The sequence below is a fragment of the Cololabis saira genome, chromosome 16 (assembly GCF_033807715.1).
Source record: "Cololabis saira isolate AMF1-May2022 chromosome 16, fColSai1.1, whole genome shotgun sequence".
NCBI classification, from domain to species: Eukaryota; Metazoa; Chordata; class Actinopteri; order Beloniformes; family Belonidae; genus Cololabis; species Cololabis saira.
Genome location: NC_084602.1, coordinates 29,056,313 through 29,200,491, shown reverse-complemented (window position 1 = coordinate 29,200,491; position 144,179 = coordinate 29,056,313). Strand labels below are relative to the sequence as shown.

General features: G+C 38.5%; 7 protein-coding genes across 11 annotated transcripts; 2 read left to right on the top strand and 5 right to left on the bottom strand.

Annotated features, from left to right (window-relative positions):
• Positions 1–17,114: 17,114 nt before the first annotated feature.
• Positions 17,115–61,817, bottom strand: ldlrap1b (low density lipoprotein receptor adaptor protein 1b). 4 transcript variants are annotated; one of them, XM_061743123.1, is made up of 10 exons: positions 61,593–61,817; positions 36,209–36,351; positions 34,081–34,193; positions 31,603–31,717; positions 30,001–30,073; positions 25,460–25,555; positions 22,577–22,707; positions 21,512–21,546; positions 19,258–19,289; positions 17,115–17,900 (listed from the first exon to the last, which is right to left on the bottom strand). In XM_061743123.1, exons 1-10 carry the CDS (start codon positions 61,675–61,677, stop codon positions 17,854–17,856), a joined length of 870 nt encoding a protein of 289 aa, XP_061599107.1. In that variant the 5' UTR covers positions 61,678–61,817; the 3' UTR covers positions 17,115–17,853. The 4 variants fall into 4 exon arrangements, with proteins under 4 accessions (XP_061599107.1, XP_061599108.1, XP_061599105.1 ...); XM_061743124.1 differs by having other exon boundaries at positions 22,616–22,707; XM_061743121.1 differs by lacking the exon at positions 19,258–19,289.
• A 9,746-nt stretch (positions 61,818–71,563) lies between these two features.
• maco1b (macoilin 1b) lies at positions 71,564–99,327 on the bottom strand. Its single transcript, XM_061743237.1, has 11 exons — positions 99,038–99,327; positions 94,460–94,601; positions 90,978–91,104; positions 89,292–89,415; positions 88,644–88,822; positions 84,643–85,189; positions 81,783–81,941; positions 79,423–79,605; positions 79,161–79,281; positions 74,509–74,683; positions 71,564–73,638 (listed from the first exon to the last, which is right to left on the bottom strand). The coding sequence occupies exons 1-11, from the start codon at positions 99,115–99,117 to the stop codon at positions 73,436–73,438; spliced, it is 2,040 nt and encodes a 679-aa protein (XP_061599221.1). The 5' UTR covers positions 99,118–99,327; the 3' UTR covers positions 71,564–73,435.
• A 1,950-nt stretch (positions 99,328–101,277) lies between these two features.
• On the top strand, positions 101,278–105,422 carry rhd (Rh blood group, D antigen). 2 transcript variants are annotated; one of them, XM_061742938.1, is made up of 10 exons: positions 101,278–101,514; positions 101,771–101,957; positions 102,529–102,679; positions 102,772–102,919; positions 103,069–103,241; positions 104,162–104,299; positions 104,381–104,508; positions 104,587–104,666; positions 104,834–104,907; positions 105,007–105,422. In XM_061742938.1, exons 1-10 carry the CDS (start codon positions 101,364–101,366, stop codon positions 105,031–105,033), a joined length of 1,257 nt encoding a protein of 418 aa, XP_061598922.1. In that variant the 5' UTR covers positions 101,278–101,363; the 3' UTR covers positions 105,034–105,422. The 2 variants fall into 2 exon arrangements, with proteins under 2 accessions (XP_061598922.1, XP_061598921.1); XM_061742937.1 differs by having other exon boundaries at positions 104,834–105,422.
• tmem50a (transmembrane protein 50A) lies at positions 105,168–113,258 on the bottom strand. Its single transcript, XM_061742939.1, has 7 exons — positions 113,109–113,258; positions 112,488–112,593; positions 107,639–107,751; positions 107,065–107,132; positions 106,322–106,414; positions 106,070–106,130; positions 105,168–105,974 (listed from the first exon to the last, which is right to left on the bottom strand). The coding sequence occupies exons 2-7, from the start codon at positions 112,587–112,589 to the stop codon at positions 105,929–105,931; spliced, it is 483 nt and encodes a 160-aa protein (XP_061598923.1). The 5' UTR covers positions 112,590–112,593; positions 113,109–113,258; the 3' UTR covers positions 105,168–105,928.
• An 8,214-nt stretch (positions 113,259–121,472) lies between these two features.
• On the bottom strand, positions 121,473–124,459 carry mgst3b (microsomal glutathione S-transferase 3b). The gene is made up of 4 exons (XM_061743188.1): positions 124,276–124,459; positions 124,029–124,151; positions 123,014–123,086; positions 121,473–122,275 (listed from the first exon to the last, which is right to left on the bottom strand). Exons 1-4 carry the CDS (start codon positions 124,399–124,401, stop codon positions 122,175–122,177), a joined length of 423 nt encoding a protein of 140 aa, XP_061599172.1. The 5' UTR covers positions 124,402–124,459; the 3' UTR covers positions 121,473–122,174.
• Positions 124,460–127,187: 2,728 nt separating this feature from the next.
• rsrp1 (arginine/serine-rich protein 1) lies at positions 127,188–131,903 on the top strand. The gene is made up of 5 exons (XM_061743257.1): positions 127,188–127,406; positions 129,254–129,774; positions 130,136–130,311; positions 131,412–131,501; positions 131,581–131,903. The coding sequence occupies exons 2-5, from the start codon at positions 129,276–129,278 to the stop codon at positions 131,719–131,721; spliced, it is 906 nt and encodes a 301-aa protein (XP_061599241.1). The 5' UTR covers positions 127,188–127,406; positions 129,254–129,275; the 3' UTR covers positions 131,722–131,903.
• A 1,617-nt stretch (positions 131,904–133,520) lies between these two features.
• syf2 (SYF2 pre-mRNA-splicing factor) lies at positions 133,521–143,814 on the bottom strand. Its single transcript, XM_061743992.1, has 7 exons — positions 143,755–143,814; positions 143,381–143,479; positions 142,038–142,163; positions 140,506–140,623; positions 138,616–138,706; positions 137,973–138,071; positions 133,521–133,898 (listed from the first exon to the last, which is right to left on the bottom strand). The coding sequence occupies exons 1-7, from the start codon at positions 143,770–143,772 to the stop codon at positions 133,733–133,735; spliced, it is 717 nt and encodes a 238-aa protein (XP_061599976.1). The 5' UTR covers positions 143,773–143,814; the 3' UTR covers positions 133,521–133,732.
• Positions 143,815–144,179: the final 365 nt, after the last annotated feature.

The window sequence follows — 144,179 nt, the reverse complement described above, 5'->3', positions numbered from 1 at the left end:
TTATTGACCATCTGAAATCACATTTAAAGGAATAGTCTGCAATTTCTCTGAGATAGTAGCGAATAGGATAGCTTCCAGTGGGGAAAAACTGTGCTGCCTGCATTATGACCAGACAATATTATTGTACCAGAAGAACAATAACTGACCCTGAGGATCATTTCAATTTGATACATTAAATATTTTGCTTGTATTACTAGCGTTACACGCAGTGCACATTGTAGAAAAGAAATCAGGGGGGATGGTGGATTTTATCATATGGGGACAGATAATTTATGCTGATTATACATAATATAATATATTACAAATAACAGCACTGACCCAAACACCTGCACAAATACTACAGGAATGACATAGCAGCAGTTAAATGCAGCCTTCTGTAAGCTTTAAATATCCACTGGGCTTACATCTAATACATCAAAACACAACAATAAAAAACAGTTTTCTGAACTTATCAATATTACTCTGTCCTAGAATATTTGTCTTATTTCTAGTTAAAATGTCTCATTTTAGTAAAAAAAATCTCATTACACTTAAAACAAGACTCATCACTGGAAAAACAACAATTTTCACCTGTTTCAAGTAGATTTTCACTTGAAATAAGTAGAAAAATCTGCCAGTGGAACAAGATTTTTTTGCTTGTAATGAGAAGATAAATCTTGTTCCACTGGCAGATTTTTCTACTTATTTCAAGTGAAAATTTACTTGAAACAGGTGAAAATTGTCAAATAAATGTTTTTTCTGGTGATGACTCTAAATGTTGAAATAGCTGTAAAACCACATTCATTGATGAAATGACAAAAGGGATGGAAATTTTACTGGGGGGATGATTTGGACCGTTTTTATTTCAGGGGGGGATGATTTGGACCGTTTTTATTTCAGGGGGGATGTGTGGCAGATGAGAATATTTAGTATTAAAACAAATTATTTCGTTTTTTAGAAAATAGAATTTAATTCCTTTTCAGAGTATTGTAAAATATAATTTTTTTTGTTATTTCTGTTAAGTTGCTCCGGCTATAACTGTGTAGAAAATACATTTAAAGTGTAAGTGTTTGTGGTAATTGTGCATCAATTGTGCGTCAATCCAGTGGTAATACCTCAGGGCTCCAGTAGGGGGAATAGCGCTCCTCTTCCTCACTGAATACAATCGAGTGAAGGCAAGAGCTGTGTCTGTCATTTATACATCTTCCCTCACTACTTTTCCCCTTTTTAAGGGCACAACATTTGGAGGCACCGCTGGGATGTTTGGCCTGAGGACCATCCCTGACCTGTAAGAGAAATCCTCTCGTTGATCATCCCCCCAAACAACCCAGGCATCAGAAAGGAGCTCAGCAGAGGCAGTGGATGGATCTTCTTATAAACGCTGGTGTCTTGTATCCTGAAGTGAGCAAAGTGACCACTAGGGAGCAGAGAAAGCCAATAAAGATAGATAAATCCTCATTTTACTGCTTATGCCAACTCCCCTGATAAAATGGAATCTGAATTTGAGAAGCTGCAGCTGGAAATTAAAGGGACACTGTATACACTGACTTTAGGGCAGCTGCTTGAAGTATGTGATGCACTTCAAATCTCAGGACCAAGAAAAGAGCATGTAACTGATAAAACGCGTAGCCAGTTAGTCTCACATGTCATAAAGTACCTTGAACGAGAGGAATTGGATGACCTAGAGGATGAAGGTATGTCAGACCTCCTTAATGTCCAGGACATCTTACACAAAATACAAACGGCCAAAGACCTGAGCATATGTGAAAACCCAGATCGAGCTGAGGAACAAGAAAGCCTCCAGAAGGAGGTAGAGGCACTAAGACTGTCATTGCAGGAAAAAGAGAATAAAATGCATAACCTAATGAAAAATAGCATGAACCCCCCTTTGAGTTTCAGCACCCAAGTAAAGAACAAGACTCCCACACCACCAAATGGCTCTATGTGGCGCAAAGATTTTAAGATATCAGGACTAATAGGGGAGCCCGGACAAAAAGATAGACTCACTTTTTCTAGCTTGGCCAGGCAAATTGAAACTGGACTTGTTAAAGGCTACCCAGAGTCCGAGATTACTGATGCAGTAATCTGCGCCATCACACCAGGCCTGCAGTTAAGGAGCTACCTGGAAGGAAAAGAAAACCTCACATTGCCTGCACTTAGGAGAATTCTCAGATCTCATTATCAGGAAAGAAGCGCCACAGAGTTGTATAAGCAACTCACCTCAGAGGTCCAGAGTAGTAAAGAGACGCCCCAAAATTTCCTGGTAAGGGCAATGGACCTGAGGCAGAAGATCCTGTTTGCTTCTCAGGAAGTTGAATCAAGTCTAAAATATGACCCAGCACTAATCCAGAGTCTTTTCATGCATACTGTCCTAACTGGTTTGCAGAACGACAATATTAAAAGTGATTTACAGCCTAGAGAAACCATTCAAAAGTCAACACCTGCAACCCCACAGTATCCTCCACTGAGCAGAGAGCCAGAAAAAATGTCTGCCCCTCCCTCAGTGTTTGCACCCCCACAGCCGCCACCCTTTAAAGCTGAACAAAATTGTATGCAGTTTTATCATCAGCAACCACCAGCAATGGTACAGGAGTACCGACCGGCGTTTGGACCTGGACCGGTGAGGGAAACAGCACAATTTCAACAAAGATTTGCACCACAGCGATACTATCCAGCACCACGCCCTCGCCCTAGGTGTTTTGCTTGTACTCAGGCAGGGGAGGAATACTGTCAGCACTGTTTCAGGTGTGGAAGTAGTGAGCATTTTCGAGCAGGCTGTAAAGCACAGAGACTGACAAAACCAGCTAGAGAGAGCCCTTTAAACTAAGAGGGGTTGCTCCCATGGGACCCGGAGCAACCAGCAACATAGATAGGTCCCGCTATTGTGCTAGTTGTAAAGAAGAGAAAGAAAGTAAGGAACTAAAATGTTGTTCTGTTTGTAAGACAACACTGTACTGCTCAAAAGAATGCCAAGAGACTCACTGGCCTGCACATAAAATACATTGTAAGCCATACACATGTTCAGGCATTAAAAAACAGGAAACACAGTCATATGAGAAATCCAAGTACAGAAAAATGAGTCGCCCAGTGAAAATACCTACTGTAAGAGAGCTAGTTGGAAAGAAATGCGTCATCAGGTGTTTTCTACACAAACAGAGAATCCAGGCACTTTGGGACACAGGTTCGCAAATTTGTGCTGTAGATCAGGTCTGGAAAGAGAACCACTTACCTGATGTAAAGCTAAGGGATGTAGCAGATCTCTTTGATTCACTTGACCCTTTGAAAATTGAAGCAGCCAATGGAACAGAAATGTCTTATATTGGTTGGCTTGAAGTGAGTTTTAAACTGACTGCTAATGATGAATAATTGATAATACCCATGCTAGTGCTAAAAGGCAACCAACAACCATTTCCCATCATCGGCTTTAATGTCATCGAGCACTTAGTGGTGAATAGTGTACAGGATCAGACAACAGACAGGGAAAAAGAAAAGCTAATGAAAACAGTAAAAGTTGCTTTCCCTCACCTGAAGAAGAATAGAACAAAAGCCTTCATTAATGCAATGAGTGTGAGGCAGCCCTGTGAGCACAATGTGAGAACAGCAAATTTGAGGGTTGATGTGCCTAAATGCAGCTCCATCCAAATTGAATGTCGAGTGCAGGCTCCACCCTTCAAGGAGGATAAGACTCTGATTTTTGAGCCTCATGAGAACCCACAGTGGCCTGAAGGACTCGAGTTTTGCGACACTTTTGTGTCAGTGAAGGCAGGCACAACTCAAAAAATTGTTGTCAGTGTGCAAAATCCTACCGGCCATGATATCACATTGTCAGGAAAGACTGTTATTGGAACGGTGCAGTCTGTAAGATCAGTATATCCGGCTAGCATATTCAAGTCAGACCACCTACCTACCGCATCAGTCCACAAAGTACACGCAAAGAGCTCCAGTGAGGACACACCCACTGATGAGCAATGGGATCCTCCTGTTGATCTGACTCACCTGAATGAACACCAAAAGCAAGTTGTTAGTCAGATGTTAAGAGAAGAATCACAGTCATTCTCGAGGTCAGATGACGACATAGGCTGTGTGGAAAACCTGCAAATGGACATTTCACTGAAAGATAATGAGCCAGTGTCACGGGCATATCTGTCTGTCCCAAAGCCCCTGTATCAGGAGATGAAAGACTACATACAGGATCTGATAGTAATAATAATAATAATAATTCATTTTATTTGGAGGCGCCTTTCACGACACCCAAGGTCACCTTACAGAATAAAAACACAAGAAATACAATTAAAAATACAATAAACATCCATACAAGCAACAAGACAAATAATATAACAGTAGACAAACAAACTGGTGGGAAGTAGTGCGTGATGTCCGGTTATAGTGAATGGGCAAGTTTGAACAGGTGGGTTTTGAGTTGTGTTTTGAATGTGGTGATGGAGTCTATTTGTTTTATGTGTGGGGGGAGGGAGTTCCAGAGTCTGGGTGCCGAGCAGCTGAAAGCTCGGGCACCCATGCTGCTAAGGTGTGAGGTGGGAGTGAAAAGAAGTCCAGCAGAGGTTGAGCGGAGGGTGCGGGAGGGGGTGTAATCTTGCAATAGGTCACAGAGGTAAGTGGGGGCTAGGTTGTGAAGGGCTTTGTGGGTGAGGAGGAGGTTTTTGTAAATGATACGGTATTGGACTGGGAGCCAGTGGAGTTGGATGAGGACGGGGGGGATGTGATCAGATGACTTGGTGCGGGTGATGATCCGGGCGGCCGAGTTGCAGTTTGTCGGTGAGTTTGGTTGGGAGGCCAGTGAGGAGGGCGTTGCAGTAATCAATACGGGATGTGATGAATGAGTGGACCAGGATTTCTGTGCTGGATTGGGACAGTGCTGGACGGAGTCTGGAGATGTTGCGGAGGTGAAAGAATGCAGTCCGGGTGATGTTGTAAATGTGAGGTGCAAATGAAAGTGTGCTGTCCAAAATGACGCCGAGGCTCTTGACGTGGGGGGAAAAGGGTACCGGAAAGCCGTCGATGATGATGGGAAGGGCGGGAGAGGGTTGTGACTTGGTGAGGGTGGATTTGGAGCCGATGAGAAGAGCCTCAGTTTTATTGCCGTTGAGTTTTAAAAAGTTATTGCTCATCCAGGTATTGATGTCGTGTAGGCAGGTGGTGAGGGAAGTGGGAGGAATGGCAGCGGTGGGGTTGGAGGAGATATATATCTGAGTGTCATCGGCGTAAGTGTGAAAATGGACCCTATGGTGACGGAGAATTGAACCTAGGGGTAGGAGGTAGATGGTGAAGAGAAGTGGACCCAATACTGACCCCTGGGGGACACCCATTGTGACACCCGTGCACCCAGATTTATGGTTCCGTAGTTGGACAAACTGTTGACGGTCAGTGAGGTATGATGAAAGCCAGGAGAGTGCAACACCAGTGATCCCAATGCCAGCCAGGCGGTCCAGGAGTATTGGGTGAGAAATGGTGTCAAAAGCTGCGCTGAGGTCCAGGAGGATGAGGATGGTGAGTAGGCCGGAGTCAGCTGCACGGAGGAGGTCGTTGGTGATTTTAACCAGGGCTGTTTCAGTGCTGTGATTGGGGCGGAAACCGGATTGGAAGGGTTCGTGGAGGTTATTTGAATTGAGGTGGGACTGTAATTGTGCTGCAACCACCCTTTCCAGAGTTTTGGAGATGAAGGGAAGGTTGGAGATGGGCCTGTAATGATTGAGGTTGGATGGGTCTGCACCGGGTTTTTTTAGGGTGGGTGTGATGGCAGCTAGTTTGAGGATTGGGGGAACAGTTCCAGTGGTGAGGGAAGAGTTAATTATTTCAGTAATCATGGGGGAAATGGATGGCAGACATGCTTTGACAAGCAGGGTGGGGAGGGGATCAAGCTGACAGGTGGTGGTTTTGGCTTTACGAATGAGTTCTGAGATGGTGTGTTCTGATACCGGAGTGAAATTGGTGAGAGAGCTGGAGAGAGGTTGGTTGGTAGTAGTACAGGGGTGGGTGGAGAAATCAACTTCATCCTACTCCTCTCCAGTAGTCTGTGTGAGAAAAAAGATGGTACTCTACGCTTATGTATTGATTACAGGGAGCTCAATAGGAAAACTCACCCGGATCGCCATCCAATCCCCAGAGTACAGGACATTATGGACAATCTAGGTGGAAACATAATTTTTTCACTGCTGGACCAGGGTAAGGCATATCACCAGGGGTTCATGGGTAAGGAGAGTAAACATCTAACAGCCTTTGTGACCCCCTGGGGCCTATATGAGTGGGTCCGAATCCCATATGGACTCATGAACGCGCCTGCAGCATTCCAGCGCTGCATGGAAGAGCGTTTAGAGGGATTAAGGGAGGAAATATGTGTGCCTTACCTTGATGATGTTCTAGTGTTTAGCAGGACATTTGAGGATCACGTCAACGACGTCAGGAAGGTGCTGCGACGGCTGAGGGAACATGGAATAAAACTAAAACCAAGGAAGTGTGACCTGTTTAAAGGGGAAGTGCGTTACCTCTGCAGGATTGTGTCGGCAGAGGGGAACAGGATAGATCCCGCTGATACTGCTGCAGTGACAGCTTTGAAAGACAAACGGCCAAGTACTGTTGGTGAGTTAAGAGCAGATTTGGGACTGTTAAGTTATTACAGACAGTATATCAAAGATTTCTCGCGGATCGCCAGTCCTCTGTATGACCAGCTTAAAGTACCTGTAGAAACTGAAACCTTGCAAAACAAAAGGAGAAAGTGGCAAACAAAACAAAACAGCAGAGGTGTCCCCTCCAGTACACCTATTGAGTGGACTGACATACATCAGTCAGTATTAGAGCAGTTGATAGACTGTTTAACTCAGCCTCCTGTGCTAGGCTTCCCAGAATTCTCACAGCCATTTATACTCCATACTGATGCGTCGAACCAGGGACTAGGTGCAATACTGTACCAAAAGCAAAACGGAAAGCTCCGTGTGATTGCGTACGGCTCTCGTACTCTGACTGCAGCTGAGAAGAATTACAATTTGCATTCAGGCAAGTTAGAGTTTCTAGCACTCAAATGGGCGATCACAGAAAAGTTTCGTGATTACCTCTATTATGCACCATTCTTCACAGTCTATAGTGACAATAATCCGCTTACCTATGTGCTGTCTACTGCCAAATTGAATGCAACTGGGTGTCGATGGGTGGCAGAATTTGCAGATTTCCATTTTACAATCAAATATCGCCCTGGTAAAGAAAATATCGATGGAGATAGTCTGTCCAGGATGCCGATAGATATGGAGACGTTCATGAGAGAGTGTTCAGAGGAAATGTCACATGATGTGATTGGAGCAGCTACACAGGCAGTGGAAAATCAGGATGAATCCAATGTGTCATGGTCAATGGGTGTCTCGGTCAAGTGTGCAGCCATAACTACAGACGCAGTTATCATTCCACTGACATTAGGGCAGATCAAACAGGACCAGAGGAGTAATCCGACTATTGGACATGTGATTCAGTGTAAACTGGCAGATAAAAAGACATCAGGTCCAGAACTGAAACAACTCAGCTCACAGGTCACTTGTCTTCTGAGAGAATGGGACAAATTGGAGATGAGTGAAAATGGAGTCTTGTACAGAAAAACAGCAAACCGAAATCAGCTGGTCCTACCAGAAAAACACAAAAGTACCGTGTTGAGGGAACTTCACAATGAAATGGGCCATGTAAATACTGTACACAAAACACTATAAACCTAGCGAAACGTTCTTGATTATTTTATTCTGTCATTGTTGTTTATTTTAAGTGAGGCAAGTGAATTGAGTTATTTTATATTGTTTAAGTTACTGGTTAACTCCGTCATCGTGGGAGGCTAAGCTAAATGCTACCATTGTTTCACCACATGGCGTCTGACTGTTGTACCATTTTATTTCATTTGCGAGATTGTCTGTATGGTGTTTAAATGTTTAAGAGACATTAGTTCATTACTTAATAAGTTAGCTAATGTGTTAAGTAGGATAAGTTAAAGATACATTTATTTCATTTGAGTTGTAATCCATGTTTTATATTGTTTGAGGGTGCAATTTGCATGAATAAGAAATGGATACAGATGAATTTGATTGTTGAGGCTTTAGTCCTGAAATTGAGTGTGTTCAGGGAATACCTGTGATTTTTGTTGTATGTTTGATAATTAGACTGAATACAATCGAGTGAAGGCAAGAGCTGTGTCTGTCATTTAATCTTCCCTCACTACTTTTCCCCTTTTTAAGGCACCCCCCATCTCCATTACTGGTTACACACACAGAGAGCAAACAGCAGCACACACGGAAAACACAGAGAGTTAAGGACCCCTTTGAAAAGTCCCCCCCCCTCCAGAATTTAGCCTAATCTGTTATTTAGCCCCTTTTGTGACAAGCTATCATGACATCGTTGGTATTAATGGAAGCTTTATGTCCTCTGGCTTCATATACCAGTGACAGTCTCTTCACTTCAAGCTAACTTAGCTATCTGAGCCCTTTTTAACGAGTTAAATATTTCTAATTAATTCAAAAAAATTAACAAACTCAGTTTGACAACATCACTCCTCTTCTTTAGCTATCTAGTTGCTTACTGTCTGAAAAAAAACGTCGTATATCCTGCTTTTTCCACTTTTTGGGTAAAGAAGGACTCATTGCTCCCTCCATGGTTTCACGTACAACGCTTTCTATTGTTTCCTCTGTCGTTTGGCGGTCGGAGCCGGTGTTGTGCCAAAAAGTGATTGCCTGCCAGAATATGATTTCTCCCCTGAAAATGGGTCTTTTTACCTGCCAAAAATTGATTCAAGGCCAAATACAGTTAATGAAAGGTTGTTTCTACCTAAATATGATTTGATCTCATTCTTGAGCTTCATAATATAAACACTAGAGCTCACAGGATTGCTTTTAACTCTTTTAAAGGACCATTACAACACAAAATAGGCATTTTCACCTGCCAAAAATTGATTGAAGACCAAATACAGTTAAAGAAAAGTTGTTTCTGCCTAAATATGACTTGATCTCATTCTTGAGCTTCATAATCTGAAAATCTGACATTTTAGCGATATCGCTCAACGGGCTGCTGTGCGCGCTCCCGCGGCCAGAAATCAGAAGAAATCAGATTCTGGCAGGCAATCACTTTTTGGCACAACACCGGCACTTCAAACCGAGCCGGCGTTACATGGGCGCAACCAAGTGTACAATTGGGAGGGGGGTGGTCACACACTTTAATTTTCCTTATAAACGGAAATAAATTGATCTGTAAATAATCGGAAATAACAAGAGACGGACTGTTGAGCCAGGTTTCATAAAATGAGGAAATATTTAACATTTATACATAATATTGGGGGGGACAGATTGGTATTTCCCCAGTATTGGAGGGGACACGACCCCCCCAAAGAATGCGTGGTTACGCCCATGATCAGTCGTATACTGCACAATTCTGGCCTTTATGGAAGAGTGGCAAGAAGACAGCCATTTCTTAAAGATATCCATACAAAGTGTCGTTTAAAGTTTGCCACAAGCCACCTGGGAGACACACCAAACATGTGGAAGAAGGTGCTCTGGTCAGATGAGACCAAAATCAAATTTTTTGGCAACAATGCAAGACGTTATGTTTGGCGTAAAAGCAACCCAGCTCATCACCCTCAACACACCATCCCCACTGTCAAACATGGTGGTGGCAGCATCATGGTTTGGGCCTGCTCTTCTTCAGCAGGAACAGGGAAGATGGTTAAAATTGATGGGAAGATGGATGGAGCCAAATACAGGACCATTCTGGAAGAAAACCTGATGGAGTCTGCAAAAGACCTGAGACTGGGATGGTGATTTGTCTTCCAACAAGACAATGATCAAAAACATAAAGCAAAATCTACAATGGAATGGTTTCACAAAAAACATATCCAGGTGTTAGAATGGCCAAGTCAAAGACTTGAATCCAATGGAGAATTTGTGGAAAGAACTGAAAACTGCTGTTCACAAACGCTCTCCATCCAACCTCACTGAGCTCCAGCTGTTTTGCAAGGAGGAATGGGCAAAAAATTCAGTCTCTCGATGAGCAAAACTGATAGACATACCCCAAGCGACTTAGAGCTGTAATCGCAGCAAAAGGTGGCGCTACAAAGTATTAACTTAAGGGGGGTGAATAATTTTGCACGCCCAATTTTTCAGTTTTTTATTTGTTAAAATGTTTGAAATATCCAATACATTTCGTTTCACTTCATGATTGTGTCCCACTTGTTGTTGATTCTTCACAAAAAATTACAGTTTTATATCTTTATGTTTGAAGCCTGAAATGTGGCAAAAGGTCACAAAGTTCAAGGGGGGCAAATACTTTCGCAAGGCACTGTATCTATGCTTATTTAAAATGCACACAAACTAGTACGACTAAATGGGGCCTGATGATGGCGTAATAAAACTTCCACATGAGGAATTTGTTCTGGATGGATGGATGGATGGATGGATGGATGGATGGATGGATGGATGTATGGATGGATGGATGGATGGATGGATGGATGGATGGATGTATGGACGGACGGACGGATGAAATAAAAACAGAAACATTTTAAAGTTCATCCAGCAGCACCAGTTCTGTTCACCAAAAGTGGCCCACTAGGCAGCTCGCATTCCACGCCCAGCTCCAAGCCAGAGAGCCGGGCTTCTTACCCATTTAAAGTTTGAGAAAACGTTGAGATCGTTTGGAGAACTTGATCTATTAAAGTTCTCCCAAGCGCTGGCTTGAGAGAACTTATTTAGCTATACTGCAAGCGGTGGAAAACTATAAATTATTGCCAAAATAAAAAATACAGAGCTGGAAATTATTGTGTTCCTTAAAGTAGCTTGAGGCTGGATTGAGGCAGGATTTATGAAAAAAATTCGTATACGTTTTAAGTTTTCTAGTAATAATGTCAGATGAAGCGTTCCAAACCCAAAAGAATGAGCCCTCTAGTGTATCTCTCCGTTGCCTTGAACAGGCTGTGTGCTGCAAAATGTGCTGCAATTCGGGCCCAAATGTTGGGTCAGTGATCAAAAGGTTTTCTTACTTCCATGTCAGGAGGTAATTCAAAATTCTATTCAAATTCAAACCTGAAAAATAAAAATGACCTTTTTGAGTATTTTCTTACTAAAATTTTAAATAAAATAAAAAAGTTTCTATTTAAGGCAAAGTTCAACAGAAACATTTAAAGTAAGGTGAAAAAGGTAAAAAGTACTCAAGGAGCAAAACAACCAACCGACTGTGGGAAACGCCATCTTCTGGTGAAACGGCAGTAGTGCAGTCTGAACACGTCCGGACATGTCCAGCCCAGAAGCATCTCCATCGTCAAAGGAATATTTATCAATATTGACGGAACACCTGTCCCAACGGTTTCAGAAATGCCAGTGAAGAGGTTGGGCCGATGGTATGGTGCAAATCTGAAAGATACGGAGCAGTTTGAACAACTTAAAACTGATACCATCATGTACAAATATAGATCGCATCAACAAGACCTTGCTGCCAGGAAAACTCAAATTGTGGTGTTTCCAGTTTGGTATACTCCCAAGACTCATGTGGCCTTTAACTGTGTATGAAATCCCCATCAACAAAGTGGAAAAATTGGAAAGGATTCAGCGCACACGTGAAACAGTGGCTTGGAGTTCCAAGATGCTTACAGTTTTTCACAATTGTTTAAACACATTTCCTGATAGACTACCTCACTTTTTCAAAACTCTAAACACAAATTACAAAACTCACACACAAAATGCAAAATCCTACACTTCTCTTGCAAAAGCACACTCTACCCTCAAAACAGTACGTGTTAACTCTTCACAAAATGGTATTTCCTTCTCAAATGCCAAACACATACATAATTTGAGTAGACATTTCTAAGCACCCATTGAACACTGATGTGCAGAATGGAAGACACTATATGAATGTCTCAGTAGAATCATGCATTTGTATGTTCAGTGTTACACCTTCAGCTGTTGGATGTAATATATCACCATATAGTATTCTTATGTATAGGCTACTCAAATAGAAAACAACACACAATTCTTTACTGTAACAACAAATAATATTTTACAGTATTTGGACTCAAAATGTGCAGTCCACTGGACATCACAGCAAGCTGTGGATGAAAACTTGACAGAAAATAGAAACAAAACTAAAGTATTAGGCTGCATCCTGCCTTTCATCCCTGGCTGGCCACAGGACCTCGTCCACGTCGCAGGCGATGTTCTCCCTGGCCAAGCAGCGTGGGAAGAATCTCCTACAATACTGCATGAAGCCTTGACAGGCCTCAGCAGTGACATCGCCACATGTTCTCCAAAAAAAAACCAGGAGCTCACCTGTGACCCTTTTTATGGCAAATTGCTGATTGCATATTGCACAACAGCCTTTGGAGTTTAGAAATGTGATTGACTGTGTGTTTTGTGTGAACAGCAAGAGAGGGAATTCAGGAAGATTGTGCAGGATATTGGGAATTGTGTGTAGTGTTGTGAGATATGTGTGGTATGGAATGGGAATTTGAGTCTAGAGCAGTAAATGTGCTTGGAGTTCAGCAGAATTGGTTTAGCCGCCTGAAACATGAGTTTCAGGTTGTGCACATTGTGTCTGATGTTCCAATAATTGTGTTTAAACAATTGTGAAAAACTGTAAGTACGACCGGACTGTACGGAAGCGGCAAATTGGATTTACCAATCTCAGGTCTAGTGGAAGAATTCAAGTGCACCAAAGCTAAACTGGTCATGACCCTCACTGAATCCATGGATCCTGTTATTATTGCAGCAGCTCCCCGTGTGGCAACGGGGAGGAAGTGGATCGCATCTGAGGCTGTTCAGAGTGCCAAGTCTGCTCTTTATTTCAGAGATGTGGTAGGGCAAGTCCAACAAGGGGGAGCCGGTTTTGGTCTCATCCAAAAACCACCTCAATGGCACAAGGCAACAGCAGTGCAGAAGAGAAGGCTCTTGGTTGACGAGGTGAAAAGACAAGAGGAAGCAGAGCAACACGCCAATGCTGTTTCGTTGGCCAAGCAGGGCCACTGGACCAACTAGGACACCCTAGAAAAGAGGAAAATCAGCTGGCGCGATATCAGGGAGATGGAGGGAGCTCGTCTAAGTTTTGTCAGCAGCCCACACCCCAGAACCTGAAACAGTGGTACGGAGAAGATCCTGCTTTCCACCTTTGTCAGACACCTGCACCTCTGAGTCATATTTTAACAAGATGCGCCACGAGCCTCTCCCAAGGCCGTTACACCTGGCGGCATAACCAAGTACTCAGACAGCTGGCATCCATCTTAGAACAGAAGCGGACCATCACAAATTCTTCCCCACAAACATCGACAGGGCCGGTCCACTTCGCACCATTTCTACCAGCACGTCAACCTCCAGAGTGCCAAATAACATCAAATGATACAAGTATCCTGCAAGTGGCTCAAGACTGGAAAATGGAAGTGGACTTGGACAAAAAGCTTGTCTTCCCCCAAGAAATCGTGGCTACAACACTCCGGCCAGACATGTTCCTGTGGTACAGCCAAGCTGGCATACGTTGTGGAGTTAACAGTACCATGGGAAGATGGTGTTGAGGAAGCCTACGAGAGGAAAAAGACCAAATACTCGGAGCTAGCAATCCAAGCTGCTCAGAACGGCTGGAAGACCAAGATTTTCCCGGTAGAATTGGGATGTAGGGGATTCGTGGCTAAATTTATGATCGCCCTACTGAAGAAAATGGGGGTGAGGGGTCGATCCCTCCAACAGGCAATCAAGTCCTTGTCAAATGCAGCAGAAAAAAGCAGAAATTGGCTTTGGATTAAAAGAAAAGACAAGAACTGGACTGTGAAAGCAAAGTAGGAGGACGTGGAACTAAGTAGGGTGTACCTGGGACGCCAGGTATCACCGTTGAGCCCTCTGGAGACGTCGTCGGCCTATATCAACGAAACGTCAAGGAAGGAAGGTGCCCACCTGATGACCCCGATGAAGTACCCGCCCTTCCTCTCACCACTCTATTCCTACTGCTGATATCAAGGGTGTCGAATAACCACAGGGATTGAAACATCAAGTCCTCCTAGCTCCATGTTTCCATCACTAAAAAAATATCCTAAGTAAAATAATAAAACCATTAAAATAAATGTGAGAATAATAAACAAAAAATAACTACTATGAAAATGAAAAAAATAGTTCCTGCAGGCATCGTGTCATTTAGACAAAATCTGAATAGTTTAGTTACTTTCCACCGTATTCCTGTTAATGATATACATTACCACAAATGACTGAAGAATCAAAAGTATTGATATTTTAGTTTGAGAATCGATTTTAGAGCATACAGATCTGGTATTGGAGGTATCAATATTTCAGTATTCATCCGCACATCACTAAAAAAATATTGTACCTGACTGGTACTTGTGTTGGTGGTTGGGGGGTGTTGGGGCTATAATTTCCCCCCTCGAGTGGAGCTGAAGAGCGGTATGGCTTGACCACTGGTGTAATTAACATTTTCTCTCTCACTTTCCAGCTTTCCACTAATTACATTAAATAAACAACATAGTCAGGTCTAGTCAGGTCTAGTCAGGGCGATGCTGCCCCCTGCTGGCTGAGCCACACAACAATCTGCTGCTTTTAAAAAGTAACCTATTTTAGGTTATTTTCTTATTTCTGTGGGTCAAATACAGGCCGGTCCAGTCATGGGTCGTTTTTACACAGAAATTTGGGTTATAGGCTTGAACCACCCAATTGGGTTTGGGAAAAATAAATATATAAAATGACACAACTGTACAGAGTTAAGGCTTCCAAGAGCGGGTTAAAAAGATCATCCTGGAACAGGATTTGTTAGATGTAACACTTGGTAAAATGAATGACTTCTTTTCATGCCTCTTTACTTAAGTGAATGCATACATGTATGTTAAATGAAGATGATTAAAAAAAAAAAATTGATTTACATAAACATGTAGCTCTGAAGGCCAGATTATTCTAGAGATCTGGGTGTCTGAAAAAGATACAGTAAATTTCCCCGAGAGTCCAAAATTATCACTTGTATCCTGAAACATTCAGGAAGAGGAAAAAGCTGAAACAGGGTGACAGACCAGGCAGGAAGTGGAAGCAAGGATGACAAATAAATGTGAGGCGGCGTGACCTCTGACAAGCCAACTGCCACTTTACTACAGAGCAGCGAGTGAAGTGTTCACTCTTCTACCTCTGGGACTGGTGAAGTGTGGTAAGTAGTAAACAGGACTGGAAACAAAGACGCAGCGCTGATTATGAATCCTGAACAGACGTACCTCCACTCAGCCTGGCGCCTGAAATACACACATTCAGGAGGAGGGACAGATAGACAGGGGGAGAACAAGGGACACTTCAAAGAGGAAGTACAAGAAAAAAATGACGTGGGATCTTTATTGTGTTTTTATCAACTTTGTTTAAAACGTCTTGGGACAAAGGTCTGGTGACATCTGATTAGGCCTCTGTAAAGAAAGATGAGGCCATCCCAACCTATGACCCATAAACAGGATCCAAACATTTAGGTCATGAACTTTATTCAGCTTCTTTTTTTTTTAAAGTGTATAAATGTTAAACTCAAGACTGAAAAGGGTTGGGCAGAATTAAATGGGCAGAATTCTTCTTTACTAATCATTTTGCTCCTGCTCTACAGTACGTACTTGAGCTCGTCAACTCGTCTGTTTTATGATAGCTCATCTTTAGAAAGCTCAACGTGACGTCTCCACATGCAAGCAGGTCTTTTTTTTGTTGTCAATACTCATCATAAAACATTTAAAAAGGGCCAGAATTATCAGCAAAAATCCTCCAGGCACAACAATACCTAAGCCAGTATGTGGTGGGGAATCTCAAGGTGCAAACTCCCCTAGCGTAAGAAACACCTTCAGAAGAGATAACACTGCAGTACCTTTGAGTCATGTGACACTGCAGGGAATTGTCATCAATGTTGTTTTTTTTTTTACCAAAACAAATGTATCTTTTTTAATTACAGTGCAGTCACAAATCTACAAAAGTATCAAGAAAACTCATGTGGAGGAATTATTACACTCTGCAGGACAGTTCTGGAAGTGATTTCAGTGATTCATCCCCTTTTCACAAAACCAAATCACATTTATTTTTCTTTTATGCCAGAGACCTTTAATTGGAAAAACAAAACAAAACAATTTCTGCAACATAAAAGTGTATATAGCTGTTAATATACGAACAAATGGCTCATCCAAGAGCCCCACACTGATGCTGCAAGCATGGGGGGGGTGGGATCCTGGGGCAGGTGGGGCATTGGGCTGGGTGGTGTCAGAGCAGTCAGGACCAAGAGGATTTCCAGCTCTGTCAGGTTAAACTTGCAGCTTCCCAGATGACGTGGTCCTGTTGCCTTCATGACCTGGAGAACCCCAGCAGGCACTGGGAAAGTTTATGAGCTAAAAGTGAACCAACCCTGTTGGAGACCATGGTCCTCAGCCAGAAAAGGGTTTACTGTCCACCCTGAGTTGGTAAATGTGCTGCATCGAGTGGAAGAATTCACGTTTCGTGATCCAAGAGAAGACCAAGGACCAGCCGGATAGATTACACCACCTGGCTGGTTTGGGAACGCCTTTACAGAAGATGAATAAATAAGCTTTTAGTTTTGTTGAAAATAATAAACACAAACTCATGCTTTCTTTAAAATGTATTTAATTAAATTAAAGTCATATATAAAAATGCCAAAAGCAACAACAGGAACGGTAATTAAGGGGAAAAATATCCTTGTATAAGTCACTATAACAATGTGTGCTGGCTCAAACACCTTCGTCTCTTGGACTCCACGCTCTGTTTCCCACTTGTAAACCTAAGAGTTGATTAATGAGGTTTGGTGACACAATTTTCAAAACCCTGCGATATTAAAAGTAAACCTCCAGTTTCCCTTCCACGTCTCGTGATGACAGGATTACTGTTGAATGTGCTGTTATTTGGTTTCGCTGTGCTCTTCAGTGTTGGTTTATCTGCGAGACGCCACCATCGATGCAACAGTCATAGAAAAGCTACATTAACTCCTGAAACTGCGGATCAAACACTTTTTCTGTGGTTGAGAAGGACAATTAATACAGAAAGGATATAAAAGCATAAATTAGTTTGATGCATAATGACATTAAATTCCCTTACATGAAATGTGTGCTTGTAAATATAAATGAGTGTTGAGTGCAAAAATAGATTTTGCCTTTTAAAAAAAAAAAAAAAAAAAAAAAGATTGTCTTGTTCCGTTTGTCAAAAACCAAAATGCACACTTTTTTTTTCTCCTTTCTTTTTTTTTTAAAGCTTGTGTTGCTCAGTACGAAGCTGAAGTCTTGAAGCATGTAGGTAGTAATTTCACTGTTTGATCCAGTATGGAACTGGTGCTTCTTACTGGCAGCTTGACCGGTAAGTTTCCCTCTAATCCAGTTACATTTTACTTTCAGTATATAAAATAAAAATGGTATTCTTATGCGAGTTTACCTCACCATTTTCAAACGTCATGGCTCTCATATCTATATTTATATTCTGTATGCACGCACATACTTTCTGTAACGCAATATACATAAACATACTGTCATCAGTTAGTGGGTAAACACAAAAGATAAACGTACACCGACAACAACAAAACAATGAAGTAACTGCATGGGTTTTCATAAAAAAGTATAAACTGGTTTGTATTGCTTTGGCCTGTTGTGGGAGCCGTCGGCTCCGGTCCTTCTCTGGTCGTGTCGGTGCAGCAGTGAGAGGACGCGGCAACAGGGAGAAGGCAGGAAACCTCACCGTCGTCACCAGTGTCTCTGCGTTACCCCCGTTTCTCCTCACCTGGTTTTCACTTCTCCATGGAGGCTTTCACATTAAAACCCAAAAGTGTCTTTTTGTGCATTTAAATCTGTCTCGTCTTGGTCCCATTTGCCCGGGGACAGGCACTCTTCAGGGTTGAAGTCCTGAGGATTTACCCCAATGTCCAGGACCTGGGGGTTAGTGCGAGACTCAGCGAGTCTGGAGGAAAAAAAATGGAAGAAGTTTTATTAGCAACAACTCTGACACCAACTGGAGTTGTGATTTAAACCGTCACTATCAACAGCAAGTCTGAGCTTTAGAAAGCTCTTCAACAGTGGTATTGACAGTATTTACCAGATACGGACTAGGGCTGTTCGATGAATCGATTTTAAATCGTAATCGCGATTATGTAATTAGAACGATGTTAAAACGTGAAAATCGTAAAATCGATTTTTCCCTTTTTTTTTTTTTTTTTTTTTTTTTTTTAACCTTGTCTGCACACATATTAATGATTAATACCATATTAATGATTGATGGAAATACCTCCAATACCTGCGACAAGTGCCCCATGGGAGAGGCTCTTTAGTGTAGGAGGGGGCGTTGTTGCCACCGGTAGACCGGCTCGAGTTCCTTGCAAAAAACTTGCAAATGTGAATAGCAAATGTAATGACTGACATTACACACCTCTACCTCCTTCATGGGTTGCATTATTATTTAGCATGCAAAGACCCAGTTTAGTTTAATTAGAAAATGTCTTGTTTTATTTAATTGGAAATATAACTTACTGTGTGTTTGCAAGTGCTGATTTGCAGATTTTTTTTTCAGAGATAAAACTTTATATTTTATGATATATTTTTTAAACTTTTTTTCAACTTATTTTACAGAGTTTTGCACTTTATTCATTCATTTTTGGTTTAATAAGAGCAAAGTTTGCACTTAAAGCCCAATGGGGCAAATGTTCAATAAAAAAACAGCACATTTGAAATCATTTCTTTGCCTTTTGTCAATTCACAAAATAATCGTAATCGTAATCGAAAATCGGATTTTGAGAGAAAAAAATCGAGATTTTATTTTTGGGCAAAATCGAACAGCCCTAATACGGACCTAAAAATTAATACTCTATTTGTAAAGACAGGTTCATGACACAGACGTGGACAGATGTGAACATAATTTCTCGCGTGAACATCCACCAAGGCATCATCCTCTCATTCACATTAAATGCTCTTTGTATCTCGTGAACTTCTTCAAGATGCATGAAAACACAGTGATGGTCATTTCTGTCATGGCATCAAAAGAATGCAAATGCTGATGGATGTGATGGGGGAAAAGAAATGATACATTTGTGATGAAGACGTGGACACAGAAGACATGTCTCCCTAATTTAATCTGGAAGTGATTTGAAAAAGGCTTTGAGATATTGTTAAAAGTATATGCCACTGAGAGGGAATGCAAAACTACACGTTCTAGTTGCACTCCCCTTAACACTTATATCCACAAAGATGAGCAGGCTTGGATGGTGCACTGACAAAGTAGGAATGAGGTGGAAGTCACAATATCCAGGAAATGATATTGTTACCTGAGTAGGATTCAAAGCTATCCAGACTGCGGCTGGGGGTGCAGAGAAAACATAACAAGGTAGGTGACAGTTAAACTCGCAACGCTTCTCAACTGCCTTGTCATAAAGTCAACGGTTATGCTTTTGGGGCCGCTGCTCAACATGATTTTAAAACAACAATGCTTAAAGATAGTTGATCAGAACCTGGAGGTTAAATTTGGGAGAAAAAAAACAACAATTTTTTCATTGCAAACGATGGAAAACATTTGTACATCTGTTGCTGAATTTCCTCACAGGGGAGATGATAACGTAGCTTACCACCACCGGTGAGAATGTGTATGAATGAATAATGATCTCTGTAAAGCGCTCTGGGTGCCTTGAAGGGCGCTATATAAAACCAAGTCAAAAGTCTAATGAAATCTGCCACTAGATGGCAGTGAAGCCTCAAGAACAAATACTATGGCACCCCATCTGCAGCTCAGGTTGGGAAGTTTAGTGGAAAAAGTGGGGAAAAAAATTTGCTCAAGGTGCATTCAAGAACCTGTGACCAGAAACAGAACTCTGCCAAATATCCAAGCGCGTGCTGAGAGACACGCGACTCTGGTGCATGTAAACTGATGAAAAACGCAATGCTGAATCATTTCAAAAGTTCATAACTGGTAGAATAGCATTAAAAACAAAACCCTTAAATGCAATTAATCTTTGCCAGTTTCAAAGCAGCTATGCATCATAAACGCGTTTCTCAAGAACAGTATCAATGCATAAGTTGAGTCTTGAGTTATTCATTTTTGCAAAGCACAGTGATGAAAGAATATTTTAATTTCTCATATAAAAAAAATATCACACTGAAGCACTCAAACAAAGCACCTCTATTGAAGCTAAATACCATATTTTCTGGACTATAAGCCTCATCCTCTCTATTTTTAAGAAAAAGATATGCAAGCCGCAGATATTTATGTTGTTAGATTAGATATTTACTTAATGTACAGAACAATTTTGAAAATGTAATGTAAATGTCATGTAAATAATGTACATTTTTGTACCTAAATAGATCCTTTCCTAACCGTGTCTTTAACACGGCAGCAACTTTGCTGATTAAAACGGGACAGAACCAAGAGAAAATAACCGGTATTTATTTATCTATTTATCTGTTTGAAATCTGCTTCTACCTACTTCCATCTGCTAAAGAAGAAGTTGTGTATTCTTCTTTGCATTTATTTTGTCTTAGTTTTGATTCTAATTCCAGTTAGAGCGCCCCGAGCGGTGGAAGAAAAATCCACAGAATAGCTGCACCTTTGTATAAGCCGCATGGTTCAAAACCTATGAAAAAAGTAGCGGCTTATAGTCCAGAAAATACGGTATTAACAAGTACAAACTCATAAGTTATCTGTAACTTCAGCCGTCAACCAACACGATCAGCTTCCAGCGACCAACGTGGGCTCAGCTCTCCTCGTGGAGGCAACTCACCGCAAACAGCCTCATTAATCACAGAGCTGGAGAACAGCACCATTAGGTTGTAATTACAGTCTGTGCAGACAATCATTTGATTCCAGGTCTAAAATGACCTCTTACCGTTTGATTACAAAGACTGTGAAGCCTATTTTCTCTGTGCCAAATGAAAGTGAGAGAAGAAGTTGACCCTGTAAATGGTGCAGGAAGTAAAAAGCAGAGCCAGAGGAATTAAATGTGCTAATAAAGAGATGAATGAGTCTTTATGGCAATCCAAAACAAATACAGTGCCATCTGCCAGCAGACCCCCACCGGCTATCTCAGTGAGCTGCTGAAACAGACGTAATTGACACATTAATCACACTGAACTCTGGCTTCAATCTGATTCGTTTTGCGATGGGATAAAGTTTAAGGATTTCCAATCAGCACAGACACTACACTTCTACATCAACCTTGAATTTGCAAACCTCATGTACTCCCTCAATCTTTCTTAACAAAGATGATATTGAATTTTTTTTACAGCAGCTAAAAAAAAGAAAAAAAAAGCTATTCTCCATTGGGTTCGGGATGCAAATGTGGGTCTCTATGCAGCAACTATTTGTAATTCCAGGCTTGCTGATTTGATTTGAAGATTGTGTGGGTCTAATATGATGGTAAACAGAGCCTATAAAAGCAGCGTGAGTCAGGGCAGGCGTCAGCGGTGCCCGGGCCTGTAAACTGAGCCCGTGTCCTGTCTGCTGTGCTGGGCTGAGCCAGACTGAGCCAGACTGTGTTTTGCAGCAACAACAGCTTCTGTGACAGTTCAGTACAGACTTTAAAATCTCACCTTGAGAAAGCCTCATCCAGACCATCCTCCAACTCCTGCCAGACACAAAACACACGTTAGTTAAACAAAGTTTGTTGTGTCCAGAGATCAGAGGTGTCAAGTAACGAAGTACAAATACTTTGTTACCTTACTTACCGTAAGTAGAAATTTTGGTTATCTATACTTCACTGGAGTAATTATTTTTCAGACGACTTTTTACTTTTACTCCTTGCATTTTCACACAATTATCTGTACTTTTTACTCCTTACATTTTAAAATGTCATTACTCTATTTCATTTCGGCCTTTAAAAAAAACTATCCAGTTAAATTGCAGTTAAATTGATAGAGTGAATTTGGTTGTGGTTGTTTCAGATGTTCTTGTCCAGTTTTGTTCTTACATCCGTTCCCTCAGATTCCTGCAACTAAACTTGGATGTACATTCCAATAAAGGTTAGGATAAATGATAACATGCCTCTGAAGTTTGACTTTTTGCACCATTACAATACTTATAGGCAACTAGTCATCATATCTCCTGCTCTCTGAAACACATGTTAATGCTCAATAGTACACATATATGGTTCTTTAATATATTTGCATTATACTAAGATGCATTCATTTTTAATGGCTTTTGTCCTTAATGGCTTTTTCCCCCCTTACATTACTTTTACTTTTATACTTTAAGTAGTTTTGAAACCAGTACTTTTATACTTTTACTCGAGTAAAAAACTTGAGTTGATACTTCAACTTCTACAGGAGTATTTTTAAACTCTAGTATCTATACTTCTACCCGAGTAATGAATGTGAATACTTTTGACACCTCTGCCAGAGATGCATACAGTCAGTTCTAGTCTGATCTGCTGAGAGGTTAAGCCATTAGCCTCATGCGTCATAAATGTCAGTTCTGTTCTTGTTTACTCCACTAAGGCGGCGGTGTGCCGCTAGTATCCGCTCATTTGAATACAACAGGTGCAGTACATCATTGGATGACATTTAATCAGTATTTATTTCCTGCTTGGCATTCTTCTTTCCCAATCGTATCAAGCTTGAACAGCTGAAACTTACTAGCCAGCCTGAGCCTTCTCTTACCCATACTGTATTGTTGTTTTCGGTTGCGTGATTATGCACCGTAAAGGGATTTGAATCAGTCTGCTTTGTTCCTGAGTGAACCTGCGCTGCATTGGCTCCTGCAAAATCCAGAAGGGTTGCTGTGGCTGCATCTGAATCCAAAACAGAAAACACTTTTTAAAAACACCACAATTCAAATGCAAGCCCGTCATCTGCAATTAAACTGTATTTATTTTCAATCTAATTTCCAGGACACATCATAACAAGAAGGAGGCAGCATAACAAGGGTAAATTTGCAGCATATGGCTATATGTTTAGCACCTGTCATTATCTTATACAATGGAGAAGCATGTGCAAGGTCATTAAGCTTCTAATGTTTCTCATCAATTCAGCCATCTGTAGATCGCTACTTTGTGATAAGTGAAATGGTGTAATCCCCCCCATCTCTCATGTCAAACTAGACTGACATCACTGATCCGTAATAGAATTGGCTTGGTAATGGCCTCATCTGGTGATTAATGTGAGCAAAAGCAAATCTCTTTCTAGCAGCGATGCACGGGTTCAACAACCAGAGCCAGTAAGAGCCACTTTACTCAGTTCAACCACTGAGAACAGCCAATAATCCACAACACAATCTGCATCACTTGTTGCGACATGGCTCCGTAACTTCCATTTACTCCAGTTACTCAACTTTTGTTTAAACAACAGTTGTGTTTTTATATGCAAGTTGTTTTAAAATAGGGTACTTTGCTGTGTGGAAAGCCGGACAGAAGCTCAGCAAGGATTGTGACATGCAGCCTTTGTGATGTGTGTTTGACACATAACAAGGAGAATGTGACTGTTTGAAACATCTTAGACATCTATATTTCAATCAAATAGAACAAGCCAAACAAAACACATCAAAATTAGATTTGCTCTGCAAAGACCACATTCAAGAACTCAATTACAGGCGGTTAACCTGTTCTTAATGAAGTATAAACTAATTAACAATTAAAATTATACGTTCCACATCTTGTTATCTGTATAAGAGTTTATGTATACATTTTCAAAACAGTAGCTGAGTTTATTTGTGGTTTTCTCAGTTTCCTTCTGCAGTTTTTCACAAAAAAAAAACCAACTTAACCAACTCTTGCACAAATTAACCTAATTTAATGTGCAACAATTTTCATATATAAATCGATATAGACAGACAGACAGAGGACTGTCTCAGAACATTTGAATATTGGGATTTCCTGTAATACAATTACCAAAAACAAAAATGTCATACATTTTGGATTCATTACAAATCAACTGAAATATTGCAAACCTTTTATTATTTTAACATTGCTGATCATGGCTTACAGCTTAAGAAAACTCAAATATCCTATCTCAAAAAATTAGAATATTCTGGGAATCTTAATCTTAAACTGTAAGCCATAATCAGCAATATAAAAATAATAAAAGGCTTGCAATATTTCAGTTGATTTGTAATGAATCCAGAATGTATGACATTTTATTTATTATTTATTTATTTATTTATCTATTTTTTTTAAATTGCATTACAGAAAATAAAGAACTTTATCACAATATTCTAATTTTCAGTGTAGAGAGAGAGAGACACCTACACACATTTAGGAGATGTAAATTTTAGTTGCAACTTTACATTTATACCTGGGAAGAAGAAAGTTTTAATCTTCCATATCCAGGGGCTGCAGTGTTTACACTACACTATGGGATCAAACAGCAGAAAACCTAAAGGCACCATGTCTTATCAGTAAAGGTGACTCTCCTTTGAAAGAGCCACTGATGCTAACAGTCTTTCTGTCTCAGTGACATGTTATTTGATCAGACAGAGTGAAGGGTAAATGCAGGTAACCTTGCGAAAGGCCTGCTGACTTTAATCTTTGCTCCAGGAATTGGTTGCTCAGCTTCTTAAAAAAGGTTCTCAGAAGCTTTCAATGCTGCACGATTATATAAATTTGACCCCGAAAAAAAAAGAAATCTGTCCAATGGCAGCTAAATTACCCAACAAGTCCAAATGCACTCAAAGAGCCTTTATATTAACAAAATCTGCGTCTATATCCTGATTCTTAGTGGATCATCCTGAAAACCCAGATGCTCTGGAGCGCTACACATCTCATGGAATATGACACGATGAGCTCACATGTTGAGTCAGGACAGATTTAGTGACAGATCCCTCTCTGGCTGAGAGCCACATGGCAGGGCAGAGAGGAAATCTCTCTACAAAGCCCATGTTTTCAGCTTTTTTTGCCTTTTTATCTACAAAAAAAAAAGGAATAAAAAGTGCAACAGGGAAAGCCATGGACAATTACAACAAAAAGGTGCATTATGAGAATGAGGCATAAGTACATTTTATTGTGCCATTTGATTCTCATCTCTTTATTAACTGTGGATAAGACATAACATTTATAATGCTTTGATGTTAATTGTGCTAAGTGGATGTCAGCTTGATTTTCAGGAGGCATGACCCTATATAAGACGGTCATCTTAAGAAATCTGATTAACAAAATAATTTTTACACCAAGTGAACTGTAACTGCTGAGTTGAGTTGGTTTTTTTTTTTTTAAATGTCATAGGAATTAGAGAAGCAAGATTTGTTTTCATGAGCTACATTACACAGACACGGGGCTTTAACGTTTTCAAATTAAAGAGACTATCATTAACATCATTATCATCCATAACCACCTGAAAATGTCATTTCCTGTTCATTATATCAATGTTAAGGTACATTATTACTACATGAACGCAGCCTGACATCAGTCTGCGTTCCTCTAGTAATGATGTCCTGCAGCTTTAATACAGGCCAGCCTTTGACAAGTGGCTGAATCCTCTTCCTCCTCCTGAGGCCATGGCTGCTGTGACCCGGAGGAGGAGAGAGATGTGATGATGGCTGACGTGACTCACCTCCTCCTTTAAGGCTGCCCAGACTGGCTGAGCTGTCCGACTGAGAGTTGCTTGCTCCTTCTCCGTCTGAACCCGTCTTTTCTCGCTTTTCCTTCTCTAAACAGTGTTGTGCAGAGGATGAGGGGGAGGTGATGGTTCGCAGGTAGAAGAAGAAGAAGAAAAGTTAGCGAAAGGAAGTGATCTAAGAATCTGAAACTTGTGACCGCAGGGTTTGTGCTTTTGCATTGCTAAAAGTGTTATTTCACTAGCAGCTGAAAATATGAGTATTACAGATTCGGTAAACTAAGCGTAAAAAAAAGAATGTAAACAAATCAGCAGCACTAGACTGGAAGACAAGGCCCAGCTGGGGCTCCTGTCTGCATTTCAACGACTAACATATGTCACACAGTGATACACCACATTTAAAAACAGAGCAGACGTGAAATCTGGGTCAGGTGCAAAGGAAGCTTTGCTCACACTGTCTGGTTGAGACGGTGCAGGTTACCCAAGTGACAAACGCCACCATATGACTTCCTGTACAGCCCCGCTAATGCCTCGCAGAGCAGTTTCATGGGCTGTATTCATCAGAAATGTTTAGACAAGAAATAAATGTTTAGACAAAAAATAAATAAGAGCTAAGAAAATGTTTCTCTCATAGTGGAACTAAAACCAATATACAGGACTGTCTCAGAAAATTAGAATATTGTGATAAAGTTCTTTATTTTCTGTAATGCAATTAACAAAACAAAAATGTCATACATTCTGGATTCATTACAAATCAACTGAAATATTGCAAGCCTTTTATTATTTTAATATTGCTGATTATGGCTTACAGTTTAAGATTAAGATTCCCAGAATATTCAATTTTTTTGAGATAGGATATTTGAGTTTTCTTAAACTGTAAGCCATGATCAGCAATATTAAAATAATAAAAGGCTTGCAATATTTCAGTTGATTTGTAATGAATCCAGAATGTATGACATTTTTGTTTTTGTAATTGCATTACAGAAAATCACAATATTCTAATTTTCTGAGAGAGTCCTGTATATGTTACGGTTAATGTAGAAAAACGGCTATTTTGCAAAATAACCGTCAGGGCAGCTAATGCAGAAAAACGGCTATTTTGTACATACATTTTTAAGCTCATGGTGCGCGGACATCACATTTTTAATCATCTCTCCAGTCTTGATGCTCTAGTCAGCTCGAGACAATTGTCTCGTGGCATGCCGTGGCAATTATAGCAATTATTCTGAGTCCAAATCCCATGCAGTATATTCCTAAATTGAGTATTCTAAAACGAATAATGCAAACTACAGATCACGCCATTGGCACCCCAGAATAGAGCGCCACCAAGGTGGCAAAGCGCAGTGGAGTGCACTCACCTCTACCAGCCTTATAGGTCTGGGAAATGCACTCGCAAATATCCAGTGTGACAGTCTTTGTGAGGAAAGATCTATTCCCACCTTCCCATTGCCACCTCCAAAACAGACAAATCGCGCAAACCCGAAGCGCGCGCATGATGAGATGAGGTCTCTCCTCCTCCTCCATTTGCACACATTGAATAAACCAAAACAAACTAAGCAAACGTAATTCATTTGGTAGAAAGAGTCCAGTTACTACACTACAGAATAGCCTACAGTTCAGTTGAATGGATGAAATTCGCGCTTCAAACCAGTCACTTACAGTCGCCAATCAGTGCAGTTGGTGCGTAGCAGCCAATGGAAGAAGCCCATATGCTGCACATGCTTGTTGTTGACAAGGCTGTTTATGGCTGTTGAAGAAACCTAACGTTACACTCCCCGAAAAAGTGTCGGGTCTGACACATCCACAGCATTAACCGGATACTGCCGTTTTTCTACATTAGCCGCCCTGACAGTTATTTTGCACATTAGCCGGCTATTTTGCAAAATAGCCGTTTTTCTACATTAACCATAACATATCAACTGCCAAAAAAGGACTAGGAAAGAGACTAAAGGTGAAACTCCACAATGAAGAATTCATAGTACCATTCACTTCCTATAAGAGTTAATAAATAAATAAATAAATAAAATTATAGTATAAAGCTAAAGACAGCCTCCAAAGAAATTAAGAATTCTATTAAAAAACAACAATTAAACAAAATATAATGTTGTGTGTCCCTGATGGGATAAACTTGTGGAGGGCAACAACGGTGACACACTGAAAGCCAAGCTTTCAATACTGACAGTGGAAATGAAATGAAAAGTCCATTTCTGCCACTGCTCAAAAGCTCTGCTTACAACAGGAAAGACTTTTATGTCATCACCAACCACAGTCCAAAAAGAAAAAAATCCAATTTCCCATGAGCCATGGTAGCTTAGTGATGGCTGTGCAACAAGAATTTCCTGGGGCACCTGCAGTGCGTGTTTTCTGCAGCTCCTCCTGGACTGTGCACCAACGTAAAGCTGGCTGTGGTGTTTACTGGGAATATACTAGGAACACATCTTTAAGGAACAATGTTGGGAACTATAATATACACAGGAATGTGAGCTGATGTACAGAGAAGAGCCACAGTGGGTGCAAGAATAGGTAAGAGACAAGAAAAATACAGTCAAGGATTCACTGATCTTGCAGGGTCGAAACTAATGAAACATCAAAAGGATTCTTCTCCAATATGCAAGTGTGTAACGTATATACACACACATATATATAGGTGTGTGAAAAAGTGTTTTCCCCCTTCCTGATTTCTTATTTTTTTGCATCTTTGTCGCACTTAAATGTTTCAGATCATCAAACAAATTTAAATATTTTATATTTTTAAATGAATGTTTTTATTATTAAGGGGAAAGAAAAATCCAAACCTACCAAATACTTCACCCACTTCAAAATCACAACTGTGAGAAGAGGTGAAAAGTGGTTAAAAGGAGAGAAATCTGGAGGGTGTGGGGCGGGGGAGTGAGAAGGCTTTCTGCACTAAATTACTGTTTTTCATATACAATTAAGGAATGCATTTTTAAAAGAAAAAAAAAAAGCTAATGTTGAGGCATGAGGGAAGAAATCTGTGGCCTTGATCTTAACGATCCCTTCCCAAAATGGAAATGTGCCCACATTAAAACACTTTAAAAAAAAAAAACAGCGAAGGATGAACTGGGTTGAAATATTTGGGAGAAGAAAGAGGTGGTGGAATTTTTATTCAGTGCAAGCATTTGTCTCTAAAGGACTGAATAAACTGAATAAATAAATGTGCTTTCGTGTGAGACAGGATCAATGGGACTGACATTGAATCTGTCACGAGGCTGAGCTTCCACCGACACACGCACACAATCATTTCCCTTTCTCTCTCACACACTCGCCATCCCAGCACCCCTCCATGCCCGGTCTATCATGCTTTCTTGCACCCATCCCCCACTGCTGCGCCCCCTCTTCTCCACTTTTTACAATAAACAGAAGAAAAACAAGTATGGGAATGAGGGTGGAAGCAAACAATACTGAAAGGCAACTATAAGGTTGCAGGTGCAAAATAAAGTGGAAAGCAAATAGATTATCAGTCAAATCTAAGACATCTTACACACAATCACATGGAGGACTGACGCAAAGGTGGTGATAAATTAACTTATACTTATGGGCAAGAGCAGCTCTTTTACATACATGCAGTAAATTACATGCTTGTCCTGCTGAGCTGTACAAAAGACTGCTTGATACCATCCTTACACAGCAGTTTGACTGTCTGGTGTGTCCACGTTTTACTCATCTTCTTAAAATTAAACTAAATCTGAGGTTTAAGATGTTGCAAGATAAAGAAAGAAACATCAGGATACATAAAGAGGGGGAGAGGAATGTTTGTGATGTATTCCTACATATATAAGCGCCAATATCAATCTCAACCTCAACCTGGAATGATGCGCAGGAGGACTTGAAATTGGTTGAGCTTGTATCCTTGGGTAAATTCAAATCCATTTTACAAGACAGAGAAATTAGCTCTCTCGGTTCTTGTGACTGCCCCGTTGTGTAAATTTTACTATTGTTTTACTATTGTTTCCCCGGAATGTGTGACTGATTGTCTGTGTTTGTATGTATGTATTGTTTTTATGCTGCCATTTTGGCCAGGTCACTCTTGAAAAAGAGGTTTTAATCTCAATGAGTTTATTTTTTACCTGGTTAAATAAAGAATATATATAATATCAGTGTGAAGACAACGATGTTGCTCCAGTAAACCCAGGCTAACATCAAGTCCTCCCCATTTCTCCCCGTGCTAAAACCTGGATGAGACGAGTCCTTTGAGCTGGTGGTAATAAAGAGAAATGGCTAAACTCAAGGAGATCCCTCTCATGTGATGATTTAGCTGCTGTGGGTGGATTCAATGTGGACATTCCTCGGCTACAGGAACCAACCAGGCGCACAATTCCTCCGCTATTTCACATGATGTCAAGAGTGTGTTGAGACCCAGATCAGAAAGCCGAAAGAAAATTGATGTTTTTCTGTTGACAGGTCAACCTCGGGATGAAAGGAGAAAACAGCAACAGTGAGCACAGAGAAAGGATAAGAAGAAAGCAGCGCCTTCACTCATCCGTTACAGTTTTGTCGCCGGGGGAAATGGTGCGTACCTTCCTTGGCAGCCTGCCAGAACTCAAACGCCACTCTGAAAGCCTGAGCCACCGTTAGGGTTACCGCCTGAGCCTGGTAAGAATGAGAGAGAAAGAGACAGACCAGAGAGATGAATCATACCAACACATATATCAAACAGGAAGGAAAAACCAGGAGGGCGAGGAACCACTTGCTGCGATACAAACAGGAACTGACCACTAACGCTAGAGCTTATTTCACAGATACTTTAAGAGAGGGAAGAGAAACCAGCGGGCTTCATGACAAGTTGTTTACGTAACTGGGAGGATACGTGGCCTTTCGGCCACAACTAAATTAGTGAAAAGGAGGAAGAGGAGGGAGTGGCTCACTAGTTCAGAAAACCTCCAGGGATGTGAGAATGCCAAGAGAGAGATCCCAGCCTCCTCACCCCTCATTTCTTTCTCCTGACTTCATATTTACACATTTGCATAATATAAGAAATGAGAGTCCATGCAGCAGTGCATTTGTCTTCAGATAAGTGTAAGGTGCTTTCTGTGGGCTGCAAGGCACACCAGCTGACTCCAGTACCCAAATATGCTAATCTGAGCAACATTCTTATTTAACTACAATTCTATTTATTAAAAACAAACGGCAAAAGGAAATAGTTTAAAATGTGGGAATCGTGCTTGAAGACTTTTGTATAAACTGAAGTCACAATGCACATTTGTGGTAAACACTCTTTCCATAACATTTCCTGTCCCCCATAGTACATGAATTCATCTTGCTGGGTAGAATATGGTGCGACCCCACCCAGTGAGGTTCGAAGGCGGTTATTTCACTTTCAGGCTGAGCTTTTTTGTTTCTATACTTACCCATTAAGTTCACAAAAAACAAAGAAAAAAAGAAAAAATGCTCCCTGACCCAATACAGAGGTTCTTTTCAATTCAGGAAACTCCCTACAATCTTAGAGGTGTCTGCAATTTCACAGTACAAAAAGCCAAAAAAGGTATAAAAAGGAGATGTGTCTCCATCACTGGAGTTAAATTCTGGAATGATGCCAACATAAATTTAAAAACATGTCATTCTCTTTTTGTTTTTAAGAAAATGGTTTGTAAAGCTATTTTTGAAGCTTATAAGTGCAATTGACTATCTGTAAATGTTTCTTTGCTTTTCTATTGTTTCTTTGCCTTTTGGTGTTTCTTTGCTTTTCTATTCTCTTTTTGGTTTTCTGGAGGTTGGTAGCCAAAAAAAGAAAGTTGGTACTATAGGATAGGCTTTTATAAGCATTTTGCTTCAGCCTATGCCTTTTCAGTCATTGTTCAACACATTTTTGGTTTTGTATGAAATGTTAATGCTGTGCACAATTTTTTTTTTTTTGGTGTTGTTTTGTGTTGTCATGACTGAATAAACTTCATTCATTCATTCAAAATTTTCTGCCACTTCAATGAAACATATTTTCCTAAATTTTCAAACTTTCAATCAATCAGAAAATACACTTAACATTTCTTTGGTTTATCCAAAGTAAGGCCACTAACAGGTGGCAAGTATGTTTAATTTACCTGAACATTGAATTACAGTACTTTGATTAAACATGTGTACACACTGGGTGGCACAACAACTACAACTCAGTCTTATTTACTTACCATTTTTCTCTTTGAGCACAGGAAAGCATGACACTCGAGACTCTCGTTGTGTTGGCTTTGGACGATGTAGGCGAACACTTTGTCATGCATCCTGTCTGCAGTGCAATATGATATTCTGAAACAGACGGATGCATGCACAGAAATAAACACCAATTCTTTATAAACTTATTGCTGACAAAAGAAATACTATGTGAAAGTGTATCTGTGCTCAGCCCCTTAAAGTCATCGAACGATCAGATTTTATTATCTGCTCCAAGCTCATAGTTCTAGAAATAAAATCAAAAATCTTACAACCCGGAGTCCTCAACATTTCAAACACCAGCTGTGCAGCTGCAGATCTGAACAAAGTTATGCATTTTAAGTACCTTATACATGTGTGTGTAAAGACATGCAACTATATCACACACCCTCTGAGTTTGTATGTGACAGCATTTTTAGGCACAGCTCTGAAACGTTGCCTGGCGACTATAAAGTGTTTACAAGGACTCAGACGGAGGCATCTATTTTTGACATTTAAGTGAGGAAGGGCATCTTGATGTAGGATTTCTGTGTTGTGTGTGATTTATCCGTGATTCCCATCAATCTCAGATGCAGACTAAGCCTTTCAATCAAACCATAATGCCCCGCAAATAGCTTTTTCCACCATTTGAGCATGATGTAACCACGTTAAATCCGAAGCGATGAGCACATTTGCCAGGTGGGGAGGGACATGCCATATGATGGAGGAAGACTATAATGACTATCTACCATCTGTCCTTCCTTTGTCCTTTGTGGCCCCAGACTGGAGCAACTTCAATGAGAAATAATCACACACTATTTTCTGATGGAAAATACATGAAAGCATAAACAAAAAATTATAAAGATTGCAGAAGAGTCACAGATTTGGATTAAAGAATACAACCAACACAAGTGTTTGGTTGGCAGAAGTGGACAACAGTGGAGTCATTTCAGCATTTCTGGAGATGACAGGACTCCAAATGTTTTTGTTAAATGTTTTGGAAGTCTGAGCTGCGCAGACTTAAAAGAAAACAGTGAGGGTACAGTGTGTGGTGCTTGTGTGCTGCGGACAGCCCACGCAGACACACAACGCTTCAGTGTCAAACTGTGCTCTGCGTTTCAGGTAGTCAATAATTCAATTCAATTCAATTTTATTTATATAGCGTCTATTACAACAGAAGTTGTCTCTAGGATCTTTCCAGAGACCCAGAACATGACCCCCGTGCAATTATTACATAAACATAACATAAACCAAAAAAACTCCCTTAGTGGGAGAAAAACCAAACAAAAAAGCCAAACAGTGGGAAGAAACCTTGAGCAGGACCCGGCTCTTAAAGGGGGAATAATAATTATTATTGCATAATATAATTATGGTTTGAAAAACCAGCCATGTAGGCCTACATGGCCGAAACATGTTGGCATTTTTTAACTTTTACTAAGCCATGATTCAATAAAGGCTTTTTATATTTTTCTAACTTCTTGAGTGCCTCGGTTTTTCTAAATTGTTTTTCAATCTTTTGGGATCCCCATGCCGAAGAGCACCTGAAGTATACTTTTCTCACACCCAGCAGCACTCCATGCGCTTGTAGTTAGACTTATAATTATGGTTTGATTGAAAGGCTTAGTCTGCATCTGAGATTGACGGGAATGACAAATAAATCACACACAACACAGAAATCGAAATTATTATTATTAATATTATTTATTATTATTATTATTATTATTATTATTATTATTATTATTATTATTATTATTATTATTATTATTATTATTATTATTAATAATAATAATAATAATAATAATAATAATAATAATAATCCAGGATGTTGTGGTGCCATCCATGTGTGTCTTCAGGAACTTCCCACATAGCAATGCAGGGGCTCACTTGCAAAAATGTGTATAAATAAACAAAGCTCTACGGTCATACTTTTATTTATTATTTTCAAATTGTATGTTGAAAAAATTATACAAAAAACAAAAGTGAATAACTAAAATAGTTCAGAAACCCATGGACACACAGAAAGGCCAGGGACTCAGGATAAAACAATTTGTTAGTAAAAAAAAAACTTCAGATATCTGTCAACACCTAAAAGCTTGCATTCAATCTGACGTCCATTATAAGAAATAATCTGATAAAAGCTAAATAATCCTGGAAAAAAATGATGGAAAGTCCCATTTTAATTTGACACGGAGTCATAAAAGTGGAATTTATGAAAAATGATTCCAGCTTGGCACATGGCCTTTTATTTAATAGAAGCTAGACAAACATACAGGCCGTGGCAGGCAAGTAAGATCTGTATTTACAAGAGAGGGCAAAGAGGCATGTGCCACCTGAAGTAACAACCCACACACACAGTCGTAGCTCTCCAAAAACAGTAGAGACTGAGGAGTCTCATCATCAAGTGAAACTATAACCGACTCATCAAGTGAAACTATAACTGACTCAACAGCTGCCTGGTAAATTAGCTGAGGGAGACTGACCTGTATATGGAGATATTTTCTATCAGCTGGTTTGAGGCACTGTCGTACAGGATGATTCCCCTCGGGGAGACCGTTAATGTGACTTTCTGGAGTTTCTTTCCACTGGCTTTGGCCTGAAAAGAAGGGAGGACATGGAAAGGGTGGAGGCCACAAAGACAGAAGAGGATGTGTTGAGAAAGATCGCAGAAATCAGTCGCTTTGAATGTAAACTATTTATTTATGTAAATTACAGCTCAGACATTGAATTTTTTTTAATCAGACCAGAGAACTGGCGACCAATGCCAGTGACCTTGCTGTACTGAAAAGGTCATGTAGCAAACCAAATTGTCTGCCACTGAGCTTAATTAAAGGGGGTGAGGGAATGAAAAATGCTTAGAGCTTTGACAGTTAAAATATCAAACGTACCATTCACAAATCTAACATCCTTTTCAGAGGGACACCAAGGGCAAGCAACAGATTAGTCTAAATCACAGTCCTAAGTCCCACTGTAGTAGTAGCGCCACTAACTTCATTATCCACAGAGCTGCCAGCTCCAATAACATTAAGCCTTTTCGACCATGATAAAGCTGGCTGAGCCATACACTTCCTAACAGCATCCACACTAATTGCAGCCTCTTCTAACATGTCGTACTGAGTCAAGAATCAGTGGCTGGGGGGAGGGGAGGACCGGCCAAACCGTCACATTTCACCGGAGGTGTCGGTCGGGTCATACAGGACTGTCTCAGAAAATTAGAATATTGTGATAAAGTTCTTTATTTTCTGTAATGCAATTAAAAAAACAAATGTCATACATTCTGGATTCATTACAAATCAACTGAAATATTGCAAGCATTTTATTAATTTAATATTGCTGATTATGGTTTACAGTTTAAGATTAAGATTCCCAGAATATTCTAATTTTTTGAGATAGGATATTTGAGTTTTCTTAAGTTGTAAGCCATGATCAGCAATATTAAAATAATAAAAGGCTTGCAATATTTCAGTTGATTTGTTGACATTTTTGCATTACAGAAAATAAAGGACTTTATCACAATATTCTAATTTTCTGAGACAGTCCTGTAGAACAGTGGTCCCCAACCTTTTCTGCACCGCGGACCGGTTTAATGTCTGGCAATATTTTCACGGCCCAATCTAAAGGCGTAGCTGAAACTAAATAAAATGACAAGATCGGCATTAAAAACTGTGGGATTTTCTCTACTATTATAACAATAATAATAATAATAATAATAATAATAATAAAACGTAATTTTCGAAAAAATAAAATAAAAATGGAAATTGTAAATTACCTTTAATATGAGTATTTCTATCAATGTGTTTTTTTGTTTTTTTTTTCATTAACGTTATTTAAAGCCAGGTTTTTATTTTATTTGCTATATATTAAGGAGACTGATATTTAGTGATTTTATTTTGAAAGCGTCTCACCGAGACCTTGTAAACATCCAGGGCTTTGGACTTTAACGGTAAAAGTTTAACGGCAGTAGAAAGTGTGTCTGAAAGACTAAACTAGTGTCGGGAATGCTAAAGTGGTGCCTAACTGACACAAAAAGCACCTGGCTGATAAGGATTTGTTTTCTTTGCAAATGTTATGCCGTATTTATGTACATATTGCGTTTCGTTGCCACGGTTATTCATGTATTGTGGTTAACGGTAGCCTTATTACCGAGCGAGCGAGCCTCTGTGTCGGTCTGTAGTTAAGTTAAATGAAACTTATATGAATGTAGAAAGACTAACTCTATTTTATTTTATTCCTTATAGCTCTTACGGTGTGTTTGCAGTGTATTTACATCCAAGCAATAAAAACATTGTGAACCATCAGTTTGAGAGTCAACCATCATCAGTCGGGAATGATACAGAAATTATTTTTTCTCTCTGTACGGCCCGGTACCAAATGACCCGCGGCCCGGTACGCCCGGGGGTTGGGGACCACTGCTGTAGAAGGAGGAAACTTCTGCAGGACTTTCAAGGAGCAGAGCGTATGATGCATAGAAAATATTATAAATGCTTCACAGAAGCTAATTTTCTGGGGCGAGGTAATTTTAATAGAAGAGTATTAAGAAGACATTTGGGTGCACAGTACTTAAGCTATTTCAATGTGTACAAGTGTGTGTGCGTGCATGTTTTCTCTCACCGTGGCTACTATCCTCTTGACAGCTGCTGCAGACAACTCCTCTCCTTTGGGCTGCTCCACCATCGTGACCCCCAGGTACTTGAGCTGGAACACCATCCCCTCCAGCAGGGTCTCTCTTGTGTCCGTCCAGTTCTCCGGAAGCTCTGCAGGAGGAGACACCACACGATTAGTATTAAAAAAAATAATACGCTGTTTAAGTGCGTTTCGCTGGATTAGTTAATCTCTTCATTTATCCCTCTGACATCCTGAGAAACAGCTCCACTGGAGTGCGTGGTCAACCTAGCAGAAAGTAGCATGTGCAATTAGCGGTTTAGTTCCACTTTCTAATTTTAGCAAACAAATTGTGTTTATTTATTTGTGAATAAATATTCACTGACATGTCAGGAAGAAAAACGACATTGCTTCAACTTTTAGCAACATATAATAGAAACACTTGATAACAATTGTCTTGGTTAATTACAATTTCTGATCATCTTAAACGTCTGATGTGCAGATTTTAAATGTCACCCATTCTGATTTTATTTCTATGAATTATACTACAAAAACAAACTTTATAGTTTAGTATAGCTCTATAGTATCAGGACCGTTGGGCATATTCAGCAGAGTGAATACATTTGCCTTCTCTGTAAAGTGCTTAGACATTACTTTTGTTGTGAATTAGCAAAATACAACTGAACTGATCTACAAATTCATGTCACCCAAAGTAAATAAGTCAAGTTAAGTTTGTAAGTGAATAGTGAGTAACAAATCCCAAATTGTATACATGTATTGCACTACCTGCTTTGTTTTCTTTGCATTTATAATTGACTGAAGTCATTTCTTAAACCCCATCTGTTATCTGCGACTGTTCCTGTTGCAGGTTATGTGCACAACTGCACAGAGTCAGTAAAGTGTATCTAATCTTGTCATATACATAATTAAACACCACCTCTCCTCTACTGTAAACCACTACCTTTCTCCCTGCCATCACTCCTTGCCGTATACACAGTAATCCTTAAATACCAGGAGGCAATATTTAAGGGGAGGAAAACAACATCAACAGTAACACTTAAAACTACTTTTTTTAACTAGTTCTTTTTGCCAGTCTCCATTTATTACTTCACAATCCTGCCAACTAATGCATGTGAGGTTATTTATAGAAAACACTAAAAAGGTTCATTTTCTCTCCTTATTATGTGTATTAAGTATTACGACCAAGTTACAGGAGATCATAAGGAAAGGACCCATGTTAAAATTCACTGGAATAAAACACAAGCTTTGATTATTCAACATTTTTTTGAACCAGGCAAAATTAAATCAATAGCTGCATTAAGTACCGACAACAACAATTAAGTTCACACAAGATGACAACTGCTTGGTCAATATTCATTTCATATTTGCTTCACTGTAATGAGCATCTTAACTTGTCTTTAACACTAGTAAAAGGTTCTTGGATTAGTCATTATGTGGAGATATTGGTTTATGGGGGGAAGGAATCCATTTGTCTCCTCAAAAGGCTGATTAGGAAACATAATCAACAATACCAACCGGCTGCTTCACAGCATGCTTCATCTTCAAAACATCTAAAAGGAATATTATCAGCATGATCATCATTCTATCCAAAAAGCTGTGCAAAGAGATACTAAAACACACACACACACACACACACAAATGTTGTAAATCTTGTTTTTCCACAGTGCTTTTATGAGAAATTTAGAGAGAAACCAATTAGCACTTTCTCTTACAGAGTAAAGCCTTCACAGGATGAATGATTCAGCAGTGAGCACTCAGTTACACATTTCACATGACATTTGAAATGATTTGTCAACGATTGATAAGCCAAAGGACAGAACAACGAGAATGATGAGTCAAACAGAGAACTTCCTCTAAAATGTTATTATGGGCCAGTTTTCTGACAAGTTTGTTTCAGTTCTGGAACATTGTTCAGAAAAGACTTCAGAGGATTTAATTGTGATTAAATAAACCCTGAGTAACTGATGTTCTTCTTTTGTCATTTTGTAGACTAAGCTATAATGTTTTTTTGAAATACTTCTTTCGAAGTGCTTACATTTTCTTTGCTAATGTAACCCCCCCCCCCCCCATCCCTCAATTTCATCAATTTATCAATTTCATTTAATAAAACCTCAGTCTCTTAACAGTAAAAGCTATGTTTTTGTCAATGACATTTTGACAATTTGCATTTTATACCTCATTCTGGCTGCATGAATAATGAAATAGACCACAAAAAAAAAAAAATCTACATTCTGCTTGAACTACCACAGATTCCTGAAATACAGTCAGTCAAACAACAGACAACTTCCCCAGAATAGAAATGTGTAAAAAGAGCCATCCCTAAACAAATGTAGTAAAAACTATATTTAACGCTCTCTGTGTATTTTTCTTTGTGAACACTGTCCCTTGACTAAGGATACCATATCATTTAGAACGTATAAACCATTTACAAATGGAAGCAGAGCCTAACTTATAATATATCCGTCTATGCTAAAAGCCAAACCAAGCCAACTGTGGGTGGCTACAGAAAACTGGTTTTAATGGTCTAAAAGCAGCCGTAACCAAACCCATACTTAAGTAATGGGTGAGTCTGACTGTGAACACCCACTCTAAGGTCAAGGTCTTTGAGCTCCTAAGTGCTGGGAACAGACCAGGCTGTCATCTGCTGCTCCTACAACACATGTTATTCATTGGCTAAGTAACATTCATGCTGTAATACATTCTGTGTCGCGGAATCGCTAGCTGTTACTCAACCTAAATCAAGTTACCAACTGGACTAAATGTCCATTACAAAGAGTACCTACTCAAGACATTTGATCAAATCTGATGAGGCTCAAGCTCGAGCCGTCTCTGCCTGAACGAAGGTCAGTGAACCATGAGTCCCGATATTCTCAGAGTTGACAAAAGGCAACATTACTGACATAGACATAGTTTATTTGAGGTATAAAAATGAAGACTGTGTTTAAAGATCAGCATCTGTGTGTGTTTTGCTATTTCGTCATGTTGTTTTTGTATGTTTGTATAGATATACGTATTATATTTATATCATAGTCATATTATATTATATCATAGTTACTGTATATTATATTTATGATAGAGCTTACATTTGGTATTAAAACAGGTTATTTTTGTAAAAATTATATATATTTATTTATACAAATTAGTGTATAGTATAAAACGTAAATACAGGCATATAATTTATGTTTAGTTGTGGAAAAGGGGTGGGATTAAATAAGTTTATACTTCCTCCCACTCCTTTTCGAACATGTAACTGAAATATGTTTTTTGATGTGTTTTTTTTTCTTTATGTGGTGGAATGTACGGAGCCCTGGAGGTGACATGGAAATTATTATTTTATCTCGTGCGCACGACTTTTCAGTAAGTCGTGCGCACAAGATAAAAAGTCGTGCGCACGACTTTTTATCTCGCGTGAGTTAGGAAGGCGGTCAGTGAGAACAGAACACTGGGATTTAATAATTAGGCCGAAAGGAAACCCCCAGAAGTGACATATCCGCTCACTTCAACATATACAGCTATTGATGCCAAGCATTTATCTATTTATCTATCGAAGCCCGATCTCGGGAAACTGGCTTCACAAACGACGTTTTAAAAGTGGAACTATTTCCAGAGTTGACACAAAGTGCTTCGACATTGTCACGTGAGCGTGCTGGACCAATCAGAGTGGCCGCTGGTCCAAGATCGCTGCCTACAGTGCTGATTTTATTTGTAGAAATAAGCTTTAAATTGCACTAAAATGACTACAAACAATGTTATATGTAAACGAAAATTAATCTGAATTATAAACCTAAGAGACCTGCTGAAACAGTGATAATGGGAGTCACCGTGATTTGTCCAGCATGATCACATGACCGGGTCGAAGCACTAATTTGGCTAATCCGCCACGAAAAATAGTTATGATATTAAAACATCAACTGTGATAAGAGTTCCTCGAGAATTTACTTCGACGAATTACCAAATGTTTACTGTAGATAGTGTTTCTTGATAAAGTGAAAATTTATTAAAAAAGTTAGACTTGCAAAGACTTCTCACATTATACCGAAGATAAAAAGTCGTGCGCACGACTTACTGAAAAGTTGTGCGCACGAGATAAAAATAATAATTTCCATGTCACCTCCAGGGCTCCGTAGGAATGCCCACCTGTATTTGTTTCTCTTATCTTTTTTTCTTGTTTTTTTTATACATGTTCGAAATAAATAAAAACGAACGAACGAACGAACGAACGAACGAACGAACGAACTGGAAGGTCTGCTGCAATGACTCAACAGACGGACACCTGTGCTTTGAAAACATTTTATGAGGTTTTAATCAATAAATACTGTTGAGGCAGTAAGCTGGTGATGGTTAAGAAAGAGATTTCAAAAGCAAGCCCCACTGTTTCAACAGAACACACTAGAAGTGTGACAGTGAGGTCTCCTGAGATTGACCAGCAGTTCACCCCTACTGCACTTAGAAATCCCCCCACACACTTAGAAATGCTCCCGTAAGACCAGAATATACAAACAACTTTACTTTGAGCTGCTGCAATAGATAAATACATGTATCTGAGTGAATAACAATCTTCTTTAGAAATTGAAATTATTTTTAGATTGGTGCATACGCCCAAAGTGGTGCTCTCTGCGTGCCGTAACAATCCAATTTTGTATTAGTCACATTTGTATTTCGACAACCAACAACCCCGCTCTCCCTGACCACAGCAGCTCCCTGCAGCTGTGGCGGTGATTACCAGGAACTTCAAAGGCTTCATAGCCGCGCTGAAGCCCGGGCTGGCGTTTTCAGTCAGAACTGCTCGCTTTAGTGACAGTCCTTGTAAAACCAAGTGAGCCAGCCAGAGCAGGTGGTGGAGCCCTGTTGTTTTTCAAGTGGAAGGGAAGATAATTGGGGTCAAAAGTTAAGGGGCAGAGCTGGAAAAAAAAAAAAGCTGTAAGAATTAGACGTGGGAGGGTGTGACTGACTGGCCAGTGATATTCAAAGGGTCGGTACCATTAATCTCTTTTTGGATTCTGTTCTTTAATCCTAAAAGGCTCAGGTGCTTACTCCCCTGATATTCTTCCACATACAAAAGGACAAAAATAAAACTAAATGTATGACTTCCAGAATCTCCTAAACTTGGATGCATGTCCAAGAAAAATGATTCGGCTGATACATTTGTTTAAAAAAGGGATGATGGCTAGTGCTACCTGCTTGGCTGGAACTGTGCGATTACTAGTTTACCTGAAGGTTTCTGTTGCCCTTTCAAGAATTATACATAATAAGTAGAGATTTATCAACTGCAATTTTCTTTCCTGTAATCTGATTTTCTTTAAGGCCTGGACATGGATTTTCTTTCTTCCAACTATAAATCAGCTGTATACATTAAATGATAAAACAACGAAAGATGGCAGCAGCTGGAGGCCGTATGCTCCACTGGCTTCATTTACAGCCTCTTAACCTTCGTTAGTCTCAGAACAAAGAGCATAATCAGCAGGGTTTTAAATGCTGGATTAAGTGTGTAAATGTTTTGGTTATTGTAAACACGTGTTAGATTTTGTCTTACAGGCTGTAAAAAAAAAACAAAAAAAAAACACACAATATAATGTTCCCCAGTAAAAATACATATTGATTAATGTGCATATGATGCATGTTCTGGGGAAAAACAACACAAAGAAAAATAAAAGTTTGTATTCAATCAATCAATCAAATTTTATTTGTATAGCACCTTTCATCCAGGTACATGAAATACAAAGTGCTTAACATTTTGACTGAAAAATAAGCATAATAAAAACAAAAATAAAAACTGGGAGACCAATGCACACTGACATACAATATAGTTAATTAAAATGAAATAATGATAAAAGTTCAAGAATTAAGGCTAAAAAATAATCAGTCCACAACAATAAAATATAATAATAATAATAATAAAAGCATTACAAGAAATGGATAAATAAATAAAACAAATACCTCTAAAAAATGTTAAACAGAATAAAACTATAAAATTTGATGCTACATAAAAGCCAGACCGAAGAGATGAGTTTTTAGTCTACTTTAAAAAATGTCCACATTTCCAGCTCCTCTCAAATCCTCCGGCAGGCTGTTCCACAGTTGTGGAGCATAAAAGTGGCTAAAAGCAGCATCACCAAATGTTTTAGTTCTACTCTGTGGAACAGCTAGAAAGGAAGAGCCAGAGGATCTGAGGGGCCTTCCTGGTTCATAGAATAAAAACATCTCTGAAATAAACTCTGGTGCAAGCCCATGTAGCGCTTTATAAACTAATAAAATAACTTTAAAATCAACACGAAATCTAACAGGTAGCCAGTGTAAGGATTTTAAAATGGGCCTAATGTGTGCTCTCCTTCTGGTCGGAGTCAGAACTGGCGCTGCAGCGTTTTGAACCAGTTGCAGCTGATTTATGGTATTCTTTGGTAGACCAGTAAGAAGAGCATCACAGTAGTCTATCCTGCTAGTTATGAAGGCATTAGTGCATTAGTCTCTCCGTGTTGCTCAGAGAGAGAAACGGCCTCACTTTAGAAATATTTTTTAAATGATAAAATGCTGTTTGTGTGACACAGCGTACATGTGATTTTAAATTAAAATCAGAGAAAAATATGACTCCTAGATTTCTTGCCTCTTTGCTCGGGTTTACTCCATACTTAGTTTAGAGGCCAGTTTCTCTCTCTGGGCTTTTGAACCGACGATCAGTACTTCAGTCTTGTCCTGTATTGGCTGATATCTCTTCTAAACCCGTATGAATTGTTTACCTGCAGTCTCCACAGGTTAACATACAGTTGCTGTTTGAGTCAGATGTTACTGACTGTATTTTCTTTTGAAAATTCATCAAATTCACATGTCCAACTTCCTGCAGGCTTGATCTGCTGTGTGTAAACCGAAGCAGCTTAGCTGTGGTCCTGCACAAAAATAGACTCAAAGTGTAGCTTTTGCAGAGCATTATGGACAGCTGGTTCTGGGATGTTTCTAAAATGCACTGCAGTGGTTCTGGTGAGACCGCTCTCATTGACTAATACAGTCACATATTTGCAGCACTTCCCAGGCTGATGACCCTTCTTTTACAGGATGAATGCAACATTTAATCACCAAGCTCCAGATGTCGACAACTCTATAGCATGATGCAAGTCTTTCCCAATCACTCACACTGTGTGTGGTAAATTTGTAAAACAGGCCAAATGAGAACACTGAATAAGATATCACACCTCTTAACTACGAAAGGATGGTATAAAACATTCAGCCACTCTCCCAGCCATTAATACTTGTGTACCGATGACAGCTTCCAGCTATTTAGCTTTAAAGCGGCACTATGTAACTTTTCCACCTTAATATAATATTTCCAGAGTCATTGTGATGGTACATCAACTTCCAACAGGTTTAATGACACCTCTGTCATGGTCTGAGGGGTCTGTATCTCCTTCACTGGCACTATGTAACTTTGAGGAGCATGGTAGGAACCCTGCCACACTAAAAAACTACAAATCTTTACGGCTTTGACTGCTTTACGGCATACGTCACTTCCCCCTCCTTCCCGATTCGTAGTCGAGACGAAAATGGGCGGGGCGTGGAGCGAGAGCTCAGGAGAAGCTGGTAACCCGTTGCTGCGTTGTGGCTGCAGCAGCTCCACACAACAGACGTGGGGAAAAGATCGATAATGGTATCTGAGATAACAGAGTAAAAGAGTGAAAGAGTCGTCTGCTCGCTTGGATCGCGGCTGTAACGACCAAACATAACCTTCCACACAGTAAACCACAAACACTCACACAGACTGGGTCGGATCAAAACACGGGTTTTATTCCCCACTTCGCCAGCTAAACGCAGTTGCTGGCCAGCTCTCTGCGGTGCAATTAATCCCAATCTTCAGATAAAACTAGTTTGTTGAGGAAAAAATATTAACTCTTATTTGTAGCTGCAGAGGAAAAAAATAATCACACGAGGAAAACAAAAATATTGCTCACGCCTCGGAGCCTCTTCAGCATAATATACCAGTCAAAAAAAAGAAAAGAGAAGTAAGAGTAATACAAAACATGTACTGTATGTTGTACCATTATACAAATTTATTGAAACACATGGCGTTTGGTCAAACATTTACCAAAGCAGCTGCCAAACACTCCTAAACAAGGTAGCCGGAGACGTGGGTTGTGCAGAACTGCGGCAGTAAATCCCTTATAAAGAGTGGAGCTCCGACGAGGAGCTCCATTCTTTAGTAGGGATTTCATATGGATCCAAACCGTTCATAATAATTATTTTCTCCATATACTGCTCCTGGCTTCCTTGTTTAAGGTATCCCGGTAAATTCCAGTTCCTTTCCAGCAGTTTAACATCTTCTGTCCCGTCTTCATTCGCTATCAAAACAAATGCACGCAACGGGACAGGAGTTTTCCGGCAGTACGCGCTGGTGCTCATGGGAAACGTAGTGTTCTTTCTGGTAAAGCACTACCGCTTTTGTCCAAAAGATGCCGCCAAACTCAACAAAAGCTGAAAGTTACATTGTGCTGCTTTAAGTGTTTATAATTATGTATGCTTATGTCATTTGTAATTTTTTGCTGGCATATGATCATGTTACTAAGTCTAAAATAAAAACAAAAACTTTTGGCATCTTAGACAAGTCTAATCAGCTCATAATCGCTCAATCCATTTTTCTAATCAAAACTTAATCCCACCTCCTCCGTCATCTCCCGCTTCAGAAAAGTTTATCTACGCTCTTTTCAGACATGCAACATCAGTGTGTTCATCAATCTGATAAAGTGATAGCAATCAATTGTTCATACAAAGATCCTTTTTCCGTTAATTTTTGTCACACTTCAAACATGCACGTGAAGGACAGAGCTACGGTGCGTGCAAGATTAGACAACAAGTCTAGAGAGACATAATACAGCCTTCTCACATTTGTTACCATAACAATCCATATCATCCTGCCAAGCATGTGTAGTTGTGAAAAACATCTTTGGATTCAGCTGGATGGGCACAGCTGAAAATATCTCTGTAAGAAGCTTATTGAAGAGAAAGTGTCGACCAACTGGCCCAAGTCAATTTAGCATTACAGTTTTCTCAAAACGATGTGCCATTTTGCTACAACATTCCTATAAAGTAAACAAGGATGCTGTGCAATTAGTTGGAAATGGCTAAAGCTACAGGACAGAATTTGATTCTTTAGATGAAACCAGCAATTTGAAGAGGTAAGCCGGCATAGAGGTCTTGGAGATTTATAATTAAAGAGACTCCGCCAGCAGCGAATTTAAGAAAAAGAAAGGCTAATTAATGTAGTTAATATTTTGGTCCAAAATAAAAAATAAAATGGAAGTAAGTGGTTTAAACAAAAGTGGGTCAGAGAAAATCCTCAATGTTTATCAAAACGTAGTGACAGTAATGAGGAGAGATAGACAGAGTCTGCTTTTGCCAGGGTCACCACTGAATTAAGAAGGCGAGAAGAGAGGGGGAGGAAAATAGTCATTAATAGATAAAGAACAAAAATAATCCATGAACGTGAGTCCAATAAAATTACATGTACAAATGAAACCAGAAAGTCAAATTTCCCTTATTTAACAACATACATACATTATGTGAAAAAGGAAGTACACTAACATTAACTCTGAAGGTTTTATGTATTAATATAAATTGACATCATCTAGTTCTTACCAGGTCAATTTAAAAAACACAATACATCTCGAATCATTGTGCAGAGACTTTGGTCCACTGTTCTTAACAATGTTCTATGATTAATCACTTTCGTAGGCATGCATTTTTGACAAGTTGAGGTCTGTTCTTTCACTGCGTCATGAAAATATGATTCATTTCTTTTTCAGCAACTGTGTTGTAGTGTTGCTAGTGTTCTTGGGAAATTGTAGATGTATTAGACTAATGGCCTTAAACCTGACACGTGAATATTTTTGCATTTAGAGGAGTTTTTAGAGGAGTTTAGAGGAGTTCACTGTGACCGTAAACCATATCCTATGACTTCAAAAAAGGTCGAAATCAACACTCCTACACCCTCGTGCTTGAAAGTTTGTAGATAGAGCTGTTTCTGCAGACAATCTGTGCTTGGTTCCCAAAGTGACTGTGGTCAAATATCTTCACTTGTGTGTACACCTGTGCAGACATGTCTCTTTTTTATTGCTCTGTCATGAACGTCAACATGCTGAGGCCCCTAGAGTCTAATATTAAACTCTTGGATGTTACGCTGAGTATTGCCTGACTTTGTGGTGAACTTGTGAATCATCGTTCTCGCTGCTAAATAATGGAAGCTTAATTGAAAACAGGCCTTACAATCCTTCCTGTTTTAATGAACAGCAACAGTAACTTCTGTTCTGGGTGCCTTTCCTATGTGGCTTTGTATTTTACACACATTCAAATATTCCAGTTAATTGTCAGCTAACGTTACATAACATATATCGGCCTGGTGCCAAGTCAGCGTCACTAACTTAACAGTGTGAATTCAACTGTGAGAGGGACTTTTCAACAATGAAAAAGGTAAAAAAAATCTAATAATATATCAGACACAAACAATTTTAAAATTAGTAGGGTGTAGGAATTTGAGTGAATCAATCTCATTGTTGTTTAAATTTGTAGGTGAAGACTGACTTGAGAAATAGGCTGCAGGGGAATCACATTGCAGCCTGTATGCTGCTGAGCATCAACCAGCGCCTACTGAAGAATTTCCATACAAAACAGTTTTAGAGCTGTTTTACAAAAAAACCCAGAAAACTCCAATGCTCCGAGTCTCGGTGCAAACTTTGACACTGCTTCTCTGTAAAGGAATTTTTATTTATCGTTTTTATTTCATTTAATTTTTTTATCTATTTAGTTTTTATTCTTACATTCACCTTTGAAAATACCATTTTCAACTGGCGGTTCAATAAATAGTTTGTACTCCCCGGAGAGCCTGTCCCCGCTGTTGAAAAAAACCCAAGAGGAAACACTGATTTGTATTAGTTCCTGATACATTTAGACTTTGAAGCAAAGGAGAGTTTGCCTTGTTTCTCACAACCACACCCGTTTTGGACAACAGATGTTAAGGACAATTAGGGAGACACAATACTTTAATCACTGTGGAATCAGCTGGAGCTCGCTGCTATGCTGCAAGATCCAGCTCCATGTTGTAATAACTCTTGGGCAAGGAGAGAGGAAGTCTGCAGCAATACAAACATTAAAAAAAAAAAAGGTCAGTTAGAGCTGCATACTATGATCTAGCTACCATCAAAATTACTATATATTATTGCCCAGCTGTTGAAATTAAAGACAACAGTTAAAGTGACTCCTCTAACAATTAGTGCCATTCTTTCAAACAAAAACAAAGTGGGTGAAATACTTTAATTGAGTGATTCAGATCTACTCCACCTTCAAAAGATGATTAAACAATCCCTTCCAAGCAGTTTGAGTTAATGTTCCAACCTATGAAAATACTTGTATACTCTTATTATTAACACCCTCCTACAAGTGAAACAAGATTGCACCAGATAAATTGTGATTCAATGACTAAGTGCATTAGGGCCGAAAGCCTTTGTCACAGTATCAGTCAACCTACTGTAGCTGATCATTAATCATTTTGGGAGAAACCAGAGCTTGGGGAAAGTAGGAAACAATTTTGACACAGCCTAATCTGACATACAAGCAAAAGATCTAAAAGGTCAACATACAAATCTACCATCACTCCATATTTCCAGGTAAAAACAGCAATACTTATTATTTTAACACTGGCACAGCCACATACACACACGTCGTCTCAGAGGGCAAACTTTTCCAAATGTTTTTATGGATTATAGAAAACTCAAAAGTAGAAATGCAATGATTGACAGGCCAGGAGCCAGAAATAGCTGTTTTTCCAGCTTGACATGGCTGATTGGTGACCGACACATCACCCTCCCTCCTTATTCATTTACATTCCAGTACATTTTCCACATACACCATGTAATCTAGGCTACGCAGCACATTAAACGTAAAAGCATGCCTTTACACATAACAGGAGCAACATGGTAACATGGAAATGCATATTTGTCACGGACTATATTGTTGGACAGATGATTTACAGCGTCTCACCATAGGTTTTTTCAAGAGTAATTTTCCCGTCTTTTTTCTTGTAATGCAGGTGCCATGTTGGAAATGATCAAACAGGCACGTGAAGTTGACTCTAACATGCCAACCTTATGTCAATATTCGCCGTGGCCACCAGCTCCATCAGCTACAGAGGAGCTGCTGGCGAACATTTACATATCGTTTTGGTGGTGAAATCATTTATTTACGTTCGCCCCATAGCATAAATAAATGTATTGCTTTATATTAATTCATCTGAAGTGATATAAGAGCCTTATTGGAAATCTACAGTACATGTACACCATAACTTTTTTTTTAATCAGTATTTTAACACTTTTATTTCTGATTCAAGGTTGCACATTTTCATATGGAATTTAATAGAGGGGAATTTATATAAAGCAAAAACATGTTATAATTACAAAATAATACTGTATATTAGTCAACATTTGAAGTGGATTAAAGAAAACACTTAGGTGTTAAAGAATTTTGAACGATATGAATTCTAGTCTTTGGAAAACTTTGATTAAACGTTATGGTCCACTTCAATATGTGATGACTGTATCGCTAAAACCACACCGCTGGATAAGCTTCAGAAAAGGTTCAGCGATACTGAAGAGAAGCTACAGTTCACTCTGGCCAGAGTTATTGATCACTGCTAGTTATAAAGTTAAAACCCTACTATTTCTTCAATTATAAAAAAAATAGTTATACATAGCAGCAAATGACAACATAAATACTTTTTATTCTAAGAATTTTAAAATAACAAATAAAAAAACCATATACTACAATGGTAAAATAAATTGCGGAGCTATGAGTATTCCAAAAAAAAAAACTGTAACTAAAATAAAATAGGTAATGGGAATCAGCCAAGGACATTGCAATTGCTGGATCTCTAGAAAGGTTCCCCCTGCTTTCAAACTCCCCCAAAACAAATTTGATTAGACCTGTGGGTTACAAACCCGCTCCATCCAACAACCCCTGGGGTTTAACAATTTGGTACCAGACACTACAGGACATCTTAAAATGTTATTTGTCCACTCCCTGACTGTTCAGAGCAGTTTTGTAAGTGACAGGTGTGACGGCTCCCTCCAGTCCACTAGGTGTCTCTGTTATGTTCTTCTCTTCCAGGTAGCAGGTGGATTGAGTACACCTGGGCCGGTGTTAAAAGGCCGGTTTCCAGCCTGTTACGTTTTTGGTTTTTCCTCCAGATTAGAGTTGGTGGGAGCGGCCAGCAGTGCTTGTGCGCATATCCCTCAGATGGGCTGTGGTTGACCTTCAGAGATCTTTACTTTTTGTATATAAATTATTTTTTCATCCAGTTCACCTCGTCTGTCTCCCATCTTGTCACAGCCGTTTGAACCAGGCGTGACACAGGGAAATAACTCAACATCAAGTAGGGGATCATAATGTCATGGCTAGGGCTGTGCGATTAATCGATTTTAAATCTAAATCGGATTTATTAATCAAGACAATGTTAAAAAAAGGAAAATCGGAAAATGGATTTTCCTTTTTTGCAGCTGGCGGCATTACAGACAGAGCTCGTCTAGTCATCTTTGTTTGGTCAAGAAAATTGTAAATGTTGTCACTTTACTAAACTCAAGGAGGATTTACAGTATCTTTCAATTGCACTTTATTCCCAATAGGGACATTTGTTTGCTATTTTTCATTAAAAATAAAGATAAAATATTTGAAACTGTTTATTCTATTGTCTTTTGTAGTTTTACCAAAAAAATTGAAATCGAAAATCGTGTTTTCAGAGAAAAAAAAAATAAAAAAAAAAAATCAGGATTTTATTTTTGTCCAAAATCGCCCAGCCCTAGTCATGGCTCTCAAGTCTATATGGATGCAGTGAAATGATCACGGAAAAGGCGAAAAATAATAAACAGTAATTCAGTTGCATGAATTAGTTCTTTTTTTGTCTAATAAACGAATCATTTTTTGAATATTTCCAAAATATGGTAATTTTCCCAGTTAGGAGTTAATATCACAATATACTATCCTGGTATCATTTCTTTTCAATGTTGTGCAGCCACAGGACCAACGGAAAATTCGAGTCAAGTATCCTATATCAACAATTTCACATTTTGTCGCAGTTTGAAAACCTTGAATCTCTGAGAACTCTCCACATGGTGTTGTATGTTCAGTAGTAAATTTCAGTGCATGCCTCTGAAACAACAGGATTCCACGCTATCAATGACTCATTGGACAAATTCCTGCCCACCTGCAGACCGAACAAAAAGAGTAATGAAATCTGTTAGTTTAAGAACAAATCAACGACCAGACAAAAGGAACAATCAGACAATGCTGGCCTCTCCTATCACGGCACTGTTCATCTTTTTTTTTTCCTTCATGCGAGCCACAAGGGCGAAACAAAGACATAATAGTAGCAAGTTATAACAAAAGACAAAAAACCTCCAAACTTTCTGCATTCCACAACGTGTAGATAATGAAGTTAATGCAGAAATTACTAAAAAATAACTTACTTTCCCTGATTTTCCAAAATACAAATATACTTCTCTACCTCTGTTTTACCCTTGTTATTCGATTAGAAAAATACTTTGTTTTTTTGTGGAGTGAGCAAATTAATGTTTTTCTTTGCACGCTCATATTTTCACATCTTTTTCAGTCATTCTGATTTGTCTGGCACTCGATTAAGGTTAACAAATACTGTTTCTGGCAAGAACCAGGGTCTTGACTCTTGCTTTGGTTGGAGTTGTGCTGCACCCAGGGATGTTGTGAAAAGCTGTGTTGTCTGTCTTTCACACGGTCCTTTCTGAGGACAGGTTTAACTATGGACAAAGGTAACACTATCTGTTCTTCAGGCAGCTGAGGTTGTGTCTGTCCCTGCCCAAGTCAAGGTCAGTCGTCAGCCCAAAGCTGGTGTCACACTAGTCTTAAAGATGAGCAATGATACTGTTCTACATTTTCTCTTACTGATGACAAATCCAACATGAAGACTGCATCCAACAAAACACTGAATTCCCTGTGTTGCTACTGTCCTTTTTGATTGTTACCGGTGAGTAGGGTTGCATGAGATATCATTTTAACAGTGACATGTCAAGTAAGACAAACCCAAACATCAGTTTTTCGTGACCATTTTTGTTCCCGCTCATACAGAACAAAGAAGAGGAAACTTGGTAACAAGAAGAAACCCATTTCATTTGCTTTTATAGACAGCAACATTCTAACTACTGACTTTAATACTACTACACTACAGTGGCAGCGGTGGATGTATGGAATAAATTAGATAGGGATTTGAAATTATGTAGAACCTAAACCTTATTTAAAAAAACATTGAAAAGAAGGATTTCTTTATATCAAATTAATGAGTGGTGATGCTTGCTATGTTGAGTTGGGTATTTATTTAATTAGTGATTTGATTAGATTTTTTAAGGATGAAGGTAACATGTAGTCTGCACCTTTATTTTAAATTTTTTTTATTTCTTGAGGAATTTTTGTTATCCCCATGGAGGCAATTTGTTTTACTGTCAGTCTTTTCTCTTACTTCTTGCTTTCATTTCATTACTTTAATTAATCTTTTTGAGGGTAGGCAAATAATAAGCTTTGCTTCAGCCTACACCTTTTTTCGGTCTAGATGGTATTTGTATATTGGACATTTTTTGTAATGTTTTCTTTGAACAGTGTATTAGTTTTCTTGTTGTTATTTTTATTCTTTTTTTTTTAGTGATGTCATGACCGACATAAACTAAAAACTAAACTAAAAAAAAAACTAAACTAAACTAATCTAATACAGATAAGCCAGTATTGTGGGAATATGCTGCTTAAAGGGGACCTATTATGAAAAACACATTTTTTCTTGCTTTAACATATATAAAGTGGTCTCCCCTCAGCCTGCCAACTCAGAGAAGGAGGAAAGAAACCAAATTCTGCAGTGTCTGTACAGCCGCCCGGATGAGCCGTCCAGTGTGATGTGGCTTCTACGAGCGTTGATTTTCCATTCAAATGCATTGTCATGCACCAAATATCTTAAATCAATTGTTGTCTACTCTTGACAATGAGCTTATTCCGATTGAGGTCATCAAATCATTTTGAGTAAGGTTTTGCTTGGTTTATGTCATGGGCAGACGTCCCTATATCGTTCCCTATTCCCAGGGGTTCCCCAGGGCTTTGTCCTGAGGCCCCTTCTGTTTGCCATCTACACAACTCCATAGGGTCAGGCCATCTGCTAGCAAAGGTTTTCATATCCCTGCTATCTTGGCAAGGATATTTGTCTTTCTCTCTGACATCACCCCAAGGATGAAGAAAAGGCATCTTCAATTTAACATCTCCAAGATCAAGTTATTCCTGCCCATCAGTCCGTCTACCAGGATTTCAAAATCAGCATCACCTCTACATTTATCACATCTTTCAAGGTGGTGAAAGATCTGGGTGTAATGATTGATGACCCCACTATCTTTCGCCAACCAGGTTAGGACAGGTACTCAGATATTAGGGGTGTAACAAAATATCGTGCCACGAAATTTAGCGATACAAAAACATCATGAAACTTGTCGTGGAGGTGACAAAGTGTATTGCGATATTGGATTATTAATATTAATCTATTGTGTTGACTAGTAACGCGCATCCGACCTCGACCGCGACCGCGCGGACCAAAATCTTACTCCACTCAGAAGAAACTAGTACTGTTTTGCGGCCCCGATCACGGGACTCTTGCCGGGTTTTGAGCTCTGAACCTTTACTTATGTAAGGCTGGTGTAGAGTTAAGCCGTACCTTATTAAATTAAACCTTTTTCGGGTCGTGAGTAGGATAAACACGGGACAACTTCTGCTAAGTTCCAGTGTACTTCAATGTCCCTCAACAGTGTAGGATTTTAGAACATCAACACAGCACCTAGTGCTGTATCACTCCGCCCAATCTAAAACAGACTAATCACTACAGATAAACTGACTAGTGTAATTATAGTCCCTGATTTACATCAGAATATAAAGAATATATTTATAAAATAATGAACCCTGAATTACCAAAATAACCTTCTTAACAAAAATAAAACTCCTCTTATAAGGTGAGCATGAATCAATCTGTCTTATCATGTAAAATTTTATGTATTTATTTACTTTTATTTATTTATTTAATTTTAGTTGTTAAATTTCTGGAAAAGAAAAAAATCAAATCATACATGAGAGAAACTATTCAGTTTGTGGCTAAATATTTTTATTTGTATGAAACTGAAGATGCATAATGCAAACCTGCCATTTACTTTTAGTTCAGTTTGTGGAAAATGGTTGGCCTGGCTTTCTCTTTAAAACTTAAACAGTTATAAAGCATTACAAACTGTAACAATAGGGCAAACACACAGCATTGTTTTGTATTTTGTGTCTTTCAAATAAAAGACCATTTTTTCTAGTCATATGTTCCTCATGCAAGGTTGTTAAAAAAATACTGCTATAATATCGTATCGTATCGTTATCGTGACCTCAAAATCGTGTATCGTATCGTGAGATTAGTGTATCATTACACCCCTATAAGATATGCTTATTTACATTGTAAAACAAAGAAAAATCAGATTGTACCAAACAAATTATGCCACCCAAGTCCTGATACTGGCCACAGTTATCCCCCACCTTGACGATGCAATGCCCACGTCCTGATTGGTCTTCCAGCTTGGAGTGCATAACCTTCGCAGATGCTCCAGAACTCTTGAAGACACAACTTTTCCATTTTCATCTTGTCTCTTAACTGTCTTACAGAACTAACACAATCTAACACCTCTCTTCTTTGCACTTCTGTTAGGGTCCAGCTGTATTTTGATAGCAATTTTCTGCTCTCACTTTATAACTGCCCTTTCCCTTTAGAAATTGCACTTTTGGCATACTGAAAGTCTCCCTCTACTTTTTGGCAGACTTGTGTTCCAACTTTTTGTAAGTCAATTTGGATAAGTGTCTTGCTAATAAATAAAAAAATAAAATGTAAAGCAACACAGTGTAATTCTACTGGGTATGTAAATACTCTTAATGTAGCAGTTAAAAGAGATGACCTTTAACAGAGGAGGTAGAAATGAAGAACAAAATGCATCACTGTTTGAAGGAGCCATCAAGTTAGAAATCAACAAAACACAATCGAAGCTTAAAAACAAGAAAAGAAAAACCACAGCAGAAGACCTGTTGTTGAGGCCATAAGTAATATCCTAATAACTGGAGATGTAAGCCACACTGCTCAGATCAACATTGCTTTCAAAACTGACCTTAATTCTGAATGAAGGAAGGAAACATTGATGGTAATCCATCAGCGGGTGTTGAAAGATGAGATGAAACAAATTAAAATAGCATTCAAGTTTAAGTGAAAATGCCTTGCTCACCCATTTCCTAACCTTTTTTGCACTCATGTACCTGTAAACATAATTTCATAATGATTAACTCCTAACAAAAACATTTAAATCCCTGCGTAAACCTGTGATGGACTAGAAATCAGTCCCGGTTGTTGCCTCCTCTCGCCCAATGGAAGCTGGGGGCGTTTCAACCTTCTGCAACCCTGAACTAGATGAAATTCCAATGAGGACACTTTAGTCTAAATTAAAAACTGTGCACTCAGAAAACAGAAGATGCTTGAAGGGGTAAACACAAACAAAAAAACAACAACCCTACACCACATGCTTGATGTGAAATATCCTTATACCAAAAGAAGCTGCACCTAATTGCTCTTATATCCTACAACAAGTTAGATGTTGAATATCCTTAAATCGGTTCTGTTCAGCTTTTCAGTGCAAGCAAAGGACAAGGACACAATCATTACTAATGCCCAATGACATGTCATTATAAAAAAGAATGAGATATAGCATTGTTAAGAAGATAAAGACCTAGTGTTAGTCAAAGAAAATACTATTGTCCACACAGAGATCGTTACAGACCGTCTCCGCCTGGTTCAAAGACACATCTATTGTTCCCCCACTTTGAACCGCAGATTCTTCGGAAAATCTTTTGCATATTATTGGAATCCCAGGGTCAAAGTCTCTCTGCATAGCCTACACAAATAAAGCCATGTTATATAAATAAAGCCAGCTTATATAAATAACCAAATGACCCACTGCAGAAGCAAATTATTCAAAAGTGACTAAAATTAATATTCAAATTAGGTCTTTCAGACCCATCAGCCTGTAACCTTTTTTTATTCTATGATCATGAGAAACAACGGGGGGTCACTTCTTTCATCTCGTAGCCCAAAGGGCTTACAATATTCTTCAATATCAATGCTTAAGTATTTAGAGATCCAGAGGATGTGTTGCATCAGTACTTGACTTGAAGACCATCCAAATCAATTTTAACAGAGTAACAGAGAGGATTTACTGAAGATAAGAGTCTTATAGTTAAAGTCCTAACATTGAGACACGTGTCTTTCAGTATTGGGTAAATCCACTCAAAGGAGGACAGCGAGCAGAGATAGGGAAAAATGAGTGGTCATGCCAGTCAGGGATTAAAGCTCATGACCAGCTGAGAGCAGAATGTACTCGCAGCAAGAATCTGGGTTATGAAACTGATCCTTAACACGCTCTGCTCACAGCTCGCCAAACAGGAGGGGCTGCATTCTAAACGCAGCTAGAATCATACGTGCAAAAATGAAAGCGTCCTGTAAAAAGGGGCACTGGGTGCATCATTTACAAAGCAAACATTGCTGAGCACTTCACCAACCGGACATGCGACTAGCTTTACGAGTAGCAATCAGGACTGGTGCGATATGCAGTGCCAAAGACTCATTTAAAATTGACAGACCAGAACAGAGCACCAGCATCAGGACAGTGGAATCCATAATTAATCAATGTGTTGCTCAAACAGCCGCCAATAGTTATCATTTCAACAACTTTCTTTTAAAACAAAAACTTTAAACATTGAGAAATTTAAGCTTTTCAAATACACCACTTATTGTAACAGCTGATAACAGATTGTACACATTAAGCAACATAGCAGTAATCAGGGCCCATCTGCAGGGGAGAGAAAAAATACACATAAGGGCCAACTCCAGGAATAAGTTAATAAGTATTAAACAACATATGGGGACTTTAACCCTAAGCAAATAGAGATGTAAAGCAAACTTGACTTGTTGTTTGAGCCATATATGGCTTAAACGTTTGATGACTACTTGTTTGGTTTGAACAGACAACACGCACAAACACAGATCTACCATATGTTCCTCTTAACAGCGGCAACATCCTCCCTCTACAAATCTCCGACGCATCTTTACATGCATTTATGCAGAGACATTTCTGGCAGCCTGACATGTGGAGAGAAAGATTTAGGATAGAAAAAGAAATCCCAGCAACAGGGCGGTGTAGCGGTTAGGGCAGGTTATCTCACAGCATGAAGGTCCACAGTTCAAAATGGGGCTGATGAGGCTTTTCGGCAGGATCTACATGTTCTGTCCTTAAAACATGCATATTTTTGGACTCAGTGTACATTGCTGTTGTCTCCCTGTCACCCTGTGATAAGCTGCAGACCTGTACCTCACCTCCCACCTGATCAAATCTGGGATATGCTCCAGCCCCCACACAACTCCAAAGAGGGTGAAGTGGAAAATATATGGTTAAGTAAAAGAATATCATCTCAAATGCAAAGTACTTCATATGTAAAATGAGCTTAGTGTAAAGAGAAGGCATATAATCGGAGTTTCTGCCAAGCAATAAACCTGTGTATATTGGGAGAAATGTTGAAGCAAGCTTTAGTTACAGGGGATACATATACATATATACATATATATATATATATATATATATATATATATATATATATATATATATATATATATATATATATATACACACACACACACACCGTATTTTCTGGACTATAAGCCGCACCTGCATATAAGCCGAATCCGCTCTATTTTTTAAAAAATTAGAAAAAAAAGATATACCCTGCATACAAGCCGCATCCGCTCTATTTAAAAAAAAAAAAGTTATGCAAGCCGCAGATATTTATGTTGTTAGATTAGATATTTACTGTCATGTACAGAACCATTTTGAACTGTAAATGATGTACATGTTTGTACCTGAATAGATCCTTTCCTAACGGTGTCTTTTAACACGGCAGCAACTTTGCTGAATAAAACGGGACAGAACCAAGAGAAAATAACCAGTATTTTTTATCTATTTATCTGTTTCTACCTACTTCTATCTGCTAAAGAAGAAGTAGCATATTCTTCTTTGCATTTATTTTGTCTTAGTTTTGATTCTAATTCCGGTTAGAGCGCCCCGAGCAGTGGAAGAAAAATCCACAGAATAGCTGCACCTTTGTATAAGCCGCATGGTTGAAAACCTATGAAAAAAGTAGCGGCTTATAGTCCAGAAAATACGGTGTGTATATATATATATATATATATATATATATATATATGTTTTACCTGAAGTATACGCTAAACAGTGTTGCAGGAGCGGCAAGTGAAGATGCTTCTAAAACATGGTCATTACTCCTTTAGATAATAATGCCTTGTTCATGCGTTACAGACCTATGGACATCTGTCGTGTATAAAATATAATTAACTCACTTGCTCATAAGAGATTAGAAGGAAAGAGGAGGAACCTCTTTGGATACTGGATTACCAACAATATACAATAAATATATACAGGTTTTCCACTTGTTGTATAAATGCCATGTTTTTTGTTTTGTTTCTTTAAGAAACCAAGAAGCCCTAGTAGAAATAAAGCTGATGAAGTGAACTGTGACCATATGTCTAGACATATGGTTAGAGAGGGTTGTATCAATTATTTCTTACCAGGAAACTAGTTAACCAGTGGGTTTTCTGTTCAGACTTCCTTCTGGTTTCACAAAAAAAGACCGTCAAGAGTCTTTACCAGGAAAAAAAATGACACACAGAATATTAACTACAAGAGAATAAACAGTGTTTCACTCTTTTTGACTAAATATTGTAATTCGAATTTAAAAAAGTATCTAAAAAAAACATTTTATACAGCATTAACCAATGACTTAAACACACTTGCAACATGCCAGTTTAGATCAGAGGTACAAATATTTCAGCTTTTTTCTTGATATACTGTATTTAACATGCTGCAACTAAGCACTTGGTTTAAAATGAACAAGTGTGCTGTTTTAAAGTATCATAGTTTGCCAGTTGTGTGGGATGAAACCAAAGAATACCAAAAATCAACATGCCTACAGGATTAAAACTGTCCTTAAAGAGAAACAGTGAAAAAGCAGAATGAGGAGGCCCCGTCTCCCCATGACACTACCGGTACTCCCTGACTCGGCACACAGAAGCAGCTTACAGACATGTAATATCTATCAAGGCTGTAAATCACTAAAAACTTTACTGCACCATAAATGAATCCTGCAGGAAGCTATTTCCATCACACCCCAGCGACTCCTTTTGAATGACATTGTGAAAGGGGAAACAACACTCACCGAGCACATGTATCGTGAGAACTAACAAATGGAGGCCACATGCTGTTGCTGTGTCACTTTAGCGTCAACCACCCTTTGTGATGCTGTTTCAACAATGTGCAAAAACAAAACTACTCATAACTACAGCCTTACAGAGACCGGGCAGACTTTCTCAAATTCAGCTGTTGAGCCATGATAAGAAGACAGCTCCTTGGCCACAGACATGAGGGGGAGCCATTTCTTTTCAATCCAAAGACAGAGTTTCTTCCTACATTTTTCGGACTGTTGGGTGAAGAAAATCAAGCTCTTATGACCTAAAAAGATTGTTGATGTTACATAAACCTCCCCTTCTTGAAAATTAGACTGGATGTCATGAGGGGGTGATGCAGGGTGGCATTCTGTCAGATCAGCACCCTGCCAAAAACAGAACTGAGTGGTTGAAAATACAGCAAAAGCAGAGGAAATAGGGGTAAGCATGTCTACTTTAAATGTTGATGTGCAGAAATTATTAAAAGACAGATATGATATAAACTAGGGATGGGCGGTATGGACTAAAAAATGTATCACGATAATTTCTGGCATTCATCCCGATAACGATAAAAAAAAATACCATTTCAACTCCACTTTTGTAACTATAATCTATATGTTACACAAAAAACTCATCAACCGGAATTTATCTTTCTTTCTTTCTTTCTTTCTTTCTTTCTTTCTTTCAGGCTCATTTCTTTTTTTCTCTTTCTTTCTTTCTTTCTTTCTTTCTTTCTTTCTTTCTTTCTTTCTTTCTTTCTTTCTTTCTTTCTTTCTTTCTTTCTTTCTTTCAGGCTCATTTCTTTCTTTCTTTCTTTCTTTCTTCCTTCCTTCCGTCATCAAACGTCATCAACGGGAATTTATCGTTTTTACCGCAAGATGACAAATTCTTACCGTGGGGAATTTTTTTGACAGTATATCGTGAACGGTAAAATATCGCCCATTCCTAATATAAACTAATAGTGGGATAAGAAGGAATTAAGCACTGACAGTTATATGCACAAGCTTACACGTAGCAAAACTTTAAATCTATCTAAAATACAAAATAAATGAAATAATAATCTTTGTTCCATTGTTTAAACCACAACTGTGTCTAGTGCAAAAGACAGGGTCCACTTTGGAGCAGAAACCTACTGACTCTACAAGACGTGACATGCCGCCTTTTATTCAAGATCCTGACTTTGAGCCTGTAATTACGATGTGGCAGTTAAAAGGAAAGAAGATGAAGCTACAGATTAAAAGTAAATTAATTGCATAACTCAACGTGAGCGTGAGCTTCCAGCAGCGATTGATTGATAAGTGTGTTCCCATGGTGGGTGGGATATGGAAGGACCCTGCTAATTGTGTGCATCACCCTCCACACAGAGGACCGGACCAAAACAAAGCATCGATTGCACTGTGCGGCACGTGTAAAAGGGTGCTCCAAACTGCTCAATTGTCTCTGAGATAAAGAGGCAGGGGGGGAGCCTCCCTCCCCTCCTCCATCTCTTCTTTGTGAACATAAAGCGGGTCCGACCAGCTCGGTGCCTTCATGCTCGATGGCTGCACATTCCCAAGCAGGATAACCAAAACCCTTGAATTTGACGTAAACACGAAGCTGGAATCTCTCAAGGGTGGAAGAATTTCACAACCACTCCTTCGTCCATCCTCCCATCTTTTTGTTTCCCATTATGTATTGCCTAGCAACAGCGCGTTGCTAGGATGACACGTTGCCACGAACACAACCACACGTTTTCGTGTCTCCCAGTCCTCTGTGGTACATTTAAACCGAGCCAGTCTGGGGAGGCAGACGACTGGGGGTGTTATGGGACAGCTCAAACTTTAGTTGTGGCGTGTGCGCGTCTGCTTTAAGTGTCTAGTGTAAAGAAACCGGTTGGAGAGCTGTTGGACTTGCTACTTTGAGCCGAGACCCAAAAGGCGTAGCTGTCAGTCTGAGTGTCATATTCAACAGAGGAAACATTTCTGACTTTATAGTGAAACTATCCGCCCTGGGATTAATTATTTATTTAATTTATCTTATTTATTTATTCATCTACTTTTTGGCTGCTGTCTCTCTCCTAAAATAACACACACTCGAACACGCACGCACATACACACCTACATGCACGGCCACATAGAAGAAATATGAGCAAAAATATTGATTTTGTTGTTTTGTTTGTCTGTTTTTTTTTTTTTTTCTAGCGTCCCCTCTTGTCCTGTACGCGTTTTACTTTTGCCCACCTGTATTGTTACCTGTTCTGTATTAATTTGTGTTTTGATATTTGATATTCAATTATTTATTTATTTATTTTAAAGATGAAACAAAAAAAACTATCCACCCTGGGATTATTTATTTAATTTATCTTATTTATATATTTTTTGGCTGCTGTCTCTCCTAAAATAACCATCACTCTAGAAAACCATCATACTCATACTCATACACACACACACACACACACACACACACACACACACACACTATGAGCAAAAACATAGATTTTTATGTTTTGTACCGTTTTGTTTTTTTCTAGCGTCCCCTCTTGTCCTGTACCTGTATGCATTTTTCTTTTGCGCACCTGTATTGTTACCTGTTTTGTATCATTTTGTGTTTTGATATTTAATTAAAAAAATAAAAATAAAAAAAGATGAAAAAAGGAAAAAGAAACTATCCGCCCTGACAGTTATGTCAACCCAGCAACCACCCGAAGACAAGTTGTGAAATAGAAAAAAAAATAAAAATAAATACAATTGTTTAGTTTAATCGGTTAACAATAGCTACTTTTAAGCCAAGTTAAGGCTGATTTATGGTCCCGCGTTACACCGAGGCAGGAGTACGCAGGGTACGGTGCGCGTCGCCGCGTCCCCTACGGCGTAGGCTACGCCGTAACCCTACGGCGTAGCGCCCGCGTCGCTTTAACGCGGAAGCATAATTCAGGCTTTAGCTCGGCTTGCCACCAGATGAGCAGAAAGCTGAATCCGACAACCCCGTCGTTGAGCAAGCAGCACTCACTTTTGTGCCTCCCCGCAGCCCAGGACTGCTTGGCCACGCTGGGGCTCCGGATAATCGCCCGTCCAGCTGATCTCAGCGCGTCCATGTCGCGGTCGGGAGAGACCCCGACGAGCGTCTCACTTCTGGGGATTTAAAACCGCGCTCTTTGGCCCAAACTTTGTATCCAAAACTGTCTCCTTTCCTCTCTCCCAGGCAGCGACGGCGGATGATCATGTTCGTCCCCTGGGCGGTGTTATGTATGTAAATCAGCCGGGGAACGTGAGCGCGCTCCCCGCTCGGGCGGGGCGGAGCGGCAGATGCGCGCTCCACACGCCCCGCGGTTCCACCGGAGCTGGCAAGTTTGGGGTTTAAAAACAATGAAAAGAGGTAATAGAACGCAAAAAGAGAGGAAGATAGGAGGAAGATATGTATATTAAATAATAATATAAAGATATGTATATTAATAATTGCCTTTGTTTCTTTATTAGCAAGACGTTTCATTTTACTTATAGGAAATCTTCTGCAGCTCCTACTCATGTCTCTTGGATCAAATCTATTTTACACTGTATAAAACTGGGAAAAAAAAGATGCACATTGACATTGAATGGGTGCACACAGATAAATTCTACACTACATGGGCCCCTTTTTTCTCATATATTAAAGGTATAGTCTGTAATTGTATTCAAAAACATTTATTGTTATACTGGGTGAAATGGTCCTTCCATCCTGAGAGTAGCCAGTGAATAATGTGTTCAGAAAAAGGAAAGAAAAAAATCCGACCTCTCTGACAGCTTTAATCCTGTAAAAACTCTGACCAATCTGTTTTTTGCGGACCGAGTGGCACGGATTGGTCAGAGGACCAGAGGATTGGCAGGGGGGGAAGAACCAATCAGATGCCTTCATTTTAAGTCCCGCCCACGCCCCCCTCTGTCCCATGCGGGCACTCGTCACGTCGAAAATCTTGCCGGAAAACTTCACACACTCGAGTCACGTTTGCTGAAGAATGGCGCAGAAAACGAGAAACGAGGGGTCTGCCACGGACCCCCATACTGGGGGTCCATGGCGGTTTTACTGGGGGTCCGTGGCAGACCCCTCGAGGCGTCTCCATCCCGGCGAGGGCGGAGAGCGCCGGTGCGGGTGGCGGTGTGCTGCGGTGCTGTGCAAGCTCTGGAGCCACGGCTACGCCGTAGGGTACGCCGTAGCCTATGGCGTTGGGTACGCGGCGACACGCACCATTCTGCGTTAGTGTAACGCGGAACCATAAATCAGCCTTCAGTATGTGCTCTGTGTGCTGTTCTGAACACTTCTGTGTTGTGCTCATTTTGCTGGGACATCGGGTCCCTCCGCCGAGACACAACTTTTGCGGTATGCATTCATTGTTGTGTCTAAAAATGATGCGCAGTGCCCACCCAATCAGAAACGGTACAGATATTCTGTGATATTCTTTTATATTTATAAAAAAATAAAATTATAAAAAAATAAAGGATCCCCATAACTTTGATTGGGTGGGCAGGATTCACGTTTGGGTGGGCACAGCCCCCCCCTGCTCCCCCCTAAAACCGGCCTTGCTTACAGGTGAATGAGACATGGGGTAGTTTTGTTGAAAATGTGCTGTCCAAAATGTCCTGGAAAACTTGACTCCTGCAAATGCGCGTTCCCCAAAGTTTGTGGGGGCGTTGGACGGAGCGCTGACAGGAGGGGGAGGAGGGGGTGGGGCTTAGAGGAGGTGCTACTTTCAAATCTTGCTAGCTCTCCAACATTACCGACTATACCTTTAAGAAGCTTGATTTCCCTGCGGTTCCATAGTAATGTTATTTCTCCTAGTTGTGTGCGGGTATTTTTTTTTTATTATTATTTTTTCTTTACATATGTATGTATATGTTTTACTTGTTTTCACTCTCTTGGATGGATGTGAAGATTAGACAGTCTAGTAACATGATGTGCATCTATATGGCGAATAGTCTGGTTAGGAGGATTCCGTTTGTATTATCTGGTCGAACTGTAGGTAACTTAGTCAAGGCGTATTGTTGATGTGTTGTTTTTTTGTGTGCGTTTCTTTTTTTTATTATAGGCATTATAATTCATATGTGCATTTATACTGTTAATGTTTGTCGTGCCAAAAAATTCAATAAAAAAGACTTCCAGTGTCCAGTGCCTTACATTTTAAGATAGATTTCCGAGAAATCCAAAATATCTACCTGTCAACCACTTACAAACTACAATTATGTGTACATAATCTGACAGGCCGACCTTTGTTGACACTGAAATGTTGTGGACATTCTTATTTCTATAATAGAGCCTAAATGAAAACACAAAGGGAAATTAAAGCACACATTTATTTTAAATATTTTTCAGTTTATATACACATTGATTTTCTTCAAGTGAAACATTTACATTTTCTTTTAATTTGTCATTTTCACTCATCCTGCTCATCTTTAGGAAAGTACATTTTATATCACATTTTTAGAGATATTTACACAAAGTCTTTGCTTTTTGGGCAGAAATGCCTCCTTTCTCTTATTACATCCATCCATCTGATTTGTTGTTCCGAGTTTTCTCCCGTTGTGGCCACTAACCTCGCGAGAGCTGCCACCCAGGCTGCAGCAGGTGGCAGCAGAGGATGTAGTAGTGACTCAATGCGTTTAAATTCCTCTCGTGTTTGTTGTGTGACGAGGCTCGCAGCCAGGGCCGGTTCTAGGAATGCACATAAGAGGGGGCAGTCAGACAGTGGCGTCAATTCAGTCAAAGCTAAGGTATGGCAAGGTTACGAGTCACAGAACTTAACTACAGTATCAACAGTTAGAGAACAGAAATATAGAAAATAGTGTATCTGACAAATGCAGTTTAACTCATTCTGTTCACTTCATTCACTATGTCAGTGCAACAATAATACTGTATGTGGAGATGGAGTGGCTAACAGCCTGGTTAATAGCCTGACTCCCACTTTCGCTACCTGGACCTTCTCCCTCTGCTGCTGGGGGAACATTGGACCCATCACTTGCCTTCTTTTTTTGAAAAAAAAAAAAAAAATTGCAGAGTGCTTCCTTTTCATTTTTGTAAGTTAGTAACACTGAAAAGCGCGCTAAAAAGGAGATTGACCTAGCGACCACTGTCGTCAGGGACGCTGGGACATATCACATTTCAAGATATGGGGGGGCGGGGGTACAAGTGTTGGGAAAGATAATACCTATTGAAATCGATCATGTTGTTCTGATTTGCATTTGTAGTTATTTTATATGTATTAAATAATAGAATAATCAATACAAATAGACACAGAGTAATTCCATATATTTATTTAGAAAAAAAACATTTACCTTTCTCCCCTGAAGCCAAGGTGTGGCAGCTGCCATACCCAATTGACGCCCCTGCAGTCAGAAATGTGAAGGGGGCATGTTGTTTTTTTTCTTACACATTTTTAACAACACTAACAGTGTTAAAAATGATTTCACGGCAGTTGTGATTTTAACAACCAAGCAACAACCAATTTCAACAACATAACATTAAAGCAGCACTATGTAACTTTTCCACCTTAATATAATATTTCCAGAGTCATTGTGATGGTACATCAACTTCCAACAGGTTTAATGACACCTCTGTCATGGTCTGAGGGGTCTGTATCGCCTTCACTGGCACTATGTAACTTTGAGGTGCATGGTAGGAACCCTTCCACACTAAAAAACTACACATTTTTACGGCTTTGACTGCTTTACAGCATACGTCACTTCCCCCTCCTTCCTGATTCGTAGTCGAGACGAAAGCTGGGCGGGGCGTGGAGCGCAGAGTTCAGGAGAAGCTGGTATCATGGCCGAAGCAGCGAAAAAAAAGAAGAAAATAAAAGTTTTATTGGAGAGTAACAAGCTAAATGCCCAGACAAATGCCCAGACAAGAATAAACATTGGCCCGGCGTTCACTCGCTGGCGTGAGCTGAAAGATGAGGAGGGATGTCCGAAATTGTGTAATTCGCAATGAGGAAGCTTTATAAAATAATAATACAATTGAATAGAATTACAGCACTAGAGGAAAGAATGCAATGCAAAGAAAATGTATAGAACATTTCTAGTATTTTTCCTGAGAACTGTAAAATTGTGCAGGGCTGATCTGCAAAATATAAGGAATGGGCATTCAGTTATTCACAGCTTATAAAGTATTTTTTTATTTTGTCAGTAAGTATCTTGGACTAGTAATTTATGATGAAGTCCCTCTAAAAAACGTGACAGGAAAAAGGTGCAGTAGAACAAAACCAGAGCGTTTGTAGTTTGGGGCGCATTATCTGGCTGAAACAGGACAGCTGCTAATAAAACCAAGTTGAACTTAGTGATTTTCAACATTGTCATATTATATTGTTTAGCCATAAATAGATACATTACCTCTTCGCTATCCATCCTGCAAACGACCGCTGAAAACAGAAAAGTAGTTTTGAAAGTCCGTCCCATCTTATTTCATTCAGCATCAAAACAAATGCACGCGACAGGGACAGGATCTTTCCGGCAGTACGCGCTGGTGCTCATGGGAAATGTAGTGTTCTTTCTGGTAAAGCACTACCGCTTTTGTCCAAAGGAGCCGCCAAACTCAACAAAAGCTGAAAGTTACATTGTACTGCTTTAATACTGAGATAATGCTCCTTTGGATGAGATGTCTAGAAAGCATAGACACCACTGTCACGCCAGCCTCCTGAACTTTTACCTCTTAACTTGTCATCTCCCGTGAAATCTGGAAGTGCAAGATTTTTTGAAAGCTATTCTCCTGATTGACTCATTTACAGGCTGGTAATGGAAGCTCAGTGAAACCCCGAATAGAGATGTCACTTGGGATCATGTTTATATTTTCTTATAATTAGCCTAAAAAAATGTGAGCACATAATTTCAAATAACGCTACGATTCTTTGATTGGATTGCGTCTTTTCACAGTAAACGGATGACCCTGATGTTAAAATCAACTATTATACACAAACATCTCTGGCAGTCAGAGCTGACAATAGTGAAGGACATCATCCAATCAGATTAAAAACAAGTAAAAAAAAAAAAAAAATAGTACATGTTAAAATGCCAAAGATTATTTTATTACACGTTTATAATATTGAGGAAACGAGTTGTAAAAAATAAACAATGTAGTCTGCAGATCAGTTATTAAATATTCAGACTTAATAGATTCAGTTTCACATTAAATTGCCTTGATCGCCCTAATTTCACAATTTATATCAGTGGTGACTTAGCTAAATTTTGTTATGTACAGTAGTTAAGGCATGATAAATATGTGAAATCCCAAAAAATAATTTTTTCATATGTAGCCACATGTCTTGGTAGTTTCCACAGTAAATTTTGTGTTTCTACCTATAACAGAAAAAAATCTGTGGGGCCTTTCTTTAGTATACAAAGCATTATATATTTTATATAACACTATGATTGTTCTGTGACTGTAAAACATATATTCAGTCAATTTTAATTTTGCGAAAAAGAGCCGTAAGAATAATCAGTAGAAAACGATATAGAGACAAACCAACAAATCCATTATTTCTTCAGTTACAATTGTTGAAATTTCATGAATTAGTAGATTATAGTATTCTGTAAATTATGTTTAAAGCTTATAAGAAAACTTTACCAATCAACATTCAGAAAAGATTTGAAAAAAGAGAAAGCAAGTAAAACTTAAAAGGAACAGAGATCTTTAAAAAACCAAGATTCAGGACTAAATTGATGGAACGTTGTGTTTCTGTGAAAGGAATCAGTTTATGGAACAATTTTTGCCACCACAATCTGAAAAAAGAAAACAAAGAATCCAAATAAGATAAGATAAAATAAGATAATCCAAATCCTCAAACATTACATTCAAAAGAACAATAAAGCCATTATATTAAGGAAATATAATTAAATATAATGTAATATGTTGGTTACGTTTGATTGACATACCCATTGTCATTGTCAAGGTATGAACATTGTTTGTTGTTGTTGAGTGGTATTAACTGAGTTGTGACTTTGGAACTAAGGAGGAATGTGACTGTCTGTGTTGGCCGGTGGCCATTTTATTTTTTAGTTTACTTTGTTGTTGTTTTTTTATTTTTTTATTTACGTTCTTTGTGAATTGATTTCTTGGGAAAGGGGGTATCTTAAATAAGATTCTTCTTCTTTCTGCTCCCTTTCATTCACAATTTAGGAATGTTTGTGGTTTTATTTTATCAATGAATGAAATAAAGAATAAATAAATTAAAAAAATATATATATATACTAAATCTTAGTCATTAATGGGTTAAAGCTAGGGTCTACGATTTTGCATATTGTACATTTTTATTAAAATCATTTAGAAGGTTGTTATCGCCCAATAGTGTTACCTAAGAAATATGATCAGCAAATAACCAAAAAAATATATTCTAGCGGTTGTAATCCTGCAAAGAAGCCAACCAATAAATTGAAAAAAAAAACTGAAGCTCGTCGTGGAGAACATTGCGTGAGGCTGCTGGTGCAGCGGGGGGTTGGGCCCATAGATGGTTGGGCCATCAATTAAGCCTAAATCATGGTTCTGCGTTGGGTACGGCGTACCCAACGGCGTAGGCTCTGCGTTGGGGTAACGCGGAACCATAAATCACCTTTAGCTGAACTGTACGCAGTGCACTTTTGACCCCATCTGGACTGAACCGGTTGTGCGCGCCCAAACCAACGAGTGAAACTAATAGCAGAACGTCCTCCTGGCTCCTGGAAACGTAAGTAAAATATATTCTTTACTTTGTTTCTTGTAGTTGTTTAAGTTAAGAGTTAGTTAACTTAGCTAACTTTATCTTCAGAGAGTTTACCCAAGTTTGGCAAAATGTTGAATTGTAATTTCTGTGGCAAGTCGGTTAAAGCAGCACAATGTAACTTTCAGCTTTTGTTGAGTTTGGCGGCTCCTTTGGACAAAAGCGGTAGTGCTTTACCAGAAAGAACACTACATTTCCCATGAGCACCAGCGCATACTGCTGGAAAGATCCTGTCCCTGTCGCGTGCATTTGTTTTGTTAGCGAAGGAAATAAGATGGGATGGACTTTCAAAACTACTTTTCTGTTTTCATCGGTCGTTTGCAGGATGGATAGTGAAGAGGTAATGTATCTATTTTTGGCTAAACAATATAGTATGACGATGTTGAAAATCACTAAGTTCAACTTGGTTTTAATAAGGTGAAGTCACCCCCGCCCCCCGTTCTGTTTCAGCGACATAATACGCCCCAAATTACTTCGGGGACTTCGTCAATTAGTAGTCCAACATACTTACTGACAAAATAAAAAAATACTTTATAACCTGTGAATAACTGAATGCCCATTCCTTATATTTTGCAGATCAGCCCTGCACAATTTTACAATTCTCAGGAAAAATACTAGAAATGTTCTATACATTTTCTTTGCATTGCATTATTTCCTGTAGTGCTGTAATTCTATTCAATTGTATTATTATTTTATAAAGCTTCCTCATTGCGAATTACACAATTTCGGACATCCCTCCTCGTCTTTCATCTCACGCCAGTGAGTGAACGCCGGGCCAATCTTCATTCTTGTCCGGGCATTTAGCTTGTTACTCTCCCGCTTTCTTTTTTCGCCTCCTCCGATAAAACTTTTATTTTCTTTGTTTTTTTCACTGCTTCGGCCATGACACCAGCTTCTGCTGAGCTCTGCGCTCCACGCCCCGCCCAGCTTTCGTCTCGACTACGAATCGGTAAGGAGGGGGAAGTGACGTATGCCGTAAAGCAGTCAAAGCCGTAAAGATGTGTAGTTTTTTAGTGTGGAAGGGTTCCTACCATGCACCTCAAAGTTACATAGTGCCAGTGAAGGCGATACAGACCCCTCAGACCATGACAGAGGTGTCATTAAACCTGTTGGAAGTTGATGTGCCATCACAATGACTCTGGAAATATTATATAAAGGTGGAAAAGTTACATAGTGCTGCTTTAATATGCACTGCAGGTAACCATCACTCTGTGTTCAGCAGGTACATTTCTTGTAAATCTCCTGAAGAGACCTGCATTCTGAAGCGTTACAGAGGAACGCGAGACATACATTGACATACATTATCAAAGAAGCATCATGGGTAATTGTTAGAGACGATCTTTCTGGGGGGCATGTGAACAGGTTGGCCAACATTCAACAGAAAGAATTCTCCAGCCTGAAGGGAAGTATGAAAACCAGAATGCAAATGTTTTATTTATGCATAGGAATGAATACGAGACCAACCAAAAGACCCGCAGGCATATCCAGTCGTGCTACAAATTCACTGCATCCTCACTTTCTGAGAAACCAGTTTTTATCTGTTTCATTCATTGTTAATTTAACTTCCGCAAGTGAAAGTGTGCTAAATATTGACTGTTAAAAATCACAACCAAACTCTGCATGGTTGACTTTGTGATACCAGCTTTGTATATGAATAAAATACTGGGGACGAAGTTTCAAATTAAAAATAAAATTTAATGCAGCCAAAGGCGTGATGGGATCCTTTTTTTCAGTTGTCTCACTGTATAGATTAATTGTGCGTACACTCACGACTTTATAAGATTTATCTCTTGTGGTTGGTGAGGGTTTTTTTCAGGCAGCTTGGCATGCAGCAGCGTGCTGAGGAGGACTCTTCATTTACGCATTGAACTTCACTGTTTTTGGCAGAAAGATGAAAAAAAATATATATATTGTTTGATTTTTGGATATGTTTTGTGCTGGTTTGGATGAAAAAAATATATTTTTTTAAAGAAACTTTTAAAATCAAATGGTGTAACAGCATATAATTTCCTCTTTTATAGTTTCATCTCATACGGAAATCACAAACCCAGGGTTAGAAGATCAGACTCCTTGCTAGTGATATGTTCTGTGGGGGAGGAATTAATTATTTAAACGCCATTTCCCCCCTTTTCATATTTTATACTGCTACGCTACTAAAACTACTCAAGAAAAATAAATTCTTGAACGGCATCAATCAAGTGGTAGCCTGTTTCAGTAGTTCTGATCAAATTGTGCCTGTTTTTTTGTTCCTTTTAGATATTTTCTACTTAGCGTTCTCTGTTTAACTCTGATTTTTGGATATGTTTTGTGCTGGTTTGGATGCTTTTCTGCTTCACAGGTTTCTGTTGGTTTCCTGAATTGTGGCTGCATGAACATGTTCAGGATTCCAGCATTTTGGAAGATATTGGCTGACAAAAACCTTTAAACACATCAGAAGAAGTGGGGCAGGAATGCTGCAGTTCCTGTTAACAGGTGGCGTAATCCAGGACAAGTGACTGTGAAGGAGCACATCTGCATCCCAGATGTGTTGCTGGCTGCACGTTTCCATCCATGCCGTCTACCGAGAATTAACCTGTTGCCTCCTAATGCTGTGTTATCATCAGCACAGTTGTTGCCAGGCAACAAACATAACACCCCAACAGATTCCTCTCTTGAGGTTTTGAACCTCACCATACTCTGTTTTTCAACTGATATTTATTTACTTCCCCCCCTTTCTTATTTCTATTTCCAAGTCACTTACACTGCAACATAATTTCCCCTTAAGGAAAATATTGTTCAATTCAATTAAAACCCTGAGCTACAGGATTTAAAAAAGCATGTTGTTACCATGTTTCAACCGCTGTGATCTTTGGTGCTTAAGCAGAAATTGTTCATAAATTCCTTTTTTTCCAGGGCTGAATGGGATTTTATGGTCTTAAAAAGGGATTTATGGTTCTTGAGAGTTATTAACTTGGGCTTGTCTAGCAGGGATAATCACCGTCAACAGGCATTATGCAGAAGGCCACTGCCTCCTAGTGGCCAAGAGGTGTCAGTGCATCTTGAGGCAACTCAAAACTTACAAGTTCCTCTAAAAAATAAGTCAAGTTTTTTTGTTTTGTTTTTTGAAAAAGGAGGGCAGCTCACCATGCCTTTGCAGAAATGATGATCTAGTGTAGTCCATCATGTTACAACTCCTTACTTTTATAAAACTGGAAGTAGAATTAAAACAGACGGGTTAACTACAAAAATGAAAGAAATGAACAGCAGAGGAAAGTAAGTTTGCAAGAAATAGTTTTTATTCCTTGTAAACCTCACAGAGTGAGAGCGCAGCCAAGGTCAGACCTGGGGGGGAACAGAACAGTGACCGTGGGCATAGAAAACAAAAAACAAACAAAACACTTCTCAATACTTTCAACAATCAGTTGACCGAACGACTGGCTAAACTGTAATTTTTCACGACATTTTTCAAGAAGCCAACAACAGCAATCTGAGTGAAAAGAAAAAGCATCTCCATATAAAGTAGGTGAAAACCACACGCACAACAATGACCGTTTCAGGTGATGGTGAAACCACATCAAACTCAGATTTCTCTCTGTGAGAAAATAAAAATATTACCAGATACGGGAGTCAAAACATCCACTTGTCCAATGCTGCAAATACTGTAACATTCACAAAAAGAAATGCGTTTTCCCCACTCCCATTTTTTGTACTACTCAGCTTACTACAGTTTACCACCGTCTCAGCCCGCCTGACGGAAACTTCCAGGACGTGATATTTAACAGGTGACGTATGAAGCCAATGTTTTTCGCGGTACATTCTTGAACACATTACTAGAGAAAAGGGCATTCCAGTCTTGGCACACAAACTGAAGAGGGAGATTAATTGAATTGTTTCATCTTGAGCAATTAAGTCTGCATTTCCAAAGCTCTCTTTACATTTCACAGTCCAACTTTACAGTTTTGTTTTTTTCCTGGCCAGCAACTACACCGAAGGATTTGGGATTTAACAGCAGCGGAGATGAGCTTCTATTAGGAGTTGTGATGAGCTATAGATGGTGGTGGCTTCCCCCATGTCATCAAATTTACATAACAAATTAACCATCTTGAATTTGGTACTGTCTGTATGTGTCTGGTAAAAGTGCTGTGTATAATAATATTGATAAAAGCCGTTGATGATCCCGGCATGTGGAGAAATCAGTAGGAAGTCCCCAAAATTGAACGTTTCAGAAGGGAATTTTGTCCCAGCAGGTTCCAAACTAATAGAAAAGGTTTAGGTGGCATCGTATGTCCTCAACTCAAGGCACTGTGAACGTGACAACTCTGCAGAGCAATGAGAAGACGCACACTTACAAACACGGACTTCTCTTACTGCTCTCTGCCAGCTCAAAACTTTCACAAAACATAACCAGTTGTTGCTTTGGAGAATCCAAAGTAACATCCTCAATCCTGCTTGGGTTCACATTCTTTCAGGGTTCAATGTTACTGCTTGCAACAGATTATAATCAGATTTTGCCAACAATGTCTCAAATTTGTTGAAATAATTTTAAATTTAGTCGTTAACATATAGAGCCATGCAAAAAATGCTTTTAAAACTATTAAAACGGATGAAAGCAGGCTGAATTTAGTCTGCAAAATAGTAAATTAATCATGATCAGTCTGTTCCGTCTTTGCACTACATTCCTTTGGTTATTCAAATGCTGCTGTAGTTTAGGACAACTATCTGTTATAGTAATTTGGATGCAGCGTGGATGAAAGAACTGGTCTCCAGTTTTAGGATGGGATTATCAACTTAAAGAAAATGCAGCAGCTTATTCCCAGAACCAAAGACCCACTAACCGGTTGCAGTGCTGGTTGGGAAGTGAGTGTGACACCCTTGATATGAAGATACACACCTGAATCTGTGAGGTCTTACGAGACACTTAAGAGAGAGAGAGAGAAAAACAAACTGGGGCTTCCTACTTGACATGGGATTTCCGTTTTTTTTGCCTTTTGTTTTAACTACAACAAATACAGTCACACAATACAACATCCTTCTGACCTGGCGAGGAGAGAAACAGAAAAAGAAACAGATCTCAGCTGCAAGATGATGGGGGCCTGCAGGGAAAGTAAAAATGCTGGAAGGGTAGATGGAGGTGAGGAAGAAGCTGGAACAAAAGCATTCACTTTTTGAGAGGCTGGTAAACGGAAGCGTTGGGGTCCAGGCTGGAGGGATTGGTGTCCATAAACTTTGAGGAGTAATGGGGGGCCACGGGGGTCATGCTGCTGGTGTCGGCTGTGTAAGAGATGCTGGGCATGACAGCCATCACTTCTGCTATCTTCTGCTTCAGGTCTTTGATTTCCTGGTCTTTCTGCAAGATTTGACCTGAAAGAGAGAACGCCGGGTCAGAAGCAGGCGATGCCAGTGGCGTCAATTCAGTCAAAGCTAAGGTATGGCAAGGTTACAAGTCACAGAACTTAACTAGAGTATCAATCAACACGTCCAGCAAATACTCATCACAGAAGTCTGCTATGTAGCTTATCTGTGTGGTCAAGAAAATTTGAACTTTTTCAAATGCAGTCTCTCTCACTGCAAAAACTCAAAATCTTACCAGGAATAGTTGTCTTATTTCTAGTTAAAATGTCTCATTTTTAGTCAAAAAATCTCATTACACTTAAAACAAGAGTCATCACCAGAAAAATAACTTGTTATTTGACCATTTTCACCTGTTTCAAGTACATTTTCACTTGAAATAAGTAGAAAAATCTGCCAGTGGGACAAGATTTATCTTCTCATTACAAGCAAAAAAATCTTGTTCCACTGGCAGATTTTTCCACTTATTTTAAGTGAAAATCTACTTGAAACAGGTGAAAATGGTTGTTTTTGAGTCTTGTCTTAAATGTAATGAGATTTTTTTTGACTAAAAATTAGACATTTTAACTAGAAATAAGACAAATATTCTTTTTAAGACTTTTTGCAGTGTATAATAACTAGTGAAATCGATCATGTTGTTCTGATTTGCATTTGTAGTTATTCTATATGTATAAAGAAATAGAATAATCAATACAAATAGACACAGAATAATTCCATAAATGCATTTAAAAAACAAACATTTACATTTTCCCTTGAAGCCAAGGTGTGGCGACTGCCATACCTTGCCATACCCAATTGACGCCCCTAAACGCCGCACAAACCAGTCAGAACAACACTGATATTTAGATGTGTCACATTAAAGCAAAGACATTTTTCCTTCACCTTGTGCAATCTCCAGCTGCCTCTTGGCGTCTCCAAGTGCGGAGAAGAGGTCTAGTTTGATCCTGGTCTCTGCACTCAGGCTGTTCTCCAGATGCTGGGTTTTGTCCTGCATGGCTGACAGCGCTGACATCAACACCTCTGTGTCTTTTTCATTTTCTTTATATTTATGAAGCTCCTGAAAGAGAGACAAGAGATATATAGTGTGTGTCAGACCAGGAGGCTGATATCTACGACTTGTTGCTTTGGTACAGTGGTGATGTCTCTATTTTATTGAATAAAGAGTCCATTCTTCAGACTGATATGTACTTTTGTGTAATTTTTAGCTTTATAGAAACAAAAAAGAAGGGAACAAATGCAGTGACTGTGCAGTGTGAGTAATCACTTCAGTAAGTGAAGAATGTTGAACAACAGATGTACAGGACTGTCTCAGAAAATTAGAATATTGCGATTTTCTGTAATGCAATTACAAAAACAAAAATGTCATACATTCTGGATTCATTACAAATCAACTGAAATATTGCAAGCCTTTTATTATTTTAATATTGCTGATCATGGCTTACAGCTTAAGAAAACTCAAATATCCTATCTCAAAAAATTAGAATATTCTGGGAATCTTAATCTTAAACTGTAAGCCATAATCAGCAATATTAAAATAATAAAAGGCTTGCAATATTTCAGTTGATTTGTAATGAATCCAGAATGTATGACATTTTTTTTTTTTTTTTTTAAATTGCATTACAGAAAATAAAGAACTTTATCACAATATTCTAATTTTCTGAAACAGTCCTCTATAGCGAGACAAGTTAAACTGTTTGGATCAAACAATTGCATGTTAGACGTGTTAGGGATGTAATTTGTCATGGTAGCTAGCTGCAAACGAAGCGTTGGTTCACAGCCGACAAAACCTTACTGGCCGAGACACAAGAACCCGTTACCTCAGGGCTGAGGGGTGAAGACCAACCTTAACAATCTTTAAACAATGCAAGAGCAACTTTTAATGTTTTAAAATCAGCTGCCAGTGTTTGTGAACATTCTCCAAGAAAGTAGAAAACAAGATTCACAATATCAGTTTTTAACTGAATGTAAAAACTGTTTGCATCTTCGTTAACAGACATTACTGGGTATGGTAGCATCATCTGAGAATAAATCATATTTTTAATAGCGCTCCTAAATTCCAGTCAAACATTTGGAGGTGCAGTGTTATTGAATGCTCTCAGAAGCCCCACAAGGAAGCGTCTCCCACAGCTGGAGTTTCAAACTGAATTTGAAAATCTGGATTTGTCATTAACAGGCAAAACTGAATGTCTTACTCACTGGCGTTTATGGATTTACACCACTTAAAGCAGCGGTTATAAATCCTGTTTGTAGCTGCGTCCATAAATGCCAGTCAGCATTTGAAAACGACAGTCGATGTTTATGAGCGTTATCTGCTGTGCTACATAAAGCTCGATTCACAATAGCTTTTTAAAACTGATTGTAATAACAGTGTTGCACTCATTACTGAACACTTTAGATGCTTTAATGTAACCTGCTGGCATTTATGGATCCAACTTGAAACAGAAGGTATGAACCCTGTTTGTAGCAGCGTTCATAACTACTGTGGGAATGCTGGCATGCAGCCTTTATAAAAAAAAAGGCCCACTGGCAACATTAAGACACTGGTTTTGAAGAAAAACACCGTCAGCTGTGATCTTTGTGAACCGCTGTCTTCTACAGAAATTCAGAGTACAGTAAAGGGAAGTTGGACATACAGTTGACTGAGGTGTAATGATGTAATGACAGAGCAGAACCGGCTCTGAACTGGCACCAGGACCAGTTTCAAAGGGGTATGCGAATCATGGAAACCCCAGTCTGATCATCTTCTACTGGCCTGGACTCAGTCTTCTTAACGGCTGTGACCCCCTCAGAAACCTCAAGAACGTATGACCATCTTTTTTAGCAGCTGATCGAGTTAATTTCCTTGACACTTCTTTTAGGAAAAACTGGCACAGCTGTCTGACCCTGAGACACGCAGTTAATAAAGTGGCAATAGAAGACTAATCCTTCATTTGAAAATAGTTTTGTGGATAGTCCACTGAAACAGTCATGATAAGAAAATATTGCTGCAGTTTTTTAATGAATAAATATTTTTTACATTTCTGCAGGCCAAATTTATATAATTACAAAATAATTTCTGATTTTATGATGCCAAAAAAAGAAAAAATATTGTCAAGCTGCATAATAACTTAGTTCACCGGTTTACATATCAGTGCAAGTTCTTATGAGTTGCTCATGAAATGTTGTGTTTGAGTCACATCCACTTGAACTGCACTTTTTAAAGGTTATTAAATCTGAGCCAGGAGTAGTGGAAGGCAGTTCTTCATTTATAATGCAGTCAAAACATTTGAAGTTGATCTAAGCTCTAAAAATGCTCCTGCCAGACATTCTGCTGTTCCATCAGTGCATCGGCTGCCACAGTTAACGCAAACTGCTGTCGCTGTGATTCACAAGTTCTTAAAAAGATGATGCAGTCTTGCTGGAGCCATTGAATATGGATTTTCAGCTCTCACCAGAGCAGTTCATAGGTGTATAATGCCAGGAAAGAGAATCAGCACCCCCAAATCTGAACCACGATTCAGAAAAGGGTGGAAGTCCCTCTTTAGCTTGGGAGTGAGGTGCTGCCTCAGGTGCAGGAGGTCAAGTATTTCAGGGTCTTGTTCATGAGTGAGGGAAGAACGGAGGAGACTGACAGGCAAAGCGGTGTGGACTCTGTCCCAGTCTGTGGGGGTGAAGAGAGAGCCGAGCCAAAAGGCTTTGTTCCTACCCTCAGCTATAGTCCTGGGGCCTCATTTATAAAAGAGGGCGTAGGAATCATACTAAAAGTGTACTTGTTCTCAAAAGCCGAAAATGGCGTGTGCACAAAAAAATCCTGATTCATAAAACCGTGTGCACGCACACTTGCACGCAATGTTCGCTATATAAATCACAGTCCAGCTGGAAGGTTGCGCATGTGAATTTGCCTCATACCCCGCCCTCTACACGCCCACTTTCTACCATGAATGGACAATGCAAAGTAGTTCATGACTGTATTTGCATATAAATGAGCCTGCTGAGCATGCGCAGCGCTTGCCTGCAGTCTGTTTCTGTTGTGCGTCAGGATGAATGAGACGTGTCCAGCCAGGCAACGGTGCCACTAAATTTCACGGAGACTGAGATCGAGATGTTGTGGATGAGGTGGAGGCAGGAAAACCACATTATTTGGTGGTCACAGTAGTAAAAAGTGATTGCCTGCCAGAATCTGATTTCTGGCCGCGGGAGCGCGCACAGCAGCCCGTTGAGCGATAGCGCTGAAACGTCAGATTTTCAGATTATGAAGCTCAAGAATGAGATCAAATCATATTTAGGTCGAAACAACCTTTCATTAACTGTATTTGGCCTTCAATCAATTTTTGGCAGGTAAAAAGACCCATTTTCAGGGGAGAAATCAGATTCTGGCAAGCAATCACTTTTTGGCACGGTGTGTCCTGCACCGCGGACAGGCCGTGCAGGTAGGATGATTTGACAGATGAAAATAACCCGTCAGATCACGCTTCCACATAGACATCAACATTTATCTATGTGGAAGCGTGATCTTACAGGGTATTTTCATCTGTCAAATCATCCTACCTGCCAATATCTATGTGGAAGCGTGATTTGATGGGTTTTTTTTTTCTTCCGCCAAAGCGTTGTACACATAGATCTATGTGAAGCACATTCTGACTTCCTGATTTTAAATCGTCTATTTGCATGAAAAAGCCTTTGAAAAGAAAGAAACTGAGATAAAAGAAACGGGGATCGTACGGTAGTATTTTCTGCCGAGGTAGGACACCTCGGCAGAGCACCGGCTTGAGTGTACATGGATCTATAAGTCTGATATGTGATGACATTAAAAGTATGACATGAATCTGGCTTAATTTCACCACCTCACCGCCTGCGTCGCCAGTTCCCCATATCTTCAAAATGTTCGTGCACGAACAGGGTTGGCGTAAAGATACACACATTTTTCAGTTAGTTTTTTTTTTTTTAATCCCAACCTTTGCGTAGAAGGTGGCGTGCGCATCTTTCAAGCCCTGTTTTGTGCGCAAGCGAGCTTTATAAATGAGGCCCCTGGACTTTAGTTAGTTAACCAAAGAATGAGATATCAAGGGGATACAGACCCAGAAGAAACATGAGACATGATATGTATCAGCTGGGCTGGGAGAAGGAAGAGGGAGATCAGGGCCTCTCTGCTGAGGTTGCTGGCCCTGCAACCGTAATCCAGATAAGCAGAGGTTGGTGGGTGGATGGATGGTCACACTTCTAAATGTGATTAAATTTATGCGAATAAACTTATTAAAATGTATACCCTAAATTTCCTTCGGGATTAATAAAGTATCCATATACCGGTATCTATCTAGCTCACTTTTCCCATGGCTTTAGCCACTCGACATTAAACAATACAGCACACATGACAACTAAAATATCATTGATACCCTGCACTAGTACGTGAACTGAGGATGTCATTTTTTCACCTAATTAAGGGACTCAATGCGAGTGGAGGTGGAGGGTGTCGCCTTTATTAGATTTTTCTTTTTTTTTTTTACTTTATTTTTTCCTAAATAAGTTAATAAAAAAAAAAAAAAACAAAGTCATACCTGCACTTTTAATTCAAGCTCTCGTATCTGGTCCTCCTTTAGCTTGATGTCCATTGTGAATTTTTTACACTCCGTTTCTAGTTCAGTAATACGCCGCCGCAGCGTGTCTGTGCACTCCCCTCTGAGAGAAAGAGTGAGCGAGAGAGAAAGATGCAAGTGAGTTTAGTAAATGTTCTTTTTTTATTTGAACAAAAGCAGTGTTAAAATGAAGTAATGAATCAAAAACTAGTAAGTGAGAAGTGAATGCCAGCGGTGCACCTACCTGGATGCTGCTGCTAGTGCTACCGCTCTGGCTGCTGTGGCCTCTTCTAACTTCTTTCGCTTCTTTTCCTCTGCGAGCTGCTTCTCTGCAGTAGCTCTCGCCTCTTGCTCTGCTTTAAGCCTTTTCTCCAGTTGGCCTACGGCCTGTTTGTCTTTTTGCTTTGCTTGCACAGCATTATGTAGCCTAGCATATTCACAAAAAGACAGAGAACAATAGCAACCATGAAATAAGACACAGCAGGACCAGAACTTCACTCCAATGACATACAGATAGTGATGCACCGAATGTTCGGTAACCAAAATTGTCGGCCGAAAATAGCAAAAAAAAAAACACTTTCGGTGTTCGTTGGAATAAGTGGGGAAAAAAACGAACGACGTGTTTAGATGACGCAATCAAACAGCGAACAGCGTGGAGTGAGGGGCATGCAGTGTTAAATGCAGCAAACATGTCAGCTAATAATAATAATGATAATAATAATAATAATAATAATAATAATAAGCTGTATTTCACATAAAAGCAATAAAACAAATAAAAGCACTGAAGAATGCTTAAGAGAAATGGAGATATGATACAATAATATAAATAATTAGGTAGACTACTTGTATGGGAAAGGGATTGATTTTCTTTTTCTTTATTTTGTTTTATCCACTTCTTTTAAAATGCACTTTAATGCATTTTTTTTGTTTTAAGGCCTATGTTACCATATTTCAGCAGTCAGTTATAGGCCTAATGCAAGCTCAAAGATGGCCAAAAAAATGATTTTGCTAATTAATTTATTTTAGTTATTGTGCCTTGTTGGTATAATGTCTGCTGGAATATTTAAAAAATGCTGGGAAATTAAAAAATGTTCAGTTGTTCATGTTCAAAAAATATTTCTACCTTGTAATTTCGTAAAATATTTATTTCTTTGAAAAGCATGCATAAAGCACATTTATTTGATTTATGCAATGTTGAAAAAATTGGCAAAATAAATGAAAAACTGCGTAGAACCATTGTTCGGTATGTTATTCGGTATTCGGCCAAGTGTTTATTATTATTTTCGGTTTCGGTCACAAATTTTCATTTCAGTGCATCACTACATACAGAAAGCCAAACTCTGGTGGTACCATTTACAGATCATTTAAACAATGCTCCATTCCTCCTGAGTAAATTGAAAGCAAATTACTCACTTTACCTTTATACATTTAATGTCAGAGTAAACCCACAAAATTCAGAAAAGACAGTATTTATTGTTTATTTTGCAAGGACGTTGGAGTGTAGTAAATTTTTGTTGATATCCCAAAAAGGATTAAATTTAACCCCAGGATGATTACAAACCATGTGGATGATAGAAGGCTTTCAACAAACCTCAATAGCAGTTAATCCACAATCAAAAGGAAAACATAATAGCCAGATTCATATGTTCTCATGTGCATGTTGACTAACTTCACTCAGCGTATGCCGTCTGAATTGATGATAGTAAAACTGAAGTCACATCAGCTTCATATTTACAAAGAATTGAAGCATCCAAAGGAAAGCCTAACAAATGTATTGTGAAACACGGAGGGTGCTTATGTTCTGGGGCTGTTGCACCATGTCTGGCACAAGGGACTTCGGATTTGTGCAGGGGAAAATTAAATCTCAAGTCTATTGCAGCATCCTGCATCGAAACATACTGTCCACTGTCTGGAAGCTCAGCTCCCATTGCAGGTCATCAGTACCACATCAGAATAACCTAAAAGCACTGGAGAACCACTGATAAAAGAAAGTACAGTGATCCATTCTTAACATGAGCTCTGATGTTAATCCAACTGAGCATCAGTCAAAAAATCTGAACTTTTCAAATTTGACACGGCTAAAGCAGTTTGGTCGTGTTTTACGGTGTAAAATATCTAACGGCATGAAAAATAAAACCATAAGCAAAGTAGATTTTTTTTCCATACATAGAATTAAATAAATGTTGGATACCATTAACTTAGGTCACCTTCAAGATATTTCGGATAAGAGTGGTCCTCCACCCTCCCAAAGAGTACCAACAAATCTGTATTTATTTTTTTTATTTTTTTATTTTTTTATTTATTTATTTAAAAGAATTTCCCCATTGTGGGACTCTAAGGGAAAATAAAAAAAAAAAAAAATAAAAAAATGTATGCATCCAGCACTGTTGTGCTTTGAAATGTAAGCAATCCAAACACAGATCAAAAATCTATGATTTAATTCATTTGAAAGCTTACTGAAAACTGAAAAAATGTTACGCATATTATTCACCTAATATAAAAGGGAACCAAAACAATAATAAATGAATAGATAGATTTGTAATGATCTGAAACAAAATGGATTAGTTGCTACCCATGTAGTGACCAAAAAGCTGCAGTACTCACTTGTTCTGCAACAGCTCATTTTCCTGTCGTAACTGGCCCAGCTCGGTGCGTATGGAGCGCTCTGCACTTCCCAGCGAGCCGATCTGGCTGCGTAGGTCCTGTTCAACCTGCCGGCTGGCCTGCAGGTCTGCCTTCAACTTCTTAATGTCCTGCTCCAATCTGTCCCCAAGTTCCAGCCAAACACAGGGAAGACAAATTTACATTATTTGGAAATAACCACAATTTCAAGGAAGAAAAAAACCCAAATAAAATATATAGAGGCAAAATATTTACATTAATAAATTAGAAATAACAGTATAACTGAAGCAGGGTTTTTGTTCACTGAGGTGTTATGAACATAAGCTCACACTAAAGCTTTATACACATTTGCCTTCTAAAAGAACTACATTTACAGTGTATCATTATTTATTGTCCTTTTTTTCTGGAGTAGGAACGATGAGTGTCTGAATTAAGTTTCGTTATTATAAAAATGTCATCGGTCAAGCACAGACCTGTAGTCACAAAGAGATACAGTAGAAGCTACTATTTCTGAGAAAGGTCATTCAGAAAGTAATTATGGTTTGATCAAAAGGTTGGTGTTTTTTTAACGTTGCAAAAAGGCTGTGAAAAAAAAGCCTGAAAGTCACTAAATCTAGGATGCAACAGGATAAGTCAACAATCATTCCTCCCATGCTTAACCGTGTACTGATGTGTTTGCTGAGGGCGTTTAAGTTGGAAAGGGTTGATGCAGATAAATTAATAAACCTTTTTCGTCAAAGGATTAAAAATACAATGAAACTGAATGTTTCTCAGTTGTGCTTTAAACTATTTATATACCAACTTAATAACACACAACCGCATGCGTATATACCAATCACAAGAAAAAGGCAAGGAAAAGTGGACAAGTATTAAAAACAACAGCAAAAAAAAGGACAGCAGTATGGTACAGCCCTCAGTAGTGTATCACACATATCATATCATATCATATCATATGGTTAGAGCATAGGATTCCCAGCTACAACATACCTAGGAGTATAAAGTCACGATTAGCCTGGTGATTTGTGATTTTGTTGATCTGTATCCCTTCCCTGAGGGCCGAAGGTCAAATACGTGATGGCCAGGTGAGAAGAATCCTTCACAAATGTTCTAAGCTCTGGAGGACTAGCAGAAGTCTGCAATGTGCTGAAGAGAGGAAGGAGGGCCTGTAATGATTGTTTTTCTACTGTGAGGTGACCCTCTAGTCCTTTTTTGTACGCTGTAAAACAGCCTTCACTCCACACTGAGATGTTAAATGTTAAAAAGGTCTCTATTGCAGAATGGTAGGAAGCCACCAGCATTCTCACAGATATATTTCTTTTCTGAGGACACAGAGGAAGAGGAGATACCACTGTGCCTTTTTAAACAACAGGTGTGGCGTTTGCAGACCAGAAGAGGTTGTCAGTTCCACAGGTTCCCAAGAATCTGAAACTGTGAGGGCCTTTTTAGGCGATAAACAAAACATACTCATGATTTCTCATATAAAGAGGTGAGATGTATTGGCGTTAGTCATTTTTATAGCAGAATGTATTTTTCTACAGAGGTGGCAAAATCCTGAGGCAAGCAGATGGCAGTTAACCCAATATGTTAAAGGGTACCTCTGTAGGCATATTTAATATTTTAATGCACATAGTCCACTGTAATACTTCCTCTGGTGAAATGGGTGAATTTTCAAAGTACACTCATGAAGCCACAGCTATGATCTGCACTCCATCACGACAAGTCCTGACACAAAACAAATGATGCAGGTTTGTTTTATATTACAATTTTTCACAATGAAACCAGTTTTAAAAAGTTGCTTAAAATTATGAACACTGATTGAACTCCTCAGTTATAGACTTTTGAACGGCAACTAATTTGATAGTGATCTGCTTCAGTGTGCAGGGCTAAGTCTGCTCAGCTTTCCAGGTCTGAGGTTCGAGATTTAAGTTAAGAAAAATGCCACAAGAATCATCCTCAGCACATCTGAGTGAAAGAAACTGAATTTAAGACCAAAGTTATCCTTAAAGACAAGTTCCTAAAATAGTTCACCACATTAGTAAATAACTAGTGTTGTCCCGATCGATCGGCCCCGATCACGGCATTTTCAAAACATCGGTATCGGATAAAAAAAAAAGCATCGGGACATACCTAGTTATTAATGTTTTTAATATATATTAAATCGTTTTATATATCGTTGCATTTAACGTCAATTCTAGCCGGCGTCACTTCTGGACGTAAGCGAAGCTAACATGGTTTACATGTTTGAATTGTGAAATTTTATATATGTTCATGTTGCATTAAGCTGCTGTTATTCATTTCATGCCATTCAGAATGTTGCACTACTAAGGTTAAGGTTTCATTTTCTTGTGTTTGTGAGTTTGACTGGATGTCATTCAACTAACTCTTTTGAAGTTAAATTTATTTATTTTTGTTATTGCACTATTCTGCACTTTTTGTTTTAGTTTACAATTTCATGTTTTTACATTTTGTGGCGCCAGTGCTGATAAGCTTTGTTGAAATATATGTCCATGTTGTTCTCCAATGGACAATAAAAGAAACTTGGGATCATTTGAGTTTTTGTCTTTTTTTCTTTTTTAATTCATTGCCAAAATATATCTGATTGGGAAAAAGTATTGGAAATGTATGGGGAGCCAAAAGAAGTGATCTGATCGGGAAAAATCGGGATCGACAGATACTCAAACTCAAGTGATCGGGAGCTAAAAAAATCCTGATCGGGACAACCCTATAAATAACCATTAAGAAGCATAAACAAAAACTATCTTTTTCCCTTGAGATGCTGCACTATAGTTGCAATAAGAAACAATATCTTGTGCACATTTGCGTCCGAGCATGCGTTTCTTACCTAACCAGGGCCTCTGGCTTGCTTGGCGGGCTGGTGGGGATGCAGTTGTCGCTGGGATCCCTATGTGAGCCACCTGATGTCCCTTTTCCCACCGGTGGCTTGTGCTTCTTCTCGTTCTTCACAGTGGAAGCTGAAGATGTCGGTGGAGAGAAAGTCACGCTTCCATTGGTGGCACTATGGCCACGGGGTGAGGAATTGAGCGTTGCAGCATTGCTGTTCGCATTTTTGTAATTTTTAGAGGAGGAGGATGATGAGGAAGAACAAGAGGAATTGTTATCCTCTTTTAGCAACAGGTTTTCCGTGCTGCCCAGCTCTGTGGTCAGTCTCTTGTTGTTCATATGGTTCTCCATATACTCCATCTCATGGAGTTTAGAGTCCACTGATGATGGCAGGATGCTGTTGTGTTGTTTCTTTGCGTCACTGCCGGCTCTTCCTTCTTTCCCTTTTTCTCTATACTCTAGCTCTGGCAGTGGCACCGATGTCTTTTTATTGGCAGGGGCACCATTCTGCGACACTGGAGGTGTGTCCACTTCTGATATTCCTTTAGCTGTTTCAAGAACAAAGAGGAAAATTAAAGAAATACACTTCATAAAGTCTATACAATTAGTAACTACTTTAATAACTGTTAATACCTGCTACCGACATTGTGGCATAGAATTGTCAAATTGGTTTAATTCCCTTTACGAATTGTTACAGATTACTTTTGTAATATTGTATTTGACCTGGTCTTTGTACGTTTTGACCGTATAGAAACGTAATTCTTGCCATTTTAAGAATGAGATGTTTACCTGCTGTACTCTACTGCCCTTACTTTTTAACAAATTGTGCTTTTTATTATTTGACCTCTTATCATTTTATTTTTTATTTACTGTTTAATTGTTTCTTGCCACTTTTAATGTAAAGCACTTTGAATTGTGCTATACAAATAAACTTGCTTCAAATTTTTACAGTCATGCACCTGTGTGATATTCATTCATTTTTGTTCATCATCTTTTGAGGGCTACAATTTTAACCATTTTCCACCAGCTTTTTAAACTTTCAAGCTTCTAGAGCAGCTGAACTGACTCGGGTCTCCATCGAGCCAATGACTGCTGTTGTAATCATTGTGTTTATGGTGCGTTTGCTTAAAACTCAGAGGCAGGCACACCTGCAACCACTGACTTTGAATAAAAAAAATAATAAATAGAAAAATAAGATTAATGACAAACAAGAAAAACTTGGAAGCGTAGGTGCAATGAACAAAGATAATAAATCACATGTAATCACTACTGCGTTTGACAGATGTCCGACTGCGTCAACACACACGATTCAAATGAATGGATCACTGTCAGCTTGTCATTGAAGTAACCCTAACCCTGACAATGATCCATTGATTTAAGCCAGCTGGGTTGGAGCAGGGAAACATCTAACAAGCAGGACCTGGCTCAAAGAACATGGCTCTGTGCTGAAACCTAAACAGAGTAATGGATGATAAAGACTTTAGCAGTTTGCAAAGAAGTAGGCATAATTTACACAGTCAACAAATCTAACAAGTATCAAATCCATGACTGAATCATTATTGACTAAAGCCAGCGAGCTAAACATCTGGATCTGCTGATCGACATGAGATACTTTTAAGTTTTACTGTATGACTTTTTTTTTTTTTTTTAAACTGTCTAATGCCAGACATAAAAGGATTTTTGTATTTACCTTTAGAGGACTGAGTACATTTATATTGACCAGGAGCTTCAGTGCGTCAGTTTTTATATGTTTGTGTTGATTTTATTATGTAAAGCATTTTGCGCTTCTTAGTATGAAACGTGCTATATCAATAAAGTTTGATTTGATTTACACATTAACAGTTAAACTTCAACCTAACATTGTTACAAACTTTGTTGGTACACTTTAGATTATAATCAGTTTAAACCATGGTATAAAAACTCATAAAATACAATTTGAGACAGGCTCTTTCCCTGGTAAAACCGTGAAAGCATCCAAACTATTTTTTTCTCATTTGAGTTTTGCATAGTTTGTCCAGGATGCATCTCTACCCCATATCCACCGCTTTCCTTTCTTCTTCCAAAACACACAGGTGGCAATCAGTGAAGCCAAAATAATGTGACCGATTGCTAGTTTCCGCAGCTACTGTACAAATAAAACTAAGGATTTCCATGAGAAATGAGTGACACACAACAAACATTGATTTAAAAGACGTGATGGCATAGATTTTAAAGGCTGAGTGAAGCTGTATACGAATCCACCACACTACTATTTGTATTATTACAATGGTTTTAATGTGTTTATGTGAGAGCAGTCCCACCACACTGAGTCGCAAGTCTTTTGCAATAAATTGGGAAAAAAGGTATTTATTTACCACTGATCTCACCACACTATGGCTAAGCTGTATTTAGAAAGCCTTTATCTTAACCTGCGTCTGAATCTTTTGGTGGTGTTGATCTTACATGTACTAGCAGTCCGAGGATGCTGGGACTCACCACGATGTCTCAGCAGACAGTTCCTAAGATGTCACCACTCTACTTCATCAATGCTCGACAGATATTTGTACAATGTCCCCTCTTTCTTATAAAAACTAAATTTCATATATATGAAGGCCAAACAGTTTACATGAGGTAAATATATATGTTGACTCTGTAGCTATTGTTGTTGACCGATAACTGGTGCTGGTGGTATACCAAAGAAACAAAGAAAAATGTATTTTACTTTACTTTATTTATTTTTTCTGGAGGAGAGTATTCACTATTTTAAGGTGACTCATCTGAATGTTCGAGAGATGGATGTGAAGGTCCCTTTTTTGCTCTCCCCTTACAGATGCATCTTCTTTTTGATTTCTTCTTGATTTCTCTACCTACTTGATATTAATCTTGGATTGACTGTACATTGGACTTTGGTTGATGATTTGTTTTACTTACTCATTGGTTTATTTATTTATTTAATCGTTTTCTTTCTTTTTTATGAAAATATTGATACTGCGAATATGTAAATCCTGTATGGCTGACTTTATTTCTTTAATAAAAAGTTTAATAAAAAAAAAAAAAACGAAATTTCAGAAGGCACATCTACTCCTACTTAGATTGATGTGGGAATCTTTTTTCACCTGTGTGTAAGCTATATAGTTTTATTTGATCCAGGAGTTTCCTTACACATGAACCCGATAACATGTGGAAATAATAAAAAAAAATGCTCTAATATCCAAGCACAATTAATCAGTCCCATGTTTTGGTTTTATAAAATAACACAAAAATACAACACATATTTTATTTTATTTTTTTTCCCCCTCTCTCTTTACTTTTCATGTTTTCATTATGTTAAGTGCCTGAAATTGCCTTGTTGCTGAAATGTGCTTTACAAATAAACTTGTCTTGGCTTAGTGCACTGCCCAGTCTAATCTCGAAACGTTCATCCCTTTTTCATGGGCACTTCAAGAATGTGCCAATCTTTTCCGTCTGCGCTGTCTTCAAGCCAACTAGACTCATGGCAGCTGCTTCATCGACACTGACCTTCCCCTGACAAATTTATTTCCATGGTTCTGGCACTCAAATGTCTCGTGCTCTTTAATCGTTTCTAAATTTTTTGATTTTTTGTCCCAATAAAGTAGTCCTTTCTGTTCAACTCCAAAAGCTGTACTGGCAGCATGTAGACTGGCTTAGACTTAGAATTAACCATTGTTATACATTTTTCGCTTTTTTCTTAAAAGAATGATACTTTTTAATTTTTGAAATTGGATGCAATCTATGTTATTGAATGTCAAAAACTGATAAATCATTGTTTAGTTTAGTTTTTGTTTTATTTACCCACCACAAAGGCTGGTAGGCAGAGTGAACTGACCTGACCCCACTCAAAATAACCCATGTTTTTCAGGTGCCAATTCCCAGATTTGGTGCATTGCCATAACGCCTGAAAACACTGAGGTATTGAGGCCACATTGTCTTTAAGGCTGTAAATTTTAAGCATTGTTTTAACCCTGACCCAGAAAACAGCAGGCATGTGGATCAGAATCTTACCTTCTTCAGCTTCTCTCTCTTGCCTCTGAAGCATCTGTTGCTCTGGAGGCAGAGCCTGCTGTAGGAGCTGCATATAAAACTCATTTTCCTTCTGTACCTCCTTCTGTTTACGCAGACGCATTTTATAACTGACGTAGCTCTTGAAGCCAAAGCCCAACGTGACCACTGGATATCCAATGCTACAGACATAAACAAAGTGCCCAGTTAGAAAAAAATACATTGTCACAAATCAAAATCACAATGAACCAATTCAATCAAATACAATGTCGAAATTCCTCTATTTGTATCCTATTGTTCTGTGTAACAACAAACAACCCAATTTTTTCAACACAAGTTAACACAGCTAAACCTGGATCAAAGGTCTCTTCAAAATAAGACACTTTAAGACAACCTACAATCAGTTTTCTGAAAGCTGTTCACTGATATAAGACATTTGTAGGACAGAAAAAAGAAAAAAAAAGACATTTGTAGGACAGAAAAAAGAAAAAAAGAGACTTCAAAATAGAACTGTTGCTCCTATGCAAAGCCACATTTATTCATTTGATATTATAAATAAAATTAAAGCAACAATAAAACAATGACAAAAAAATTCAAATTTTTTATGTTGACCAACGATAAAATTGGACAGGAAAAAAAAGAGAGACTTACCAATGAGCAGCAAAAGGACGGCACAAGTCCACATGGAAATTCTTCAGGTCTTTGAATCTGATGGCTGCCTCTATGTATACGAACAGTATCCATAGAGATACTGTGGGCAGACAGACGCCTCTTTCTGAAAACAAAACAAAAAGAAATAAGAAGGCGAGAAATGTAATAACTGTGTTTCCAATAAAATCTGAACTGTAATAATGGCTAATCAAAACTTTAAAAATAAATATGCATAAAATGCCATCATCATTATTTTTATTTGAAATATATCAATTTCATAGTTTTATATAATGTAGGATTGAGGTATTAAAATATCCTGGCTCTTGTAAAAATATGCTGTCACTGTAGATGAAATGACAGATAAAGTATTAGCATATCTGTTATATCACTATCCAGTACAAAGCCTGGGATTCATCAAGCCACCAAGTAATGGGGATCTCCTTGAATGAATCTGCACCAGTAACTACACTACATTTATATCATGAAAGTCAAGACTTCATTAACACAGAGTTCTGTCTAACATGTACTTACTGGAAATAGACCATGAATGAGTTGATAACTGAAGAAACATTTTACTATTCTACAATCTATACAGATTAATTTGTCCAATCATTATCACTATAAGTCAGTCTTTGGGAACTCCGCAATCAAACCCTCAGACCAGGCTGTAAAGTTGTACAAGATATTAATACACCTGTGACATCCAATGATACTGAATGTCACTGCTGGCGAGTTAAGTTGAAGAGTTCAGAAAGCAACTTGGAAACTGTTTCTCCCTCCCCCAACAGGACTAGGATTTCAATCCGACACCTGGCCTTCGGTCAACAGAGGCAGATGCCACTAAAAGAGTTCGTCAGCTAATGCCCAGTGCACCTCACTCGGGCTGCACTCACACTGGGCGATCCACACTGTGCCCGAGAACAACTGACACCTCGAGTTTGGTTAGTTTAGTTAGTAACTGCTTCATTCAGTTGGCAACAATCCCTGGGCTCTGGCACAGCTGGAAGAGATCGGTACGATCGCACATGTACACGGAAGAGGGTGTATACACAACGTATGCATGAAGTCTAGATGTCACAGCTATTATTTAACAATATAGGAGCATTAAACGAAAGAAATTCAAACATAGAACCTAAAGATTTTTAAAAAACGACCAAGGCAATCGTGTTGCCATTATATTTATTGTGCTGCTCCCCACTGTACTGATTCTCTAAAACTGCGTGCACGTAGGAATGGGTGATATTCACGTTAAACCGTCAAAAAAGATTCCCCACGGTAAGAATTTGTCATCTCGTGGTAAAAATGATAAATTGAGGAAATGAGCCAGAAAGAAAGAAAGAAAGAAAGAAAGAAAGAAAGAAAGAAAGAAAGAAAGAAAGAAAGAAAGAAAGAAAGAAAGAAAGAAAGAAAGAAAGAAAGAAAGAAAGAAAGAAAGAAAGAAAGAAAGAAAGAAAGAAAGAAAGAAAGAAAGAAAGAAAGAAAGAATCCCGTTGATGACACTTTTTGTATTGGTATTTTTTTTAAATCGTCATTTTTATCGTTACTGGGATAAATGCCAGAAATTATCGTGATACATTTTTTAGTCCATACTGCCCATCCCTACGTGCATGTCAGGTAACCAAACCGGTAACGGCCTCCTGTGGTATTCAAAGTTGAAAACCACAAGAGAAGACGTCTTAACCTTACCTGTGTGCCAAACATACTGCACCCACACATAGGTACTGGCAGCAAAGAACAGCCATTGCACTGGGATGAAGAGGAGGCAAATTATGTCCGAGGTAAATGCCACGCACACAAAGAATACTGAGAAGGCCTGTGGGACAGAGGAGAGGTGATCATGAAATATATCGTATATCCAGCACATCAACTTTCAAAAGGTAAACTACTAAAAAAAGAAACAGTAAAATGATTAACATGTAAACAAGCAGCTCCTGGACAGAAGTGTTGGCTACTATGTCCTAACTGTTTGTAGCAAAAGATAAGTTGGTGCATAAAAATGAAAACAATGTCACTGATAGTTGTATGGATACAACATATCTGGTTCTCTTCCTTATATCTCAGTGAGACATGCGTCTGCACGTTTTAACAAGACCAAGTGTTTATGCAAATGCAGTGTGTCATATCTAAGATTAAAGACAAGAAATCCACCAAAGGAAACACTAACACACTGATGTAGCACAAAGTAAAGGGGAATAATAAATGATATCCACTCTATTTTGTTCACAGAATCCTCAAGTTGATGAAATGATATAATAATCCAGTTCAAGACATTACAACAGTATATGATGTGTTGCAGTGGTCACAAGTACAATCTGGAGTATCTCCTTGAAAACAATAAATACAGGCTCTGAAAATACAGATTATACAAGCATAAACTATGAACTATTTTATCATTTTCGGTATAATATTCAAGATATGTTGTTTGGCTCAGATAAAAAAGAAAAATGATTGTCTGATTGAGTGGCGATTGTCTTTACTTTGATAAATGCGCTGGTGAAAACTCTGCCATCCAGGTCACAGTACATCTCAGGGTTAAATCAAGACAATGGGATTTCCTTTTCTTTTGGTTTTGAAGATGTTTTACTTCCAGACAGAAGGCATCGTCAGTTCCAGATCCAAAGGCCTTCTGGATGGAGTGTGAAACGTCTTCAAGAATAAAAGAAGAGGAACTCCAGTTGCCTTGATTCAAGCCTTTGAGACTTACTTTGATATTTAAACTCCATTATAATTGTCATATTACGCCTTTATTCAAATGCGTTTAATATACCGCATTTTCTGGACTATAAGCCGCACCAGCATATAAGCCGCATCCGCTCTATTTAAAAAAAATAAATAAAAAAAAGATATACAAGCCGCACCTGCATATAAGCCGCATATGCTCTATTTAAAAAAAAAAAAAAGATATGCAAGCCGCAGATATTTATGTTGTTAGATTAGATATTTACTACATGTACAGAAGGATTTTGAACTGTAAATGACGTACATGTTTGTACCTAAATAGATCCTTTCCTAACAGTGTCTTTTAACACGGCAGCAACTTTGCTAATTAAAACGGGACAGAACCAAGAGAAAATAACCAGTATTTATTTATCTATTTATCTGTTTGAAATCTGCTTCTACCTACCGGTACTTCTATCTGCTAAAGAAGAAGTAGCGTATTCTTCTTTGCATTTATTTTTTCTTAGTTTTGTTTCTAATTCAGGTTAGAGCGCCCCGAGTGGTGGAAGAAAAATCCACAGAATAGCTGCACCTTTGTATAAGCTGCATGGTTGAAAACCTATGAAAAAAGTAGCGGCTTATAGTCCAGAAAATACGGTACTTGATTATTCAAGATCCCACATAAGTAAGGAAATCAGATATAATCATCGTATGACTGTTGTTTTCAGATCATGCAGTGTGTGACCAGTTGTAATGGGTCAGTCACGTAGAGTGAACAACACAATGACTTGAAAGACTCATTCCAAGAAAGATAGTTCTGTAGTCTGAACAGCAGAGCAATATGATGAGTTTTTAAGTCGTGAAGTCTGAAAGACGCTAATTTAACTGTTGTGTAATCAAACAAACAAAACTGCCCTTAGTCATTTGGACCATGACAAAAAAAAAGTCAGATGGCCACAGAACTAGATTAGCTAGCTCAAAGGACTTCTCCCCTTCGTCAACATGAACTTGCACATTTGAAGCAGCAGATAATCTCAAGCGCTCTTTCAAGGCAGACTCACTCGTACTTTCCACTCCAACTCCAAACACCCGGGTTAATGCTCAATGACGAGCTCAGTGGTTACCGTTTGTTTGGTTGTGTAATATTCGTTTGCTACGAAAACTGAGTCTTCCATGCCAAGAAGCAATGTGTATGATGCTAGCACAAAACACAGAGGAGCCCGCTTGCCACAAGGCTGCAATTCTGAAAGCTTGGCCTCAGCAACACCTACGCTGTCAAGCTCCCCATCAATCATATATCAACCTGTCTCTAAATGTCACAGAGAGATGCTGCAAGAGCAGTGGGAGCGCACAGCCTTGTGCAGGAGGAAAGCAGGAGCACCAAACCTCCTGTGCAGCTTCTTTACTGTGCATTATTCCAACATTCCTCATTGTTGCCTATATTAGGTGATGGGGCTGGGCGATATATCGAGATTTTAATATATATCGATATATTTTCAAACGCGATATGGTACGAGACAATATCGTTTATATCGATTAAAAAAAAAAAATTATGATTTTGATATAGCTTATTTTGTGACAAATTGACTTGAATGTTTTATTTTTAGATTTGCACAAATGTTTTGTTATTTGCACAACTGTCAACCTCAGTGGAAAAGTCTGCCTGTTACTGTCTACATTGTATTAATTGTACAGTGTATTTGAATTTAATTGTTATGCAGGAAAGGGATATTTGTTTTATTTTATTCAAGAAGCATTTTTATTCTATATATGCAGGCAGTTTATTTTTATTTCATTTGTTTTATACATTTTGATATTGTGCAGACCTCTGTTAATAAAGGTACCTGTGTGACATTTGGCACGAGGCTTTGTATTAAAACTGACTGTTTTTTTAAGGGTTTGCCTCAGAAAAAAAGCTAACAGAGATGCTATGCTATAATGCTTTGGGGGAGACCCCAATTATGGCACAGAAAAAATATCGATATATATCGAGTATCGCCATTCAGCTAGAAAATATTGAGATATGACTTTTGGTCCATATCGCCCAGCCCTATTAGGTGAATGTAGTTGAAAAATTCTGCTGTAAATGTGAGCAGGGCCTTCCTTTATTATTAGGTGTCATGGAAAGGATGCACAATACCCACAATCCAGTGCTGAAATTCAAGCCACGGTTGTTATAACAGACGATGTTTTTGAAATATAACTGGGCCACTGACTTATATCATACCTTGACTTTTTTTTTTTTTTTTTACTCAAACCCAATCTGTGATGATCCAGATAAACTGAGTTATTCATTCATGGAATGATCAAGTGGCAACTGTTTGTGAATCAGTGCAATTTAGGAAAGGTGTTAAGTTTATACCCACAATACTAGACACCCATTGGTGCCATTTATGATTTGTGACCACACACTAATTTGGCTAAGTAAATCTTTCCTATCATGTTGATCTTTAGTGCAGCATGAGCAGTCTATATTCAAATGTTATAAGTATTAGTTCAAAGCTACTTACCAGCCCCTGGTATCTAAATGAGTCGTACACACTCCGGATGAAGAGCCAGAATGGCCACAGGTACTCAAACCTGAACTCAAGTACAAAGTCTGCAAGTAGCACCAGCGCCCACACCACCAGGAACTTCAGGTAGAGGAAGGTACTTAAAGAAAGAAACAAGAGTCATTAATTAGATTTGTTTTCAATGACAACTGCCCTTGTCTTAACCATCAACACTTCAAATATGGCATGTTGTTATTGACTATGTACGTCTGGGATGAAACAAATCCACTGCTTTGCCTCATCTGACGAATATTTCTGATGCACTTGGTTTAAACAGCTTATGTTACACAATGTAGACATCATTATTGGAGAGATCTACAGTACAGTACGCTTTGAAATATTTTCATAAGATGTTGCTCTAAGAATTTAAATATGACATTAATAGAACTAAACTACATGTTTATTTCCCAAGGGCCATAGAACAAGCACAATACAACTGTTATTTCTAGCAAAGTCTTATATTTGTTATAATTACCTCAAATAAGACATTTGATTACAGTTTACTTTCAGTTGTGGCGCAGAAAAGGACTTATTAGGGGTTTTCCTTAATCTCAAATCCTGTTTTATGATGTAAAGTACCTGTACTATAATTCTGAAACTGCCCCATATCCTTAGAGCTTCATGCCACGTGTTTATAACTAGTAGCTGATGATGTTTGGCTGATCACATAAATGGGAAATCACTCAGGATAAATAAGGATAAAAATAAATAAATAATAAATAAACTATATTATTGCACCCAAACATTTTGCTCATCCCTGTACCTCTGAAAAATAATATTGTTGTATTTTATTTTAAACTGTTTAATATTTCGACATTGCTTTAATTCCATTGAAAACTTGTTCCATATCCTCACCCCGCTGACTGAAACACAAAAACCTTTCCTGTTTGTGCGTATTAATGTGACATTAAAATTACTTTTGCCCCTTAAATCATATCTTCCCTCATGACATGTCCCACTAACTGTAATCTTACACCTGGTCTACATGTCTGTTGTGTCTGTAACTCTTGTGTGCAGATGTTGACAATAAGCAGGTAGGGCTGCTGTGGCGCTAACCAACGTTAAACTTGCTATAAAAGAGTAGAAGGTAATACTGACAGGACTGTTGACAGTTACTCAAACCACAGGTTTCGCCCAAAAACTGTCAAAACTAGCTGCTTCCCTTTTAGTCACTTTGGTCTGTGGTCTAATCTTTTTTGCAGGAAATATAACATTATTCACCCCAACTGTTTGGTGCTCTATAAACCAGCTACAACCTACGTCTTGGGATAATTTGGCTTTAAAAGGGAGGAAATAATTCAGAACGGGCTGTTTTGGGACACCTAGACACCCACTAGGGTCATGCAAACCCCTTTTGTTAAGTTACTATAGATGTCAGGGCACTGCCACCACTAAACAGCTGTCACTAATACAACTGTTATTTCTAGCAAAGTCTTATATTTGTTATAATTATTACTTTTAAAACACATTTTACTTTCAGTTGTGGCGCAGAAAAGGACTTACTAGGGGTTTTTCCCTAATCTCAAATCCTGTTTTATGATGTGAAGTACCTGTACTATAATTCTGAAACTGACCCATATCCTTAGAGCTTCATGCCACGTGTTTATAACTAGTAGCTGATGATGTTTGGCTGATCACATAAATGGGAAATCACTCAGAGGTGAAGGACAACCAAGCAACTCCTTGTCTGGACAACCAAACATCCAGCACAGGCTCCTCTGATGTCCCACTAACTGTAATCTTACACCTGGTCTACATGTCTGTTGTGTCTGTAACTCTCGTGTGCAGATGTTGACAATAAGCAGGTAGGGCTGCTGTAGCGCTAACCCAAGTTAAACTTGCTATAAAAGGGTAGCAGGTAATACTGACTTACTCAAACCACCGGTTTCCTCCCTTTTAGTCACTTTACTCTGTGGTCTAATGTTTTTTGTTGTTTTTCTGCAGGAAATATAACATTATTCATCCCAACTGTTTGGTTAATCTCTATAAACCAGCTAACCTACTTCTTGGGGTAATTTGGCTTTAAAAAAGGAAGATATAACTCAGAACAGTCTGTTTGAACTCCTCCCCTGTGGACTCAGACACAATTTTTTCCCCCAAGCTGTTGCTCTGATGAACTCTCATCACTCATAGAGTCTCAGAGTAATCAACTACTGTGCAATAATAATAATAACAATAATTATCATTATAACCCCAACGGTATGCTGTAACAATGCACCTTTCAATTCAATAACCATGTCTACCTCATACTGTTACACCTTTCACTTCTTCTTTTTTTCTTCTTAAATTGTATATATATGTTAATAAGAGCTGTCATTTGTAGATTTACTGCACAGGGAGTGATAATAACCGAGTCCCTGTCTGGCATGTTCATACCTGGCCAATAAAAATAAATACCTCTAAATACCTCTGTCTTTTATGTTTATGAATCACTGGTTGTAGTTTGTCTGGTGTGTTTTTATGTGCTCTTATCTATTTTACTCTGTTTTTAGTTTTTACTATTTTATTATGTCTTGCTTTACTCATTGTGCAGCAAATTAAAATGTGCTATATAAATAAAGTGGATTGGAAAGTGGATTGGACCTCACTGGTATTTTTGCACATGTAAATATTATTCGTTTTTCAGGTTTAGTATTTCTTTTGTACATTGCTCATTTTATATGTTGCTCTTTTTTTTAATTATTTTGCTATTTATTGGTTATTTTTCTTTTTAGGATATACTTTTTTTTAATATACCTTTTCATACTTCGTGTGTTTTTTGTAAAATTGTTGAAAGTGTGTATGTTTGCTGCTGCACAAGCAAATTTCTACTGTGGGGGATTAATAAAGTTTTATTCTTTGCTCTGCTCCAACATTCAGCTTCTTTAAATCAGGGTTAAAAACATTACTGTTTACTCAAGCATACTAAATTAAACTTACCTGCTGTACTCTACTGCCCTCATTTTTAACAGCTTGTGCTTTTTATTATTTTACTTCTTTCTTATCATCTTATTCTTATTTGTTATTTACTGTCTAATTATGTCTTGCCGCTTTTAATGTCAATGTAAAGCACTTTGAATTACCTTGTGTTGAATTGTGCTATATAAATAAATTTGCCTTGCCTTGCCTTGCCTATTCTTCTAATTTCTAGTTTTTCAGGTTTAGTATTTCTGTTTAGTATTTCTTTTGTACATTGCTCATTTTATATGTTGCTCTTTTTTTTAATTATTTTGCTATTTATTGGTTATTTTCCTTTTTAGAATATACTTTTTTTTATATACCTTTTCGTACTTGTCTGCCTACTGTTTTTTGTAAAATTGTTGAAAGTGTGTATGTTTGCAGCTGCACAAGCACATTTCTCCCCTGGGGATTAATAAAGTTTTATTCTTTGCTCTGCTCCAACTGTCAGCTTCTTTAAATCAGGGTTAAAAACATTACTGTTTACTCAAGCATACTCCTAAATTAAAATTACCTGCTGTATTCTACTGCCCTTACTTTTAACAGCTTGTGCATTTTATTATTTTAGTTCTTTTCTTATCATCTTATTCATATTTGTTATTTACTGTTTAATTATGTCTTGCTGCTTTTAATTTCAATGTAAAGCACTTTGAATTACCTTGTGTTGAATTGTGCTATATAAATACATTTGCCTTGCCTTGCCTATTCTTCTAATTTCTAGTTTTTCAGGTTTAGTATTTCTTTTGTACATTTGTACAATTATTTCGCCGTTTATTGGTTATTTTTCTTTTTTCTTTTTAAGATATACCTTTTCGTACTTGTCTGCCTACTGTTTTTTGTAAAATTGTTGAAAGTGTGTATGTTTGCTGCTGCACAAGCACATTTCTCCCCTGGGGATTAATAAAGTTTTATTCTTTGCTCTGCTCCAACTGTCAGCTCCTTTAAATCAGGGTTAAAAACATTACCGTTTACTCAAGCGTAATCCTAAATTAAATTTACCTGCTGTACTCTACTGCCCTTATTTTTAACAACTTGTGCTTTTTTTTATTTTACCTTCTTTTCTCATACTTTTATTTCATTTTATTTGTTATTTACTGTCTAATTATGTCTTTATCGCTTTTAATGTCAATGTAAAGCACTTTGAATTACCGTATGTTGAATTGTGCTATGTAAATAAATTTGCCTTGCCTATTTTATTTTATTCTTTTCATCTAGTATTTCTTTTGTACATTTGTACAATTATTTAGCTATTTATTGGTTGTTGTTTTTTCTTTTCAGGATATACTTTTTTTTATATACCTTTTCATACTTCGTGTGTTTTTTGTAAAATTGTTGAAAGCAAATTTCTCCTCAAGGGGATTAATAAAGTTTTATTCTATTCAATTCTAAAACCTGATTGTGATCCTGATCTGGGGCCTATATAAGCCTGATTTATGGTTCCGCGTTAAACCGACGCCGTAGGCTCTGCGTTGGTGTAAACGGCTGATTTCTGGTTCCGCGTTACACCACCGCTTTGCGAGGTTGACAGGCTGTTTGGTGGCGGAGCCCTGCCATGCCCGGACCCGGACCCCTCTTTGCTCCTGCAGAACCCTCCACTACCTGCCGTAGATCCCCTCGGTGATCCGGTTCCTCTTCAGCGGCCGTCGGAGTTTGCTGCAGTCCGCATTGCGCCGCTTCATCCTCCCCCCCTTGGCTTCGGCCTTCGAGCAGCAGCCGTGGTCGTATCCAGTTTTCCTGCTGCAGGAAACAACGGTAATAATAATAAATAAAGTGCCTGTCTGTGGTGTTTAAGCCGCCGCTGCTGCTGCTACTGTTGTTATTTTTTTTTTTTTCTTCCCCTCACTGAACACAAAGAAATAAATAAAGGACTCTGGCTCGGGAACCTCCTCTTTTCCTCTCAATAAGCCCAAATTGTGTTGCGTTTTACTGACAAGACGGCTGCAGCATCCAATCCGTCCGTATTTGTTTGATTGACAGGTGCGTTGGCCAATCACATCGCGCCCTGGGCCGAGCGACGTTTGGAGGCGGCTCGACCAATCACAGCTCTGTGGACAAATCGGGCTTTGGCGATTGACCAATCAAAACGCGGCAGGGGCGGGTCTTTCTGTAAAGAATATTGCCTTTGGTTTATTATAAGCAGAAAATATGCAGTCATTGGTACTGGATCCCCTTTGTCTCTGATACAAAAGGGGGGGAAAAATCCACTCCAGCACAGAGGGCTATTTTTACCAAGGCTTTTATGAGTGCTTCTGTGAAACGCCACCCCCATGTTGGGTTTTTTTCCTTCTTCCAAGGGTTAAAATGTGTACACGATGAAAACAAACGTGTCAGTGTTTAACTGAAAAATCATTCAAGCTTTTGTGAGGATTTTATGAAATTAGGGGAGTTTTTGCCTGCCATCGTTTATGTAATAATTGCTCGGGGGTCATGTTCTGGGTCTCTGGAAAGCGCCTAGAGACCACTTTTGTTGTATTAGACGCTATACAAATAAAATTGAAATTGAAATTAAATTGAATTGAATTGAATTGAATTGAAGCACAGAGGGCTATTTTTACCAAGGCTTTTATGAGTGCTTCTGTGAAACGCCACCCCCATGTTGGGTTTTTTTTCCTTCTATCCAAAGGTTAAAATGTGTACACGATGAAAACAAACGTGTCAGTGTTTAACTGAAAAATCATTCAAGCTTTTGTTAGGATTTTATGAAATTAAGGGAGTTTTTGCCTGCCATTGTTTATGTAATAATTGCTCGAGGGTCATGTTCTGGGTCTCTGGAAAGTGCCTAGAGACCACTTTTGTTGTATTCAATTCAATTCAATTCAATTCAATTTTATTTATATAGCGTCTAATACAACAAAAGTTGTCTCTAGACGCTTTCCAGAGACCCATACCCAGAACATGACCCCCGAGCAGTTATTACATAAACAATGACAGGTAAAAACTCCCCTAGTGGGAGAAAAACCTTAAGCCAAACAGTGGCAAGGAAAACTCCCCTTTAGGAGGGAAGAAACCTTGAGCAGGTTAGGTATTATTATTATTAGGTATTAGACGCTATACAAATAAAATTGAAATTGAATTCAATAATTGAATTGAATTGAAATTGTTTAAAGGTTTGAAGGGTTTTTCTATAAGATTCTAAACTGTTTTTTCTTTATTTGCAGGGTCAGCTCCTGTTCAGGATTCAGCTATAGTTCAGCTATTTTCTCTATTTGCAGGGTCAACTCCTGTTTTAGGCTGTTAAATAGTGTTTCTTTGGGTGAAGACAATGAAGAGAAACATATGTTTTAACACTGATGGATCTCATCCCTTATCTGGGTTGACATCTTAAGTAAGAAGAGAATAAACAGGGATATACAGCTGAAGGTGTACATGGGGTTTACATACAAAGAACATCTCCCTTTTTAGTATAAATACAACTGGATCGATGATCACTGTATGCATTTTCTCTCCTACTTTTGTGGTTTGAGAAAAGTATACCTCCAGCTGGAAAACATTGGGCAAAAGCTTGTATTAACATTTCATTCTGTTCACTGGTTTTCTTATGGTACACCAGACAAACGAACACGCAGACCTTCCACTTGTAAAATTAAATTATATGTTTATTTAACTGTCTCTTTTACTTAATAGGGTACTCTTAAGTATTTCATTCCTTGCCTTGTAATAGGAGTTGCCAAAATGACACATAAAACCCCCAGGAACTTAAAACACATGTAGAAAGGACTTCAGCATTGCTGCAGTTATTCAAACCGTGTTTCCTGAAGCATTAAGGATCCCCCCTCTCTCAATGACTAGGGTTTTCTTAGATAGACAGATATGTCCTGGTGTCCATGAGCTGATAAAGTGCTTTGCTGGTTGCGCCCACTTTTAACCCGTCGTGGTGACTGAACGTGCGTCTCAGATGTGACTGCTCCTCACAAAAACATCTCCAATGGCTCCTAAATACGCTCCAAGCCTGCGCTCCCGTTTGGCACCTTTGCTGCTTTTTCTGCAGACAGGTTTTATCATCATATCTGCGTTTTTCTTTGAAATCGAAAACAACATAAACCTTAAAAAGGATTACTTCATCAACGTTTACCCAGGTGAGTGGGTACACAAGGGAGGGGTGGGTAAAGGCTGTTGGGGTGTTATTGTATAAAGTGCATGTTATAGGAATATAATATGCCCAAAAAGCTAAATAAACTCAAGTCCAAAAGCCTTGATCAACTTATTTAGTTGCAGGATATCACATTTAAATGCAGCTGTGCTTAGTAGGTACTTGTAACCTTGGACTACACTACACTACATTAGAGTGTAAGCTGTCTAATATGTTGTGACAGAAAACTTCTTCTTTTGCAGCGTTCCAGGATGTGAATGTGATGGTGATTTTAGGGTTTGGATTTTTCAGCACCTTCCTTGTGCGCTATGGTTTAAGTAGCTCTGGGTTCAACCTCCTTGTAGCTGCCATGGCCACACAGTGGGCAATCATTCTGAACGGCATCGAGTCCTGTTACACCAGAGGAAAGATTAAGGTCGATTTGAAAAGGTAACACGTCACATTTTCGTTCTGACGAAGCAATCCAGGTTGTTTCATTTAAGCCTATTGTCCATCAGCTGCATTTGTTACAGCAAAGGTCACCTATTTAGTATAAACATGTCCCTTCAGCATCAACCATTTCACACAATAGCCTATGACATATAGGACTGTCTCAGAAAAGTAGAATATTGTGATAAAGTTCTTTATTTTCTGTAATGCAATTAAAAAAACAAAAATGTCATACATTCTGGATTAATTACAAATAAACTGAAATATTGCAAGCCTTTTATTATTTTAATATTGCTGATTATGGCTTACATTTTAAGATTAAGATTCCCAGAATATTCTAATTTTTTTAGATAGGATATTTGAGTTTTCTTAAACTGTAAGCCATGATCAGCAATATTAAAATAATAAAAGGCTTGCAATATTTCAGTTGATTAGTAAAGAATCCAGAATGTATGACATTTTTGTTTTTGTAATTGCATTAGAGAAAATCAAAATATTCTAATTTTCTGAAACAGTCCTGTATATTCTGCAGATTTCCTAAAGTCCTCACTGTTAATTATGTCTGATTTAGCATTTTAGTTGCAGAGATGTGTGCAGCTTCTGCCCTCATTGCAATCGGACCCATGCAGGGGAAGAGCAGCCCCGTCCAACTCATCCTCGTTGCACTGATGGAAGTGTCAGGATTCATCTTGAGCGAATGGCTCCTCCGGGTTCTCCTGGAAGTAAGCAACCATCTCCAAGTTTCACCCTTCCACCAGACTTCAGAGTGCTCTACAGCCAGCTACCTTGCTAATTTTATATATCTTGTCTCCAGGTCCGACCTCTGAGTAGCATCATGCTGCTTCACATCTTTGGGGCCTTCTTTGGACTCACGCTGACATGGATCCTGTACCGCAAAGGCTCAAATCAGGGATTTGAGAAAGAGAAAGTTGACAAGAAATCTGGATTATTCTCCATGTTGGGTGAATAGAAAACTGTTTTCTGGTGTTACAAGAAAGTTTAGTAAATGAGGTAAATTTTTGATGTTTGATTCCAACCTGTGAACTAGCATCTATGTCCATCTTTCTGTATATGAACACAAATTCTATTATGTGTCTTCACGGACCTGCAGGGACTGTGTTTATCTGGATGTTCTGGCCCACCTTTAATTCAGTCCTTGTGGACGAGCGTTATCCTGGGAGGAAGCTGGAGGCGGTGTGCAGCACCTACCTGGCCCTGGCTGTTAGTGCTGTGACAGCAGCTGCTCTTTCTGTGTTCAGCAGTCCCAGGGGAAAACTCAACCTGGTATGATCCAACGCTTGATATGTTAACATCAGTACTCGAGTTGAGGGGGGATGAGGGGGGGTGGCATCCCCCCTGAAATAAAAACGGTCCAAATCATCCCCCCTGTAAAACTGCCATCCCCCCTTTCCATCCCATATGTCATTTCATCAATGAATGTGGTTTTACTGCTATTTCAACATTTAGAGTCATCACCAGAAAAATAACACCAGAAAAATAACTTATTGACAATGTTCATCTGTTTCAAGTAAATTTTCACTTGAAATAAGTAGGAAAATCTGCCAGTGGGACAAGATTTATCTTCTTATTACAAGCAAAAAAATCTTGTTCCACTGGCAGATTTTTCTACTTATTTCAAGTGAAAATCTACTTGAAACAGGTGAAAATTGTTGTTTTTTCCAGTGATGAGTCTTGTTTTAAGTGTAATAAGATTTTTTTTTACTAAAATGAGACATTTTAACTAGAAATAAGACAAATATTCTTGTTAAGATTTTGAGTTTTTGCAGTGATCCATTTTACTTATCCTGTGAAGGACAGAATCATATTGATAAGTTCAGAAAAATGTTTTTTATTGTTGTGTTTTGATGTAAGCCCAGTGGATATTTCAAGCTTACAGAAGGCTGCATTTAACTGCTGTCATTCCTGCAGTATTTCTGCAGGTGTTTTGGTCAGTGCTATTATTTGTAATATATTATATTATTTGTAATCAGCACAAATGATCTGTCCCCATATGGTAAAATCCACCATCCCCCCTGATTTTTTTTTTTACAACTCGAGTACTGGTTTACATATCAATATGTAGTGAAATGTGCAAAGTGACAGCAAGCTGGACTAAAACTGATAGAGCAGGGCTTAAGATATGAAGTTAATTCGCAATATTTGTAGGATTTAATTTGAGGCTTTTGTTTTCACTCCTCAATAAGATCCAAATTCAGTCATGCATCCTCGCTGGTGGCGTCGCTGTCGGGGTTCCCATATCGGTAGTTCATCACCCTTGGGAAGCCATGGCAATCGGATTTACTGCTGCCATTATATCCACCATCGGATTCAAATATCTGAAGGTTTTTAATGATCATATATGCACATTCACCCTTTCTTTATTTAACCTAGACATCCCAACTCCAGTTAACTGATTTTTCCAGATCCACATGCTGCTTGCATTTGAGTGCCATGACACCTGCGCTGTTCTGAGCACACATGGACTTCCAGGGCTACTAGGATGGCTTGCACATTTCCTTCTGCAGATGAAAGACTATAGTGATCATACATTGTACGTATGCATCCAACTTACGACAGACATTCTTAACACGCAGGATGCACGACAGACTAACTGTTTTGTGTTTTGCAGGGCTGTCCGTTTTGCCATGTTCCACATTTGTACACTCTGCATAATCATTTCTGTAAGTTTGTCCATGGGAATCCTTACAGGTATGTCATGTCCTTTTTTTCCCCACAGTAAGAATTCCATTATTAGAAGTGCTTTTTATCTTATTTAATCTACACAACAAGATACTGGTTGACACCTTCACGTGTGTATCAAAAAGTTTACATTTTGCCATTTGTAAGTTGAATTCTTAATATTTTTCTTTTTTAAGGACTTCTTCTCAAGTGGAACTTCTGGAGACCCCCCCAAAACAATAAGTGCTTTGATGATCAAGCTTACTGGGTGGTACGTGAATGCAGAGATGCAGAAATGTTATGCAGTTACTACCTTGAACGGCAAATACACAAACACGTTTTTTGGACTTCAAATTTTTGTCTTTTGCAGTTTCCCAATCTTGCAGTGCGCAAGTAAGAGGATACAAGAAGACCAAGTCTAACCCAGAGGCAAAAGGCATTCTGGCACTAATTCTCATCACTGGACACATCACTTTGACGTAAAACCAGAAACTTGTTATTGTGTATGAGAAATAAAAACCAAGGCTCAACTGTGGAAAGAGGAATGTCAAGACTCATTTACTGCTCAGTATGCTGAAAAAAACCCAAGGTCAGAGACGGCCTTGATGTTTTGGAAATTACAGCAGAAAAAATGGTTAGGTGTTGTAATTAAATACAAATCACTTAGGTAACAACACCCAAATGTTAAGAAACGTTTGTTGTCTTCTAATCGGCTTTTAATGAGCTTTTTAAATTCAACAATGAATCTGTTTTACTGCAAAGCTTTACAGTTGATCTGGTGTTACTACAGGAAAAAAACCTCATATGATTACATTCAGTAAACATGTATATTGTTATGAAATGTTTTCCTTAGTATTGTGTACTCTTATAAACTTAAACTTATAAAGAATTAATGTTCAACCAGCAGTTTAAATTCAAAGATGTGAATATGTGGAAGTACGTATGTTTATCAAAGGAAAATTAGCAACAAAGCTCCCAATATACACATTTATGGTAGTTATGCACAAGTTTTAAACCATTTTCACAACATGGCTACATAATGTGAGTGCAATTGGACACATTTAAAGATGTGCCACATTTGGAAATATCCAATTTTGGTCTATGAAAATGTGTGCTTTTTATGATTTAACTATTATACAGCAAAGAATTTAAATTAAACCCCCATGTTGAAAGCTAAAAAAACAAAACAAAAAACAGGTGTATATATAAGGTGACTAACAGCTGAAGCATGTTATTTCATACAATACAGAAAGTAGAGTGTATAACGGTGGACATAAAAGACAGACAGTCCATTACTGCCAGAGGTCCTCTGTGCGTCCAAACTTGAAGACCAGTCCCCTAAATTAGAAAACACAAGTACAAATTCAGTATAACAATTTTCATTTGTGGAATGGTAAGTATAGGATGAAAAAAAGAGTGAACTTTCAACTTACCCAAAGAAAATGAAAGCATTTTGGAAGAAAATGGCAATACCAGGGTAGACGACAGGCTTGTCTGTAAAAAACAACAGTTTTTGAGAGTTAAAAAAAAAAAAAAAAATAAATAAAATCACAATTGGATAACATTTTTTTAAAACATGCTTCTGTGTGGTGAAGCGCAGTAAAATTCTCGTGAAATTCACAGCTTCAAATTGACTTCAGAGCAGTGAGAACAAACTGCTAGAAAAGCAGATAAACTGGACTTACGAGGCACTACGAATCCACCGAAGAGAATCCACATGGAGGCGATGAGAGACCCAAAAGCCAGCATGAAGCCAATAAAGAGCCACACTCGGGCGCCTTGTTAGAGGAGATAAGGAAGGGACGGTTACTGGGTGACCCGACATGAGGCTTCTTTCACGGTTTAGATATACAGGACTGTCTCAGAAAATTAGAATATTGTGTTTTTCTGTAATGCAGTTACAAAAACAAAAATGTCATACATTCTGGATTCATTACAAATCAACTGAAATATTGCAAACCTTTTATTATTTTAATATTGCTGATCATGGCTTACAGGTTAAGAAAACTCAAGTATCCTATCTCAAAAAATTTAATATTCTGGGAATCTTAAGCCGTAAGCTGTAAGCCATAATCAGCAATATTAATATAATAAAAAGCTTGCAATATTTCAGTTGATTTGTAATGAATCCAGAATGTATGACATTTTTGTTTTTTTTAATTGCATTACAGAAAATAAAGAACTTTATCACAATATTCTAATTTTCTGAGACACTCCTATACAGTTTAAGTTGTGATGGTAATGCAAAAATATCAACACAAAGATATCAACATAAACATTACAAAATATTGTATGAAGAAAATGAGAAAATAAATGTGACCCAAAAAAAATGATCTGTGTGTAAAAATACTTACGTAATTTAATTGGACTTTATTTATCCCAAAAGGAAAATTCTATTCTTGTATTATAAAAAATACAGCATACACACCTGTCTGTCCCATGCAGCCTTCACTGTAGCTGTCTCCTCTCACCTGGCCATTTGAAACAGCATTTATCCTAAAACATTAAAAAAAAAAAAGATTAAAAACAACCAGAAACTACTAAATAAGGCATCTTTATCTGACAGGTTGTAAATCAGATAAAAGTCTAAGCATTAAGAAGATCTAAAGCTCCCAAACTGTATGATCTAATTAGAAGCAAAATTGTGTTTGCAGAATCTATCAGCCACATGACATGGCATGACAAGTCAGCTATCATGAAGACTGATTAGTTGCTATTAAATGATACTAGTATGGAAATGCAAGTCATATGATAAGAGATATAAGAAACAAAACTGTCTGAAGTACTAAATGAAAAAGAACCAAAGCTGTCTGAGTCATTTCCATTTGAAAACAGTCACAGAAAGGGGTACACCAACATTTATCATATGACTGAAACTCTATACTGAGGTCATGTGATAACAGCTACAGCTCAGTCTTGGCTTAGAGTACCCATTTGCTGATGAATGCTTGAAAACATTAGGGTGTGTCATTTTCTGAAACAAGTCTGAAAGCCTTTCTTACATGAGGAAAGCCACTGTCGCTATGACTCCACACGTGTGATAGGCTTTATGGAACTCGTCTTCAAGCGGGTATTTCACTGCTGCATCTATGATGATCCACCAACCTGTGAAGAACTGAAGCAACAAAAAGCAGATTGATATGAGCGCCTCAGTAACTAGTCACTGACAAATGCAGATCTCATGAGAATATGTAGAAATGTTTACCCTTCTTCTGTGTAAATACATCTACTGATGCCTATCTGGACACATCCTCAGTGATTTTTCTGACGTCATAGGGCGTTTCGGGTCTTTTGAAATCATCATCTCAGATCTTCATCCTCCTAAATTTCTTACTTGCAGAGGTCAATTTTCGGTGAGATTTAGGGGCACTAAATTGTGGAAAGATTTTTTCCCACTTGGCAAAGAGCTCTTCCTCTTTGAAATGTTACAAAATACGTTTGAAGGACCACTTGACTGCTGTTTTGTAACAGTTTTCCCAATGTAATGTTGTACATGTATCCATGTTTTTTTTTGTGTTTCACTCATAGTGACATGTACCGTCTTATTTGCTCATGAGTCAATATAAGTAATATAAGTTGTAAAAACAATATCCCATGCACACACACACACACACGCTTATTTTTTTGTCTTTATTCTTTATACATTGCATTATTAGTTTGCCATCACTTTTGTGTAGTTATACTTTTTGTTTTTGTATCTTAATCTTGTGTTCTTTATAACACATGAAATTTTAATAACTTCGGTGGAGGCTTCAAATAAGCCCATTGGGTTTTTTGCCTCTTCCTGCACCTATAGTATTTATATTTGATATTTCCTGTATATTTTTAAAACTGTGCAAAATAATAAACTAAACTACGCCCTCAAATAGGTGACCCAGCTGGGGCGGATCAGACCCCAGTTTGCGTCCAGATGGCTAGTTAGCTACCATGACTCCATGGTTCCCCTCTCCTAAGCCACAGCCAGCTTGAGGCTTTCTTTGCTGCATCGGTGGTACTGCGGATGGCTCTCTGCTTTCTCTCTCCCTCGATGCCTAAACTACAGAAGGCTCTGACCAAAGGACCGGGCTGCAAATCCTCTGCATCCAACTTCTACAGGGAAACACCTTGCTCTCCAACTGGCCTGCTGACAGTCACTGACCAGTCCTGCGTACTTGGAGAGCTTCCTCTCAAAGGCCTCTTCCAGGCGATCTTCCCACGGGACTGTCAGCTCCATTAGCACAGCTTGCTTGGTGGACTCAGACACAAGGACTATGTCTGGTCGCAGAGTGGTGACTGCGGTCCGTGTACTTCGTGGCCATTCGTTTTTTGTAATAAAAATAGAGATATAATCCAAAATAATCAGTTTCCCATCTTTTGTTTTGATAATAAACGGAAAACGGATCGTTATTCGTTATCCGATTTCATTGATGTGTTTGAAAACCGAAATTGGGAATTAAAACAGCGAGTGGAAAACTCTTTTCTCTATTTCCTATTTATTTCCAACGGGAATAACAGTACAATAATAAATGTACAATAACAGTACATGTTATTGATTGGACGCTGCAGCTGAACGGACTGTCACAACATCACTGCAGTTTCATGAGTGAAGACAGATTACAGATTAAACTCATGTTTCACTCTCATGTTTCATATTTGATTTATTTTCTGTTTCAACATTAAAAAAATCTAAAACTGTTAATTTTCAATCTGATCAACAAAAGAACCAGAAACAACTTTCTCGCATGTGCAATCCCCCCATTTGTCTAATCCTTGTTTTCAGTATCCTTGGAAAAGAATAGGAAATAGAGAAAAGAGTTTTCCACTCACTGTTTTAATTCCCAATTTAGATTTTCAAACACATCAATGAAATCGGATAACGGATAATGGATAACGGATAATGGATAACGATCCGTTTTCCGTTTTTTATTATCAAAACAAAAGATGGGGAACGGATTATTTTGGATTATTTCTCTATTTTTATTTTGTCATTTCAAAACAAAAAACGGATGGCCGCGAAGTACACGGACCGACTGCAATATGGCTGGGGAACTTCAGCTGATGTTTAAGGTCCACCAGCAACTACCAGTCTCAATCAGAATGCCTGCAGATGATATTCATCTGGCAGGCGCTGCCATGTCCCCAGCTCTGACAAAGGCGATGGTTTTTTTGGTAGGTCGGAACTGTTTTGACCACACCGACCAGTCCTGTGCCGATGGCTTCAGCGATGGTCTTAAGGACCTGGTCATGTCTCCACCTGTACCGTCCATCTCCAAGTGCCCTTGTGCAGCAACTGAGGATGTGTTCCAGGGTTCCTCGCTTGGAACATACTGGGCATGCTGGTGTCTCTGCTATGCCCCATATGTGCAGGTTTGACGGGCTTGGTAGCACATCATACACTGCCTGGATGAGGAAATTGATGCGGTGAGGCTCGGCTTTCCAGAGATCAGCCCAGGTCACTCTCCTCTCAGCCGCATTCTCCCATCTCGTCCAAGCTCCCTGTTGCTTCATTCCCACTGCCTTGCAGGTTCTTGTTTCCTCCACTGCCGCTCTCACCTCCTCCTGAACAAGAGGTCGTCCCTCCTTCCCCTTGGTGTTCATTTGGGGAGTTGGAAAGGATCCTAGCCCAGCTCGACCTCGTATGACCACTCCCCCCAGGCTCCTGTGACGCAGTCTTGCATCTGCCTCTTGAATGGCTTCCTCCGCCCTCCATTTCCTGCCAGTCCTCACTTGGATCCCTGCGTTAGTCACCTTTGGATCACTCGAGTCCCTGTACTGAACCACTTCTCTGGCTCTATTCACCTTGAATTCTGTTAGTTCCTTATGAAACACCCAGACCCCTTAAGTCACCTGGATCTGGTTTATTGTGGTTCCCGAGAACAAGAACCAAGCAAGGTGAGGCAGCGTTCAGTCATTCTGCTCCTCACCGCAGGAACAAACTTCCTGTAGACCTGAGGTCTGCTCCAACTGTCAGCTCCTTTAAATCAGGGCTAAAAACATTACTGTTTTCTGTTAAAGGGGACCTATTATGAAAAACACGTTTTTTCTTGCTTTAACATATATAAAGTGGTCTCCCCTCAGCCTGCCAACTCGGAGAAGGAGGAAAGCAACCAAATTCTGCAGTGTCTGTACAGCCGCCCGGATGAGCCGTCCAGTGTGATGTGGGTTCTACGAGCCGTTCAGATTCTGCGCCCGTCGTTACGTAACGATGGGAGCGATAAATGAAACCACGCACGCAACTAACTCCGCCGGCTGGAGCTTCCGCCATTTTTTCATAGCGGTGTATCGCATCCTTCAGGCAGCCAATCAGCACAGTGCCTCATCATCATAGCCTCCCCGCCCACTCAGAATCCTGCATAGATAATGAGGTTAGAAACAGGGAAGATAAAGACATGGCTCAGAGGCGGAATTTCTAATTTATTTAGCAAAAACAATCAAAAGCTTGTTTTTAAGACGTTCAAGGCCCGTTTAAAATAGGTGCCATAATAGGTCCCCTTTAAATTAAATACGTACCTGCTGTACTCTACTGCCCTTACTTTTTAACAACTTGTGCTTTTTATTATTTTACCTCTCTTCTTATCATTTTATTTATTTACTGTTTAATTGTGTCTTGCTCTTTTTAATGTTGATGTAAAGCCCTTTGAATTACCTTGTGTTGAATTGTGCTATGCAAATAAACTTGCCTCGCCTTGCAACTTTGTGACGGATGAGGTGGATTCAGTTTTAAATTCACTTCCATTATCTTTAGCGTCGTCTCAGCATTTACTTGAGCACAGCCATTATTCTCATTGTATTGAATCACTCAAATCAATAAAAAACCTTTGTATATTGATTGTTCAGAACTTCAGACTGACAGTCCTTTGAAGAAATGCACCAGATTCCTGTTGAAAATATTGACATTACAGAAGTTTCTCATGTGAATGTGGAAATGCCCACTGATTTAAAATTATTTTTGAGTTTTTTTATAACCAGTCTACAGTTTGGCAAAGCTGTTGGAGGTTTAAGCACCAGGGCCTTTTATTATGTTCAGTGTTGTTTTAATGTTTGATGCATGGAGAACTGATCCTGACAGAGATGCAGCTGCGCTAATGACTCGTTGCTTCCTTGCATTGTGGACCAGCCAAGCTATTTCATTTGTGTTGTTTGAGAAGGTTTGTTAAAATAAGGAACAAGAAATTACCTTGTGTTGAATTGTGCTATACAAACAAACTTGCCTGGCCTTGCCTAAAATGGCAATTATAATTAGTTTAGTTTAGTTTATTTCGGTCATGACATCACTAAAAAAAAAAAAAGAATAAAAATTACAACAAAAAAACTAATACACTGTTCAAAGAAAACATTACAAAAATGTTCCAATATACAAATACCATCTAGACCGAAAAGGTGTAGGCTGAAGCAAAGCTTATTATTTGCCTACCCTCAAAAAGATTAATTAAAGTAATGAAATGAAAGCAAGAAGAGAAAAGACTGACAGTAAAACAAATTGCCTCCATGGGGATAACAAAAATTCCTCAAGAAATAAGAAAAATTTTAAATAAAGGTGCAGTCTACATGTTACCTTCATCCTTAAAAAATCAAATCAAATCACTAATTAAATAAATACCCAACTCAACATAGCAAGCATCACCACTCATTAATTTGATATAAAGAAATCATCCTTCTTTTCAATGTTTTTTTTTAAATAAGGTTAAGATTCTACATAATTTCAAATCCCTATCTAATTTATTCCATACATCCACCGCTGCCACTGTAGCATCTCAGTTCTGATTGTTGATTTCCTGTATATGCTCTCCCCTCTGAGGTTGTAATGGCTTTGTCTTAAATTGAACATACACGAACAATGCAGCTACAGTGTGTGTGTTTGGGTGTGTGTACCAGAACTCCGGCAGCAATAGATGCGATGGTGTTTCTCCTCTCCCCCCAGTCCACATTGCACTCGCAGTCTCCGCAGCGGATTCCGTCCAGAAACCCTGACATGACTCTGGGGAAGGCACAACACCGGACACAGAAATACGCAGTCAACTTCACAGCACAAGAACACCTCATCCATACCCTCACCAATGCACGACAGATTAGATAAATTCACGCTGACTGTTGTTGTATAAAAAAATAGGGAAAAACCAGTCGATATTTGTAGTGCGCATGCGCGGTACAGTAAGGGTGATGCTAAATCCCTGGTTTACAAACACTACTGTAACTTAAGGTTTAAAGCCTAAATCGCCATATATGTAACGGTTGTTGGAAAACAAAACAGCCAGTGTATTCAGTTTGCAATTACAGACACTGACAATTTGTGAAAACCATCAGACAAAAACGTCGTTGGACTCTTTTGTTCGTGGCTTTGGCACTAGCAAGCATTTCCTTGAAGGTTTCTTGTTACGAAGTCGATACAATTACAACATAACTCGGACGGACAATGGTGGCAACGAATAAAAGGCACTCAAATTTAGTATGTGTTGGTAAAAAAGTCATCCTCAAAGGAGGTTTTTCGTTTACCTTTGATGATCGGTTTCTGATGTGCAACCTTTCGTTAAGCCCGACTTGGCTTCCGACAGAGCTTACCCCTGCGCATGCGCACTTCATCTGAACCCGTTTGATGCGAGAACCTGAGACGCTGCTGACTTTGATGCGTTCACGTGCAGGGGACAAGAGTAGGAAGTTTGTACGTTCAAAAGCCCAGGAAACAAAAAAACTATATATTTCCTGCGAAAAACTATATAATTAGGACGTAAATATAAGTACATGCTCTTATTCACTGAGTGGTTAAGATAGTTTTTTGTAATTTTATTATCATAGTAAAATATACCATTAGTGAAAGTTATTTTGCCGCTATATATTTGTCCTCTTAAGGCTAATTTAAAGATTGTAACGTGCAAAATACTAATTAGCCTATATCAGCCACTTTGGTAAAAAAAAAGAGCCAAAACCAAGAATTGACGTTATTCACTTGTTTCAAAATATATTAAAAGTGCACATACTACACAGTACAAGAGCACAATCAATAATTTTATGAAATAGGCTACCTACTTTCACTTTTACTTCTTCTGTTGAACTCTTCGCAGAGCAATCTGAGCAGAAAATTACATAAATTAACTTAAAATGTAAGTAAATATTAACAAATAGTATTTGCTGGAGGAGAAAAACAACCCACATAGGTGGGAAAGTTCAAACTTTAATGCCAAATACAATCACATTCCAGGGAGTGAACAAAACATTTTCTTGTACTGGTTATCCAAAATGGATGCAGAAGCTATTAGCTGTAGTCTTTACAAATAAAACGTTTGAGACAGAGACCATGTGAGGTCATGTGTGAGTCACATGTAGCTTTTAAGCCAGCTATTGACCTGGGGTATGTTTCACAAAGGGGGTTATGTTGGAACTCTGTATGATGACTGTATTACTTTACCATTATGCATTTATGCATAAGGTAAAGTAAAACGAAGGAAGAAGGAAATGTCAAAACCACAAATGCATGTATAAGGAAAAGGAAAAAAAACATTAAATATATGTTTGATGGTGATGCATATAAAAGGAAGAGGAAAAAAAAATATAATATATATATATTTCTGCTTCTATTTTTAATTATGTCAGTTTTGGTCCTCCATATGAAGCACCCTACACCCTGATAACAGACGGGTCTAAGACAGGCTTTTCCAAAACAATTGGATGTTTCCAAACAAAAAAGAAAGTCCAGAGTGCTCAGAAGGTTCATCTAAGTCATGTGACAAAGGTGCTCTTTGGTGAGAAAAAGGATATCAAAAAGGAAGAAAAAATCCAAGGCACTCTTCTTCAAATATAAAAAGCCTTTATTTAAATTGGCTATTTCATGTGAAAAAGATTAAAAAGTGGGTTACAGCCCACGCGTTTCGGCCACAGCCTTCCTCAGGTTGCAAACTCAATGCATTCAAAGTTGAGTTGCATTGAGTTTGCACCCTGAGGAAGGCTGTGGCCGAAACGCGTGGGCTGTAACCCACTTTTTAATCTTTTTCACATGAAATAGCCAATTTAAATAAAGGCTTTTTATAAATGGATGTTTGTGTGATATTTTTCTTCTCCATAATAATCTTATCTGATTTCATTTCTAAAACATCTATGCTTTCATGCTATCATTACAGGAGTAGAGAAGATGAACCCATTAACTGTCCACATATTCATGAACAACCAAAGTTGTCCATTGCTTTCTCAGCGTGTGCACATCCAGCGGGAAGAGGTAAGGGACAGTACACATGATCCTCTTAAAAATGAATGCCATCCTAGAAGAGAAGGGCATTCCTTGGCGGTACTGTGTGGGTCTGTCGGGACACAATGCTGCCATGAACGTTGGTCCACACAACTCCATCGCCTCCACAGTCCGAGAAAGCACGCAGGTATTCACATCCATGGCTGCCCGTGTCATGTAGTTCATAACATTGCAAAGTCAGCAGGGGCAGGCTTTTCTGACGTGAGTATTGGCCAGATGGAACTTTGCACGCAACTTAGTATGATTTAGTAAAGAAAAATACAGAAAACATTGCATATCAATGCATGTGATCAGTAAAGAGTCTTTGCTGATTAAATGCATTGATCATGTGCAAAGTTTAGTAATAAATGTATTGCAGGTAGTAAACATCGGCCACTGGTTCAAGGGAAGTACAAATCAAGTATGGTACTTGAGAGATATGCATGTGATACAGTGAAATAATAATATCAACATACAGAGCATTAAAATACATATGATTTATAATGAAAAGTCTTCAACAGAGTTTTGTGAACTTTACGAAACAGAGTACATGGACATCCTCACATTGTCTGTTTAACACGGATCCTGAAACTAAATGACCCTCTGCCTTACAACATTTTCATTATGCAGCTACAAATGCCACCGAATAGTTAAATGTACACTTGTGTTAATGACAACCTTGTTTGTTTCTGTTTGTTTTATTCAGGGTGAAGAGCAGGCGAGGTCCAGGAGACTTCGGGCAGCGTTCACTGACCCCGTAACTGAGGTGTACCCACTGTTCTTCCAGGCCAGCAGACCAACATTCATCATGTTGAACCTCCTCCAGTGAGAGCAGTCGTCAGTATGTTTGATAACTGCTGCCGTTGGTCAGCGTCATCTCTGTGTGGCTGCACTGCAACCAGTAGATGTCACCCACGTTTTAATGAATGAAGCTTAGAGTATTGAACCAGTTTTCAAAACAAAGGGTTCAAAGCCTCACAAAGGCTGGTTTGGACCTCGCTAATAAATGCATTGCATCCTGTGTTGTGGTTTAACTCAAGGTGTGTCACAAAGTTGTTTGTGTTGCAGCAACTCCTTAGACAAGATATTTAAAAAAAAGGAAAGCAATCAAGGCAGTGAGGGTCCAGATTGTCTGGCCGGCCAGCGTCACCTTTTTCCCCACGTTTTTATCCGTCAGTTCATAATGAACAGAGATATCGTTTTAATTTGTGTCGTCAGTACATATTCAATTTACGTTCTCATCATAAATTAATCACGAAATAAAGAATCCTCACCGAAAAGTTTTCGTTTTAAGTTTCAGTTGACAAAATGAACACCGCTTGTACCTAGCCTTTTTCCCCCTCATGAGGAGACACCTGGTAAGGTTGTCCTGGTTCTTGTGTTAACAGTGAGCGTATGGTTCGCCCAAAGCCACTCAGCCTCTTGCCCAGATCCGGCAGATCATCAGCATAACTAAGTATTACTTATGCTGTTATGCTTTGTTGTATCTTTGGCAGGAAGAAAGCTGAACCTTGGCTGCACCACCAGGGCTAAGCTCAACAGGTTACTGGATGATGGAGACATGACACCAGAGCAGATGGAGAAATTCCACAAGGCTGTTTTAGCATTTCTTTTCAATGCTGTGGACTTTGCTTCACTGCGTAAAAATGCCCACGGAGACAACAAACTCAGTGAAATCAAATCCAGAAAGCTTCTGGACTGAAATGGCTTCCCAGAATGATACGTTATGATTATTTTTGTACAACAAGAACACAGTAGAAATAACCTCTTGAGGATTATTGATACCAGCACATATGAAGCATCATGGTGGATGTGGGTATTTTATCTGACTTTTGCCTGTGCATCAACCTACACTCATTTGTCAAAAGATATAAAAGGAAAAATCATGTGAGGACATATATCCTTTGCGTTCCTGATAAATTGGCACAGGTGACGGGGGTGAACCATTTTCAGAGGGTTGCTACGGTTTCAAAGCTGGTCTCTGTCTTCCCACAGTGTCAATGCGGATGCAGAAAGGGTGTTTTCTGTGGTGGGCCTCAACAAGACAAAGACAAGAAACAGCGTGGCCCTAGATCAGGGGTCAGCAACCCGCGGCTCTAGAGCCGCATGCGGCTCTTTAGCGCCGCCCTAGTGGCTCCATGGAGCTTTTTCACAAATGTTTGACCTTTTTTTTTTCTTTTTTCCTTTTTTTCTTTTTTTTTCTTTTTTCTTCCCTTTTTCCTTTCCTTTTTAATCTCAACATTTAGACTTTTTTCTCGAAATTTTGACTTTTTTCTCAAAATTTCAACTTTTTTCTCAAAATTTGGACTTTTTTCTCAAGATTGTATTTCAACAATAATCTTGACATTTAGACTTTTTTCTCGAAATTTTGACTTTTTTCTCGACATTTCGACTTTTTCTCAAAGTGCATGATGAAAAAAAAAAAATCTTCCTCCTCTAAAATATTATTTTTATTTTTCTCCTGCCTGGCCCTAACACTCATTTGCAGCCGAGGACCCAGTTATAACTAATATAGAAACAAGCAGCATGTGTTGCCTTCATTCTAAGGCTGATACAAGACTTTTCATTTTTTGCGGCTCCAGACATTTTTACTGCTAAACCCAGTGGTGTGAAAAAGCCTTGAATGACAAACGGTTGTCTTTGCCAGACTTATTGTGTCATTTTTGCAAAACCTGATGCTCTTCAGAATGCAAGTTATTCAAAAGATGCGTAGTTCATGCTATATTATGCATTTGTATATTCAAGTTGTAGAATATGGTTTATTAATTTAATTTAGTCTATAATATATGACTCTAATTATCACCTACAATATTGTATTTGTTTAGTTTTGTGGACGCAATCTTTAAAAGATTTGGATAAAGACTTCTCTTATGATGGCAGATGACAGGCTACAGCTCCAAACAAGGGTTACATTTCTGATAATTTGAACCTCCTATTTCTTTTATTGTCCCATTGAATATATATAAAATACTGGTTTCAGAAAAACACTATGAGGGAATTCTTGCTGTTGTACTGGAGCTCGAGGTTGCTGTGATTGAACATTTAGCCTTGGCCACTTGGATTAAACCAAACTGTTGTGAGGAGCACGGCCTTGGCCTGTACAGTGTGTCCAGACTGATAGTTGCCCCTAAAAGATTAGCTCTGACGTAACAATGATTTGTCTACCAGAATCGTAAGGATGAATAATTTATTATGCTTCCCTTTGTTCATTGTCATTCTGCATCGAGACGCCTAATGTAGATGTTCTGACCCTTTTGCAAGCAAATGTTTAATTAAATCTACTGAAATCTGGCATTTTGGACCTGGACCTGATGTACGGCTCTGGACGTTGGGGGTAGACTGTCCTCAACAACCGGGTGATTTCTGGGTGAGACCGTATCATTTATTCAAATTTTAAATTGTACCATGATTAAGATGATAGATGGAAACTTGAGTAGATGTAATGACTGATAAAACTCTACTGTTCATGTTATTTTAACTGTTTGAAGAGTCCAGTCAGGAGCCGGTGGAGCTCTTTAAATAGGGTTTTGAGACTTTGAAATCAAAATTTAGTACTTAATGGTGAAGATTGACACATTTTTGTGCGGTCTTTGTGTTGACAATTGTGGGGTTTTCGTGCATTTTGTGTTGAAAATGTCTGTTTGTGTTTGTTTGAGCGTGCTTTAGACGCTCAAACCAACCTGATCAGCATGGAAAGTGGTGCCACGGAAAATATTGGTAAGAGGTCGTGGGCATTTCACGGATTTTTGTGAAATCAGGTTGCTCAAACAGCGACGGCTATTTTTCGATAAAACAACGCACTGAGTGTTTGGTACCGGATGAGGACAAGATAGGGAAAACGGATGTTAAAACTAGGACCTTTGGGTGGTTCTTTGTGTTTGTATGGGTGATACAAATGGTATCCTTGTGTGCTGTGTGGATAAAATATAATTTTCCTCCAACTTTTGCAGACATTGCAGTGCGTCGGCACCAGCTGGCTGAATCAGGACCAGAGCCTGTGCATCTGGTGCCTAGATGGCTCTTAAACTTAAGCTGGAGTGCCTGGGCTTTGGCAGTTTGGAGGAAAAGGTGTTCATGTGAGACATTGGTGAAAAATGAAAAACGGGGAAAAAAACATTTTTTTTAAAGGAAAGTATAAAAAAACCCAAGGCATATCAGACATTTTGATTACTTTAACCTCGGGGATGGATAAAGTGAGTTTAAATTAAATTGAACTATATTGGAGGGATCCGGACACCAGAAAGCTTTACAACACGTCACCTGAGGGGTGACGTGTTTTCAGTGTTAAAAGTTGCAGATTGCTGCTGTGTTTATGCGATGCCGGGTTGGTAACATGGTTGTTTCCTTTGCTTAACTTCCTGGCGTGACGATGAGGTAATGATGGCTGCCGGCCATTGGCTGAGCTGCCTGTCACACAAGTACATGAGTCCAACCTCCTGATGCAGTTGAGGCCTTTTCATGGGCTGAGATTACTATTCTGACTAGTCCTGTCCATTTACCAAAAGATTGGTTGGAGCTGGTTGAAATGGATTGTGTCGGAGTTCTCATGGAAGTAAATTAAACAATACATTCTCCCTTCCCCCCTATAATACTCTGTCACTGTCTGAGATAGTGGATGTTTATCCATCTGGTGAGCAACTGTTTAGACCTGCAGAAGGGAATATTTGAAAGAAGAGCTTTAAATGTATAGAGTTGGATTAGAATATGTATTTCTCTAATCATTAATGTTTAATAATTCTTAGCCCTTTTAAGAGTTTTTAATGATATCTTTTTAGCCACAGATTCCGGTGGCTGTGTTATTCTTGTGCTTTTAGATTTAACTGCGGCTTTCGACACAGTGGACCGTAAAGTTTTAATTTCTCGCTTGGAGCAGTGGGTGGGAATCAGGGGCATAGCACTAGAATGGTTCAGGTCGTACTTGGCAGACCGAACTTTCTGTCAGCCTTGGCGACTCTGTGTCCTCCTCCGCTCCTCTCTCATGTGGGGTTCCGCAGGGCTCGGTCCTCGGCCCTCTCTTGTTCTCCCTGTATTTGCTCCCGCTTGGCTCCATACTTAGGAAGCATGGGATTTAAAAAAAATATTTTTTATGCAGATGACAGTAAAATTTATGTCCCTCTTAAAAAGAAAGACAATTACTCAATTACTGCCCTAGTTAAGTGTCTTGATGACATAAAGGCCGGGATGTCTCTGAACTTTTTAAACTTTACCGAAAAAAAGACTGAATTGATGGTTTTTGGTGGCGCCGCTGGAACAGCCCTTCCAGATCTGGGCTCCTTGACCCAGCATGTAAAACCAACCATCACAAACCTAGGGGTAAAAGTGGATCCAACTCTCAAGCTTGACAGCCAGATCAGGGCGGTTGTCAAATCTATTTTATTATTCTAATTTTTATCATTTGCGGCAGCTGGCTAAAATAAAGCCAATTCTTTCAAGACAGCAGCTTGAGATAGTAATACATGCCTTTGTCACCACTAGGCTGGACTACTGCAACGCCCTTTATGTGGGGGTTAGTGCTTCTTCCATCTCCCGTCTCCAGATGGTCCAAAATGCTGCAGCACGCCTTTTAACTGGCACTCGCCAATATGAGCACATTTCCCCCATTTTAGCTTCCCTCCACTGGCTGCCCATACAGTCTCGGTTTCATTTTAAAATTCTTTTATTTGCTTTTAAATCCTTGAATGGTCTTGACCTCTCTTAGCTCCTACACCCTTATTCACCCAGTCGCTCTCTCAGGTCAGCTGATCAGCTGCTCCTGAAAGCCTAAAACTAAGAGGAAGCTCAGAGGTGACCGCGCCTTCGCTGTTGCAGCTCCAAAACTTTGGAACAACCTGCCTCAGCAAATCAAACAGGGCTCCTCTCTGTCTGTTTTTAAATCTCTTCTCAAAACCCACCTTTTCTCCTTGGCTTTTAACACCTAGCAAGACAGTTGAGTTTATTTTATCCTTTTATTCTTTATTTTATTCTTTTATCTTCTATTCTATCCTCTTTATTCACTTAACTTATGATTGTTTTATTTATGTGCCTTGTGTTTTATGGTGTTTTGTCTTCCATTTGCCTGTCCAGCACTTTGGACCATGTTAGTGTTTTTAAAGTGCTTTATAAATAAAGTTGACTTGACTTGACTTGACTTGACAAATTCATTATATGTTTGTGCCACATGAGCTACAATTGTAAAATTACGCTTAAGTCATCAGGTTTAATAAATGATTATTGATCATTTGGAAAACTTGTCACAGTTTAATCTGTGAGGAGAAAAAAGATGATCTAAAATAACAATTGGGAGATAATACAATCCTATAAAGATACAATTATTACTGAATTGATCAGTAATCAAATGTGACCACAGTCATTTATAATTCTTCTTTCTAATTCTACACTTATATACGGACACCTTACGGAAAGCTGAAGATAGAGAGGAATGGGAAGCTGTGGTTCGGAGATCCACTGCTGCGCCCCGACGGATTCTAATCTAAGGGACAGGACAGGACAGGACAGGACAGGACTTATATACTACCTACTTTAATTTGTGATTTAATTGTGGAGAATAAAAAGTAAGTAAGACAAAGGATAAAAAAATAAAAATAAAGTTTGAATGTGACTAAGTTTATGCTGAAAACGTCAGATAAACTGTCTCTTAGCAATTCATTCTTTTAGTCTTTATTGATTGTTTCGTGATGCCATCACTTAATATTTTGGTTTTAAGACTGACAGGAAACATAAACTGAAATTAAGGTAAAAGAATTAGGTTCTCATCTCATCCTAAGAGAGAGTTAGAAAACAAAAAACAACTTCACCCAGACATAACAATTCAAATTAGATCACTGATGTGAACTCAAAGTCTCCTACACATGTGCTGCTTGTAATCTATTTTCTTTTAATGCATTCTGTTTCCATATTTTTGATTTTTTTGTTCCTTTTGATTGGCATTCCAAATGTCCGGAGGATGTTCACATCCACGCTGATGTGAGTGGATGTGGGCTTGATTGTTATCTGGAGTCGTGTTTAAACTGCAACTATCTGAAACACCAGAGACCTAAACACATGTCTGTGGAAATACCTGGATGGTCAAATACAGTCATGGTGGACCTGAATTTCCTACCACTGGATATTGACAAGTACGTGATGGAAACATTCACAAAAATATATCTTTAGGAAATGCCATTAGGCTTTAGTCTAAAAACCTTGTCCTTCATTAACATGACCTATATGAAACAGACACTTAGGCTCTATTGATTTTTTTTTTATATGAGTGGTCCATAACGGCATTTAATAAACTATATTGAGACTGTAGTATTATTTCTAAAAATGCTACAGGAAAATTTGCAAACAAGTTGACAACCATCTTAAAAGACTCCGAGCAGCTGCAAAGCTACGGAAATGGATAGAAAGATGACTCCAAAATATCCAATGTAGCCATAAACCCCCTTCATCCTCTTCGCTGGATCTGAAACAAACCAAGACAATGGAGACTTTAAACATACATCCTAGTAATAATTACTTACTATACTTGCTATTTCCTTTGATAACACTAAAACATAAAAAAAAAAAAAATTGTACTACATTCACAACCAAATAAATACAAAAATTTTAATATCAAATGTTTAATGTTCTTTAATGTCACTGCTTGCTTTTCCTTAATTACCTAATTAAGGTCAATAATCTTATATTGGCTGGTTTAGGGAGGTTGCCACAGATGATCACTGTGTTCTGCATTTTGATTGTGGATTGGCAATGTGGACATCGGGTTCAGTGTCCTACCCAGAAACACCTTGGCATGTGATGGGGCTGGGGATTGATCCAGCACAACAGACTCCACCAACCATGTTAGTTACTCTCCTAATGACCTAGTTTATACACTTATATCTAAAAGAAATAAACATAAATAAGGGAAAGCGCAATAAAAAATACTTAAGTGATCTTTGAGCTTTAAACCACATATATTATACCATCTATGCTTGCATTCCCAGAGTTTTGGGTATTATTTGGGATAAATTTCATTATATTAAGTTAAATCTCTTCAAGGAACTGAATGATTAGATTACTGTTTCTGAGTAATGGAGTGATTTTATTGCCTACCACATTAATATCAGTGAGTGACTGCCATAATATTTGTGATGTGTACAATTTAGTATGCAAGTTGCATGAACAGATGCTTTATGCTCCTTTCACATCTTAGTCTTACCTCCTGTGTAGTAGCCCCAGGCATAGGAAAACTTGCTGGTCACCCAAATACACCCCAGCACAGATGCAGATAACTGGTTATGGAGACACATACAACTGGAGTTAGGAGTTGACAGAGGAAGAATGATCAGAGGTGGACAGAGTACTCGACCCCAGTACTCGAGTAAGAGTACAAATACTACTGGTCAAAATTTACTCCGTTACAAGTAAAAGTAGCTCAATCAAAATATTATTCGAGTAAGAGTAGAAAAGTACTTGCTTTTAAAGGTACTTAAGTATCCAAAAGTAAATGCTTTTAAATGTACTTTAAGTAAACGTAAGAGTAAGAGTAAATTTCTTATTTTCCACATCAGTAAATTACTATATTTTTTCTAAATTAATTGTTGCGGCTCTGTCTTGACAAACGCAGGCTACTTTGGCGGTATCGTTTTGAGGAGGCTTGACGTATTTCCGCTTTACGTACATCCCAGTGGAGAGCGTGCACTGTGATAGGTCTCCTCCTTTGACAAAAACAGCTTGTGTCCAATAGGATTTTAGGGAAGAAGAAAAAAGAGCAGACCTGAAAGTAACGAGTACTTTTCAGCCTTCCTAGAAATTTACTCGAGTAAAAGTAAAAATATTTGTCTTGGAAATGTATTAAAGTAAGAGTAATAAGTACCAAAGAAATCTAATACTCAAGTAAAGTACAAATCCTCTGGATATGTACTTAAGTACAGTATAGTAAATTTACTCCGTTACTGTCCACCACTGAGAATGATGAAATGCTATTGCCTAAAATATGCTTAGTCATTGTGACATGCAGTTTTCTGGACTTATCTCTGTTATCTGGAGAAGTCAAACGACAGATCAAGGGGCGGGTTTTATTGGCAACATGGGTGAAATTATGAAAAGGGAGAACTTTTGTGGCTCATAAAGTCTATGAGTTTGTTTTTTTTTTTTTTAATCCTTGCAGTGCAACCTTTAGGCAAAAAGACATATTTAAATCAAAATGACCAAGACTGTTAAATGTTACAAACCGGATAAACCAGGGCTGCAATGGTTTGGAAGACGAGCCACTGAGGGTAAACCTCCAGGGTGTTCTGGTGGGCTCTCTGGATACAGTTGAAGACCTGTTCCTTGTCACTGTACATCGTAGGATACTGCAAACATTAATAATAGAATAAATATCAGAAAAAATGTGAGAAAAAACGTTTCAAATATTCATATTAGAACATCACAGACTTAGTACCAAGTATTTTCAACAAGGGCACAGACTTCACGTACCTTCACGTCGTACTTCTTCCTGGCGGCCCCAACCTTGATGCCCAAATAACTGAGCATAATCCAGCTGTAGAAGTAAGTAAATATGACATATCCAAAGTCGGACGGTAGGACGGTGAGGATATTCATCTTGGACCAGAATGAAAGTGCCTGATGATCATGAGCTGCACTGAGCTGCAGGTCTGTGCGCATGCGCAACAGACAGGAAGCAGCAAAACGGTAAACAAGAGGTTTCGTTAAACATCGCGAGAATACCTGCTGTGGTCTCAAGTCAGATAAAGTAAAATACTCAGACATATGAATGTGTTTATATCTATGAAAATACTCCCTTCACGTGCAACTAATGATATATGTTTGCAGGATATCACATAAAATACGCGAAAATAGGATATCTCACAATACTAATGCATGAACATTTGTAATTCAACAGATGTGAAGTTTTCCATAATTAAGACAAACAGATAACCATGGTGCACTGTTTACCAGAGGTGTCAAAAGTATTCACATTGATGACTCAGGTAGAAGTATAGATACTAGAGTTTAAAAATACTTCTGTAGAAGTGGAAGTATCAACTCAAGTTTTTTACTCGAGTAAAAGTATAAAAGTACTGGTTTCAAAACTACTTAAAGTATAAAAGTAAAAGTAATGTAAGGGGGAAAGAAGCCATTAAGGACAAAAGCCATTAAAAGTGAATGCATCTTAGTATAATGCAAATATATTAAAGAACCATATATGTGTACTATTGAGCATTAACATGTGTTTCAGAGAGCAGGAGATATGATGACTAGTTGCCTATAAGTATTGTAATGGTGCAAAAAGTCAAACTTCAGAGGCATGTTATCTTTTATCCTAACCTTTTTTTGGAATGTACATCCAAGTTTAGTTGCAGGAATCTGAGGGCAACGGATGTAAGAACAAAACTGGACAAGAACATCTGAAACAACCACAACCAAATTCACTCTATCCGGATGGAGCAATTTAACTGGATAGTTTTTTTTTTAAAGGCCGAAATGAAATAGAGTAACGAGGCTGTTTTTAAAATGTAATGAGTAAAAAGTACAGATAATTACGTGAAAATGTAAAGAGTAAAAGTAAAAAGTCGTCTGAAAAATAATTACTCCAGTGAAGTATAGATAACCAAAATTTCTACTTAAGTAATGTAACGAAGTATTTGTACTTCGTTACTTGACACCTCTGGTTTATATCTATGAAAATACTCCCTTCACGCGCAACTAATGATATATGTTTGCAGGATATCACATAAAATACGTGAAAATAGGATATCTCACAATACATTAGTATTGTGAGATATCCTATTTTCAAAGAACAGACCATTTGTAATTCAACAGAAGTTTTCCATAATTAAGACAAACAAATAACCATGGTGCACTGTTTACGTGACATATTTACTTTGCTATTTATCAGCCAGGTGGTTAAAGTTGTGACCGTTAAATTATTATTTTGTTCAAAACATTGCGGCTTCGCTTTCACAACATCCCACCCCTAAATCTCTCTACTTGAAGTATTGGATGGATAAATATGTCTGGTCAGTTACCCATCATCTGAAATTGAAACTACTGATCACCTGTTTTTTGATTGCCTGTACACTGTAACATTCTGGGAGGATCTACAAGACTGGCTGTCAACAAAAATTCGACAACTCAATCCTCTCACAAGAGAGAACATAGTGTTTGGTAATAACATGAAGGACAATAAGTGTGACCTGATATTGAAAAATCTAATTCTCCTTGCGAAATTCTTCATCCGCACATCTAAATGGAGGGAAATGAAACCCCTCTTCAGTGTTTAAAAAAAGATCTTGTGGATAATATCAATCCTTTAGAATAGAATAGAATAGTAGAATTTATTGATCTCCCAGAGGAGAAATTCAGTTGTGCAGCAGCCAAAACACACACACGCTTTATACAAAAAATGTAAAATAGAAATTACCATAAATAGTTAAATAATAAAAAAGAGCAATATAAAAAGTAAAAAAAGACTATGTACAAGAGAAAAAAAAGTAGTAAACACCAAATAAACGGATAGTATTTACAAGATATTTACAAAAATTTCCAAAAATACGTGAGGTATTATTGAATTATTGAAAATAATGAGGAAAAAAACTGCATTGTCCATCCTCAGAGCATATGAAGAACTGAAAATATTTGAGGGCCCCTAATGTGATATCACTTCTTATCATTTATTTATCTTATGTCTGAACTTATTTTATTTATTTACTTATTTATGTTATTTATAATTTTCAATATTTTGTTTGTTATCTTCTATGTGCCTTGTTTAATTAAGTTAATTGTCATGGTTTCTATGCCTTATTGTATGTAAACGATACATTTCAATAAAAAAAAAGAAAAAAAAGAGGTTTCGTTAAACATCGCGAGAATACCTGCTGTGGTCTTGACTCAGATAAAGTAAAATACTCAGACATGTAAACGTGTTTATATCTATGAAAATACTCCCTTCACGTGCCAACTACGATGTGCAATGTTTTCCATAATTAAAAGACCAAAAAATAACCATTGTGAGCTTTTTAAGTGATATATTTACTTTGCCAACAAATTGTTTTTTTGTTCAAAACATGGCGGCTTCGCTTTCACAACACCCCATCCCCCTTCCCCCTTCCGTGCGACTTTACGGCCTGTACCAACTGAATTCCCTGGGACAGGGGTCCAGTTTGAATTTTCTTTTCTTTTTTTTAAACGCTCAACCTCATATTCACACTTTAAAAAAATAAACAAGCGTAATAACATGTCTATAAATAAAAGTGAAGAGATTTGGATATAAATTACGTGAACTTCAAGTAAACCGGATAACTAATGATGAGTCTTCAATGTGTTCTCCCCCCCCCCCGAAAAATGAACTCGTCCTGTGAATGGAAATTTCCAGTAGCTGAAAACCGTTGACACTGTTGAATCCGGTCAGACGTCGTATCATCGTGCTTTAGTAGGTAACATATTGTGTTTAAGTCTGAACTATTTGGCTACAAATCTTCACATATAACCTCTGATTATATATATTTTCTAAATCACCGTGTGATAGATATTTGTAGTCTTATTTCTACAATATACCTTTATATCAACGTCTTCAGAAGGAGTTTCTTCACGCTTCAGTTAACCTGGTAAGTTTACAGCATTTCTAAAGTTAACTTTTTTCAAGTTTTATCGATTTTTTTTTTTAAAGATTTTTTTTGGGACGGGAAATCGTACTTGTTTTTGTTACTGCCGTATTGCGTAACACGTGGCTGATTTATGGTTCCGCGTTACACCAACGCAGAGCCGTACGCGTACCGCCGTAGGCTCTGCGTCGATTTAACGCAGAACCATAATTCAGGCTTTACTGACAAAGGCATCGAGCGAGGGCTGCGCATGCGCGTTCCCTACGCCGTAAGCTCTGCATCGATTTAACGCGGAACCATAATTCAAGTTTAAGCTGCTGTGGTCTTGTTTTTTTTTTCTCAAACCTTCATCTTCAAGTTTTGTGACTTAATGTATAATTCATGTAACGATTCAAATAAGTGAATACGTGGGTAACATTTGTATGCTTTGAGATTTGAGTTTGAACTTTTATCCTCCGCCATTCTGGAAATGTCCGGATCCACCTGGTCGATTACGCAACCCAGCTCCTTCCGCATGGGGGAGGGTTGAGGAAATGCGCTTCCACCGCCATCACAAACACTAGTTCAATGGCTGAAAGGAAGAAAAATGGTAGATTTAAAAGTTACAGACAAATCAACAACAGAAATAGGACAATGCAAAATACATCACAAAACAGTGCCAGTAAATAAGTTACAATACTTAAGGACAGTGACATGTACCAACAGAGTCTTTTAAAAATGCATTTGTAAGAGTTTTAAAATCAAACAATGACACTAATGTGAAAAACCGAGGCACTCAAGAAGTTAGAAAAATATAAAAAGCCTTCTTTGTTATCTGCCTTGAAGAAGGCCTACATGGCCGAAACATGTTGGCATTTTTTTAACTTTTACTAAGCCATGATTCAATAAAGGCTTTTTATATTTTTCTAACTTCTTGAGTGCCTCGGTTTTTCTAAATTGTTTTTCAATCTTTTGGATCCCCATGCCGAAGAGCACCTGAAGTATACTTTTCTCACACCCAGCAGCACTCCATGCGTTTGTAGTTAGACAAATTACACTAATGTGTTTAGCTTCAGGTTTTTTTGGAGGCTATTCCGAGCAAGTGGGGCAGAACAGCTGAAGGCTTTTTTTGCACTTGAAATGGACAGCAGGATAGCATCATTTGATCTCAGGCTATAAGTACTGATGGCTCCTACCTATGGAAGCAATTCTGTACCTTCAAATTAAAATGGATTAGCAAAAATTATTTTTCATTTTGGGAATAAAGCCGCATTTTTGGACTCGAATAAAAATTAATAGGAACATCATTCAGTTTTTTTCTTAATTGAAAACGTATCGTTTACATACAACTTTAACCCCCTGGCTGATAAATAGCAAAGTAAATATGTCACATAAACAATGCAATGTGGTTATTTTGTTTGTCTTGATTATAGAACTGCACATCTGTTGAATTAGAAATGTTCATGCATTAGTATTGTGAAATTTCTTATGTTCTCATTTCATATGTGATATCATACAATCATGTATCATAGTTGGCACGTGAAGGGAGTATTTTCATAGATGTATACACGTTTATATGTCTGAGTATTTTACTTTATCTTATCTCTATCTTTAATTATTTAAAATGTATCGTTTACATACAATAAGGCATAGAAACCATGAAAATGAACTTAATTAAACAAGGCACATAGAAGATAACAAAAAATATTGAAAACATTAAATAAATATCACATTAGGGGTCCTTAAATATTTTCAGTTCCTCACATGCTGAGGATGGACAATGCAGTTTTTTCCCCTCATTTTCAAAGCATCCAGGAGTTCCTCAGTCAGAGCAAATGCAGTACTCAATTATTCTCCCTGTCTCATTTCAGCCTGCGGCAGTTAAGTTCAACTATGGACGGCATCAATGTGGTGATCTTCGACCAGAAAAGCCCCGACTCGCTTCACTCGCGCTCACGATCATCGAGCAGCAGTTCCAGCACCCGCAGTAGCCGTTCCTCCGGCTCTGGATACTACAGGGCACAAAAACACGGGGGGCGCCACAGGTCTTCATCCTCTTCCTCTTCAGGGACATCTTCAAACAGCGCCTCCTCTACACGTCCAAGATCCCGGTCTCATCCCCGCTGCCGCAGACGGTCCTCCCGCTGTCGCTGTGCCGACCATCACAGAAATCGCTCTGTTCGTCGTTACAGGAACCGATCTCGCTCCTCCAGCCGCTCACGCGCGCCTGACAGCTATTCCCGTCAGCGAAGACACGACAGGTCTCGCTCCAGATCAAGCAGGCACAGGAGACAAGAAGGCCAGATCAGAGTCAATGCCCCTCACTCCCCTTCCAGATCCCACAGGCGCCGACCAACATCTCGCTCAAGCCCCGTCAGTTTAAGCTCGCACGGTAAGCTGACTATGATTGATTATGATGCTTGCTATCGTGTTCATTCATTTTTCTATACCACAGTCAATCCAGTACAGCAGAAGATTCAACCCTGGTCCTCTAGATCTGCTCTCTTGCATGTTTCTCTACGTCTGATTCTAATTAATGGTCATTATCAGCTTCTCTCAAGGTCTGTTAATGTAATCATTTGTGTCATGGTGTGCTAAAGTAGGGACATGTCTGAGGACCAGCGTTGAAGAACACTGCTGTGCAGGGTTCTGGGGTAATGGAGCTTATCTCAGCTCATTATAGGTGATAGGCAGGGCCACACCCTGGACATCAAGTTTGATTAGATTGTCTTTTCTCTCTGTGGTCTGTTCAGATAAGAGGGAACTCCTTGAAGCTGCCAAGGCCAACGCAATGAAGATACTTGGAGGGGAGAAGCTGGAACTTCCTGAGACTGTGAAACCAACCCTGTCAGAGCAGTCAGACTCCAGAACGCCGTCACCAGAGCCACTTGCAAGGGTGAGACACAGCTTGGAAAGGAAAGAGTCACAGGTGGGTTTCTTGGCGTTTGTTTGTTTGTTCTTTGTTTTTCCTTTTGTGGAACGCTACACACATGGGTGGAAAGATTGCTTTCGTAGGATATAATTTTGGAATGAAAAGTTTCTTTCTACCACTTTTGGATTAGAATACATTTAAGTCTAAGCTTTCTAGGATTTGCCAATAGCTTTATAAAGTGCGCACACGTTTGTGTGTGTAAATCTTTCTATTTTCTTCCCTAGTTTTTCTGTTCTTTAAAAAAAAAAAACTAGTCAAGTCATCCTATCAAACTTGTAAAAAGTCTGTTGCTTATTTTGGTGTACTGTGTTGCATTTCTTGTCTTAACCTTTGGACTTGAGGGAACACACTTGCTTTCTATTTATTCCTGTCTTCATAGATAACATGACAGTGGTCTTCACTCACCGGCACCTCTGGATTAAAAGGCTGTCATGTGACTTGGGCGACAACAGTATTTGTTTGTGTGAAAGGTTACCAGCCTCTTGTAACTTCTGAATTTGTTTTGAGATAGGCGTTTAACAGATTACTTCATACGTGTACTCCTTCCATACATCTGCTAATTACAGAGATAACACTAATGCAGTCAATGCAGAGTCTTAGTGATTTTAATTTCACATTTCATTGACAGGTCGTGGAATTGTGATGTTACAAATGTATCTATGCTTTTCAGATAAAATGGGTTATTTAGCAGAGTTCACCACTTGCTGATGGAGCGCAGGCGTGTGGACTTAGTGACTATTCCTGTCAAGAGAACTAAAAACAGATGAAGAACCCTCTCCTCCATATTCCAAAGATAAGTTGGTACACATGATGTGTGCTAAGGGGCTGGGGGACCTGCGTCGCCATCATTCTGCCACTGTATAAGGAAAAGTCCTCTTTGTTTTTATTTATTTTTTTAAATATTTTTAATTTAAACTGGCTTCAAGGTCTATTTGAAGCTTTAAGTCTCATGAGGGGCTGCATGAGAGCTGCAGTTTTTGTTTAATTTTAATAGTAGAAATTCTTAACTTTCAATCCATCTATATGGAGATGAGTGTAAAAATACCCCATCAGTTTTGCACTCATTAATTTCCATTTGTCTTCTCTTTTTGAATCAGGACACGGACTCGGACACAGAGCCAGAGACAGAGCCTCACGTGCATAGCCTAAAGATGACTTCAAAAGGGAAAATTACTTTCAGCATCAACGTAAGTGACTTCCAAGATAGTGTGTGTTGAAAGTCGGTCATGGAGTAAAAATCTAATATGGGTTCATGTGTTTTTCTAGAATTCTGTGGCCAAACCAACAGTGGCAATGCCATCGTCAAAGGTATCAGCCAGAGTGGACAGCTATGAAGGCAAGAGGCCCTACGGCCACTGGATCCCAATCCGCGCAAGGAAAACCTCCAGGGCACAAAAACGCACCTAAACCATGTCACTTAACTGTGGCTATATGGACTATGTAAAAAGTGTACATATTTTCTGATTTTTATCATTTCGTGGTCATTTTTCTTTCAGATGTTAAGGTTTAAGTTGGAAGATTTGAAGAATCCATTCAGGTGGGATTTATCCTGTGTATATTGATTTCAATAAAGTGATTTATTGGAAGGGTCTCTTTGTTGCCTTAATTTTTTTTCTCTTTTCAAACCAGTTACTGACTTGCACCTAATTCATTTAGAAACTGGGATAGATGAGGGGTTAGGTAAAGTTACTTATATTTCTCAAATGGGTTTGAGTGCTTTGGGCACAGCAAGGATGAAAGTTTCAATAATGATCACATGGTGTCAGTATTGTCATCAATATGATCATATGAAATATCTTGGCCGTGCCAATTTGTTGGTGGTATTCGCATCTTGATTTTCTTTTTGTCAAAGTGATATTTTAAGAGTATTGGGGGGATAAAAGTACAATTCTGGAAAGTCAGAATTCTGACTTTTTTTTTTCTCCAGTGGCCATAGATCAACATGCCAAAAGAAATTGGCTGTATAACAAACCATGTGTGGCCTAACAGGTTATTGATGATGTTTTGAAAGCTTGTAATAAACCTTGCTTTCAACCAGACTCTAGATGGGTATCTAGATGGGTGTTGCAATGTTAAAATAGACTAATCATAAAAATAGAAATCGTAATTTCAGTTCAGATATCTTATTGTAACTGGAGCAGGAGCAGTACCTGGAGAAAGGTGATGCAGATTGAGTTGGTCTCAGAAGGGTCTTTATACTATTGATTCATAAAGTATTTGTGGGCAGTGACACTCGTCAGTAATGAATTTGAAGCATCTGAATGACATGAAGTCCCTTATCCAGTCAGTGCCATGATGTTAAAACCTAATATTTCTCTGAACATGAACATCCAGTTTCAGGTTCTCCAGGGAAGCCACATACAATTTTCCTTTATACATGTTCAATATGTTCAGTTTAAATAATTAGCTCATGCTGCTACCCCAACATAAAATAATAATGCACCCCTCCACTATTAGTAGCATTTTGAATATTGCTTCTAAAGTCAGACATAATTATACCCAAATTACCTTAAGCCATTTAGAGCTATTACAGTCTTTACATAGTTTGGTCAGTTGGCTCTTAAGTTAGATGTTTCAAACACGCATAAGTACTTTTGTGGAGGGCCATTTCTTACCCAGCTGGTGTCCTTAGGTCAAGATTTAAAATACATTAACCAGTTCACTCATCCCTGGAGAACAAAGGCATCAGAAAACAAAACTTAAAATATTAAGTTTTGTTAGCCTGTCTTTGCAAATTATTTATTCTGTTAGGTAGAGATAAAACCTGACTCGTATAAGATATTTAGAATGGAAAAAACAGGGATATGCCCGATTCTTCATAAAAACCCATAGCCGTGTGTCCTGCAGAGGGTGCAATGCCACTGCGTTAGAGATCACAAAGGGAAGACTTGTATGGGAACCAGCTTGCTGCCTCCACCTCAGTCACAAGGCTTCCCCTCATGTTGCAGCTCAAGCAGCCGAACACCAAGATGAAGGTGATAAATTAAGTGAATTACTCCAGCAATTTTCCTTCGACTCTGTGCACCTACACTTGTTTTTTTTATCCAATCTTTTGGCCAACATCCTCTGAAGATGCCCAGAAGTTTGATTACAGTTCATTCTCAGGCTCAAAATATCTCCGTCATGAGACCTTACACAGGATAAAGCTCTCAGAAAAACTCAAGTATGAAATTTAACAGGATTATCAGACGTGGTTCGATTAGAAATAAGGATTATAAGTGTTTTAATCATGTAATACTGTACAAAGCAAAAACAAAACATGACATGCCTTAAAGAAATGTCAGCTTAACATAATCACAACCTGATATAAAAAGTGATTTGTAAAGCAAATTCCACGTCTACTTGTAGATACATGCACTGTAGGAAAGCACAATAAAAATATGTTGGAATCGGTGAACCGCTGAGGTGGATGGACCCGCTACACGGCCGTGCCTCTCTCCAGGTTCTGTTTGATCTCTGCCGTGTATTTGCCATAGAAACGCTCCGCCTTCTTGTTGAACTTGGCGTTTCTCTCGTTGATGTAGTCGATGTCTGCGTCGTCGTTGTAGGCCCGGCGCCGGCTGTATTTGGCGCGCTTCTCAATCCTGACAATCACGAATAAAAGCAAAACATGAAGGATTTCATAAACCAGTATGGCCAGTATCCACTCCATATCCAGTAACAATATTTGGCTACAGGCAATAATTCGGGGGCTATGTATTAAATTTGGCAAGTACAGAAGCAACGGAAAAGCTCACACACACACACACTCACACAAACACATAGGGAAAATACTGTTAATTTAGGAGCTCCTACTCTTGATTAAGTGTGTCTTCAAAGCATGTTTGTGCGTCATAGCCTGGCGACTGAATCCTTGTCTAATGCCCTACAGTTGCATCTCTAATACGGGGCTTTGACTGTCTCAAATATATAACAGCTCAGGGAAGGACCAGTGATCAAAAGGTTAGAGACGTCGGCATCGCAAAACAAAAGGTTTCAGACCACGTTTAAGGTACCGTTGGACCCCCTTCTCTTGTGACGGAGTAACAACCATGTGAACATCCACAGCTGGCAGAAACGTATTCAACCTTCGTTGCATATAAGATTTATTTTTTCTTTGTTATGCTAGAATACCTTCCAGATGTTTATTAAAACCAGAACACAAAGGGAATCATACGTCGCTCGATACAACTGACATGGGGGTGTTTCCAAACTCAACACACCTTCATCCCCATTCAGCTCCAGGAGGGTTTTATAGCGTAACAGCCTCGAGTTTATCTTATCTCTTCTTAATAATTCAACAGGTTTGCATCGTTTACAAAGCAAGAACCAAGCAAGATGAGGCAGCGTTCAGTTATTCTGCTCCTCACCGGTGGAACAAACTTCCTGTCAGCTCCTTTAAATCAGGCCTAAAAACATTACTGTTTACTGAAGCGTACTCTTAAATTAAATAGGTACCTGCTGTACTCTACTGCCCTTACTTTTTAACCACTTGTGCTTTTTATTATTTTACCTCTTTTCTTGTCATTTTATTTGTTATTTCCTGTTTAATTGAGTTTTGCTCTTTTTAATGTTGATGTAAAATCAGAATCAGAATCATAAAGCACTTTGAATTACCTTGTGTTGAATTGTGCTATGCAAATATTTGCCTCACACCTTGCAACTTTGTGACAGATGAGGTGGATTCAGTTTTAAATTCACTTCCATTATCTCTAGCGTCGTCTCAGCATTTACTTGAGAACAGCCATTCTTCTCATTGTATTGAATCACTCAAATCAGTAAAAAACCTTTGTATATTGATTGTTCAGAACTTCAGACTGACAGCCCCTTGAACAAATGCACCAGATTCCTGTTGAAAATATTGACATTACAGAAGTTTCTCATGTGAATGTGGAAATGCCCACTGATTTAAAATTATTTTTGAGTTTTTTTATAACCAGTCTACAGTTTGGCAATGCTGTTGGAAGTTTAAGCACCAGTGGCTTTTATTATGTCCAGTTTTGTTTTAGTGTTTGATGCATGGAGAACTGATCCCGACAGAGATGCAGCTGCGCTAATGACTCGTTGCTTCCTTGCATTGTGGACCAGCCAAGCTATTTCATTTGTGTTGTTTGAGAAAGTTTGTTAAAATAAGGAACAAGAAAGAATGCATTTCTTTGTGACCCTGTAAGTATAATCATCTTGCATGTAGTAACATTACATTAGCCCTTAGCCTAGACGACACGAGCACAGCGATTACCAAAGTCAACTGTTTACAGATAAACGTGGTTTTCCGTCAGTCTTGTGCCGTCTCAACTGCTCTCAGCTGAATTGTGAATTAACGTGATTGTTTCAATAAGTTATTTGGTCCAGTTCGTTCACCCATAAGATGTTTTTACCCTCCCATTATTTGTACAGATACCCCATTTCATTTCAGAAATGGGTAGGGTGGCACAGCATCATGGCTGGGTGAAGGGGGCCACTTACAACATTGGTTCGTATCAGCAACAATTATCATGTTTAAGCCAATTTAAACCTTGGCTCTGCTCAATAGTGGGAAAACAACTGAAGGCCGCCAGACTTACACATTTATCCAACTAAAACAACTCTCTAAAGTGCAAATAAATGTCTGGAGTTATAAAACTTAGCACACATTTTTTTTTTCTATGTAGCCTGGAAATCTACTCCAGTAGAGTTCCAAACTAAGCTCTGGTGAGATCTGTAGCTGCAACATGTCTTGCAGTGTTTAACAACATTTTGGCTGAGAAGGGGGAATTGTCAAGGCAGGGAAATTGTTCACTTGTACAAGCAGATTCAATTATATGAAAAGGTGGTGAAATGCACTTAATCTTTTGGAGATGCAGTTGGGAATGTAGTCTGTAAGCTCAAGAGGGAAAGTTATTCCTCTATCTTTTCCTTGGCAAAGAAGATAATCAGGTGTATTAAAAACGCTTAACTGTCTACAAACAACTCGCTGAACGACTTTGTGGCCGTAGGTGCTGAAGTTTCAGTCTAAACACTCTCTCTAAATCACACCACAAACCGCTAGGTGGAGATGCAGGACTTTAGCTTGTCGTGCTGAGCTTTCTTTCCTCTACTACCTTCACATAGCTTAGAGATAGCAGCAGAGCAAATTAAGCATCATCTTATGAGAGTTGGAGATCATAAATTTTGAGCAACAGTGCCGTTTACTGTAATCACTATGGTCTATCTTTATATCTGACTAAAAAACAGTAAAGAAGTAACCGTACTGGACTTGCAACATTGGTTAGTTCAATGTAGAAGCATAAAACACTCAGAAATTGTATGGTGTAAAGTTTGGGCCTTATAAGATTTAAACCATTACTGACCCAAAAGGATGGGAATACTGTTTCTTATACATGTAAAGCCACAGAAGTTTTTGCTGGCTGTTTTTATGGAATGCTGAGAGCAAACCGGAAGTTTCTTGGAACATGGATTAACATCAGTGGTGAGTCTGGAGGTTTTGGTGGCTCTTATTGTCCACAGTGAAGCATGGAAGTGACTTGGTGATGCAGTAGGGCTTCGTTGGACCTCTTTGGGTCCTAAACTCAACCAAATACCAGGCAATCGTGGAGAATAAACCACCATGTTGCCTGAGAGGAAGCTGAAGCTTGGGCCTTGTTAGAGCTTCCAGTGGGACCCAAACTAAAGTACCACAAACTCTGCCAAATCTTTGTTACAGTGAATGTCCTGGAACATTTTTTAGGGAGTATCACAGTCACCCGTCTTCAGCCCACCGGAAAATCTCTAGTGGGATTTGAAGTGGGCTGTTGGTTCATGCAAATCTAGAAATATTTACTTAAAGCATTTGCTCAAGAGGAATGAAATAAAATTCCTCAGGAATTCTGTCAAAAGATGCAGTAGGTAAAACAACAAGTATACAGTATTCAACATGACTCCCGTTAGTCGATTAACCTTGCAATTTTCAGTATTTCAGTATTTTTTTCTGAAAAGAAAAAAATGTAATATCTGTCGTATTGAGCAATTTATATTGCATTTCGTCATTTGGGTTCAGCACATTGTTGCACTTTTTATACCATCATGGCAATAAACCTCAAATGCTGTGGGATGAATAAGTTTGCTTCCAACACTTCTTTAAAAAAAAAGTTCCACAAAGAGTTGCAATACCGAAACAAAAATAAAAAACACCCTATGACTTGCATAACGTTTTCTTTTAACCAAAAATCCCCGTCAGCATTTAGCACAGAACTGCCTCACTGTATCAGGGCTTGATTTCCTCAGATTAAACAGGTTCACACACTGAGACTATCTTGCTTTGCTGTAAGGTGGTGTATTTTCACACACTGTTTGTGGTGTGCCAGTTATGGGAAACAGTCTGACTCTACTCTACTGTCATTCTAAGATAAATGATGAGAAGAAGAAAAAAAGAAAGAAAAAGTAAGAAAAAAAAGGTTGTTTGGAGTGTCTGGGTCAATCATAACAACCAGGCCTGAGACTAAACAGTCCTGAGCACCTCCCTTGTTTTCTTTTTCTTTCATAAGATCAGGTTGCAGTGCTCCTGCATTAGCTTTTAATCATTAGCTTTTAATTTCTTAGCTCAGATAGGTGTTTTCTTCCCTTCTCTCTCTCTTTGGGTTTAGAGGGCAAACGCTCAGATTAACAGAGGATTAGGAAAGCATAAAGCCTCTTTTTTTAAATCTGTGTTAAATGTGACTTACTGTTTTTCAACATCCTCCACCATGCGGTCAATGCCCTCCTTTGTGGGAACATGAGTGCCGTGTATCAGGCTGTTGGAAGTCGGGAAGAAATCTTCACCACTGTGGAGTATCAGCAAAAGAATTAGAAATACATAACCAAAAATAATCACCATTTTAACATACTTAAACTGACTTTCTATTCCATCATTGTGATTCAAATGAATGAAAAATGATGTGGCTTCAGGGCATAATAAGCGTGATGGTGCATCATTCACGCTTCTACGCAAAGCGGCTTTCACTGGGTGAAAAACCTTGAGGAAATGAATTATTCCTGACCGTAGCATGCATCCCCTCTGGATTCACGCTTTAGAAACCTTTTCTGGATTGTGCAACTACGTCAACACAGAACCTAGCGCAAATTAATGGCTACATAAACGAACATATAGAAAATGGTTTATGAACATGTGACTGGAAAATTATGAGCCGTTAACATCAAGTTAATGCGTACAATTCATTTCACTTGATGTGAAATTTCACAGTTGCACTCTGAATCACAAAAATTAAGCAATGCCAGAGGACATCTTGTCACACTTTGAGCTGTCAATATAGTTGATGTGACAAATAGAGGAAAAAAAAAGGCATAAAACAGGTGTTTTAAACTCACCTTTCCTCTCTCAGTTTCTTGTAACTTTCCAAATCTGGTTTGATTTGCTTGGTGAGTCTCTGGTACTGTCGTAACTGGGCCTCAGCATAACCTTTAGCCCATTGTATGATTGTGTGAGAGACAGAAAGGAAAAAAAGTAGTTATAATTAGTGGAACAAACAGCAAACAGACACGAGGCTCAGCAACACGGCTTGCGGCTGGTTAGAGAGGGCTGAATAGGCAACTCTCCTCCTCCTGTCCTTTCTTGAAGGCCCTCTGGTGATCGTTTTCTCCCAGAGGTTTTGATCCAACGGAGGTTTTGATGCAACAGATGGCAGCCATATTCAGGAGGTAGAGCTATTTTCTCCCCAGTACGGTAGATTGAATTTGGAGCCATTTGAAATGACTGGCATTCACGCTTTTAGATGCAGCCAGCATTGCTCCATAGTCCACTGCTATTTTGACTGATGCAGTTAAAACTTTATACCCCATGTTTATCTTTGCAATAAAGAATTAAGAAACTTCTCAAACCATCAGATACTGCAGCACAGTAAAACAAAAAAGTAGAATAGAAAGGGCAGGACACTTTCCTCAACATTCGCTGTATTAAATTACTATTTATCAAATGAACAGGCTGAGGTTATGTGGCGTGACAGGAGGGTTACCCATGCCTAAAATAAAACAGTTTGCTTCAATGTTGCTGCCTGATATAAACACAAAAGGATTCCAACTGATATAATGATTAATTGATGATTATTCCAATGTGTTACACAATGTTGTAACTTTGTTAGTTGTGAAACATCTTTAACTGGCAGAGAAATGTTCAATCAGATTAGATCTCTTGAAAAGAGTGTAACCTGAAAAGAGTGTTTTGTGTATTCTGTACCTCAGATGAAACTGACTCATAGTGTGTTAATTAAATTGAATACGTGGCAGGTAATTTGTGCAATCAAAGATGGCATCTTTGTTTTTCTTCCAAGTGATAAATCAGTTGCACATATTGCGTGCATGCAGACCTAACCAGTTATGGCTGGATGTCTTAAATGGTTACGTCAAACATAACAGTAGCAAACCAAGATGTTTAAGTCTGTTTGCAGAAGGACTCAGTGGCGTCTCACTGCAAAGTATTAATTCACTTACAGTCATGATCAAAACATATGTTTTTACATTCAGAGCCTACGTTGCTCCGCTAGCCTCAGGGCTGACCTGAATTTACAGATGTGTAATAAAGAATTATTCATTTTGTGATATTGAGGAGATTCACGGGAAAGTAAAAAATTATAGAATAACAACTGAAGGTTCAAGCTGATAAATATATCTGTGTGATCAGTGTAATTCAGACCAGAGAATAAAGGTTTTATTTTACACTAAAGGTTTTTTCATAGTACACAGGTTTTGGAGTCACAAACTCTCAAGTTTGAACTTGAGAGTTTGTGATAATTTTTTTAAGAAGTGACTTTTGTCTGAATGGATTAATGTTCATGTATTTTAGCTTTGTGCTGTGTTGAGATTGACATTAATGTAGTGTATATATATATTTTTTTATACAGAGTCAAATTTTTTTAAGATTGATTTATGATGGAAAAACATAATTCAAACATTAAACTTACACGTTCAGTTGAGGTAAAGTTTATCATAAAATTAAACATATGCAGTTTTTCCATGTAAGGTGAAAACTATGACAAAACTTTTGAAAATTAGTTAATCTACTAGCTTTATGCCCAACTTAAAAAAAAAAAAACTGATTCAAACAGGAAAGTCAGAAAATAGAGAAGAGGGAATGAAACCAGTCAAAACTGGGGTATTTTGCCCGTGTGGTTTCCTTCCTGCACACTCAACCATCCTACGGACCAGCTGTAATCAAAATGTTCAATCCCACAATCTTTATCTAACTTTAGTGGAGCCACAAACCTGCAAATCCTTGGTCTGGATTCTTCTTCTTCTTCTTCCTCTCCCACCTATCTGCATCATCAGCAGTGACTTCCAGCAACTTCACTCTGTCATACTCCTCCCCACGGGCAGCACATTCCTAACAGAAAAGTATAATTTATTTTAACGCAAAGGACAACATAATTAACACTATTAAAAAGCACTGCAACATCACATCACCTAATGTGTTTGCAATCAAGCTGCCTTTCTGAAATCAAAAGACACAATAACAAGGGGTTCTGTTACAGGTGGCCTCCCAATGACTCACATACAGCCAGTCCCCCGTTACCCTGTACAGGATTACGGGCAAAGAAAATGGATAGACGCTGGTAGTTTATGCACACATTCAGAAAGTGACACAATTCACACATGTAAGGAGACCTAATGTGGAAGAAATGTATAATGTAAATGTATGACAGTTGTTCTTCTAAGAATTTAAATAAAATTCAAATAATTCTTAATAAAGATATTTAAATTTTAGACAAAATGCTCCGTAATTATTTTACACACCAATTTCGTCATATCTGAGGATGGTCTTGACTATCAGCAGAGTAATATGATGATCATAAAGTTAGAATGATCATCTTAAGGTTACATGTCTGGTAACCAATTTCAATTTATATCCAAGTTCCTTTGATACAATGATGAATTTTTGTTTCAGAAAAATATGATACAAATGATTACAGTATTTCCCTTCAGTGAAATTTTTTTTTTTATTTTAATTTGAACACAGTGAACCATATCCTTCAGCATTTGTATATAAAATATCACAACTTTTCTTTAGACATTTACACTGAAAGTTTTTTAACTAAAAAGGGAACTTTTGAGTACCTAGAAGTTCGTCATGCTGAGACAGTATATTTGTATGACTTGGATGAATAACTAGATCAACAATATGGCTGTGATGGTATGGATTTGGTTTCCCCCCTGTGCTAATAAAACAACGGTTGTTTTGCAGTACTTCATTGACGCTGTCAGACACAGCCTAACCATATTAGAGACCTAGGTTCCTGTAAACATACAAGTAGAAACCCGTGCTCTTAAGGTTGTGCCATCCTTTGGAATTGTGTGTGTGGGTGTGTATTAAATTACTTAATATCCAGTCATACAGAGGAATCCTCTAAATGTTTAAAAGATCATCCGTAATCTTTTTTTTTTTTTTTAAACAGCAGGTTCTGATGAAGATTGGTATAAGAAATCATATTCATCAAATCTCAACCTTTCAGATAAATCAAGGACAGAAGTTGAAATAATTTTTCATACATACATGTAACATAAAGAGAGTGTATAATGTATTTTGAGACCATTCCTGTTGAAGTATGGTGCTACACAAATAGATGAAGTAAAAAAAAAAAGAAAGGCAAGTATGGAGGTGTGAAGGAAAGGTGACACATTTGTCTGGGACTTAAAACGTATTATCAACTACTTATGGTAATAACATATGATATTTTTTTTAGACAAGTCCAAAAAACAAGTATAACTGCAACAAATAAAGACTTAAAAAGCCAAAATACCTTTTTCTTCTCACTTTCAGTAAGCTCCCATTCCAGTCGGGCTTTTTTAGCCTCCCAATTAGCAGGAAGCTTCAGTCTCTTATCCTCCTCCACAACCTCTTGGTGATTCAGTTTACGTGCTTCATTCTGCAGTACAATTAACACAAATTAACATAAACAAATATATACACGTGGGTCTGTGACATACTGAGCTGGACAGTGTACAGTAACTCTAAACAGGAGGAGTCAAAAAGTCATAAACAGGAAAACCACATCATATGGATATGTAAATCCTGATTGATTAAATCATATATTGTAGTGGCCACTCACTAGCAACGATGATGATAACTTTACAGTTAACTTTTCACTGCAAAAACTCCAAATCTTACCAGGAATATTTGACTTATATTTCTAGTTGAAATGTCTCATTTTCAGTCAAAGAAATCTCATTACACTTAAAACAAGAGTCATTACCAGAAAAATAACTTGTTATTTGACAATTTTCACCTGTTTCAAGTAAATTTTCACTTGAAATAAGTAGAAAAATCTGCCAGTGGGACAAGATGTATCTTCACATTACAGGCAAAACAATCTTGTTCCACTGGCAGATTTTTGTACTTATTTTAAGTGAAAATCTAAAATAAAATAATCATTCCTGGCATTATCATGATATGTTGTTTCATAGTGTATTATTATATTAAGTTATGAAATCTCATGGGATGTTAAACTATAGTATCCTTATATTGTTATATATAATAGTATGGTGATATCATTTGGTTATATGTTATAATGTTTTATAAAAAGTATGTTATATTAGGATATTACTATGCTATATCTATATTATATCGTGCTACACCACTCTATATGATAATTATTATTTTTTTTTAACTTATTTACTCTCGAATTAATATTGTCAATTTTATGTATCTACTTTCATCACCTTATTCACACACACACACACACACACACACACACACACACACACACACACACACACACACACACAGATGTCGTCTTTTGTCGTTGTTTGCACTGTATGTTAATAAATAATAAAAAAAAAAATTAAGTGTAAATCTAGTTGAAACAGGTGAAAATTGTTGTTTTTTTCCAGTGATGAGTCTTGTTTTAACAGTAATGAGATTTTTTAAACTAAAAATGAGACATTTTAACTAGAAATAAGACAAATATTCTTGTTAAGCTTTTGAGTTTTTGCAGTGTAGTGTTCTGTTACTGTTGGTGACCGGTGAGACGGGAATAAATAATAGTTTTTCCTTCGTCCACAAAAAGCGTTCATCAGCTCTTTTGTTCCCAAACTCCTACAATATTGGATTTAACACCATAAAGGATGAAGAAAAGCAGCTGACCCGTTTGAAATGTAACTCTCTGAATTTACGAAGTCTCTCCTCTCTCTTCTGAGAGGTCGAGGTTTCCGCCTGTTCCTCTCCAGTGGCTGTAACCTTCTCCTGCAAGTGAAAAGAAAATGGGACATGAGTTAAGTTATTATTTGTTAACCAACACTCTTCAACTTCGACCTAAAACACTCGAGATCAACGGAAGTTAGCGCAACAGTTAGCTCGGCAGAACAGCGAGCGATTATACAAAGGCTGTAAATGAGACACAACCCCTAGGGAAAAACACATTTCTTAAGAGAATAACATAATAAAACGTATCTCGTATCTACTGCCCACATAAGATTAAAAAAAAAAGCCCCAAATAAAAGAAAACTCTAAACACCAACCTCGCTACAGGACGCCATTGTTGTTTTGCTAAAGCCAGAGGAAGAAGACCGGAAGTTTGACATTTACACCGGATATGACGAAACAAAAACAATAAAATAAAAAAATTGTAGTCCTGCTAGTGAGTGGCCACTACAGAATAAAACATAAAATGAAGTAAAATACAGTAAATAAAATAAAATAATTGATTTTTTGATTTGATTTGATTTATTTTGTACATGTAAAAAAACAACAATTCAAGAGAAGATAAGAAAACAAAACAACAAAACAAAGAATTTCACACTTTAACACTTAATAATTTATTATAATCTTAATTTACACGTGCAAAAGGGAGTAGGAAGAAGTGTAAACTTATTTAATCCTACCCCCATTCACTCATCATTTAACCCGTATTTATAAATACTCACACACTGTATTCACACTGCTA

What these genes read in the sequence shown, in the direction of transcription:
- maco1b (XM_061743237.1), bottom strand. Translation starts at nt 99,117, where the DNA reads ATGAAGCGGCGCAATGCGGACTGCAGCAAACTCCGACGGCCGCTGAAG. An exon ending in AAGCCAGAGGCCCTGGTTAG is followed by an intron (nt 81,942 to 84,642) that starts GTAAGAAACGCA and finishes ACTTGGGGACAG; the next exon opens with ATTGGAGCAGGACATTAAGA. An exon ending in AGCTTGAATTAAAAGTGCAG is followed by an intron (nt 74,684 to 79,160) that starts GTATGACTTTGT and finishes TCTCTCTTTCAG; the next exon opens with GAGCTTCATAAATATAAAGA.
- mgst3b (XM_061743188.1), bottom strand. Translation starts at nt 124,401, where the DNA reads ATGAATATCCTCACCGTCCTACCGTCCGACTTTGGATATGTCATATTT. An exon ending in GGAAGAAGTACGACGTGAAG is followed by an intron (nt 124,152 to 124,275) that starts GTACGTGAAGTC and finishes TAATGTTTGCAG; the next exon opens with TATCCTACGATGTACAGTGA. An exon ending in TTGCAGCCCTGGTTTATCCG is followed by an intron (nt 123,087 to 124,028) that starts GTTTGTAACATT and finishes CTCCATAACCAG; the next exon opens with TTATCTGCATCTGTGCTGGG.
- syf2 (XM_061743992.1), bottom strand. An exon ending in TCCAGACCAAGGATTTGCAG is followed by an intron (nt 138,707 to 140,505) that starts GTTTGTGGCTCC and finishes AATGGGCTAAAG; the next exon opens with GTTATGCTGAGGCCCAGTTA. An exon ending in AAGAAACTGAGAGAGGAAAG is followed by an intron (nt 138,072 to 138,615) that starts GTGAGTTTAAAA and finishes GATACTCCACAG; the next exon opens with TGGTGAAGATTTCTTCCCGA.
- rsrp1 (XM_061743257.1), top strand. Translation starts at nt 129,276, where the DNA reads ATGGACGGCATCAATGTGGTGATCTTCGACCAGAAAAGCCCCGACTCG. An exon ending in TGGAAAGGAAAGAGTCACAG is followed by an intron (nt 130,312 to 131,411) that starts GTGGGTTTCTTG and finishes TTTTTGAATCAG; the next exon opens with GACACGGACTCGGACACAGA. An exon ending in AAATTACTTTCAGCATCAAC is followed by an intron (nt 131,502 to 131,580) that starts GTAAGTGACTTC and finishes GTGTTTTTCTAG; the next exon opens with AATTCTGTGGCCAAACCAAC.
- rhd (XM_061742937.1), top strand. Translation starts at nt 101,364, where the DNA reads ATGGCTCCTAAATACGCTCCAAGCCTGCGCTCCCGTTTGGCACCTTTG. An exon ending in CTTCATCAACGTTTACCCAG is followed by an intron (nt 101,515 to 101,770) that starts GTGAGTGGGTAC and finishes CTTCTTTTGCAG; the next exon opens with CGTTCCAGGATGTGAATGTG. An exon ending in TGGATTATTCTCCATGTTGG is followed by an intron (nt 102,920 to 103,068) that starts GTGAATAGAAAA and finishes ACGGACCTGCAG; the next exon opens with GGACTGTGTTTATCTGGATG.
- ldlrap1b (XM_061743121.1), bottom strand. Translation starts at nt 61,677, where the DNA reads ATGGACGCGCTGAGATCAGCTGGACGGGCGATTATCCGGAGCCCCAGC. An exon ending in CTGGCAGGCTGCCAAGGAAG is followed by an intron (nt 25,556 to 30,000) that starts GTACGCACCATT and finishes AACACTGTTTAG; the next exon opens with AGAAGGAAAAGCGAGAAAAG. An exon ending in AAAACAACAATACAGTATGG is followed by an intron (nt 21,547 to 22,576) that starts GTAAGAGAAGGC and finishes TGTGTCTGGCAG; the next exon opens with GAGTTGGAGGATGGTCTGGA.
- tmem50a (XM_061742939.1), bottom strand. Translation starts at nt 112,589, where the DNA reads ATGTCAGGGTTTCTGGACGGAATCCGCTGCGGAGACTGCGAGTGCAAT. An exon ending in CTATTGCTGCCGGAGTTCTG is followed by an intron (nt 107,752 to 112,487) that starts GTACACACACCC and finishes TTGTTGCTTCAG; the next exon opens with TTCTTCACAGGTTGGTGGAT. An exon ending in GCGACAGTGGCTTTCCTCAT is followed by an intron (nt 107,133 to 107,638) that starts GTAAGAAAGGCT and finishes TTAATGTTTTAG; the next exon opens with GATAAATGCTGTTTCAAATG.